General features: G+C 30.2%; 11 protein-coding genes across 15 annotated transcripts; 3 read left to right on the top strand and 8 right to left on the bottom strand.

Moving 5' to 3' along the window:
• Positions 1 to 5,383: 5,383 nt before the first annotated feature.
• LOC114190797 (serine/threonine-protein kinase D6PKL2-like) lies at positions 5,384 to 7,992 on the top strand. The gene is made up of 2 exons (XM_028079836.1): positions 5,384 to 6,051; positions 7,169 to 7,992. The coding sequence occupies exons 1-2, from the start codon at positions 5,591 to 5,593 to the stop codon at positions 7,965 to 7,967; spliced, it is 1,260 nt and encodes a 419-aa protein (XP_027935637.1). The 5' UTR covers positions 5,384 to 5,590; the 3' UTR covers positions 7,968 to 7,992.
• A 2,368-nt stretch (positions 7,993 to 10,360) lies between these two features.
• LOC114192100 (copper transport protein ATX1-like) lies at positions 10,361 to 13,215 on the bottom strand. The gene is made up of 3 exons (XM_028081683.1): positions 12,992 to 13,215; positions 12,056 to 12,131; positions 10,361 to 10,839 (listed from the first exon to the last, which is right to left on the bottom strand). Exons 1-3 carry the CDS (start codon positions 12,998 to 13,000, stop codon positions 10,676 to 10,678), a joined length of 249 nt encoding a protein of 82 aa, XP_027937484.1. The 5' UTR covers positions 13,001 to 13,215; the 3' UTR covers positions 10,361 to 10,675.
• A 2,002-nt stretch (positions 13,216 to 15,217) lies between these two features.
• LOC114192354 (GDSL esterase/lipase At5g03610-like) lies at positions 15,218 to 17,401 on the bottom strand. 2 transcript variants are annotated; one of them, XM_028082053.1, is made up of 5 exons: positions 17,130 to 17,401; positions 16,855 to 17,028; positions 16,483 to 16,751; positions 15,992 to 16,301; positions 15,218 to 15,564 (listed from the first exon to the last, which is right to left on the bottom strand). In XM_028082053.1, exons 1-5 carry the CDS (start codon positions 17,254 to 17,256, stop codon positions 15,344 to 15,346), a joined length of 1,101 nt encoding a protein of 366 aa, XP_027937854.1. In that variant the 5' UTR covers positions 17,257 to 17,401; the 3' UTR covers positions 15,218 to 15,343. The 2 variants fall into 2 exon arrangements, with proteins under 2 accessions (XP_027937854.1, XP_027937853.1); XM_028082052.1 differs by having other exon boundaries at positions 15,218 to 15,567.
• Positions 17,402 to 18,897: 1,496 nt separating this feature from the next.
• LOC114192581 (GDSL esterase/lipase At5g03610-like) lies at positions 18,898 to 20,952 on the bottom strand. The gene is made up of 5 exons (XM_028082343.1): positions 20,799 to 20,952; positions 20,508 to 20,702; positions 19,901 to 20,163; positions 19,480 to 19,789; positions 18,898 to 19,149 (listed from the first exon to the last, which is right to left on the bottom strand). The coding sequence occupies exons 1-5, from the start codon at positions 20,857 to 20,859 to the stop codon at positions 18,938 to 18,940; spliced, it is 1,041 nt and encodes a 346-aa protein (XP_027938144.1). The 5' UTR covers positions 20,860 to 20,952; the 3' UTR covers positions 18,898 to 18,937.
• Positions 20,953 to 25,729: 4,777 nt separating this feature from the next.
• Positions 25,730 to 35,311, bottom strand: LOC114191397. Its single transcript, XM_028080568.1, has 23 exons — positions 35,002 to 35,311; positions 34,351 to 34,462; positions 33,317 to 33,429; positions 33,116 to 33,238; positions 32,841 to 33,013; positions 32,662 to 32,737; positions 31,838 to 31,924; positions 31,572 to 31,652; positions 31,447 to 31,479; positions 31,157 to 31,210; positions 31,012 to 31,053; positions 30,457 to 30,535; positions 30,301 to 30,371; positions 30,112 to 30,216; positions 27,939 to 28,270; positions 27,762 to 27,859; positions 27,316 to 27,556; positions 27,136 to 27,233; positions 26,997 to 27,062; positions 26,618 to 26,707; positions 26,242 to 26,310; positions 26,049 to 26,155; positions 25,730 to 25,908 (listed from the first exon to the last, which is right to left on the bottom strand). The coding sequence occupies exons 1-23, from the start codon at positions 35,200 to 35,202 to the stop codon at positions 25,813 to 25,815; spliced, it is 2,547 nt and encodes an 848-aa protein (XP_027936369.1). The 5' UTR covers positions 35,203 to 35,311; the 3' UTR covers positions 25,730 to 25,812.
• Positions 35,312 to 43,803: 8,492 nt separating this feature from the next.
• LOC114191535 (R3H domain-containing protein 2-like) lies at positions 43,804 to 49,767 on the top strand. 4 transcript variants are annotated; one of them, XM_028080756.1, is made up of 5 exons: positions 43,804 to 44,317; positions 45,157 to 45,859; positions 47,241 to 47,610; positions 48,927 to 49,076; positions 49,483 to 49,767. In XM_028080756.1, exons 1-4 carry the CDS (start codon positions 44,050 to 44,052, stop codon positions 48,999 to 49,001), a joined length of 1,416 nt encoding a protein of 471 aa, XP_027936557.1. In that variant the 5' UTR covers positions 43,804 to 44,049; the 3' UTR covers positions 49,002 to 49,076; positions 49,483 to 49,767. The 4 variants fall into 4 exon arrangements, with proteins under 4 accessions (XP_027936557.1, XP_027936559.1, XP_027936558.1 ...); XM_028080758.1 differs by having other exon boundaries at positions 43,805 to 44,317; positions 48,685 to 49,076; XM_028080757.1 differs by having other exon boundaries at positions 43,806 to 44,317; positions 47,244 to 47,610.
• Positions 49,768 to 51,376: 1,609 nt separating this feature from the next.
• LOC114190714 (probable aspartyl aminopeptidase) lies at positions 51,377 to 58,446 on the bottom strand. Its single transcript, XM_028079696.1, has 9 exons — positions 58,106 to 58,446; positions 57,893 to 58,028; positions 57,539 to 57,811; positions 56,694 to 56,841; positions 55,325 to 55,564; positions 54,567 to 54,699; positions 53,456 to 53,637; positions 52,260 to 52,372; positions 51,377 to 51,872 (listed from the first exon to the last, which is right to left on the bottom strand). Exons 1-9 carry the CDS (start codon positions 58,341 to 58,343, stop codon positions 51,764 to 51,766), a joined length of 1,572 nt encoding a protein of 523 aa, XP_027935497.1. The 5' UTR covers positions 58,344 to 58,446; the 3' UTR covers positions 51,377 to 51,763.
• Positions 58,447 to 58,630: 184 nt separating this feature from the next.
• LOC114190715 (lysine histidine transporter-like 6) lies at positions 58,631 to 61,901 on the bottom strand. Its single transcript, XM_028079697.1, has 8 exons — positions 61,641 to 61,901; positions 61,415 to 61,554; positions 60,793 to 61,176; positions 59,640 to 60,033; positions 59,448 to 59,553; positions 59,210 to 59,301; positions 59,065 to 59,133; positions 58,631 to 58,956 (listed from the first exon to the last, which is right to left on the bottom strand). The coding sequence occupies exons 1-8, from the start codon at positions 61,641 to 61,643 to the stop codon at positions 58,858 to 58,860; spliced, it is 1,287 nt and encodes a 428-aa protein (XP_027935498.1). The 5' UTR covers positions 61,644 to 61,901; the 3' UTR covers positions 58,631 to 58,857.
• A 12,049-nt stretch (positions 61,902 to 73,950) lies between these two features.
• LOC114190007 (transcription factor HHO3-like) lies at positions 73,951 to 76,626 on the bottom strand. The gene is made up of 5 exons (XM_028078744.1): positions 76,203 to 76,626; positions 75,771 to 76,063; positions 75,365 to 75,641; positions 75,207 to 75,283; positions 73,951 to 74,945 (listed from the first exon to the last, which is right to left on the bottom strand). Exons 1-5 carry the CDS (start codon positions 76,336 to 76,338, stop codon positions 74,574 to 74,576), a joined length of 1,155 nt encoding a protein of 384 aa, XP_027934545.1. The 5' UTR covers positions 76,339 to 76,626; the 3' UTR covers positions 73,951 to 74,573.
• A 7,543-nt stretch (positions 76,627 to 84,169) lies between these two features.
• LOC114189638 (zinc finger protein WIP6-like) lies at positions 84,170 to 85,644 on the top strand. The gene is made up of 2 exons (XM_028078262.1): positions 84,170 to 84,601; positions 85,156 to 85,644. The coding sequence occupies exons 1-2, from the start codon at positions 84,230 to 84,232 to the stop codon at positions 85,573 to 85,575; spliced, it is 792 nt and encodes a 263-aa protein (XP_027934063.1). The 5' UTR covers positions 84,170 to 84,229; the 3' UTR covers positions 85,576 to 85,644.
• A 13,327-nt stretch (positions 85,645 to 98,971) lies between these two features.
• Positions 98,972 to 100,584, bottom strand: LOC114189933 (AP2/ERF and B3 domain-containing transcription repressor RAV2-like). Its single transcript, XM_028078661.1, has one exon. The coding sequence runs from the start codon at positions 100,299 to 100,301 to the stop codon at positions 99,219 to 99,221; it is 1,083 nt and encodes a 360-aa protein (XP_027934462.1). The 5' UTR covers positions 100,302 to 100,584; the 3' UTR covers positions 98,972 to 99,218.
• Positions 100,585 to 114,427: the final 13,843 nt, after the last annotated feature.

Raw genomic sequence — 114,427 nt, forward strand, 5'->3', positions numbered from 1 at the left:
GAAACAATATTTTGTAATAATAATTTTCTATGAACGGAACAGCCACACAAAACCTTCACCGTATCTCCTTCATAAAGACAAGTTTGTAATAAAACACTCAAGGACAAAAGCGGAATTAAATAAAATGATGGAGTGCAGGAATAAAATATGAGGTGCAAAAAGTATTTGCTATAATTCGTTGACAGGTTTTATTTGCACCTTTTATATTTTTTTCCCTCCACCTCTAAGTGAAATGAAATTTTCATAAAAAATTATTTAATTTTTAAATTTCATAATGCAGATAAAATTGAAAATTTATTGATATGAAAATATAGAGAGAAATTTGTGGAATTACAAGATGAAGCGGCCCAATTGTTTAAGTAGTAAAGGAGTGGGTTACATTTTAGACCAACAAGATCCTGCTATATTTTAAGGGAGTTTCTCCCTACATCTCCAAAGAATTATAGTGCACCTCCAAAAGAATTTAAATTTTCTATAATACTTCTATGAACCCTTTGGCCGTTAAACAGTAAAAGTTAAAAAAAGATTTTCTCTGCTCTACTGTGAAATCATGGGTTCTTTCATATTTTGAAATCCAGTAAAATCCTTAACCGGCTTTCGAAATCCGATAAAATCCTTAACCGGCTTACGAAACCTGGTGAATAGTGTCAAACGGATTTGAAATTGTGAACCAACATTTAAAGTCTGGTTAAGTGATTTAACGTAATTCGAAATCCGTTTTCTTTGTATACCGACATTCGAAGCCCCGTTATTGAATTGTCTACCGGCATTCGAAGTCCGATTAAACCTTTAACGAAATACTAAATCAGTTTTCTTTTAAATAGCATTTGTAGTACAGTTGGTGATTTTAATTTTTTTATTTTTTTATTTGATTTTTTATAATATTTAACTTCAATTATTTTATAATTTATGTATTAATTATTTAATTTTAAATTATTTATATTTTATATAAGTACATTAAATAAAATTTTATTAATTTAATTTTTGTAGTTATTTTTACTTTATTAATTTTTTATTAATACTGATAAATTTTTATTTAAAATATTTGCCTTTATAATATCTAGATTAATTTTATTTAATTATTTTAAAATTATTTTTATTTATTTATTATTTGTTAGCTTTTAATGTTTTTATTTATTTATTTTATTTGTTTATAAGATTTAATTTTAATTTGTTTATATTCATATATTAATTATTTAATTTTAGATTGTTTACATTATATATAACTACATTAAATAAAATTATATACCAGTAATGGAAGTACGGTTCATTAGTTTAATTTTTTTTAATATATAAATTTAAAAGATAAATAAAATGAATACAAAAAATTGAAGAAAACAAATAAGATTAAAAGTTTATTTTTTAATTTATTAAACAAATAAAAAACTCATTCATCAAATAAATAAAACATTAAAAAAGTGTAGAAAATAATTAATACAAAATATCGCAAATAAAAAAATTTATAAAACAATAAAGTAATAAAATGAATAAAAAAATAACAAATTAAAACAAAAATAATAAAAATAAATAAATAAAACTCAAGTTCAGAATTAAAAAAATAATAAATATTAATAAAATGTATTACAACAAAACAACAACTTAATAATATTAATGTAATTAAAAATAAATCTTATATGCAAAATAAATTAAAAAAATTAAACTACGGAATTCAATGTCGGTATATAAATATAAACTAAATAAAAAAAATAATTTACGGACTTCCATTGTCGGTAAAAATAATTACAAAAATTAAATTAATAAAATTTTATTTAATGTACTTATAAATAATCTAAAATTAAATAATTAATACATAAATTATAAAACAATTGAAATTAAATCTTATAAACAAATCAAATAAAAAAATTAGAAAATTAAAATCACCAACTATACTACGAATATCGGTTAAAAACAAAAATTGAATTTCGTTAAAGGCTCAACCGGGCTTTGAATGTTTGTATACAAAAAAAACAGATTTCGAATTCCGTTAAATCACTTAACCGGACTTCAAATGCCGGTTCATAATTTCAAATCCGTTTGGCACTATTCACCGGGTTTCGAAAGCCGATTAAAGATTTTACCAGATTTCGAAAGTCGGTTGAGGATTTTACCGGGTTTCAAAATATGAAAGAACCCATAATTTCACAGCAGAGCGGAGAGAATTTTTTTTTAACTTTTACCGCTTAACAGTCAAAGGGTTCAGATGGGTACTATAGAAAATTAAATTCTTTTGGAGGTGCAATAAAACCCTTTGGAGGTGTAGGGAGAAGCCCCATATTTTAATATGTTTTTCCACTGTAATGCGACTTATAGTATGTTTGAAACAAATACACTTTCATATCCTTACAAAAAAAGTTCCCTCTTTATAACTTATTTTAATAACATAATAATATATAATAGTACTTTAAACTTTAAAAAAATGGATATTAATTATCAAATTACTGTTTTTTATTGAGTATTGAAATGTTACTTTTCATAGTATAACTTGACCTAAACATATATAGGGTTTATGTTTTTCTAACAAAAGAAAACACAAATAATAAAAGTTAACCTAGATACAAAAAAAAAAAACAGTCATAACATTTAGACATAGATAGTTAGTTTGAAAAAAATAATGGGGTTACAAAATTTAGTGAACCAAACCTCAATGCTAAAATAATCAAGTCACGTACGTATAAATAAAACAAAATAAATACTTTTTAATAAATATATTAATGAAAAAATAGTTTCAAATTCTAGATAAATTTAAAAAATTTTAATTAAGTTTTTATGATTTACTTAGTACTTAGAAAATTATATATTTCAATTCGGTCTCTCCTGTTTAATTTTCATATGAAGTGAGAGAAATGAAATTTTATTAAACAATTTTTTCGTTATTTCCTCTTTTTCCCTTCCTTTTCCTTCTCATTTATCTCCAATCAATTTATAAACATATTTTGTCGAATTTGATAAGAAAATTGACACATATTTCACTAAAAAATCTTCAAAAAAATTGAGTTATCGATATATTTAGTGATAAATTTTTTAAAAATTAAATTACAAATAGATTTTAAAAAAATCATTATTGACAGATTTATTAAGAGATTTAATCATGGAATAGTCAAAAGCCAAGGCAAAATAAATTTGTTAGTAATAAAAATTATAATTTACCAATAAATCAATTCAATAGACAGTTTCACTAATCTTACACATATTAAGTCATTCAAGTCAAAAATATAATCATGCGTAAACAATTAATTGGCTTCCCTTATCTTGAGTTGAAACCCCTAACTCAAAAGGTTATTGTAAAGCTATAATTTTCACAAAATACTTTAACTACATACACATCAAATCACATAAGTGAGCATATTTCCATGATTAGAACAAGATAGATATTCACTTTAAGCTATTTTGAGACACACGCATGGATCCTAGAACTACATACACCTTATTAAAACACTAAAATTACTCTAAAATAAAGCAAAATATGAACCTGCCCTATTTTCAATTCTAATTGGGTAGATATGTAGAGTTAACTGGTGTGATTCCACTAATGGTTTTTAATTGTTGAATACATGAGCAATGGAGTCAAAAGGTTAGAAAGAAGACTAAGAAAACTTTTAGAGAAAGATTTGTTAGAGAGATAACAATTTTTATCAAATAAAATTGAGTTGGTAAAAATTTTATTTATATTTAAATTTTTTATTAATAAAATAATCAAATATCATCTTTTAAATCACTACCACTTTTAACTTATTTTCTAGGTCCTTACAAACGACATCATTATCAATTCAATATAATTTGAATAATGTGTTTTCAATAATTATATTTATATCTTGATTACATGAATACCGTCGTACTCTAATGAATCACACACATTTGACATAAATAAATTAAGAAAAAGATTTTAAAATATTTATAAATTAAAGAAAACAACAAATTGATATGCAAAGTAAAAAATCTTATAAAATAGTTGAAGATATCCCATAAAAAAGAAGTGAAAACAAATACAAAACAAAAAATAATGAAGATTCTATGGAATATAGAATATATCATAAGAAAAACCAGTTTAGAATGAGAAAAGAAATATTTAACGTTCTTCTTCACAAAATATATCATAATAGAAATTAATGAAAATGACTATATGTTTTCTGGTGATTATTTATGTCCACTACAAAATAAGGAAGCATGAAATAAAATAAAAATTAGAATTAAATACTTCCTTAACTAATAGAGAATTAGAAAAGTGAAGAAGTAAAAGAAGAAAAAAGGAGTAATGACTTACTTGAATAAAAAGAAAGGAAGATAAAATATTTAATGTGAGAACTAAAGAAGGAATACCCTTTTCATCTTCCCCTCCAAATTCAAACTCAAACTTAATCAACTTTTATTTTTTTTCAAATTTGAAACGAGTACGGTAGTAATTGTGTGATTCCATGTTCTCAAAAAAATCAACGGTAAAAAAAAAAAATCCATTGTAATTATACGAAGATATAGGCCTATTAAAAACAATCAACCATAAGAACCATTCAATAACAACACATGGAAAGTATAAAAGTTAAAAAGTAATTTAACGGGATAAAAACTTTGCATGCCATTAAGTTAAAGCACCAAAACATTGAAAGAGAAAGAGATCCAATTTAATCCACAATTTTCAGTATTTGATTTAATCTTCTTTACCTCTCCTTTTTCTTTTAGGAAAGAAGTTAAATCAACTACAATTTCAAAAAAACTATTTAAAAATAAAATTAGAAATGAAAGGTATGAAAGAAACCGACTCTTTTATTTGTCCCTTAATAATTTTTATCTCCAATTTGCATAGTATTATTGTTTTTTTTTCCTTCGACAGATTTGTTAAATATATATTTTTTTTCGTGGGTGTCATTGGCCCCTGTCTGTCGCAATAGAGATTCGCGTGTGTTTTGAATAAGATTTATTTGTTTTAATGGCTATTTTTAAAAATATAATTAGTTAAAGCGCTCACTTTATTTAATAATCTATAATCTTCCGAATAAAAGAAGATCGGGTATGCAATCGTTGTTGTTTAAAGTAAAGAACCACTATTATCTATTAATGATGTCGTAGGGTCGTAGTTCGATTTTCTTTAAATTGCTAGTGGACATTACAAAATATGAAAAATAACTCTTTAATTAGATGGGAGTTAAGAGTAATAATTACAGTTGAATAAAAGTAGTTACAGTTAAGATTCGTAAAATTTAACTCTTTCGATGCGTTTTCAGTGACACTTGACAAAATCAACATGTTCTCCCGTTCGCAATTGGGAGTGTCTCCCCCACGTTACTACTTTTGTTCATACGTGAATGAGGATTGATGATGAAAACTATAAAAAGACAAAAAACATAAAAAAAATGAAAAAAAATGAAGCAGATGGGCCCCTTGACCCAGTGGCCTATTTATGTAAAGGCACCAGATGGCCCAATAATAAACTGCCGGCCCATTATGCCCCCACCTCCTTCTCTCGTTCCCTTCACAAAACTCAACTCTCTATTTCCACCCACACGCACACACCTCTCTCTTTCTCTCTCTCTCTCTCACGCACAACACAGCAAACTCCAACTCCATTATTATTACTGTTAGAATCATTAGCGACACAATGCACTCCTCCGGCGAAGACGACTCCGACAACCCTGCCACCACCGCGGGCGCCGAGTGGACGTTCTCCGCGAGGAACCACGCACCCTCATCGGACCCCTGCTGGAAAGCCATAGAGCGCGGCGGCGGGACCCTGGGACTGGGCGACCTCCGGTTCGTGCAGCGAGTGGGGAGCGGCGACATCGGAAGCGTGTACTTGGTTGAGCTGAAGGGCTCGAACGGGTGCCTGTTCGCGGCAAAGGTGATGGACAAGAAGGAACTCGTTGCCAGGAACAAAGACACGAGGGCGAAGGTTGAGAGAGAGATTCTGCAAGCGGTGGATCACCCGTTTTTGCCAACTCTTTACGCGTCGCTCGATTCCCCTCGCTGGTCTTGCCTCCTCACCGAGTTCTGCCCCGGCGGCGACCTCCACGTCCTCCGCCAGCGGCAGCCCGATAAACGCTTCCACCACGCCGCCGTTAGGTCTGTCGTCTGTCTCTCCTTTAACTCTCCTATTTAATCTGCATGTGATCCTGTTACACTTTGAAGCGGCGTGGTCACAAAAATGATCACATGTTGGTCTGAACTATTAATGGTTACATTACTTGGGATGCAGAAATTAGTTGAAACCTTAAATATGTTTAGTTTTGTATTATGCGATACTTTTTTTTGTGTGTGTTTTTTATTGAACGCAAGTGATTACAGTTTTAGATGATGAACGAACAACATGCATGCAGAGAATAATTTGGTCGAGTAATTTGTTTCTTTTATTTATTTATACGTTATTATAATATAAATTGGTGTGTTATAAATAGAAAGAAACTTGACAGGTAACAGTTACTGTTTAAGATGCGAGTGGGATTTGTAACTCATTTAACAATGGGTAATTGGGTTTGTTCATGTTGCATACATCACCGCTATTAATGTAACGAAAATGAAAATTTATAAATATTGTAGTGGAGAGAGAGAGCGCGCATGTTTATTTGGCTTCTCTGGATGAGTTGGTGATGCAGTTTGTGATGGGAAAGTTGGGATAGGTCCTTGGGTTTGAGTTGAGTTGGTTTAATCTGCTCATAATTTCATTGGCTGTGGGCCATTAGATTCAATTCATGTCTCCTCTGATGCCTTTGATGGTGAGCCCACGAAGGCTTTTGGTGTGTCCGTCGTGCACCAAATAATAATTTAGTGCCTCCCCCACTTAACCAGTCACCATTATCGGATTACCAAACAATAAACAAATTTTAGAGCGTTTCTGAACTCGAACAGATTTAAATACTTCTGGGATGGAACCTCCATGTTAAACTATTGCATAAACAAGTAATGGAGCTTTTGGGTGTAGTCAAAAGGTTTTATTTTCATAAAATTACAAATAGTGCTCCTACGTCTTCATCAAAATATATTTCGAAATGTATGCAAAATAAGAGTTGATGACGTTTTGCTTGGTCAAATTTTAAAATAATGGGTATGATTATTCAAAAGTGGACCCTGCATGATTTAATTATTGGAGAAATTGATGGTAATAAAATTATGATGCCAAAATAATACATGCCGATAATAACAATTCCACCATGTTATGTTGACTTGAGGGTTGTGGTTACAGGTTCTACGCATCTGAGGTTGTGGTTGCGTTGGAGTATCTACACATGATGGGGATAATATACCGTGATTTGAAGCCTGAAAATGTGCTCATAAGATCGGACGGTCACGTAATGCTCACAGACTTTGACCTCTCACTGAAAGGCGACGACACAACATCAACGGCTCAGATCGTGTTCGATCAAGATCCACCAGGCAACGCCTGTTCCAACGACCATTCCAGGAACCAATGCGCGCCCGCCATGTCATCCTGCATGCTGCCCAATTGCATCGTGCCATCTGTCCCATGCTTCCACCCGAAACGCGGTCGTGGCAAGAGGTCCTCGCGGTGTGGGTCGGTGGAGATCGTGGCGGAGCCAATAGAGATTCGATCGACGTCGTTCGTTGGGACCCACGAGTACTTGGCGCCGGAAGTGATTTCCGGTGAGGGTCACGGTAACGCCGTTGATTGGTGGACACTGGGAGTGTTCATTTTTGAACTGTTCTACGGGATGACACCCTTCAAAGGGCTTGAGCACGAGCTAACCCTAGCGAACATAGTGGCACGTGCCCTTGAGTTCCCTAAGGAACCAATGATCCCAGGTGCAGCTAGGGATTTGATCTCACAACTGTTAGTGAAGGACTCAACAATGAGACTGGGTTCAACAATGGGTGCTCTAGCAATCAAGCACCACCCCTTCTTCAATGGAGTTAATTGGGCATTGTTAAGGTGTGCTACCCCTCCATACATCCCTGCATCAGACAAGTGCAAGGAATTGGTTCGACTCTATAATTGCACAACCAATACCATAGACTTCTATTAGAACTCTCTCTCATATATAAAATCCCAGTTATATATATATATATATATATATATATATATATATACACACATATCATCACCATGCATACAACTCACTGCTACAACTTCAACTCAGACAACTTTGGGATTTTACTAAAATTACAAGTGTTTGTGGATTTTCTGTAATTAAGTAATTAATATTAATTGCAGTTGCATCTGATGTGCAGAAAACTGGGGTTGGTGTAATTATAACAAATTTATTTAATTTATGGAACGGGGAGGACAAGATTTCCAGGTATTCATTATTGGATATATGCCAGTTTTCGTTGATGTTATGAAAAGTAAAAGAAGGACAAGGAATTAGATTCCCGTTACGATTCTTTTCTCATGTTATAAAAGTAAAAGACGTAGACATAATTATGGAATATAAAACCTGTCATCATTAATTTTTTACTTGGTTTGCTTTTTATAATGTTGTTTCTGATAATATGAAAGGGAACATAAGAAGATTCGAATATAAGAAAGGCAATTCTTTCTCACTTCCTCCTGTTCGCTTGTCCACATCAATTATTGTTTCCAACAGATGCTGTTGTTGGTTGGTGGGCCAACCATTTCAACTGCCAAATCTATTTTACTTGTTTTTTTTTTTTAATCTCAGTGTTCTTGTTTTGATTTATCTGGGGTGGTTGCAATCACCAAATAGGTTAATTCTGGTAAGAGAGAAAAAAAAACTATGCAATGAAATGTTGTTGGAAAAATAAAACTGCAATACTTTTCTGAGTTATTGGTTGAAATTGAATTAGCTACATATATTCGAATTAGTTGAATGTTTAATACTATATTTAGATATCAATGGTTTTCAATAGAAGAAAGTATTATTATTTTTCTAAATCACATTTCGAATAAAGTATTGTTTAGAAAGAAAAGGATTACTTTTCATAAAATTAGTTCTATTGTTTACACAATAATTTATATAACATACATTTTCTCTTTATATTTCATCAATATATTAATTTTATTTTTCTCTTCTTACGGCTCTCTTTACAGTACAAATGTTATACAAATAAATTGCATAAATTTAAGAAATGTAAAGTTCAACAAAAAAATTAGCCATGAAAAGTACCAATTTTTTCTCAGCCTGTGATTGTCCATCTAGAATCCTGCGGTTCTTCCATTGAAGGCTGTGAATCATTCTTTTGTGACGTGAAAACCACTCCTCTCCATCATCCATAAAAGCTTTGTTTTAGTACTCTTTAAACTAAAATGAATTATGATCGATTCTATTATTGCGGTGCATTTAGGAATTACAAAGTTAAAAGAAAAAGGACTAATTTAAGTGAAGGATTAAAGAAATAAAGAACAGTAGTCGTTCCAGTTATCTAAATATTACAATTTCTCAAGGAATTTTTTTAACAGTAGTTTATGATTTTATAGTTCTAAAACATTTTATATAAATTCTTGGATTGTATACTTTATGGACGTAAAGTTTTTCTATGTAAATTCGTCTTTCATTGCTAAAAACTCATCTTACATTACATTTTTGTTGCACCGGATAAACTTTTTTAGTGTCCAACCATTACTATCTCTAAATGCATTAGTCAAGAGTGGATGAGAGTGCTTAATATCATGAAAAAAATAAACTGGTTTTAGCTGACAATAAAATCAGCCAACAAAATCCTTAATCTACTACCAATTTATCGCTTCATGCATTTTTATATGTGACATATAGGTTAACTGTTGTTTTAAAGGAATATTAATTCCTCAGAAGAATTTTTTTGAAAGCCAGTAGAACTTTCGACAGAGATTTTCCCAATAATTACCTTTCTGAAATTTGATTAGCCATTACATGCATGAAAACTTTACATAATTTAGTCGAACGACGGAAGTTTGTTTCATTAGAGTTTTTCGTAGAAATTTATGTTTATTATTTGTCTTTGCGTCCGTTAAAAGAAATAACAGGATATAAGCTACCCTTTATTATTTTTTTTCCAGGAAAGTTACATTTGCGTATGTTGTTTGAGTCAACAATAGAACCCAATCAAAGGCAGCAAGAGTGGAATAATAAAAAGTATCGATTCTTTCTCTACTCATGTGTGACGTTAAAGCAAATATTAAATATCTTTATCTTTATGCGCTACCGCCCTTTGTTACCGAACCTCTCGATAATACTTAACATTTTTTTATCAGTGGAATACGTGTTTCGGAAAGTTTAAGACCGGTTCAGTCACTACGAGGACGTGAATGTATAAACTATATCTGGGTCTTCAGCTACAGGGTTATTTTTTCTGGTATTTCCCCATTCTATTGATAACCTTCCAGCTTTTCTGTTTTTTTTTTTTAACTGTTTACTTGAACGTCCTCCATAAATCATAGTCTGTGCGCGAGCTAGTGTAACATGCAACTTAGGTAAGAAAATGGACCCAAACCCAATAATGTTTTTAATTGCTTTTAAAGGAGAATATCAATGAGAAAAAAAAAAACATAGTTTCACTATAAAGGATGGCTTTGGAAATATTTGCGGTTTGAATTGACTGACAGAAGGAAGAAAATGAGTGGGAACGAAGACAAAGGAAGTTAAAACCACATTAATACAGTATCACAGATGAGAAAAACAGTAATAATCAGCAGTCTTTGCTGTGACACGACGAGGAGTTCATCGTTATTTCAAGTCCACCAAATAGTATTTGATTCACGCAGCTACTTCGTCCTCACAGAATAGAGCCAAGTGTTTTAGGTAGCAGTTACTGTGCTAGTTTCAGATGCTGCTGCTTCACCTTCCCAGAATGTTGTCTTCTTCCCTGTTTTGGACACGGTCTGCAGAACTGTGTCTGGCTGGACATTTCCCTTCACTACCACCTTCTTTTCGTTCAAATCAATGTCATATGATTCCACACCTGCAAATAAGATCACACTTATTATTCTACAACATTAGAAGAGGAACTATGGCTGGTATGCTGTCACTACAACGACTTTAATCCATAATAACAATTAGTCTTCGCATGTTTACTTCATATTCCTGTACCATGGGAAATCATAGAAACATAAAGGCTTTGAAACTAGTAGCATTATATAGGATCTGTTTGGATACAATTTAGCAATGCCTTTAAGACCTTTTCTATAGGAAATATAGAGCTTTTATTATGTTAGAGAAGGAGTTGATTTAAAAATTCAATTTTTGCTTGGTGACATATTCAAACATGTTTCAAAAGTGAATGAAAGGATTATTAGATAAGTTGCCACTTGGCATGAAGATGAGAAACAGCACATATCGGCATGAAGGGATTTCTAGAAAATCATTTCGAACTGCCGCAAAACTAAATCATAACACCCAAAACAAGTACATATGAAGTACATAAAATAGAGCCAGAATATGAAAACTTTAGTTTCAGGATCATAAATAGAATGAATTACGATGAGATATCGCCTAAACAAGGCTGCCAATGTTTCTATATGTAAACAACGTCAAATTCAGTGTTACATTCTAGTAACAGAATCATGAAAAACCTAAACAAGGTACCATTGATGATTTCCAAGAATAAATCACAAACATGAAGCCCACATGATCAAACAAGCACAGTCTAACAGGACAGAGAACTAAGATAGAAGAGTATCAACAATAACTGAGTTATTTAACCTTATCCCTGAGCTAAAATTATCACACTAGAGTAATCTAAAGGATAATAAAAAGCTGAATTGATATTAACAAGATTTATCATAATGTATTAATATGTTTTTGTATTTGATATGATCGTGTAACTTTGACCACTAACCCTGTTTATAATAGTAACAATCCAAGCAAATTAGGGGAACCAACAACAATTCATGATAATATAAGGATAGATCGTAACCATTATAAAGAGATAATGAATTAAGAGGAAAACTAATCCTAGAGGATAGCTTAAGATATATTGATACGATACTTTCATGTCATGCTGACATCAGAATTGATACAAAATGACAAAAAGGCACAGAATTACAAAGCAAAATGGTTGTGTAAGATAAACATTTTCAGGTCGATGTTGAGTATATTAGAGAAGTTTGCACAAACAGTTAATTAAAATGCTGCTAAGCAAAATATAAATGCATTTTCAATCCAACATATTTGATTACCATCCAATTTTCCAAGAACTCTCTTCACTGCACCAACACATCCTTGGCATGACATATCAACTTTGAGGACAACGGTCTGTACTCAAAATGAAAAAGCACAGATTAAGGGGGCAGATGAAAGAACAAATAACCATCTTAATTCTTAAACCCCCAACACCCCAACATAGAAGAAATATATTTATACTTTGAATTTAAGAAAGAATATAACCAATTAAAAAAAGAAAAACGGGAGTGGGGGCATGGAGGACGAGAGCAGAAAAGGAAATCAGATACAGATATAGCAAATTTACTAGTAACATGCCCACTAATACAACAAAAGAAAAATCATCCATTTCATCTTTGCTGCTACAAGGTAAAAGTAGCCGCATAAATCACGTTTATTCAGGTATAAAGCCTGCAAATACAAATTGAACGCTAAGTCTACAAGCTTTAACAGAAAAACAGAACGAAAAAGTTTGACCATGATTGCATCGGACAAATACTTTTAAATGCTTGAGAAGATCCTTCATACCAAGTAAAATCTCTCATGAACTATGATAACATAGCTGACAGGAAACAAGAAAAAACACGCTAAAATCCAAAATTCTAAGCAAATAAGAAAGGGCCGATCATATATAGTATTAGATTTGAACCTAGGGCAACAATAACAGATAGTATTTCAATTCAACTGTTCCCGAAATTAATTGACAGATAATATAATCAGGAACATGGAGTTCAAAGACAGATACAGAGATGAATGCAAAATTCTGCGATAGTTGACAGAGAAAAGCAATGGTTGATGAACATCAAATGCATGCATAAACAATAATTCGAGATATGTGATAAAATCCCAGGTATAAAGTCTAGGTCAGATAACGAGAAGGCGAATCAGAAAAGGGGGATTGAGGGAAAAGACAAGAGAAAGATAGAATTAAAATAGAGAAGGTGTGGATGTACCTGAGACATGGTTAGAGATGAAGAATAAAAGAGGAAATGAAATGAATAAGAAGAGGGAAAATGGGAAGAGAGGGGGGAGTGAGTTGTTTTTATAGGGAAATATGGAAGAGAGGTGAAAAGGAAGGAAGAAAGTTGGGTGGTGTGGGTTGGGTTGTTGGGTAAGGTTTAGTTGAATTCACCAAAGCTCCTTCTTCTGTAGAGCAACGTCAACTCTTACGCATTAACTCTGCCGCTACGTCAACTCCCAATGCTACACTTTTTTTTTTTTTTTATCAAAGTGTATTTTCTTTAATTTATTAAAATGGTCATTTAAAAAAAATGGATATTTGTAAATTGTGTTAAGTTGACTCGATTTTATTGTGAAAAATTTGAGCTAAAATGACACGTCTAAATTAAAGTATTTTTAAAGTGAAAAAGTTAATTTGAAAATATTTGTAAAAAATAACCAAATATTTCTTTACAATTAGAAATTAGTAATTCTATGATCTAGAATTATTTTATGGCATTTAGACATTGTCTTGTACATAGTAGATTGAATTAATAGTCACATATATTATCAAAAAATATTTCTCCAGTGTATTGGAATTGTTTTGATCAGTAATTACATGTTGGTGATGAATTACTAGGATTTCACTAGTTTATCAAAACTCATTACTTATTTCGATGAATTATGGACTCATAATATATGGATTTGGGACATATTATATCGGTTTTAAGCTACAAGAGATATAATATGTTTCTCATCATGATATATTATATCTCTTACATTTGAAGATCAATGTAATATATCTCTCAAAATGTGACATTACATGATTGAAGCTGATAACTTATGTAATATATGTGTCTTTTTCTTAAATTAAAGCACTTTTATATCAATCAAATATGTTAACCAGTGCAAAAATGATGTTATTTTTGTTAAAAATTTAAGTATGAGTCTAAGTCTCATATTGAATAAAGATGAGAAAGTTGAATATCATATAAGGATAAAGATCCATAAATCTATTGTTTTAATGAATTAAAGATGATGTCAATCCAATTCATTAATATTGTATCTCATCAATGATCTTCTTTTGAAAGATCAAACCATTTTTTCATGGATTGTGCAACCTATCTAACAAGTCAATGACTTTTTTACATGAATAAGTTTATATATGACTTGTGTAAAATGTATTGTTTGTAGTAATGTATAAATGACAAGATAAATTGGAACTTTATACAACAACTCTCTAAATTACAAAAATAAATAATTAAAATTATGTTTTTTAGATAAAAAAAATTGGAGTGAAATTAAACAAACATTGATTATTTTATCTTAAATAAATAAGTGAAATTTCTCTAACTGAAAAACTTTTATTTTTTGTGTCTGATTCAATAAGTGGAACTAAATATGTTAGATAAGTTAGGTAGAAAACAATATTACGAGAAAACTCAAAATTTTAAGCTTAATGTAATCAAAACATCAAAGACTTGCTTCTTAATTCATTTAAAATCAACAAGAATAAATAGAGATACTTAAATATCTAACCTATTTATACTTTTTTTTTCACAGCAAAATTCCTGGTCAATCTACCACAAATTTACATTTTAAAAATATGTGTAGTACATGGTCTATACATAAAACATCTAATCCTAATGTAACGCATATGTGCATTAAATGCGTCTCTATACATTATTTACTTCTTTAATAACTCCGTTTTTTGATTTTATTCTTTTGTCTACTTTTAGCAAACATAACCAATACTTCTCTTTCACCTCCACAAACTTTATTGTGTATTTTTTAATAGTTGGATTGAATTTATACGCTAAGAATTCGCATGTAGCATAATGTCGCTTATCAAGAGTCACAGTCATAAAATTATTAAAAACTTAATTTTCTTATATCGTATGCATGTGTTTTTTATTTTTGTTGAGAACGTCATTTAGTTTGTTTAAGTTTTTATTTTTTTAAAGAATGGCTGAAAACAATGAAGCGTCTAGTATTTTTAAATTATTGATTATTATTACAAAAATATTTGTTTATTATTGTTAAAACCTAAAAGACATTAATTGTTTTGAATTATATCACTATTTTCATTTAATTTGAACTTATATATTGATTGTGATATAAAAATGAAAATAAGAGAAATTAAAGGGATCGCAAGAGCAATTAAAGGAAGATTGATTTTATTATTTACTCATTTGTTATTAGAACAAAACTAAAAAATAATATCACCTATTTAAAACTGATTAATAATTTAAAAACTATGTAGTAAAAACATATTTAAACTTACATGTTTATTTTCCTTTGTCATTATCTGTGAATAACCCAGTTGTAATGTTTGTAAGGATAAGATAGCATAAATTCCTTAAAGATCAAAGTTTTGTCTGAATAAGGTTGCGGAGAGAAGAATACAACATGGTGTATACTCCATACCAACCATTATGAGAAAGGTGAACTCCCTCCCAAAAGAATGAAAACTCTGGTTTTTCACACAAACCATATTTCTTTTCTCCTTTCTCATCCACACTTCCACAGTAATATTCCGTGCTCAGTCCCTCGCAACATGGTTTCAGTGGATTCATCAATGTTGGGTCTTCTGACAAATGGAGAAAAAAAAAAAAGTCACCATCAAGATATTTTATTTTTCTTTTAAACTTTTTCGATTCTGACCAAATTCGTTCGGCAGCCGTTTTTTGGAACAACGATCAGTATTGTCTACTTTGAAGTGTTTGAATTCTGTCACGGTTTTATTCTTAAAAAACGTATCGAGAGTGAAGAGTTAAAGTATTTAAACTTCGCTCGACGTCGGCTCCTAAGCAGATATATGATTTATTGAGTGTACCAAAACAAACGCGATAGTTGTTCTAACCATGACTTCCGGACGAAAGTTGAGTCGGAATCGAAATATAAACAATAAAGTAATGAAAAATAGCAGTGTCTACAATTTAGGCAAAAAGGTTTTAACAATTTAGCATTGTTAATTGAAACTTGAAAAACCTTTTGAAAAAAGAAGAACTTACCAGAACGCCTTTTCTGCATAGTTGCAAGTACAGAGAGGAAAGAGTTGTATAAGTCCAATGTCACAAAGACTGGTTTTCCCAATTCCTTGTTAAGTTCTTGCACAATTTGGAGAAGCATTTGACTGTAATTTTGGGAGATGAAATTAAGAGGTTGAAGGCATTTGTCATAGGAAGATGCCGCAGTTAGCAAAGGCATGCACCCTATAGGCTCTAATAACCCCACTGCTATTTTATTTATTCCCAAGCCGTGGATGCGTCTCAGATTTATAGACATTTGCTGGATAAGTGATGCAGTAAAAACATGTATGTCCTGCCACACAGAGAAATGTGAAAAACATACATTTACAATTGGAAAAATAAATATATACATTTAGCAGAAGGGTTATGCAGAATTCGGAAAACTGACACAAATTTATAAAAACTAGGATTGGATCAGCAAACCGTGAAACAGAGGTTATGCATAAAAGAAAGTAATTAGCTGAACCACTCACTCGCATGCTTCCTTGTTTTCTTTGTAGAAATGTAGCATAGTCGTTTCCAGCAGCACTGACCAGAGCAACAGAAGATTCAAGGTCGGTTTTAGTGTAGATCTTTTGTTGGATTACCCTCTCAAACCAGTCAATTTGGACAGTCATGTTTGGTCCTTCATTCAAAGTGTTGAAAATACCAGTTCCTCCATGAGCAAAGTTTATACCATATTGTAGTTCTGAGGAATTTCTAAATACATAAGGTGTCGGGGATTTTATTTTCAAAAATGAAGCTGCATGTAGATATAACATATCAGTGAAACATAAGAAATGACCACATTAACATGAGTACAAATGATGCTGTAAAATGAGGAAGTAATCTATGACAGAAAGTACCAATGTAATCTGTGAGGACACGACCATCGGAGAACCTTCCAGCAGGTGTACCAGGAAAAGTAATTCCACTGGGAGGCTTATACGAAATTGAGTTCACCAAATTCCCCGTGTCAACATAAGAGTCTCCAAAAACAAATAGTTTTACCTCACCTAACCTTTCAGCCCCTTCCACTTCTACAACAATATTATGAAATAGCTTTATATGTCAGGAACCAGAAAAAATGAAACCATCAACTATTTTATTTGATTCTGATGTGTAGTGTAGTGTAGTGTACCTCTTAAAATGAAGAAGAAGAGAAGGAGCAGAGTGGTCACTGATGGAATTTGCTTCACCATTGATGATATCTTGGCTGATACGGACATGACAAAGTATAAGTTTTCACTCTGCAAAGATAACACCATATATATATATTGGCTGATACATTTATGAGATACAAAGTTGAATCAGATTAATTAGGTGCGAAAAGTGACTTGAGGCCTAGCTAGCTAGTCAATGTAATTTTACCCACAACTTACATTGTGGAAAAAGAAAGGAGTGGCAGATGAGGGAAACTTTATTGATCACTCTGAATACAAGTGATTTTATACCAAAATGTCACATATAAAAGAACCCTTGCACCCTGAATCTTACTAAAAAAAATTAGGTTTTACTATATTGTTCAAATGGTTGTTGAAACAAAGTGGTCGGCCACCAGTACTCAACAATCTCAATCCACCATGTTTAGTCGCACTGGACAAGACCAAAGCTTCAGGGACTAATCACTAAATGGTTTTGTCTGTTCATCAACAACTACTAATTTGTCAAGAACGGTTGCGGATTTTCAAGAAGTAATTGGGAAATGAAAAATAAATGTAAACAATTTTTTAGGGTGCCTTCTTTATATTTAATTTTTGCTAATGCTCTGTGTAATATGAAATATTTTCATAAAAACTATAAAAAGAGTTGTTAATCGGCACTATTTGGGATTTTTTTTATTTAATTGTTGTTGGGACTTGTAACACCTAAAACAATGGTTTGATACGAGATCAAATATTTTATTGTTTTTTATTCTATTTTACTGAACATTAAAAATATATTGTTTTAAATATTTTTTTAATATATTTTAAAACATTAAAATAAGTAATAATCAGTATAATAAAAAAATTAACAAAAGAATTCAAATTAAATTTAACATCACTTTTGTTTTTTACATACATCAAATTTTAATAATAAATATCATATTAATATAATAAAAAGAATATGTTATAATAAAATAATAATTTTTTAAATTGTAAGTTGAAAGTAAAAGAAAATTTGTATGTCAAATAACCACTCTCCACTTTATTACAATCCACCAACGTACATTATTGGTATAGCTTTTTATGCACTTAGAAGACAATTAGAAGAAAAAAAAGTTACATCATTTTCTTTTCATTTGATTGTTGCTAAGACCTTGCAACCCCTAAAAATATTTTTTAAATTAAAAATAAAGCTATAACTCTTTCATTGTTTATTCTTAAAACAATACTTTGTTACAATCCACCAATGTACATTATTGGTATAGCTTTTTATGTACTTAAAAGACAATTGTAAGAAATAAAATTACATCAATCATACGCTATGAGTTGTTTGATCTCATTTCTTTGCATGTCATCTTCATCCAAACAATATAAGATCATAAGTTTTCTCTTTTATTTTTTTCTATTTTTTTCTTCACTTCCAAATGAAACAGTAATCCTAAAAAATTGGTATATAAATGGATTCCACTTTTAAAGGGTACAAACTAATTTTGAAATCCTGATCCAAGCTTATAATTAGTAAAACTTACAGACTTTTCCAACTTTCTCTTTTATAAATTTAGGTGTTTTTTGAATAAATATTTCATATTAAAAACTACGACAGATTCATGGCTAAAAATTGATAATTATGAAAAAACATAAGTGTCTAAGAATTTCGGTCACAATCTTGTCGGTAGAAGCCTTAACAACCATTCATTTATTTATGTTCATGACCTAGAACTCCACAGTACAGACATGTAATTTAATGTTTTACTAAGCTCAGCATGCTAGAAATTAGAATACGTCATTATTAATTATGAGTTCTCTATGTAAGTTGCACAAGAGAAGGTTGCAACATTGTGTATACTGCAGACCAACCATTTTGAGAAGGGTGAACATTGTCCCAAAAGAAAGAAACTTTTGGGTTCTCACATAAACTATATTTCTTTTCTCCTTTGTCATTTACAGTTCCACATGAGTCTCCCAAATTCTTTACGTCACAGCATGGCTGCAATGGATTCATCAGCGTTGAGTTTGCTGCATAATGTAAAAAATAAAAAAGGAAGACATCATCAAGACAATTTATTCTTATGTTAACTAATTGCTTGCACGAAATCAATTAATGTTATCTGTCATTATTAGTGTAACAGGAAAATAAGGATCAGAGTAGCATCAAATTATTGTCTACATAGTAAAAATTATCTAGTGTTATTAATAACTAGGCGGGTCTAACTTTGTTTGTGTTTCCCACATAACCAAATAATAAAGAATGTGTTGTTAGCATTTCTTTACCTAAAGAGAACTTTTAAAACCAAATATTAAATTCTCTCCTAAAAGTGCTATGGTGAAAGCAGAATGAGAACTAACCAGCACGCTTTTTCTGCATTGTTTCAATTGCAGAGAGGAAGGAGTTGTAGAGGTCCAGTGTTATGAACACTGATTTTCCTGCTTGGTTGTTGAGTTTTTGTATGGCTTGGAGCAGCTTTTTGTTGTGATCTTTGGAGACTAAGTTCAAAAGGCCAATGCAATTGGTACGAAGAGATATCACATTCAACGCAGGCAAACACCCAATTGGTTGTAATAATCCAACTACTACCTTATTTATCCCTAAGTTGTGAATGCGATTTAGATTTACTGACATTTGCTCCACAAGTGATTCCATGAAGGCTGGCAAATCCTGTAACACATTGCAAAACAATTAACCATAATTATTTAATTGGAATCACATTGCAGAATGAGGAACAGAAACACCAAATCTGCCAAAATACAAACATAATTAACCACTTACTAAAATGCGCCCAGTTTTTAGTGCATTTGTATAATCATTACCACCAGCATTGACGAGAGCAATTGAGGACTGAAGATCAATTTTGGTATAGATATTTTGTTGGATTAGCTTCTCAAATGAGTCGATTTGGACAGTCATGTTTGGTCCATTAATGGAAGTGTTGAAAATACCAGTTCCTCCATGGGCAAAGTTTATGCCGTACTGCATATTAGACGAATTTCTCAACGCATATGGTGTAGGGGATTCGATTTTCAGAAAGGAAGCTGCAATGAACATGATATCAGTCAAGATAAATACATCACAAAATGAACACATTTCATACAACAACAATGCACACAGATTAAATCTATATAGCAAAGTTTGGTGTTATTGTAATGTTGTTTCCACATTTGGGTAGTCTAAGTGAAAGGATCCATCTGACGAACACGACAAACACGCAATGAATCAAAAGAAAGAACATCTGGTTTGCAAAATTTCAGAGTACGAGTCAGTCACGCAATTAACACTGAAATTTCTCTGATTCAAATCCAAACATGCCATGTTAACCCACTTTGAGTTCTGTTTTCAATTTTAAAGTTATGCAGAGAGAACGAAAAAAGAGTACTACCAATGTCATCAGTGATGATGCGACCGTCACAGAATCTGCCAGCAGGAGTACCAGGAAAAGTCATTCCATTGGGAGGCTTGTATGATTCTGAATGCACGAAATTCCCTGTGTCAACATAGGAGTCCCCGAAAACAAACAGTTTTCTTGCAGTGTTGCTGTCGTAAATCCCATATGACTTCTTAGCCCCTTTCACTTCTGCAACATTGACATGCATATATAGCTATGGTTACCAACCGATATTAAACATGAAAGGGAATAGATTCTGATTGTGATGTTATTTTACCCACATACCTGTGAAAATCATGAAGGGTAAAAGGAAAATAGAGATTATGCAGAGAATGTGCTTTGCCATTGATGATCCTTATTAGGTGAGGAATATTGACTCCTTCTATTTGGCTGGTAAAGCAAGGTAAAGTATAAATACTCAGAAGCAGAGACAGATTTAAGGTATGAATTGGGTTCTTGGAATTTCTAACATTTTTTATTTTATTAGTTTTAAATGTCTTAAAATGTATATATTACTTTGAACATAATAAGTAAGTGTCATTTATCTACTATATCAGGTTAGGGAACAAAATAGAAGTCATTGTATCTTAATAATTTACCTTTTCTTAAAAATTTATATAAAATAGCACTTAAAAGTGTTTTTTCATGGAATTTACATTTTTATTAATGGACAAACTTTCCTACTCACAAAAAAGTACGATTTTTTTTTTCGAAAATATATCAACTTTTTCATGGAGAATGGTACATTCATTATTATTTTTTTAAAATCATTAATTGATTTTGTGAGCATTAACTATTTGCAATTAATACAATAATTATTTAATAGTTAATAGGGAAGTTTAAGAACTTCTTTTGATTGTTATGGTTAGAAAAAGTTGGTTAAAGGTAAGATTCGTTAAATTATGTTTTATATCTTACGTTACGTGTTATGAGTTAAGTTCTAGCGTTACGTTTCATGTGATAGGTTCTATCTGTTTGCATCATAAATGACATTGTATATGAGAACCATATCTTATGTGATCGCTTCACATGAATATGGAAAATATGGCGAGTAGCAATCTAATATGAAAGTTTTCTTCTTCTTTTTTCTATTTTTGTGAGTATTATAATATTTATAATATGTTATTTTCAATGTATTTCTTAAATCTGATTACTTATTCCATTTTAATGTCTGGATTTTTTTTTCAAAATTTTAATTAGGTATACAAATTATTAATGAAAACGTTATCATCTTTCATATTATTATTTTTATTTGCCATATTTTCTATGTTGCTTTCGCACAATTTATAATTCATATTAACTTTGTATCATAATTTTTATATTAAATTTACCATTTAAAGTTTAACATACACACACAACATCAAGGTGTGTCGAGTCATTGCTTCAACACTCAATATTGAATTTGAGTTCATTTGCTTTATAGTTTATTGTTTTAATTTCTTTGACCGGATATAACTGTTACATTAATTTATAAAGAATACATACATTAACGGTTATTAACTAAATCCAAGTCCTAATTAATAACCTGATTATAGTTAAGTAGTGTATTGCATTAAATAAAACTAAAGCCACATAAATATACTTAAGTTATAATAGATTAACTGCAATTCGCTTATACATTAATTTAACCGGATAGTGAGAGGAAAGATGCTAAAAGACAAGATTTTTGGGTGAGACCAACTATTTTTAATTTATTGTTAATATTAGTCATAGTATTTATTGTTGAAAGCTTGTGAAACAAAGCCTAATAACTTTTGTTTTTTCAATTCTCTCCCTTCAATTGGATTTTCTATCTTCTTATTCTTTCTTATCTTCTAATTCTTTCTTAAGGAAAATAGGTAAGCGTAATTCTTGACAAAAATATTTATGTTTAACTTAACCTTCCATTTATATTTTAATTTTACATCAATTTAGAATCTTTAAAACATTTTCTTACCTTTCGAAATGAAGAAGTTGAATCTGAAAATAGATATTGATTTGAAAGAAGTCAAATAATACATTATAATGTCTTTAATTTATCATAAAAATTTATAATATCTTCTAATAGTATGAGTTTATTTTATGCTTAACTAAATTAAAAAAATAATAACATTTATTTCATATTTGTTATTACCTAGGAAACTTTAGCAATTCAATAAAAAATATTAAAATATTAGTGAATTGTGTCTCTTTTTCTTTTCTAACGAACAATACAGGGAAACAGGGAACTGAAGAGGACCCAAATCCTTGTTAGCATGCATAAATTCGTTGTTTATGCGGTAAGAGGGAACAAGTTAAAGGGATTGAGGTTTACGTAAAATGTAATTCTAATTATTTTTTTTCTTACATGTATATATATTGTGGGTTAATGTTATGTTCAAGCTTACAATAGAGGAGTTGATCAGGGGACCCAACATCAAGAGCAACATCCTAATAAGAAGCATCATTCCAAGGCATATTTCAAATTTTCGACTTTTGATGTTAATATTTCGGGGTCACTAATTAGGTCCATTCTTATTTAATTAAAGAGAAACAAAATACAGATGTTTTTCTGAGTTATTAATTATTATATAATGTAATATATATATATATATATATATATATATATATATATTTCTTTTTCTTTTTGTAATTAGCTTATCTTTTCTCTTTCTGTTTGTGTTCTCTGTTTGACTTTTTCCTTTTGCAATGATTACCAAATACTTGGTGCGAGCATAGATGAAGATTCATGGGAATCGTTCAAATGGTGGTGATGCTACTGTCTAATTTTGGGCGGGTAGCTATTGCTCTTTTGAGTACCTTTTTGTTAAACTGTTTTATTTTGTAAGTTTCTTGCTTTGTGAGCAAATTTTCAGTCTAATCTAATCTGTGTTTAGATTTTGGTTATGGCATAAGTTTTGTGCCTTAGTTTCTTGTTCAGTGTATTAAGGATAATTGTAAAGGTTGATTCTTATATACTTTCTATCGGTATTCTATTTTATGCTATAAACATGTGAAGTTCTATTTATTAGAATTATTTTATTAAATTGGGACGTTGCATTTGTATGAAAATATTCAAAAGGAGATAAAAAGAGAGAAATTGTGTGATTTTGTTGATAAAAGAAAAGAAGTTAACAAAGAGTAAAATAGAGTAAAAGAGAAACTGGCATATCTTGTACAAATTTATGAAAAAATACTAGCTTTACTTAATGGATTAAAGATGTTTTAGTATTTGAACTTTGATATAAAATTGGAATTTGTCTTTGTCCAAAATTTTGATATATTTTGGTCCTTAAACTTTAAAAATGAAAGGATATAGTCCTTTTAGTCCAATTACATTACATTTTTTTGACATGTTAAAAGCATTTTTTAGTAGATATGAAATTTGAATTAGTTTGTCTTAAACTTTGATACATCTTGGTCCCTAAACTTTAAAAATGAATAGATATAATCCTTTTAGTCCAATTACATTAAATTTTTTGACATGTCAAACGCATTTTTTAGCAGATATGAAATTGGAATTTGCCTCTATCCGAAACTTTGATACATTTTGGTCCCTAAACTTTAAAAATGAACGGATATAGTCTTTTTAGTTCAATTACATTAAATTTTTTGACATGTCAAATGCATTTTTTAGCAGATATGAAATTGAAATTTGCCTCTATTCGAAACTTTGATATATTTTGGTCCCTAAACTTTAAAAATGAATTGATATAATCATTTTAGTCCAATTACATTAAATTTTTTTTACGTGTCAAACGATTTTTCAACAGATATGCGAAAACGTGTCAAATTGTGTAAACAATTCAAATACGAGTATGAAACATCGTTTGACATGTCAAAAAAATGTAATGTAATTGGCTAAAAGGATGATTTTCATTCATTTTTAAAATTTAGGAAGCAAAATATATCAATGTTTTGAACAAAAACAAATTCCAATCTCATATTAAAATTGAGGAACTAAAAACATACTTAATCTTTAATTATTATATAACTTAAAAGAATGTAATCTTTGTATGTGAATATTCAAAAAGGAGATAAAAAAAAGAGAAAACTCTGTAATTTTGGTGATAAAAGAAAATAGGTTAACAAAGAGAGTAAATCAGAATAAAAGACCAACTAGCATATTTTGTGCAGATTTATGTAAAAATACTAGCTTAAAGAAAAGAAATTATACTAATTATCTTATATATTTGGTCCTCTCTTGTTTAGCAAGATACTCATATGAGTTTTTTTGTGTTATTATCTAGTTGAATTAATGAAAATAATGTATCGGGAAAAGTTTCATATCACTTAAGATAAACAATGACATGAGTGATAATAGTTATATAATGGACTTAAAATTCATGATGTTAAAATGCCTCAATCAAAAACACATTAGACTTGTATTTAATTTTTTTTATACTCTTCATAATAAAGTGTTATGAGGTTTAGTTAAATTGTGTTGTATAAAATTTATATAATGCTATTTTCTAATTGTCATTAGATAACAGTTTTCTTTCTTTTTTTTCATTAGAGTAAGTATAAGAGCTTATGGTTTAGTATGTTATGTGATTGTAACTTAGTTTGATCTTTCACACCACAAAAAATTAATTATTTGTTATTGGAGAAACATCCTTGATGGCTGAGATTGCAATGTCATTTGCGATTGCTGTCAAATGTGACAGGGAAATTTGATGGAATGATCAATTTTGTCTAGTAGTAAACTCAAGTCAAATATGTATTAATACAATATGATTACAAAAGGTGTTCAAAGAAGCACGAACATCGACTAATATTAATAAAAAGTGTATGATGATTATACACGAGCATTAGTTATCATGAAATAAAATTTGAGCATTAAAAGGAATTCAGAATAAAAAGAAAGTAATTACTGTAACATTTATATAATTAATATGGGTATGTCAACTTAGTACTGCCATTAGAGGCATTAAAATAATATTACAAAGCAAGCTAATACAAATAAAAGAGATCCTTTTACTTTCGTTTCTCAATTTTTTGACTAAAAGTTTGTTTGACCGAATTAACAGTATTTGATTAACAAACTCATTTTAATAACATGATATTTTGTAATATACTATTTCAAATAGTGTTTTAGTATTAAACATTTAGCTTATTGTATTTTGCCCTTTTATTATCTTTTAAATATTTATAAAATTTACTTTCTATCATTTCTACAGGAGTTATGATGTAACTATTCTATTTTACATTATTTATTTTATCTTGATAATAGAATAGTATGATAATACTAATAAAGATTGGTATCTAAAAATGCACAAACTTAATTGTGAAAATTTTTAAGATATAGCATAAAGATTGACAAACAGAAACTTAACTAAATTCATACAGCAGATCTTGATGATCCAGCGCTATTCCTGTTGTATCTTGGCGGGTTAGGCTTGGCAACATCTACCACTATCATCCAGCCATTAATAATCTGCACACAGATTAAAATTTCAAAAACCATCATTTCTGAATTATTAAATCATTTTTATTCTTTCTCCATGACAGTTATGGAGCAGAGCTGATTCAAAAGCAAAACAACTTTTTTCAAGAAAGTGAGAAAGATGGATCTACCTTGCCATTCATCTCTTTGAGCGCTGCACTGGCAGCTTCCTCTGTGGTGTATTCAACAAATGCATAACCCTTGGATCTTTTTGAAATCTTGTCCACAATAACTTTTACTGTCAAGCATTTAAAAGAAAAATCTGGGATGAATTTGATTCTGTTATGAGACACTAAATATTGATGAGCAATGAAGATGAGTTACCTTCAACTAGCTCACCAAAGCCTTCAAATGCTGCACGCAAGGTTTTCTCAGATGTATAAAACGATAGTCCTGTTGAAGAGACAAATAATTCCAATTAGTATCATCTCTTGCAAGAAACAAAAATGACAGTCCCATGAAATAAGTAAAGCTCCAACAAACTAAAGAATAGGTTGGCCAATTAAACTAAACATGGAACCATCTGAAACCTAATAAGTTTTAAATAAATGAAAATGCTTTTTAAAATTTGACTTTTCTTAGTATTTTTTTTCTTTTGTACCATACTTAGTATTTTGGTAAAGGTACATGACAAATTACTTGTTCTTGACAAAGTAATTCACATATAAAATTCTTAGCTGAATAAATGTTGTGCGCAAACCTGTCACAAACAGTTTCTTTGTTTTCAAGGGCGCTTCATGACTTGCTTCAGAAGAGTTGGAAATATTCCAACTATTTTCTAAGGTACTACCTGAATGTATAGTTTAGTAGAAAATCAGAGACTGGATATTGATCAACACCGAAGTACAGGAAAACATGAATGGCATAATTGAACATCAGTGGAAACCAAACCAGATTTTCATCTATTACCGCAGGAATCTTAGTCTAGCAACAAGTTTTAACTTAGTTTTACTGAGCATGCATAAAACCAGTTTGACACTAATCACACTCATAACTCTAAGAAGTTCTGTTAAAGCAACACTATAATACTAACATGTTCCCGAGTAAAAAAATGTGGGGGAATCTACAAAACTGCTAACCTGCATAATCTTTATTTTCAGACTCAAAACTGTTATCTGGCTGAACTGATAAGACACCTGGCACACCTGCACCACAAGGAGCAACTTTGATGAGGTATTCTAAACTTTGACACATGGGTTAAGGTTCTACAAGGCTAACCAGCTAACTCTTGAGCACAATCCTCGTCAAGTTCACAGCAAAAACCGAAGCTGGTTTTCCAGGAGACATGATATATACACATTTGTGCATCCGTCTCACTGCAGACATTATGGTCATTACTTTTAGGGAAAGGAGAAATCCAATAACAATTGCAAAAGAACTAGAATTCACAGCTCTTACTTTCCCATGACCTTGGTCAAAATTTGAGCATAGTAATCGACAATCTGAGCCTTGGTAACAACCTCAACCCCAGGTTTATCCATTTTAACAAGCCAATGCTTAGAATTTCGAGCAGGAAACAACATATTGGTAACAGTTTGTAATCCTGACGGGTGAACTACATGGTCCCTTGATAAACTATAGTCCTTCTTCAAAGAATTGAGATCCGGGTCAGGCCTAACCAACAACACCCCAGGCAAACCTAGCAAGATGCATGTATCAGAATCATATTCATTTTAAAAATAACGTAAATGCGACATCATTTCCTCAGGACTAAAACTCCAAACAAATACCTATTTTTGCATTAACAGTATAATACATTGGATGCAAAAAGCATATCTGAAATTGTGAACATATATCATCCTTACTCCTAAGACTATCCCATCAGAGAAGAAGAAAAAACTAACTGGCCAGCTGGGAGGATATTTCTTCATCAACGTCACAACAGAACCCGAAGTGGGTGTCCCATGAAGCATCATATATACACATCTGAGCATCTTCCTCCCTGTTGAAACCAAATTCAAAGCAGTTTTCAGGTAAACAAAAGAGAGTCCGAGAAAGGGGAGAAGCCATTAAACAAGTACCTGCCGAGAACTGTTTGTAGAATGTTGACATAATAATCAATGACCTGTGGCTTTGAATTGAGCCCTTGAGGAGGAGTGTCCATGACCACCATCCAATGGCGGTTCTGTGTGGTGGAAGAAATGAAGGAAGGGTATGTTGTTGCTGCTACCCTAGTAATAGACCAATTACATGAAGAAGAAGAAGAAGAAAGATTGGAATGGTTGATTGTGTTGGGTAATCTTAGGTTTATTGGAAGTTCAATAATTTGGGATGTCTTTGGTTTGTGAAAGGAAAATGTTTGGCCTTTGCAGAGTGTGCCAGACACAGAGAGAAGCTCCATGTTTGTGTTGGGTCATGTCACATGTGAAATTGAAACTACAAAGACTGGGAACAGTTGCTTATCTTCTCAAGGCGCTGTTGTTACTACTGAACACTTCAAATTGTTAATCCCATGGATTACGAGAAAAATATACATACTGTATCTTTAGTTTAAGGAATAATTATTCGTTTACATAATTTAAAGAAATAAAAAATTATTAAATTAGTTAATTACTAAACTAACATTACATTAAAAGTTATTTATTCTATAAATAATTATTTAAAAATTTAGAAAAACAGAATGGATTAACCTATTTCTAAAGTGATCAAAATTAACCAACCAGACTCGCCCATTTTGAATATCAAATAATACAAAGAGTGTTCATCGCTTCTACAGATAATAACGTTGTTTATGTAAAATAATTGTGCTATCTTTTAACAGTTATTTAGGGATGTTAAGTGGGATAAATAAATATAATACCTTTTAAACAGAAAAACTATGAAAATTTCCATTTAGTTTTTTTCACTTATACTTTACCTTAACTATATGTTAGCTTAATTTTTTTAATAATAAGTATGTAAATTGATTATAAGTTAGATACACGCAACGTTAACTTAATTTGGAGGCAATATTTAATAAAATAAAAGCTTTTAAAATTTGACACATAAAAAACTAAAGATGAAAAAAATAAGTAGTGTTCGTGTTAAATGTTTTCATTTAAAAATTAGAAAAATATAAGTTTTATTTTTTTATTCATTATCATAGTAGGAAACAATTATTAATAATGTCGGGACCCTACACACAATGTAAGTATTTTCTTCTCGGCATAAAAAACTATTTTCCAATTAATATACTACTAATATTATACGAATTATACAAGTATTTAAAATTTAAATTAGATTTATAAAAATATCTGAAATAATGATAATAAAGTATAATTAAGTTGGTACACACACACACACACATATATATATATATATATATATATATATATATATATATATTGAAATATTTTATAATGATTTAACAATGTATAAAATTAAAACTCAAACATAAAATTAATTTCAATTAATAATGTAAAAATGTTAAACAACTGTGCATTAGAATGTGAAAATTTTAAGTAAAAGGTAAATATGAAAATAAACTGTATGAATTAATACCCATCATCATATCAATGACATATTATGTCAATATTTAAAATTTACAAATGAAGCTCAAATCGCAATGGGATAAAATTACAATATTCTTAAAATATAATTTATCTGAGAAAAATATTTTTTTATTTGAAAAAATGTATCAAAATTCAGATTTCATAAAAAATTAAGTACCAAAATCCAATTGAATTTAAGTAACTTTAAATAATATATATTATTTTAGAAAAAATATAAAAAGAAAAAGTATCCTCTCATGAATGTGACTTTACAAAGAATAAAATGACTCATCGAAAGACTTTACCGGAAGTAAGAAAACCCAGATTTATATATAAGGATGAATTGGTTTTTGCTCATAATTATAAAGAAAACTTAAGATCCTACTTATTTTAATTTGTTTATTTACACAAGTAGAATATTATATTATTATAATTGGAAAAGCACAAAATACTCCAGAATTTTTTTTTATTTTTTTTTTTCATCATAAATAAACGTTGATAGAAAATTACATTTTGTTCAAATCTAACAAACTAGTTCCACTGTATATTATTATTTTATGCCAAAAAATAAACAGTGTTTGATGATTTTGCCTCGTTTAAGTTCAACATAGCTTATGACATCATCACTTTCTTTTTTCTCCAACCCTTTCCCTATACTTCTGCCATATCCATAAATAAAAGGAAAAAAATAAAGAAAAACGATGGCTATTTGGAGCAGAAATTATTGAGGCAAGGTGTGATTCAGAAGAGGGGTTTCTGTGCTCCCCTCTATGTCATTACTAGAATTACTATCTGGCTTCAGCATGCAAACAAAACAAAGAGAGATTATCTGAAAAAATTGAAAGATTTCGAAGTTAGTAAGAGAAAGACTGCGCAATACAAGAAGAGAAGAGAAGAAATTTAGAGAGCTTACCATGCATATGGACGCACATAAAATACTAAAACCTTTACATTCAAAGGGAGCATTGCTAGATAAAAACCATGCTGAAACAATATTTACATATGTTGTGAGCATTCAGAGTAGTCAAATGGCCTAATAAGCATCTACCAAAGACAGTATTCAACTCACAAGTCAATGGACTCATTGCAATAGGTGATAACAAATCAGATAAAGATTGTGCCCCAGCAATAAAAGTTTGTGCTTTTCCCTGCGATGAAGTTATAAAATCGGAAAAGGAAAATCATATAAAATGTGTTAAAAATTATTCTAACCAAGATATTTTTATTACATACTATAGTGGTTAGCTTTCTTATGAAAAAAAAAAAAACTCAGCATGCGGTTTTCCTAATAGATTGCAGAAATTTTATCCTCAAAGAGCATATAAACAGTTTATGTAAGGGATGGGAATACTATTGTCCTCCAGTGTTGTCTCTCTAGCTTGAAAAGTGTTCATCTATCACATTTTCCTAAGAAGGAATAATGTCTGTCTGTCTGTTTGAAAATGTCTGTCTGAAAATGACATTATTTTCATTCTTCACTAAATCGAGCTTATGACTGTTTCTAATTTTAGATCTAATTACTTACATATTATTGAGAAGATTTTGCTTTAGTTGACTGATTTATGACTGTATAGCTTTGATGAATATTTCAATACTAATTGGATGCATAAAAGGGAGAGAAAACCTGATTGGTTGAGCTTGTCGCATTTGAAATAATAGCATAAGTCTGCAAAAAAGAAATTAATAGCCATTCCAGGATCATAGAGTTGAATGAGAAATAAAAGTGGGATAATTTTGTCAAACTTGAGGAAACTAAATCTACTACTCACCGCAGGTTTCACAAGGACATAGATGATACCAAAAGAGGCGCTTAAGTATGATACCTGCATTGATGCATTAATTTATTTGTATTACAGTCATTAAGGAACTAACTGCAAATTGTAAGATTTTTAGCAAGACATATATATGAATTTTGTATGGTATTGCAACAAACACCTGACACAAGATACACTCCAGTAATAAATTTTTTTATCTTAAGAAGATAAGGTGGTAAAGTTGAAGTACAAGAGTCAAAAAAATAAACAGTATAGCTAAATAAAAAGATATCAAATTTACGTACCCAAGGTGCCCATGCTAATCCATAGAGCCAAGCCTACACAGAAATGAAATATGAATAGCACAACGGTATCTGCAAGTTTGCTTTCAGGAAGCAAGAGAAAAGGAAAGGAACACAAGATAAATTACATATGCTATTGATGCAAGCAAGCCAGAGCAGAGTATAACTTTCTCTCCAACCAATGGATTGAGTATTGGAAGCAGCAACATCTGGAAGCCAACTCAGGGTAAGCTCTTAAAAAAATAAAGACTCTTCATAATCAACTTATCAAACACTTATAGAATATAACTAAGTCAAACAATTTTAGCCATGCAGAATATTAATTGCACAATAAAAATACAATTTTGATACGGTGGAATTAAAAGAAGAAAAATGTTTGGGAAAAATATAATACCTGAGAGAAGATTGAACCGATTCCCACCATCATCAGAAGTTCTGAGAACTGATTTTTGTTAAAGCCAAAAACAGCTTTCAAATAGTACTGCACGGGAATTGTGAGACTGTCAAACTATTGAATCAGAAAAAAGAAATTTGTTAATCAATATACACTAAAATTAAGAATTGAAATGATAGAATGCATCCTTTTTAATCAATATATATTGTTCAATATGTGATCTGCTACCCTTATTGTTTCGTTTGAACAAGTACTCCATGCCATGGTGACATTCCAAAAAGAAAGGTACTTGATTGATCAATATAAATATACATACGAACAAAAACAATGCAGTTGTCAGTAGAAAATAATTGATACTGTCTCAATGACAAAGCTGAGGGTAAAATTATGTTAGATTAACACATGCAAGGTAAGCATAGTGTACTTTAGACACTATCTGTCAAGGAATTTTTTATCCCAAAATCTTATGTTAATAGGAAAACGCCAAATAATGGGTTTCAGCAAAATCTGGAACAAGCTCCCTTGCTTAAAGTCTCTTTAGTCTTGAAATGTGCACAAATCACAGACACATTCGACCTTGCTCTCAAACCATAGTTTAAATTGAAAGTACAGAATTATCATTAATCACTCTCTTAACAACTTAGTAAAAAGCCCCTATTTTGTCTTGAGTAAAAAAGCTACTATCCAAAAACAGTTAACCTAAAAGAAGGATCATCATGGCTAGAAAAACTCTAACACTGTCAAGATAACCAAAGACTCAGCATAAGGACTTCAAAAATAATAGATAAAATACCTTGGCAATAAGTTAGGGCATTGAAACATACCAGCAAAACACTAGTTATGCCTGACATTCCCAGCTCATAAAAGAAGGAGACAAGAGCCATGCCCCTTAAAGTGGGACTGAAAATTGAAATACAGCACAGTATTTACAGAAGAAAACTATACAGATAATTAAGTGTGACAATAAAGAAATAATGATTAACATCCAAAAAAGAAAGGGAACCTGAAAACTACTATTTCCGCAGCTGTCCTCATAGATTTGAATCTTTGTTGGGGAACATTAACAATTTTAGCCCAGCAACCTGACACTTGATCATTTTTCGGAGCTAGTGTCATCGTTTCAACAAGGAAGAATTTCATATAAACTGGACAAATGATCAATAGTACTATTGAAACCTGAAACCGTTGAACTGTAAATCAGATTCATTCCCAAAGGACAAGTATGGAAAATTTATGAATGATCTGAGCATTAATGTAGTATTGACAACACAAACATACAGCAAAAATGTACTTTTCAGGAAGAAACCGAGCCAGTAAATCCCCCAGAACATGTGAAGCAGAAAGAAGACCACTAATCCAACTAAACACTGCTGCCCTTTTGCTTTCGTTGACAACATCTGCCTGACAGAGAAAGTATACAAGGTGCAAATAAAATCCTTTACCGAATTATGTAGATAATTAGTTAAGAAAAAATCTTACCGCATATGCAACAGCAATGCAAAAAATACTGCCTTGACTTATTATGTTTGAAATTGTGCGAATCACATAGTAAGCATAGACAAATTCCGCGGATTGACGCCAGACAAGTAAAGCTGCAGTAAGCATATACAACGAAGAGAGTACATGAAAATCCATAAGCAAACACACTACCATGGAAGTAGAGAAATCATCACAAGTTTCAATACGTTTACTGAGGAGGTCCATTACAAAGTAATGAATAATATGCTACAAATCAAGAGATGAAGAGATATTTGTTGTTACATGTTTTTGTAAAGGCTATATAACAGTCAAGCCTCAACTTATATAACAGAGAAGAGGGTGAGATATAAACATGAGTGACCAAAAGATTTCAACTAAAAACTCTCACTTTGATGGTTTATATTATAAACATTGGAATGTGTTGATGGAAAGTATTCTATGTGCCAATGGTCTATAAAGCTTGGTTGAAACTAGTTTTGAGGTGCCTGTGAAGGGGCTATGTTGACTAATGAAGTATTTTATCTCTCCGGAGAACACAGAAAAAGGATCACAAAGTCAAACATTATCTTTTTCACCTTCTAGCATTTTTTGGATCTTTTGTTCTGTCACTGTTTAAAGTATAACAACTTGACATCACCAACATGTTAGATTGAGAAAAATGTTGAGTTCACATATTTTTATGTATGTCTTTTGAATATGAGAAGGTGAAACTATACTTAGATGAGATCATTTGTGACTAAATCAACATTAAGCTGACAATACAGACTACAAGAAGTCTAGAACAATACAACGATAAGAAATAATTTTCCGTACTTTGACGGACAAAACTTAAGCAAAGCATATAACATGACATGAAATAAATGCCTCGTCAGTTCAATTTGGCACCAATGTTGTGAACACACAACAAAAGGAGATTGAAAGCGGAGCATAACAAAGGGCTTCATCAACAACGAAATTTAAAGTTTTTGCCGATTAGTTTATATTGAGGCGGTAAATTGTCAAGGTCTTAATGCATTTGATACCAACGAGCATACCAAAGGGAAATATAGAGGTGGAGATGGTAAAAAGGAGCAAGGGTTTGCGACCATGCTCATCTGAAAGTTGACCCAACAGTGGAATTACCACCATCTTGAAAACTCCAACAATCTGCAGAAGAAATTACATCATTAAATCTAAAACTCATTAAAAATGAAATCAGACCTCTTCATTATATTCCCCTCACACACACACACCGAATGTGTTAAGTAGGGCACGATGTTAGGGAAAATAAAGAATCAGTGAAATGAAATGGACCGATTATTGGTGAAACTGCCATAGTCAAAATGTGAAGCAGATGTCACAGTTTGGTTCAACTAGAAAGATGGCAATACATATAGGGTTGAAATGAGAGCTCAGAAAACTATCTCCCTTCTCCCCTTTCTTCATATTTAATTGCAGACAATTTCAGCATACATTTCCCAAAAACTTGGGTAAAATTATGCAATGCTTCACCAGACAAATTGCCACTCACTAACATTTCAGCAAGAAAACCCTTGCAAACTTTAATGTAATACCAATTTTCTTCACTTGCATGATTCCAAGGCCTCGGAAGTCTCATCCGTTCAATTCCCCCACCAACCCAGAAGATCACGGAAGAAAAAACAGAAAGAGCAAGAGATGATGCATGAGGAGGAGGATATGAGTACCGTTTGTTGAAGGCCGTTGATATAAATAGCTTTGGAGCAAGTTGAGTCTCCAGGGCACAAAGCAGAGGTTGTAACATCAACAAGAACAGAAACTGTCATCTCCTCAGCAATCCAGTGGATGGTAAGTGGCAGCAGCAAGTGAAGCAAAGGCCTCATTTCTCTGAGACCTCTCAGCCATGGCATGTCTGTGCTCTGCAACATCAAACGTTGTACCCTGTTCTGGGACACCGCATGCAAGAAAGTGGATGGTTGTGTCTCAAACTCAACACCGGTACTTGTTATATATTCTCAAATAATTTGCTTCTACTATAATTTCCATGAGTTTGTTGGAGAAAATTTAAAGAATTAAATCATTTTTAATATTCTAAAATTATTTAAGCTGTCACATTAACTTTTTTGTGAAAATAATTTGAAGTTATAAAGTAGTATCGCGGCATCTTTGAAATTTCAAAAGTAGTGTTCGAAATTTTACAAAAATATTAATGAAATAAAACATATAAATTGTAAATCTTATCTTATGGATTGATTGATTTTATGAGATTGAAATAGATGATACAACACGAATTGCAGGAAGAAGAAAGTTGGTAGTTGGGTGGCACCTGACAAACAAGCATTTTGGTTTCAGAAGTTTTGTCGTGGTCACTCCAACGGAAAGACCCATATAACTAACATTAAAAGCTAAATAAATAAAAATTTAAAAACAATGTTTTATTAAAATTAATAAAATTTTGGAAATTTAAGAGAGTGATCCAAAATAAGTTTAACTAAACACGTCTATTTTTATTTATAAATTTATGATGTGACTTATATCCATAACTTTAATTTTCATAAATGTATTATGTGACTCATAAATTTTATATATTTACGAAAAATATAGTTAATTAAATATACTTTTCAGTAACTATTGTTCCAACTCACTCCTGATTCAAGTTTATTAAAATATGTAACTGCATAAAATATATTTTATGGACTCAAGATGTTTTTTTTATCAAGAATTGATAACTATTTTATTATTCGAATTTAAAATGAAATCATATTGAATTTCGAAACCTTCTCTCCTCAGTGGTGTGGTGGATCTTAGTTGTCACTCTCCCAATTTATTGTGTATATACAAAATTTTTATTTCCTACCAAAATTTATATAAATTTCGTTATTTTTTCCTCAAAATATATCGAAATAAATGGAAAAAATCAGTACACTTAATAATAAAGTATAAAATCATAAGAAGATGGTATTAAAACGGATAAAAGGAGAAAAACATAAATAGGAAAATTAAGTAACAAATACTAATATAATTAACCTGAAATAAAAAAAAAATGTTGATGGCGTTATTGAGTTTGCTCAATTTTTTTAAAACAATAAAAAAACCAAACTTATTTGGATTAATTTGGTTTAGTTTCAACATGAAGAAACAAATTGATGACCTTATCTTGAATTAATTTGATTTCTGCACAACAGTCGAATCAATATACTGAAATTTATTTATAAATATTAAATAATAGCTTTAACGAAGAATGCCTGAATAGAGTATTTACTATTAATTAGTTTTATTATTTACTGAATTATTATACTTCTTCTGATAAATATAAGACTTTGTTTTCTTTTCTTTTATTCGTATGAAGTTACTTGTTTAAAAAATATAATAATGGAGGATATAACTTAGTAAATTAAAAATCGTTTAGCAAGAAACATGCTCTCTTAAACGTACGTTGACAAAACTCAATGCCACTCCCATTTGCATGCAACACACAGCAAGAAACACCCTTTCATTTTGAAAACTATAACGTGATTCAAGTGATTTTTTACTAAAAACTTGTTGCAGAGTATAATTTCCAAACATGAAAAATTCATATTTTAATATGCACACTGAAAACTGCAGTTTTTTTTTTCTTCCTTATATTCAATTTACTTTTGTATGCTCTAACTAACCTTCTGTTCTCATTTTCATTGATTTTGCATACTTCAGTTTTTACACAATTTATATTTTTTTATTTTGTTTGTTGGGTATCAGATTACTAGCACAAGTACTCACAACTAAAATAAAAGAAGAAAATAAAAGGACAAAAACAGATAATAGGTAATGAATTTAATTTATTTAAGAAAAAGAAAAATTATATATTCTTATCTTTAATTTTGAGGAGAAAACAATGACAATCTCTCTTTTAGAAATAGGAAAAACTAAAGAAACTAACCTCCCCTCTTTTAGAGAAAAAACTAATATTCTCTCTTAATTTTTCTCTGAAACAAATAAAGTAAAAGAAATAGAAAGAGAAATTTTTGGATGATTTCTTATAACATTAAAAGTAAGCTTCAAAGAAAGTTCTATTGAAGACTTATTTTCTCACATTGTTAATCTATGTTTGTTTAAGTATATGCTTAGGAGGTAGAATTAATGTATTACGACAAAGTGAGAATAAATACAAGACAACAAATGCTTTAAGAATGTCTTTAGTACGTGGTATTATACTCAGATAAAATTAAAAAAGAAAGTCCATTTTAGTTTTTTTTTTTAAAAAAAAAAAAGATGCACCTTCTAAGACAGTTAATGTTTTGAGAGGGTAAAATGGTCAATTTCTTCAATTTCTTGTGAAAGATTAAGAATTAAACTTTTAATAGCGAAACTTACTTTTTTCAAAAGAAATGTCAAAATCAACACAATATTGTAGCGTTGTGTTTTAGAAAAAACTAAGAAATATCGATACAGATTTTTTAGAGTCCAATTCGTCTATTCTGCCTTTCATTTTCATTCTCACTTCTTTTCTTATTTTCAATTCTTTTATTTTCTTCTCTTTTTCTTATTTTCTTCCTCTCAAAAGTTTTCCTTCTCCCCATAAGTTTCTTTTCTTTTAAAATTTAATTCATTTTTCACTTCTTTAGTGTAGCAGTATATTTGTTCAAAATGATTCTTATGAGAACAATTTTTATTTTGGAGTAAGTAGAGTTTTAGTCTAAAATGTCTCTTAAATATTTTTTTCTACTAATATTGTAATTTTTTTCTTAAATGTGAAAATAAATGTTTATTTTTACTAATCAAAACCATGTTGATCTAATTAAGATTAAATCAGTCGTAGCCTAATCAAATTAGATCAAGTTATGTTTAGTCAATTATGTTTGGACCTAGTTGAGTCAAGTTCATATAAGTTCAGTTAAATCGAGTCGAGCGAACTAAGTCAAATTAAGTTGGCATAGGCTTAGGTCAAGTTGAGTCAATTCATGTTTAGGTCAAACAGAGTTAGGGTGGGGTAATGTTAATTCTAGTTGGACTAGGTTCAAGTGGATCATAGTCCAATTAAGACTAAGTTAAACCAAACTTAGGTCAAGTTGAGTCGAACCTCACCCATATTAATTTAAGTCTTTTCACGACCAAATCAAGTTAAGTCGATTAAGGTCTAAGTCAAGCTAAATTAACCCATATTCGATCTCATTGAGTTAGTCAGACCGGTCATGCTGAGTCCACCATGGTCCAAGTCAGGGTAAGATCCCATTTAACCGTGTTTGGCTAAGCCTATACAGAGTCAAATTCAATTGAGTCTAACTTGGGATGGATCCAAGTGGAACAAAAAAAAATAGCTACATTTGGTCAAATTGTCTTGGGACGAGATATCAAGTTAGAGTCATGTCAAACTAAGTTATGTTAATTCCATATCACGTTAATGTATTTGGACTTATGTCAAGTTAAATCCTCCTATATATAACTCGATCCATATTATGAATACCAAAATTTGAATTTGAGAATAAAAGTAATTTTAAAATTTTGCTTTTTAGTGGGATTTGAAATTATTTAATTTGAAGCAATCCAAACTATTGTAATGAAATTTTCTAATTTGAAATTCTTTCGAGAATCCTTACGCAATCAACATATTTTCTTAGAAAGCATATTAAATTCCTAAAAACAAAAATAGTTACCTTCTTAAATCAAACACAAGTAAATTATTAGTTGTAGTTTATAAATTCGTGTTATGTATTGAAGTGTAGGTTCGATGAAAGTGAATGTTATATTGAGATTTGAATGGTGATTTTCGGTTGAAATGATTAGAGTAAAGTTTTTTAACACCGAAGAATTGTATTTGTACATTTTAAATCTTGCTAAGAAAGCTAAACACTGATAGAATAAGTTGTTTTATTATATTTTTTAAATAATTTTATTTTATGCATAAAATTTTATTCGGATTCATTCTCACTAAGGAAGAAGTGAGATAGAGCTAAATCTTCTCTATTTTTTTGGCTTTAATTTGATTGTGTTCTCTTTCAAATGAGAAGGTTTCCCTCAAATAAAAATCATACAAAAACCGATCCTTATTTCTGATATAGCCCAAGTTGTATTTTTCAAGTGTTATATACTTGTATTGTTTTTCTTTATTGAATTGTGAAATTATATGATATTATGATTTTAGATGATTTAATATTGATGTAATTGTTATTAGGAGACCCATGGATGATGATTACATGAAATTTCATTATTTAATGTTAAAAAAATCAAATGATATGTGAATTTTAATCTGAATGCATGTATCAAGTGCATAAACTCGTATGTCTCTTTACTTCACTTATAATTTTTAATCACAAATTAAAACAGTTGAATAGGAGTTATTCCACACTTCGAAGATCCCTCAAATCCATTGCAATCTTTGATTTATACAGTCATGATCTGTAAATGTAAAATATTTAAATGGGTCAAAATTTAAATTTTAGTAATTACTTCTTGCATCCCCTCAAATTTCAACTTGCACTCCCATCAAATATGTGAATGTTCAAAGAAACCTTATAGGGATTTTAATCCAGAAAAGGTTTCCGGAAAATATTCGACAAATTCATTAGTAGACCAAACCCTGAATCAGAATCTGCATCTGCAAGGTTAATGAAGTTCTTCCACAATGAACATTTCCACATATATGCTTCCAGAGTTTACTTTTCGGGACCACAACGTATCCATTCCGGAACTAATATTCCTGAAGACATTCGATATTTTTACAATATGAAACTCATTTTCCGGATGTCATGCTCACCTCAACTACTTCCACATTAATCTTTCTGGAATCATAAATTTTACTCTTTCGGAAATAAGAATCCCAAAAAACTGCATCTTACCTCTAACACTTATGAATATTGATAATGATTTTTTGGAAAGTCTATTTATGGATTTCAATTCTCAAAATTCTGACCTTGACCTTCAATGTTTTACCCGCTATTCATCATAAAAAAAATCTTCTATAACTCACTCTAACAACTTGTTTATGTTCTAAAAAATATCTGCTGAGATCCTATTTTTTTGAGGAAATCTACTGTTCAAGAGGATTGTAGAGAAAGACATGAAAGCTGATTTACTTTGTTCTTTTTGGGGTGGTGCAAGAGAATGACAGGGATGGAATAGAGGGATGGCTAAAAAATTTCATCCCTCTACGTGTGAACAGAGATAAGAGGATAATGGATACAAAATTACTATTTTATCCTCGTTCTATTAATTTATTAATATTTACCAATTTTAATTTTTTAGTAAATAAATATATGTAATTTTAGTTTTAATTTATTAATATAAATAAATAAATTTTTATTATTAATAAACATCTAAAAATCTAAAAGTTAAAAATATATAAACAATATATAATTCTATAAATTTTGAAAAAAAATATATTAAAAAATGTTACCTATATTATTTACAAACACAATCAAATTAAAAAATAAGTTCGTATCAAATAAACAAAAAAAAATTATATTTCAAAGACTTAAAATATATATATATATATATATATATATATATAACATAAATAAATTATTTTTCATGTAAACATTAAATTGATAAATTTCAAATTTAATTTTAAACAAAATAAATTTGATTATTCATTTTTTTATAAATATACTTTTATTATTTCATACAATTAATAGAAATAAAATAAAATACTCTAAATGATTTATATAACATTTTATATTACTCTTAACATTAGGGATATTTTGACATTCTCATTTTTTTATCTATTAAATTTTTTTTAATATGTCACATCACTCAATTCAATTACAAACTTTCACGAATTTCACTATCTAATCTACTCTAAAATTACTTCCTAATCTCTTAAAAAGAATAACATCAACTTCACTTTCTAATCATTCTCATCTCTTCCTCTCCCTCTCCTTCTAATCCTTCATCTCAAAAGAACAGGGCCTAAAGCTTGTCATGGAATTATAATTTTTGTGAACTATTATAATTTATCACGGATTTAAGTTGGATTGAGTTAAAAATATTTTAGTTTTTTTAAAATGTAAGTTGAATTGAATTTTATTTATGGTTTAATTACTTAGATGGTACTCACTTTGGGAGAGGTATGTCAATTTGGTACCCACTTTTAAAAAAGTGTCAATTGCATCCCAACTTTTGAAAAAATGTTTTCATTAGTTCCCTTCCAGACATAAATTATTAACATCGTTAACGGCGTGTCACGTGTCAGCTTGTAATTTTTTTTTTAAGTTTTTGAAAAAAAAAAAAACACGTATCAGGTTCCTGGTGTGACACATCGCATTGTTAGTGCTACTATATGAATGTTATACTAATTTTTTTTATTAAAATGAATTTTACCACTAAATTTTAATATAAATATCTAATACTTAATTTTGTAAAAATTTGATACTTAATTAGTTTTAATTTTATAAAATAAATGAATTTTAATAATTAAAACCATAGATACATAAGTAGAGACTAAATTGAATTATTGAAACATATATGAGGACTAAAAGGAAATCAACACAATGACATCTGATGGTGATATTGACACGTGGCATTGCATTGTCACGTGTCACACTAGGGACCGAAACATTTTTATTTTTTTGGATACATCTCCGTCTGAAAGGGACCTAATTGAAAAATAAAAAAAAAGTCAAAAAAATCACTCATCTCCAAAAGAAAGAGACCTAATTGAAGTAGTTCTTCAAAAGTTTGGATGCATTAGACACTTTTTTAAAAGCAGGTATCCGATTGACACACTTCTACCAAAGTGAGTATCATCCGACTAATTAAACCTTTATTTATTTAACTATATTAAACAAATTGGAATCGGATTATCATGTAACATATGAACAAAAATACTTTATTATTATTTTTTACCATTTTTAATTCTTTTTAATTATAATTATTTAATATTAATAATTATATAAATTGATAATTTAATCTTTTTAAATACTAAAATTTCGTTCAATAATATTTAAATAATTTAAATGCTTAATTTATTTATATTGAAATTATACATTTTCATGCATAAATTTTCAATTATTATCTATATTTATATATAAAAAAACTTATATATAAAAAAACTTATTTTTTATATACACAATTTTTATCTCGTTATACCCTTTATAATATAATTATTAACTGATTTTTAAAAAAATATAATCGTTAACTTTTTAGAAATGACCACTATTTTAAAATATTTTGTATAAAATTATGACGAATTTATCTTTTATATTTCTTTATTATATTTGTAGTTTTTTACGGGAAACATTCACGCACTACTATATTCTCATTTTTCTCTCTTATATATTAATTTAATCAATTTATACACACATATATATATATATATATATATATATATAATATAATATAATATAATATAATATAAATATTTAAAAAATAAACTTAATTACAACTTATATATACATGTTACAAATTTTTTTAATATATATATCAAATCACTTGACCTAGATACTCAAATTATTTTATTTTTTACTTTTGTAATTTCTACACTTGAAATTTTACACTTGTAAAAAATAAAATAATTTGAATATTTAAGTGTAGTGATTTGATATATAATTTCAAAACAATTATTTTAATATTTATATATAAATTAAACTTTTTTACTAATTTGATATCAAATTGGAAATGACAAAATTTGATCGTTTTAATTAATATGAGTACTAAATTGAACAAAAAATTTAAATAGAGAACTAAATTGAAAACAACTATTATCACTAATACGTGTCATTATATCACTATTATTATTGAGTTTGTGATGATGTTACAAGATGGGATTGGTTATTGTCGCTAGATAGTGCAATTAAAAATAAAATAAAAAAATTAGTTTATGCGTTGATATTCTAAAAAATATGAGAAAAACAAAAGTATATATCACTATTATTATTATTATTATTATTATTATTATTATTATTTAAAATTTAGTTACCCGTATCTCGTATAATCGAAAAAAAATTATACACATACATGGAATGAGTTGACTCGAAGGAAGTGATTCTGTTACATCGTTATTTTCTTTTTCTTTCAATTCAAAAGTTTTAGATTCCCACCCACACTTATAAAATCAGTTTTATGAAAAAAAAGTCCAAAACATTCAATTGAAAAGATGTATGTTGATATTTAAAAAAATCGTTAATTTAATTTCTGTATATCATGTTTCATATTAGTCTTAAAGATTAAGGCTGTGTTTTTTTATAGGTATAGATATGGGAGAGTGTGAAGATGGATTTGTGTTGATTTGGATAAATGAATTTGTGTGTTTTTTGAATGGATTTAGAAGGCAAAGTGAATGGATTTCGAAATAATTTTTTTTTTATATTTTTAATTTTAAAGAGATAGAGTATAAAAACTTTCTCATGATGACCAAAATAAAATTTTGCTGACCAAAAATATATATTTTTTAAATTTTTTATTAATGAAAATCATCGTATATATTTTGTTAATTTTAGAAAACTCATATTTTATCGATGAACTAATAGTGTAGATAGAATTTGATATCTAATTTATTTATATTATATGGATGATGAATGATGATAAATAACGTAAAAAATAGCGTAGTATTAGAAGAGGGGGACACGTGGGAGGGAAGGAGGGTGCATCCATCTATCGTCGTCGTCAAACTCTAACCCAAACCCTATCTAGCTTCGCTTTTGCCCCTTCTCATTCACTCTGCCCCAATTCCAAAATTCCCAACCCTAACCCTAAAACCGAATCTTCTGATGAAACTCGACACGCCATACTCCACGGTTTCAGAATCAGGTTCGATTCCCTAACCCCTTAACAAACCCCTTTCATCTCTTCGCAGTTTCTCCATGGAGGGCTCTGCAGAGGATCTCGGAGCCCCCGAGTCATGGGAGGTTGCGGATTTGGACGAGTCCATGAACCGCTTGAACCTCATGCTCTCTTCCAGCAAGGATTCCAACCATCCTCATCAACGTCTCTCCGACGATGAAGTTCCGCCGCCGCCACCGCCTCCTCCGCTCCCTTCAGCCAGTGGCGACAAGGTTTCCGATGACGTCGTCAATCAAGTCGATCAGTTCCTTCGGGAAGCCATTCAGAACCCTCGCGAACGACTCTCAAGTAGGTTTACCTTTACAAACATCAATTAGTTGGGGGAATGCATTTATAAGCTCTTGTTTGTTTCAACGTTTTTAGAGAAACTTTTACTTTGTTAATATTTCGTGAATTAATAGACTCTGAAATCCTAGATTTTCTTTTGTTGGGTGTTATATTGGTATATCAGGGAGTTTATTAGGTTCTGATTACTGTTAAAATTTCTGGGCTGTAATTAGCTAAAATGCCAGTTTAATTTTACGCCTGTGCGGTGTAGTTAGAGAAACAATTCCGTCATAGTTTCTGCATTTTCAAGTGTAGCTATCTTATGAAAGGATTTGGGTTTTTGAAGTGAAAGATTCTTATTTGGAATGTGCTTCTCGTTCTCTGCCCCCTTCTCACCAGGAGATATAATTCCTTATTCCTCACGTCTGTAGTGAATGCCTCATTTGAGAGGAGTCAAATCATATGAAAACTCAACCAAGCTGCTTCTTGACCTTAATTTTGAGTTTCAACTATCTAATTTATTGATCGCAAGATAATGTGTTTTGTTTGACTGGATTTGCGCAGAGGCCTTTTCCTGTGCCTTTCAGATTTAGAGTTTTCGGGGACTTTCTAGATATATTTTCCTGGGAGAGTGATGATACCTCCCTAAAATAAAAATTGAGGATGCAAAAACGTAGTTATTTATATTTTAAATTTTTTCACGTAAATGTTCTATTTATATCACGTGATTCACTTGCTTGCTACTTTTCCAATGATTTTATTTTATCACGCATGTATCATTTGTTTGGATCTAATAAGTGTTGTTTTCATAGAATTTTATATTGCTCCTCACTGATTAAGGTTTATAATTTGATATTCAGTCTTGAGGATGGAGCAAGATGTTGAAAACTTTATACGTGATCCAACTCAACAACAGCTTGAATTTAAGCAGCTTCCAACATCCTATTTGAGGCTTGCTGCACATCGGGTGGCTCAGCACTACTCATTACAGTCGATGGTTTTGCTAGATAATAGTTTACCAGATGGTTCTGGCTCAAGAATTATTGTTCGCAAAACCTCTGAATGTAGGCTTCCAGTTATTCGCCTTGCTGACATCCCAGTGAAATTATCATCAGAAAACAGTGCTGTCATGAAGGTTGCAATCAAACAGAGGCCACAGAAGGGAACACAGATACTTAGTAATGCAAATTCAAACTCAATGAAGAATAGTAACTCTAAAAGTGTGGAAGAGAGAAAAGAAGAATATAACCGGGCCCGCGCTAGGATTTTTAGTTCAAGCAATAATGGTGGAACTCTAGCTGGGAAGCCAGAGTGTGAGTCAAGACAGCAGGATAACTCATTGCATGTTTCGTTGGGGGTTCCTCGGGTTGAAGACAAATCAGCTTCGGTATCTGATGTCACTTCTGGTAGGGGGCTGGTTGAGTCTTCAACTAATACCAATAGGGCTAGAAGTAGGACAGAGAAGGAGCCAGTTGGTAGGTATAGGCAAAATAATAGGGTGGCTATATTTCGGGACCGTGAGGTTGATCGCAAAGATCCTGATTATGACAGGAGCTATGATAGGTATTTGTGCCTTTTACCTTGTTTGTCACACACTTGTTTGCTATGTTTTGTGATCTCGTTTTTTGTTCTTTGTAAAAAATAAATGGAAATGGTTTGAGTTTGATGGCATAAATGATTTCACGCAAAATTATCATAAATTTCTGTATGTTTTTTCATATTTAGGCCACACTTTCATTTATCTTGTAGTTATGGAGTTTATACAGAATATCTGATGTCAATTTATCATTCCGCACAACAAATGAATAATTAATAATTGATAACCACGACATTTGGACTTTGCAGTTAGCTCACATTAAGATATACTGTCCTATGCATACAGCTAGCACCTCCTTCGTATTGAAGATTTAGTTTGATGTATAGTCAACAAAATACTCAGACTTCCCTGTTTGTTTGCAAGTTCTCTTCAAACCTAGAAAGATTTGAATGATTGTTATGTTATTATTTTGATACTAAAATATTATTATAGCAGGAATCTGAAATATTTCTGCAGTTAATTTGAAATAATGTGGTGACTATTGAATATGGACTGTATTCCGGGTGGGGGGTTTCAGAACAGGCCAACTCATTCCATCCCAACCGCCACAAATGGTTGGGTTGGGCCTATGCTGGGCTGAAAATCCAACCTTTGGGTGAGTTGAATTGTCTGACTATAATTTTTTAAGAATGGGTTACAGAAGGGTGACCCTTCTACAAAAATAGCAAGAAAGTCTTATCCCATCAGGCCAGGTCGGCTACATGGGTCACACAATGTCATCCGGCTTGATTATAGACCATAGTTTCAGAGATGTAAATTTAATAATTGAAAAAAATATAAACCATCCAAACATAGCCCTTAATTATTTCATCAAAAACATCCTAATTCTTGAAACATCACCAATGGCATTACAAGGTCAAAGATACATGAATACTATAGTTCATTGACACACTAAGTCCATTGTCAAAAGTAAGTCATAATTCTCCAATAAACCATAAAGCAAATACCAAAGGCCATACTTAACTAAAAATGAATTAATAATGGGTCAGCGATCAGCCCAATCCAACCCATCTCAAAGCTATTTGCATGTGGGTACACGGGGTGGGTTGTAATGGGTCAGTAGGTTGAGTGATTCTACTCAGCCTGCCTTGTTTAACCAATGAGTGATATTCCTTAAGTTATAACAGGCCAACTCAATGGGTTGAATTGAATCCATTTTTCCATTTCCAACTCCAGGACAACACGTTTGTGTCTATCACCTATCATAATAATCAACCTTTTGGCAGGCTGATGTCCCAAGGAACTTGTCAGTTTCTTTGTTATTTAGCATGTGATTGTATGCAAGATAAAAACTGAGTTATATTTAATGCATGAATTAGCCTAGTAATCTACTTATAACTTGTATAGCAGGTACATGCAAAGATTTGATCCTGGTTTTGGGTTCAATGGAGGATCATATGCTATACAGCCAATGTATACGGCAGTATTGAATTACAACACTGAGTTTCCACAACTTGGATCCTCTCACAGACCCCAGCTTTCTGCTGAACACCAACCACGACCTCTTCCACAGCATATACCCGGGCCATGGGCTGCACAATCAGCACCTGCTGGACTTGGATATGGACATCCTGAGACCATGATGCCCCCATTTAATCCTAATCAAGTTGGTGCACACTCATCATCAACCATGTATCTGCATTCATCTCAGTATCCCTGTCAGCGCCCTGGAATGCCGTTTATCCATCACGAACATGTTCACCAACCCTTTGCACAGGTATAATGACAACCATAACCTCCAATCTATGTACCGTGTTTTGATATGGTCAATAGTTTTCTTGTTAGTTGCTTAATGTTTTGCTTGTGATATGTTTTGTTCTAACATGAACAAAAAGAAAGCAATTTAAAATTATTGTATAAAGCTTTAGTTACATAAATGTCCATGTTGTTCAAAGCCATTAAAGGAATTTGATGGCAGTTATATAGAGATGTAGATCAGCATTCTAATAATAAATGAGTGTCTATAAAACCGTGATGCAAGTTATGTTCCATAGTCTGCCAATTTGATTGATATACATGTATGGACATAATTATGCAAATTTTAATGTTCTATAAAATTATAATAGAACCATTTGATCAGTTATAGAGAAATAAAGCTCTATTGAAAAGTGATACTGTATTTTCTAATTAAATAGTAACCTTAAGATGTTGAGGTTTCTTTTCAATTGAGAATTTATTTGATTTAACCATGTAAACAGATTGAACCTTTTAAATAAAAAGCAAATTTCATAGACATATGCAGCATTTCAAAGTAACTTTGGTAGTGCAACTTTTGTATATTACATTATGTACACAGATATCGATCACAACATGACACTAGAACAATGATATTAGCCATGTATCATGTTAGTAATTACAAAACTTTCAGTACTAGCATATATAATTTCAATCACACTTGGCATTTTTAAACTTTGGAGGTAAGTTCTGTCAAAGTACTTATTTAAAGGATCCCCAAAACTGCGAGGATTTTTACACTGCAATTTAAACTATGTATTATCTTGCATTACAAAGCAAGTTTTTGCTTTACCTTTTCTTGGATTACACTTGAAAATTGTCTGTTTAGTCTTCTTAATTGGTGTCCTTTTAAGAAGTGTATTGAGCAGCACCTCTCTCTTATGTGTTGTAAATTCAATTTAATTCCATCTACGCTGCCATAATGCCATGTGATTTTTTACTAATATGATGTATGTTTATGTTACACATCGTGTGTTAATAGCGTAGAAATCTGTCGTTTTTTTGGCTTTGTTTTGGATATTGAAAATTCCACTCTTTCATTTACTTGATACTGCAGTCTCATCAGCCCCCACCTGATGCAAGTTTTGGATTGGCCCGGCCCCGGTGAGGGGCATGGGCCATGCCTGCACCCAGTCAGCCAGGGTACAAGATGTAAGATCTTGGGCTGCTGAAGCTCCAATTTTCTTTTAGCTGATTGGAGTGCAGGCATATAGGCTGAGTTTGGTTGGAATGAATTTGCATATTTCCGAAAGATCATCCTACCAGCATTGATCTATCCTTCCAATCTCGGCTTTACAGGGATGCTTCCTGCATCTTCCACCAGTCCGTGAATGTGTCTCTTGTAGACAATTGAATTTCTTGAGGAGCTTTTAGAGCGTCTACTGTTGATCATGAGGACTTCTTCACAGGAAACGGAGCCAAAAAAGTTTGTTCTTGACTTGGATGAAGGTATGTGTTAGTATATATAAAAATATTTTATCATATCTTTTAAATTCTTATAGAGTATTCTAAGTTTCGTTATTTCCTCATAATCTGTCAGGACCAGATATCATATTTACTTATCGTGCCATGATTTGCTTTTCTAATTAATTAGCTAAAGATTATGTGTAATGCAAGTAAACATTTGATTTTATGAACGCATCAATACATTGTAATACATCTCAGTTAAACATAAAGTAGTGTTTCATTCTCTTTCATCTTCTTTAATCTCTTATAGTTAACAGTGCAAAGCAAATTTTACATTAGCTTAGCGCTTGTCAAGCACATGATGATTGCAAATGAAGCATTTGTTAAAACGACCTTTGAAGGAATTTATTTAATTTTATATTTTGTGATTTTGTTGTTTTGGCTACAGCTCCCTCAACAAGCTTTAGGGGTTTCAGTTAAAGAGTAGTACGTCATTTGCCTTGAGGTTGCAGCAACTTTTGATGCTGAGATTTAACTGAATTTTCCAAGCTTTAGTCATGAGTCGCTATAATTTACAATATCGTCTGGTGAATTATCCTTGACCTCATGTATAATACATGACTAACTATAGATTTGAGTTTGTATATTTCACTCAGTTCTAACATTTCTTTTTCTGGATTTCCTTATTATCTTACATATATTATCAATTTTTTAGAGTATCGCCTATTTCCTACATTCTTTAATGTGCATTCAATGAGATAACCGATGCCCCGTATTGGTGGGAGTGAGAGGGGTGGTGAATGTTGAACTTGGCGATGTCTCTTATAGATAATTTATTTACAATGTAGTTTATGAAAAAAAACCCATTCATTGTTTTCGAGATTAATAGTTAGTACAATTAATGCATCAAAAGAAACATCCAAATTAACTTGCTGATCATCCTCAAAAGTAAAATAAAATAAAAGATAAAAGCAGTGATGGAATGCGGAGTGTGTTTGGCTCAACGCGTTCGGTTGCTGCCACATCTGTCACAACTTGCAGAATTGGAGGTGTAACCAGGAGTTGTCCATACCCACAACCAGGTATCGTCATAAGATTCCTCCACGTGGCGGGATTGCTACTAGTTTTTCACAAGTGTCTTTTGGTGTTTCATTTTACAGTATTACATGTTGAAGCAGGAACGTATATAGGATTATCTGTGGTCTGAGTTTTTCGCTAAAAGAAAGAATTCATAGAAGTTTTTATTTTTTGGTTTCATTAAAATGAAAGTAAAAAAAGGAGAGCATGCCTAAAACAATTTATCTTTACATTTTCTTGTTTTCATAGTTCAAACAAAGGGATAAGTGTTGCCGGGTTGATTGCAAGTAGTAACTAGTTGTAAGGTAGCCAATATTTAATCATTTTACTATATAAAATGACAAAACACCAACTGTGTTTGGGCGTGGTTTAATTTGAAAATCTTGATGAGTAAAGTTGATTTTAAGTACATATTTTAGAGTCCCTTTGTTTGATACTTTTGATAAAAAATAATATTATATTTTAAATATTTTATCGTATTATGAAGTTCAAGATTTTGAGATTTTGAAAAGAATTGACAGCATACTTTTGATTATTTTAGGCTCTATTGAGTAATTTCTCAAAAAATTGAAATTCTAGACACCATTTAATTGTATTTCTATAATTATAAATAAAATGAAACAGTTTCAAGTTTTCATAAACAATTACAACATTTCTAACTTTTTTTTTTGGCAGTTTAAACAATCAAAGCCTCTAACTTCTAATAATTTAATCATTTTTACGTATTGAAAGTCTGTCAAATAACTTCTAATAAGATTTTTTTTTTACTATATTTTGATAAAAGTGCCCTCATAAAGTGTTCTTGGGTGTTCATAGACAAAAAATGTACGAGTATGTAAACAAAAAGAGAAAAAAGTGAAACTGAAAATACTAGTCTCAGTTGAGAAAATTTTCAAACTTAAATACCACATCAGTGAGTATACGGGACTCCTAAAATTGATCTCCGCAATAAAGTTAAACCACTATTGATAACGGACAAAGAACGATATTGTTAGGAGACTGTCCTGTGTTTTATGAACGACTGAGGTTAGAGCAATGGAGTCTGCACTTAATTGGACATAAAATAAGCCTATTTCAAAATAGTAGCTTCCAAGTCGGTGACTCAGGATATCATGATGTAATTACTTGTTAGAGGTCTGAGTTCTTAGGTTTAAAATTCGAATATCCATAATCGGGTAGCAATTTCATTAGCACATTATAATTCTACCAGAAAATAAAGTTATCCCTCACCATACATTTGTGTTGCTGGTGCATCGCTTGAAACATTTTCATTAGAAATAATATGCATTTCATAGGAAAACAATTACTGACTAGGCTCCAAGTGAAAAACAGGACTACTAGTGTTAAATATGAGAATAGACTTTGAGATTTCAAGGTGCCACTCTAACTATCTACTCTGACATTGTAAGAACCGCTGACAAGAAAAGCCATGCTTTAATTTAACGTATTTACAAGTACCCCTTTTTGGGCAATTAAAAAGAATTGCAAAAGAAAAACCTGGCATAATCCATCTAAAAGTCTGGTAAGAAAGTTCATCTGCTTGAGTTCAAGGAGGAAAACAAAGTTTTGTGCTAAAGATTGAAGCAGGGAAGCAAAGCCATCGTAAAATATAGTGCTTAGCACTTACTCGGGAAAACGTTATAAAACATAGCTCAGCAATCCACAGTCAGCATCTTGTCTACGCTTGAAAAGCTTTGATAGAAACCTTTAAAATGCTTGTAAGCAATGTCGATATCTTCCTTCCCACACATTTCTCTTATACTGCAATCCAAGTAAAAGCAGACTCGACTATAATTATAGGATTTCAATAAGGCGGCAAGAATGTGACTAGAATAACAGCTAATGTGCTCAGGATGATAACAAAACAATAATTATAGGCAACATACCAACAACTTGCACTTTATTCTAAAAGAGAAATTAATGCCTTAAATGTAAATACCGAATACCACAAATTGATTCCCCCCACTCTGTTTAAAAGTACTAACAAATCCTATGGTCTGACTTTCATCTTTGCTCATTTCATATGCAATATGTATTTGAACTGACTACCAGACTTGTTTTTGACATGGTGACAAAGGCTTTAATTGAATACATGCTTTATTTTATTGTCCCTCTAAAAGAAGTTTTCATGCAAAAATCATTTGATACCTGTGCATTGAAAGTTGAGCAATTCCACAGTCAACAGTTCGGATGCCAACTCCAGAAGCAAGTATTGGACCTATGGTCGATCCGCATCCCATGTCATTTCTAACAGCAAAGTCCTACAATTTGAGTAAACAAAATTTACGTAATGTAACGATCAACAAATCAGAAAAGAAGACACAACACTCTCCTCGTCGACACACTAATTTACATTTTCGATTATTCATGCGCTTTACTGTCTGTTTTCCTGTAGTGATTCAAAAGTTCCTTTCGCAAAGAGAAAGAGCTTCCTAAAGAGTACACTAACACAGTAGCATTAGTAAGTTATCTCAAATGGTCTGTGATTAACAATATTACTTATAGTATAAAATAATTGATGTAATGGAAACTGATATGCTAGTTCATAAATGGACGGTAATATATTGCTAAGCTGTCATGCACATCTAAACTATCCACCAAAATGCTAGTGAAAAGTGCAGGAGTTGATGCAGACATACAAACTTGTTCGTATTAGGAAGTTCTAGATCTAAAACAAATTAGAAGAGAGAAGTATATACTCCCCACCAAGCATAACTTGAGTCTTCTTATTTGTTGTTTTTATTTCTGTGCATCGTACACGTAGATGAATAAAATTACTTTAATTTGATTTAATTAAAAAGCAATTTTTTATTTTTATTAAGTTCTAGTTTAAAATATATGTCCGATTCATGAATTTGTAATGGATGAACCTTTAAGCTAATATATATCGAGAGATTAATTTTAATCAACACTGAGCAAAGTACAAAGATTGTTAATGTTAAGACTAGCACCGATGGTGGCGGATATAATAAGACAGGTAAAAGATACTCTCGGATAATTTCATTGGATACTTGGTCTATTATTCTTGGCGATGGAGTTAGGTTGTAAAGTGAAAAGGTTTAAATACAGTAATTCAAATAACTAAAGATAACTTAAACCAAACAAATTATCCAAAGTAGTAACTCAAATAACTAAGGTAGTTCAAGAGAATTTTAACTAACATTGAGAGAAGCAATTCAGGAAAAATTACTCAATCGAGGAGAAGTTAATAGATTAAACTTAGTTTGATGCTCCTATATTTCATATTGTTGACGTGTCAATAAAATAATTTGCATTTCAGAGTTCAGACTTTATAAATAGGTGTTTCATGGGTATAAATTAATGCAACCAAAAAGAAGAATAACCTGAGTAGGAAGGTTGTAGATTTTTCCAACTTCTTTAAAAAGAAAAGATGTGATTCCACTAGTAGCATAGCGCTGGTTTGCATTGTGCTTAATTACCAATCCTTTCTGCAGCTCTGGTCGGTGGAGTTCTTCGTGCTTATCCATAAAATTCGGATGAACTCCATGGGCCATATCCGCGGACACTATTCAGCATAGAATCCAAAAGATACTTTAGTGATCCCCAATATAAAGCCAATAGATACATAGTGAATAATATTATAAATCACATAAAATACAAATGGTACAGCAGTAGTTGCTGTCCTAGAGTAGCAGACTCTTACAGAGATGAGTTCCCAGTCCATACTTAAAAGAAACAATACACACAATTGACATAACCAACTCTCTACTACACACACACACACACACACACACACACACACACACACACACACACACACACACACACATATATATATATATATATATATATATAACTGATTAACAGGAACTTTCAGTATGACATGAAGATGCCACATGCCCTCTTTTGATATACACTTTGCAGATGGGTGATATTCCTTGGGACAGGATCTAATAATGGATTATTCCTGGTTTATTTGGACCTTTAAATTTACTATTGCTTATTACTATTTTCCATTGAGTATATGATCTTTTTACCTAAATAGGAATATTATATTATTACTAGATTTAACATCTAACTAGAAGGAAAATTTTTAATGTTGCAGGACAAAATCATAAGCACATATTAATTAAATCCAGAGAGAAATCCATGCTTAACCTCTTTCCCTGTTTTTGTTTTCCAAAGCTAAGTTTGTACCCAAAAAATCAAATTAGCATTCTAATAGATCTAGCAACCAAAGAAGGTTCCACACCACACCATTCTTATTTTACATTTCAAATTATCAACTGTCCAGCCAAAGCCCATAATGTGTGAGCCTTAAGCCTTTCCAGAATCAATCGTAATTAGGTATTCTGGTCAATCTATAACACATGAGGAATAACCGAAAGTTTGCAAACAATCCATAACCACGATATTATAATCAAGCTGGTGTTATCAACCCTTGTGTATAATGTCACAAATTTACTTTGGAAAGAAAACAAGTGGATAATATACCAAGAAATGATTGACGAATAGTGCGTTCAAAAGAGCCTTCACCAACATAGTTATTTGCCAAGTCACCAACTATACGCCTCATGGCCTGAAACATGGTGGGTGCTCCAGCTCCTTGAATAGAACCTGAACCCACCTAAATAGAGGCAGTTAGACATATCATCCAAAAATCATTGGTGAAATGTCATTTTATACTTCAATAAGGTTGATGATATATCAAGAAATGTCATATAAGGAAACAATTCCATCTAATCTTGCATTTTAATAATATTTATTATTAAAAAAAGGGATCTTCTTGCACGTAACTTATTCGATGCCTCGCCCCAAGTGGATGGAACGAATTAATAGAAGAATTAATTGCTTCTCAACATTGTCTCAGGGATTGAGACCCCAAAAGGGTTGAAATAACCTACTTTGTGTCTGGTGTGCAAGGTTAATTAATTTAGTCCTTGCTTTTGGATTGAAGAAAAGCAATTATGATCTTTCTGTTTGCTACTTTATTCTAATGTTCTACCAACATGGTAGTATATGGAGATGATATACTTGTAGTTGGGACTGAAACCCTAAACTACGCCCTACGGGTATTTTTTTTTTCTTCAATTATAAACAATTAATCTGTGCTTTTGGTGAATCCCATGTATTTTGATCCTAATTTGAACAATTTTCAACATAATAAGCACATAACCTATTGTTGGCAAGAAAAAAGGGACAAAATATGACATCTATAAGCATTAAGCATACAAATCAAGAAAAATAAATACCTCCTCATTGTCAAATAGAGCAACCATCCGAATTGCATGATCACTTGCTAAGTTATCAGGAGATTCACATGAATCAATAAGCGCCCTTAGTGCACAATAACTTGAAGCCAGATTATCTAATCTTCCAGAAAATATAAATTCATTGTTTCCACCTCCAAGGCAGCTAGGTTGAGTGTCACAAACATTCAGTTCAATGTTCACTATGTCATCAACATCACAGCTCAATTCATCTGATAGTACCTGAGAATTAATATAAGGGCTACTGTAAAGAATAGTAGTCAAAGGACAGGTAATTCAGTAATTTATAGTTAAAAAAAAATTAAGATCATAATGGATAAACTATATCAGAATTCCATTCGAAGAATAAAAGTATATCAGTTCTTAAAACACATAGAAATCAATCTAGTTTGAGTGAGGAACCGATTCCAAAATCCAAGCTAACTCAGGCATTGAAATAAAAAATCAGAGGCATCAAACCATTCCCATGTGAATTCATTTAGCATCATTAGAAGTTAGGCTGTTGTTATCATTTTCACACAGTGTTCCTTGTTCCCTCCTTTTTTCTTAATTACCAGCTACTCTAATTAGCCAATTCAATTCCTTCTCACATTCTTTTTATTTGAGAACTAATATATGAAAGCAATAAAACATCTTGTTTTACAGTACTTAGTCTCAACACAATCATTACTTTTTCTGACTTAAAATCTTCCTCCCCAATGTCTAATGAAACCAATTGATTGGTATATTGCTTTGTAATGCACTAAAGAATATGTGTACAATTTCCTGTCACTAATAAAGTTCTACTACAATAGAAGAATGGTAATTTTAAAGGTGAAATATGTTTCTTATAATACTTCCTCCGGTCCTTTGTAAGACACATTTTTAGAAGAAATTGTTGGTCCTTTTCAAAAGGCTTTTTATAGTTTCTATATAATTTTGGATTTATTTTCCTTGTTTAAGTATTATAAGTATTTTGTGTTTTATGTTAATGAATAGTAAGGAAATAATTTAAAAACTTATTAATAATGAAGGTCAATTTGGTACATTGGTAACATTTTAAAATAGAATATCATCTAAATTAATTACCATTATTGTCTGCATGATTTTATTAGAAGTGTCTCAAACCAGAAAGAATAGTGAACAACAATTGAATTGACTTCGCCACTAGTATTTCTTTTCAAGTCAAATTTTATTGACAAGGGTTTGAAATCAATATCTTTTTCATTGGATTTGCAGGGTTTCTGTCATGTGACCGTTGCAATACATAATATTTAAACGAAGTGCAGCTAGTTTGAATTGAACATGGCGTATGTTCAAACTTTTGACAATACTTCACATTCAACTTGAAATAACCAAAGACAATAGCTACCTGCATTAGCAGCGAATGATGATAAGATTTGGATGACAATGCACCATTCTTCTCCTTGGATTCCGAAGAAGTGTCCTCAGATTTTATTGAGAGTAAAGGAAGAAGATGAGTCTCTAGATTTGGTTTGAAACCATCTTGGTTCACTGTTCTAAACAATAAAACAAACAAGAGAGGGTGATAGGATCTGCTGCTAGCTGCATGTTTCTGTTTCAGAACAGTGGCAAATGACAAAAAGTACAGGAAAAAACAATACTGGGGCCAAATAGGAAAACCAGATAAATTCCCACCAAGTTACCAGTAACAGTGTTTTGATAGTTATTACACAATAGCCTACAATAATTGAACAACTTCAATTTTATAAAGCACAACAAAGTTGTTTCAGCTTGGACAAGAACACCAGCAACTGTATCAGTACAAAGATAACCATAATCTTCAGTTTTGCACAACCACACGAGACTTTATTACCCGATATATCAAGTATGACCTTAAATTTGATAAAATATAAATGCAAGTGACACAATCTAGAATCATGGTCATTTCACTAAAAGAAAAATCATTTTTTAACCCCCGATCTACTTCTGTTGTATTTTTAAATAAACCAAAATAGAAAAACCCATTCGTTATTACCCATTCCATTCTAAGATGTCCACCGAATTGGCAATCAATACTATGTGGTGAATGTATTGGATCCAAGACAGTTCCTAATGAAGACGATAAAAGACTACCGAACGGTTTTCCGACTACATAGTCACAGGAAAACAAACAACAGAAAAAACCAACTTAACAGAGAAAAATAATTAACCAACTAGCTTAATAGAAGGCATAAAAGTTACAGTAATATATACCGGTCCAGATGAATGGCGAGTGTAGGAATGCGCAAAATGGGTCTATCGACTTTGACAAGCTTATGCACAAAAGAATTTTGGCCATTTCTGAGAATGACCCTCCCAGCAACACTCAAATCCCTATCAAACCAAGTGTACCACAACCCAGCCCCATAAGTCTGCACATTCACCATGGAATAGTTACACTTGCAGGACGCCGTTTTGGGCTTCAGTTTCAGGCAGGGGCTGTCCGTGTGCGCCGCAATCACGTGAAAAGGATCGCCCACATTGTACCTTCACAAAACGACGCCGTCAAAGAGAACCGTAAAGAAGGACTACACAGCGCAGAGAAAGCGAAGAAAGAAGCGAACTCACTTTTCTCCGACGGCGAAAGCGACCAAACAGGACATGTTGCGCGTGAAGAAGTACCGTCCTCCGGGCTTGAGGTCCCAGTCTTGATTCTCGTTGAGCATGTGGAAACCGGCGGCGAGTAATTGTCGTTTAGCTTCCGCTGCACAGGAATTGAAGGTTAATCGAATCTTGGTTTAGGATAGGGATATTGATTGTTGAGTGTTGTAAGAAGAAGACCTGTGGCGTGGAATTGAGTCCAGGAATGGTTCAGGTAATGGAGGAGGTCCGGGACGATGGAAGTGGAAGCGTGAGGCTTGGAATTGGAATTGATGGAGCAGAAGGCGCGACGCCGTGTACATTTCCCGGAGAACGGTGGATTTGGGAAGAGGAGAAAGGCCGATGAGGGTTTCAGTTTGAGCTTGAGCGATGGAGAACGAGAGTGAAGCAGAATCTGCGGTCCTGTTATCGACGCCATTTTTCTCCTTGCAAATTCACCACATCAGATTTGATACCTTTGATTTTGAAGCTCTCTGTTGTATGAATATCTCACTCTTTCACCCACTTCTCAATACATTTTTTATATTGTGAATTACATTTTTTGTAAATAACAACACTTTTATATTTAAATTAAAAGTTAATAATTTTAATAAATATTACTAATTAATTGAACGTTTTAATCCGAGTCTTGTATTTCACATATAAAACTCTAAATAAAAATTTCGTTTGCGAGTTAGTGTAGTTATTAATAATTACACGAGTATATTAGAAATATTACAAGCTACAGCAGTAACCAAGTTATTTAATAACCTCAGACAAAATAAACTTTCAGAGATTGTTTTGCCAATACAAGAAAAGACAAGAGATGGTGGGAAAAGGCTACAACCTATAGCTGATCAAAGTAACAAAGACCTAATTAAATAGATAATCTAATCCAGCTTGATTTACTGGATTAATTATATTTGACATATTATTATTATTATTGCAATAATTTAGGTGTAGAAACTATAACTGGAGGCATCGGCAGCGATATTCCTCAAGCCACCAATAGTTGATGCCAACATAATGCACACTCCTATGTATATTGCAGCCTGAAAGACACATAAACTGAGGGTCAATGCATGAGGGAAGCATCTCTGACATCATCTGAATTTAGTATTCTATTTTAGAATGTTTCCTTCAAAATTGTTAATCATTACCCAATTGATGAACCAGTTGATGCTGAATCTTCTTGGTTTCTTGATTATCAGCCACATTATACTGGGAAGCTGAAACAGATAACGTGCCAGATTATTGTTTTTCTATTTTTAACATGAGGAAATTGAGAGAGCAAGAGAGCCTTACAAAATACGAAGTGGGAGCAAAACCAAATCCACCAAAGAACCCAAGAAGATCGCCAAAGAAAGGAAAAGTGACCCCAATGAATAACGTAAAAGCTGAAACATTTTTAAATTTCTTGTCACATTAAGACTTTTCATGGTAACAACTAGTCTTCTACCCCTTGCTCTGCACTACTCAACAAATAAACAATTTTCTTTTTTGCAGTTTCAGCATGGATAAGTTTTCAGTTTTGACATCTCACCAACATAAGCAGATCGAGAAACAAGTCTGAGTGCTAATCCTGAAGGGAAGTTGAATCTTCTGGTCATCAATCTCTCAATCAAGTCAAAAACAGGCATAGCATAAACCTACATTGATGATATTCTCCACAACAATTATTTAAGCAACATAACTAACTTGGGGTAGAAGAAGCTCTTGGTTTTTGCATTCTGACCTGGTAGCTACCGACAACATGGACAAAGACCATCAAGTTAGCAGAGGCAATAAGCCATGCAGGTCTTTCTAGTGCCATAAGCACATTATCCTCAACAACTTGCCCAAATGCCCAGTATCCTATTAGTGCAACTGGGAAATAGCATATTGCATTAATAAAATAGGCACCGAGAGCACCGTGCCACATTGGTATCTTTGATGGTTTCTCAGGGGTCGATGGAATTGTAGCCTGAATTTCAAGGGCCACTGCGTGGCCAGCAAATGCAAATGAGATTTGACCTAGCGCATTGAAGATCCGGAACATGAAGTCAGTGTTGCTGGTTCTCTTGTAAGCATAGCTAACATTCTCAATCCGACCTCTGGTCAAGCAAGCCAACCAGGCTATAGTTGAATAGCTTCAACCAGAAACCTCATCAAAGTAAGTTATAGTGTTATTGAAATAATAATAATAATAATAATGACAAAACGTAGATGCAGTTTCTTCTTGAGTGTTTTGGTGTTGCTTTTTTTCAATAAGAGTTTACTTTGGTGATCCATGTAATGAAAGTTTTCATTCAATTTCAACATAGATTATTGAGGTAAAACTCCACTTCTAATTGGAGAACCAGATAAAGAGAACCAGATAAAAACACCGAGGTAAACTAATAGCAATCACTACTTTACTTATAATCTGTTACATGCTTTACTTTTACTTTCATCGCATCACGTGTTAATATGTCTTGGAAACTGCAATATATCAAACGAAAAGAACATTTCAAAGTAGTATAGTTTGGTACTGTAAGAAGAGTATCACCTCCTTCTAAATTTTACTTGTAATATAAAAACAAGGATCAAGAGTTTGGAAAAGTATGATATTGTCTATCAAAAGCTCAACTACCTTGAGTTTAAAGGCGACATACCTCTGCTTCTGTTTTGTTTCACTATAGAAGCAAACACGTTGCATCTTTCATTTAATTATCTTTTCAATCAACTTGTTAGTTTCAGAGATAGATTATTAGTCTTATCTCATGTTTTTGTTTATTTTTGGAAGAATACAAATTATATCTCTTCCTTGGGGCCTTGTAAGGAAGCTAGCTAGCACTCAGGAATGATGAATTATCAAGTTCAAAGGATAGTATTTAATGAAATGATAGATATATGGGATGATGAAGCACCTTAATGACATGACTGCTGCAGCTAAAGAAACACCAGCAACAGAATTGAAATTGGGAAGCTGAGAGAGAAAGAAATGGATGGCACCAAAGATGAGAATCCAGTAAGACTGTTTGAGTTGTGTGCAATCGATGCATGCTATCTCCATGAACTTCTTTAGGCACTTCCCCCCAGTAACCATGTAGACAATATCACACCCAACCTGGACTATTAGCTGCTGGGGGAGCACAATCCACGGCCCAAGTTTTGGTCCAAAAGCATGTCTACCAAGATCAATGTAGCGATCAAAACGAGTTCCAGGAACACACTCATGCAACTGGATCATTTGCCACATTGTGTTTAAGGTCAGGCACCATGATAACAACAACATCAAGATCCCTGGGCCCCTGCACACAAGAGAAGAGATAATAAACATTCAGCAACAACTCATGTTTAACAACTTACGTTTTTAGGCCTTGTTTGAATAAACCTCTCTAAAAGTGTTTTGAACAGAAGTATGAAATGAACTATTTTCTAAACTTAGTTTATAAAGAAGTTCAATCTACTTTATCTTTTTTATTTTCTTCCCTTGATAAGTGTTCAAGAGAAACTGGTTCAAACATGTGATATTGTGTTTCAGTTTACCATCCAAGATATGCCATGGCATTGGGCAGGCTGAGAACACCAGCACCGATCATGGCTGTCACAGTGTGGAAAGTTGAGTACCACCATTTGGCCCGGCGAGAGGGTCCATTGTCCATCCATTTTTGCTCTGATTGAACTTCCTGCAATAGCAGAAGATACACAAAATAATAAGAGGACTAATGCAATATACACACTGTAACGTATTAGAAGGTAGAGAAGAAGCTACCATTTTAGCTAAATCACAAAGAATGGAGAAAGAGACACCCTTAGGATTTTGAAGTTAAAGTGATGTGTGGCTATATATATATATATATGGCAGTTGAATGGTAACAAATACAGGTTCAGATAATGATAAAAACGAGTTCGATTTCTCTACTAAATTCTTTTATGTTGTTCTCTCTTCAGTACTAAAAATACATTACTTTGATATTTTAAAACTTCAAAAGTAGTGGACATCAATATATTTTTAAGATTCATTAGAAAAACATCACATAAAAATAAATAAAGAATCCAAATTCGGTAAAATCATAACAAATACGTATTTTGGCTGGTTGCAGCACTTTGAGTTGAGATTAAAACAAGAGAAGGTGGAAGAATTCAAGGGACATGTATGATAGGCATAACAAGTCGTACTAGATAGTGGCTAGATGAGGTAAACCCACTACACACCAACACCAAAGGAAGACTGTGAGGAATTATTTTATAATGAAAATGTGATTCTGGTTAATTATATTTAATCTGACTCTTCCTGAAATTCTGGCCAGTTACAATGTAGGAACTTTAGGGTATATTATAGAGTAATGTTTTTGTTTGTGGTCTTGTCAGTGAAAAGATAACTCGGAATCAAATTTATGATGGAACATCACTTCATTTGATCATTTTATGGTGGTGTTAAGGGCACCATGGAAGGTTCCCACTTTTTAAAGCACGTTAGTTTCGAGCATTAACAAGAATCAGAATTCAGAACATCACATACTTTAATATAACGTGAAATGTTTAAAATCAATGCTGAAGCTAATCGCAATTTTGAAAGCTTTGTTTGATATATCGGGAATAATGAGAACGTTTTGACGGCGAGGGAAAGGCATGTAACCTTTAATCATTATGCTTGGTAACATGGCCTTTCTTTTTTATGTTTGTTTTGTCCTTCTATGTCACCCACTAAATTCTTTCTTATTCCTTCAATTTTATAGCACAAAGGTTAGGGTGATTGTTTGGACAGATGAAAAAAACAACTGAAAAAGCTGAAAAAAAGGAAATTAATCAAAATCAAAGTAAAAAAATAAGATGGTTTAAATTAGATGAAAAATGGTGAAAAGCTTATAAATATATATGATTAATTTGAAAAAAAAAATGGTATTTAGACTTTTTATAATGATCATAATGCTTACGTATGATATATTTGGTTAATTTAAATAAAAGATTTATTTTTTCTAAATTGATGCCTTAAGTTTGTTTTTCGTTCAGGATATATAATTGATCATATATTTCATATATGAGATTCACATATCACCAATATAATCTATAAAAAAATTGATTATTTGAAAGTATTATCAATTATGACTGAATACGAATATTTAGCCACAATTTCGATTGGATAAAGAAAAGTGAAATAAAGGAGTTGCTCCATGTAAGATATGATCACACTTTAAAGTTAGATTAAGTATAAAAGGTAGATATTTCAATAGGAGGGACAATAGTCTTTTAGTTTGGCATTTAAGACAATCTTCTGGACAATCCTGAATTTAATATGTTTATGTATTTTTGAAACCAATAATTGTTATTATATGAATAACTAGCAAAAATACATGCAATTATAAGTTGTTATTATATTAAAAAAAAAAAACAAGATGTATGCTACAACATCAACAAATGTTTTTATTTTGACTCCGTTGGATATGTTTAAATTATGAAGCTATATTGTGGAAATATAAAATTTTTCAAAATTATTGTGTAAATTATGATATAAAAATTATTTTTAAAATATTTATATTTTAAATAAACAACTATTCTCAAAATTTCCTTAAATTATATATATATATATATATATATATATATATATATATATATATATATATATATATATATATTACCTGACCTGTAAAAAATAATTCACCTCATTATGTATCTATGAAAAAATACCCGTAATTTCTTTATATCTCTTTTATATTTTATTTTATTTTCTTGTTTTAAATAAAATTACTAAAAATTAATTATTTTAAATATAAAATAAAATATTTTTTTAAAATACAATTCAAATTACTTACTAAAATGTTAATGTAATGTAAATTTGAATGAAGTGTACCAAAATATACATTTAAAAAAAATTAATTTTTTTAAAAATAACTTCAATTTTATAGTCCTAAATAAAAAATAAAAATATATGAAATTAAATTTTAAACTATTCTTTAATAATATTTTTTCATTAATAGCTTTATTTTTATAATTTCATTTAGAAAATACTAAAATAAAAAACACTAATAATTATTTTTTAAAAAGTAAAAATAAAATAATTATGAGAGAGTAGCGAGTATCATCCACATATCAATATCATAATATTCATACTAGTTCTGTTAACGACCAAATTAAATACTCGTATATATTGGTCAGGTATATCCACTAAATATATTTATTTAATTTTTATCACGGATTTTATCAATAACACATGTATAATAAGTACTCATTGGTGTCACAAAAAAATTTGCTTGGGAGGTTAGGTTGCTTTATATAATTGAAATAAACCACCTCAAATAAGAAAAATATGTAACTCAATTTTAATTTTTCGTTAGTTTAGGATGGACTATTTTCTTTGAAGATTCCAATTATCATTTTCAGTTGTAAATATGGTTAAAAATAGAATAAAAAATATATCTTTAGGTAATGCTTAACTATGTATATTTAGAAAATTGTTTAAGTTTGTTATATATTTTATTGTAGAAAAAAAATTACGATTCAAAATAACATCTAAAAATATAAGCAATACAATGTATTGAATTGTTATGATTTAGTTTTCTGGATTTGATCCTGATCTAATGCAACTCGAAGCCTACGGAAAGCAAAGATGCTATCTGAAATGAATTTAACTATTCTCACTAAAAGATAATGTAATTAACTATTTGAGCAGCCCACGATGAAGTTAAACCATGACATAATTATTTACTCCTCAACTACAAATACTCTAATTAATTAAGATGTTGTTAAAAGTGGATAACGTACCAATTTTATTTTTTAATTTTGATAATATTAATATATTGTGTATTTAAAATATACTGATTTTAATATTTTAAAATATATTAAAAAGATTTAATATATCAAAATCAATATAGTTTAAGAATAGACAATATTAAAATTTCAGTAGAAAATTTCAACTATATAAAAAATAATTTATAATTTATAAGACGTGTTTTTCCATAAAGTCGAGAAAACACTTTCTTTATAAAATTAAATTAATTTATACTTTAGAAAATTTCTCTTGTAGGTTTTATAATTTTTGTACAAACTAATCGTTTTAATATATGGAAAACGTTTTTTTCTTCGATTGTTTCTCTTTTAAAATCCGTTCTGATAAATTCTTGCATGATTTCACTAAGTCATTAAGTCATTCTAACATAATGGTGTGGTCATTATTATTTAATTTATTTGTTGGGGTTAATAATTATATTGAAGCTGTAATAAAGTATGGAATTATTGTCTCGGTTGAAATAGAATATGACATTGAAAATACCCACTAAATTGGCATCTCAATGGCTAGTACAAAGCATAATCATTAGTGTTGGCTTTGCTGGGGATGTTTACTTTAAGGACTTATCACCAAAAGAAGTGATTCTGCAGGAACTCAAATTAGTGAGAGGTAGGTTTGGTAATGATGCTTCAATTAATAATTGTTTGATTAACATTTGGGTTAATCTGCCACACTATTTCAATTTTTTAGAGACTAAAATGGCCTTTGCCTCACGTCATGGGCTTTTTGATGGAAGAATGATTTAAGAAATAGAGAGAAGAGATCAGAGAAGAGATATTAAGGATTAGTTAGATGATAAGGTTGATCTTGTTTCTTTTAAAGGATTTGGAGATATTTTGGAGGGAAATTTGTGAATTTTTTTTTACTGAATTGATTGATGTAACATATTAAAAAAATTTATAAAATAGTTAGATTATCAAATTGTTGTTATTATTAAAAGTAATATAAAATTATGTATGAATGATTTATATTTATTTTTATAAATTTTATTGAAGGATTGAAATTATAAAAAAATAAATAATACAATATATTTGGTATGAAAATAAATTTAATATGTAAGGTGAGAAATAATTTATTTGCATTGAGATTTTTTTTATTTTTAATAGTAATTTTAGAAGTAATACATTTTTATTATAACCATAATAAATTTTTATGTGTTATTAATGTTTATTATGTTGTTTTCATAATAAGGAGAAATGAACTAATCACGTGCAAGAAATTTGAAATATGAGGGGATAATTTCGTAAATTGGAGTATGTCATCCTCTAATCTCATCATGCACATGAGGGTTGTATTTGGAATGAATCTCTTTATCATCGCTAGACATCACTTTCTATCATTCCCAAAAAATAAGGTGCTAATCCTCTCTTCCTATTCCACATAAACAGGAAATCCTTCCAAAATAACACAGTGTAAATTCTCGTTTATATAATTTTTAAAAAATAATATTATTTAAAGTTATGAAATTATGAAATTATAAAAATATAAAATTACGAAATATGAAATTACAAAATTATGAAATTTTAGGTTTATAACATTATAAGATTATAAGATTTTAAAATCATAAATTATAAAATCATATATAATAAAATTTTGAAAATAATAAAATAATAAAATTACATGTGACGACAACTTAGTAAGGTGAATAAGGATGAGAAAAATATTTGTACATGTGGGTATCTGCTGATAAAATTTGCGACAAATAATTAATATCCGCGGGTATTTGTTACCTGCAAGTAGTGGATATTTTAATATCCAATTACAAACGGATTGGGTACATGTATCATACTATCCATATGTGTGGGTATATGTTACCCACACAAAATTAAAATTAAAATTAATTTATATTTTATTAAGTTAAATTTATTTAAAATTTAATTTATATTATACTAGATTAAATTTAATTAAAATTAAAATTATATTTTACTTTTTTTAATTAAATTTTATTTTAAAAATTTATAAAATATTATTTTCTTTAAATATTTGAGGGTATCAACGAAAAGCTACAGGTTTCAAAAATTGGTGAATATTTTTTAAATGGGTATTCGCACAGATAACAGGTAACAGGTTACAGGGTGGGTAATGGATAGATTTGTTTTGTTGTGGGTCGGGTTGCGGGTAAGCACTATCTGCACCCGTCCTGACCTGACTTATTGCCATTCCTAAGGGTGACAATACAAAATAATAACTATGTCAGAGCTATATGACTAAGTTAATAGAAAAAAGTTAACAACAATGATTCAATTGAAAAATTTAAATTTATTGAGTACATACTAGATCATAAAAGTTTATTAGGGACTCAATTGAAAATCTCAAATTTATAAGAGACTTAAAACATAATTAAACATATTTTTTAGATAGAGATAATGTTATTTCTTCCATGAAATCAACATTAATATCGTTAGGTGGTGATAACGTGTGAGTCCAAAGCATTTTTGCTCCAACCCCTTTGTCTTAGGGATACAATCCCAATGAGATTGTTTCCTTCATATTCATGATCGTCTCCTTCATAGAATTTTCATTTTTGTCTGCATTTCGTTGAAAATTGACACATGAACTCAATTATAGCTTTTGAGTTCACAACGTTGAGAAAAAAACAATCATATTGTCTCTATATGACAAAATTGGGACTCAATTTAGTCAGAAGAAAAATTTAGAAACCAATTTATTAATTAATTTCGTTATTATAATGACAATGTTATCACTTTACAAACAGTTTGAATGTCAATTCAATGGAAGAAACTACGTTTATCCTATTTAACAAATTTTGGACTCAATTGAGTAAAGAAAATATATAGACCAAAACGAATGAAAAACCTGAATATAAAAACCAAATTAATAATTAAGTCTATCATCTTATTATAAAAATAAATTATTCATAAATTATTCATTTTTTAAATCCTACCATGTAATTTAATTTGTTTTTGAAAAAATAGGCAAACTTTAAATAGTTTACCTAAAAACTAATCTTAATACTAAAGTTGTTAGGCTGAATGTTTGAGTCATAACTTCTAATTGATTTCATCAATATTTAAGAGAATGTGTAACTCTTCATCTAATATGTCTTAACTCTTGTCTCATTTCAGTTGAAATGTATTGGTAAGTAACATAAGTGACGTTGCAGGAATACTTAACTACCGGATAAATCACCAACGATTCAATTTAGGTACTAATTACACCCCTCCTTGGGCTTAAAAGCACACAAACAAAGAAAAATGGGCCGATAATGCTATTGGGTCATCTAAAAGCTAGACCAATTGCTTTTACCACTCTTATCTTTTTTTTTTTTCTTGAAATTTTTTAAATGTCCAAAAGTTCAATTTTTTCATAAATCCGAAAATATTGTAAAAATTTTAAAAATTTATTTTTAAATGTACAATTCAAAATTTAAAAATATATTTCAAGTCATATAATTTTAAAAAATATTTTGAATTATATAATTTAAAATATATTTTCAAATCTAAGAACATATTTTTAGGTGTAGTCTAGAACTATATTTCAATTATATAATTTTAAATTACCCATTCTAAAAATGTATTTTGAATTCTATAGTATTGTGTAATATAAACAATTATAATATATTTTTACATCTAAAAACACATTTTTAAATAATGTAATATTGAATATATTTAAGGATTGCACGATAAAAAAAATGTTTCCAAACTTCATAGTTAAAATTCTAAACCATGAACACTTTAGATTTTCGACTCCTCTACAGAGGTACATAAAGAAAATCACGGGGTGTAAAAATAAATACTTGAAAATTTCATATACTTACTGGACCAAGGAAGCTCTATCACCAATAATCAAACAGCTTTTACTTCTTCCTATACTGATACATTGGAAGAATCATCTGAGTCTTCCAATATCAATAGGTTGATTGTTTCGCTCCTGTATTTTTCAAAAGGAAAAAAGATCTCTGAGAGTTCTTTCCTAGATCCGAAAGAGAGTACTCGGGTTCTCCCAATAACTAAAAAGTATATCATACCTGAATTTAACTGAGATTCGCGGTGGTGGAGGAACTGGATAGGAAAAAAGAGCGATTCTAGTTCAATCCCAACAATTTCTTTGCGCACCTCTGCCAAATTCTATAAAATTAGTATTTTACCGTTCATAGAAGTGATTTTCAGATTATATGTTCTGAAAATTTTTTGGAACAAAATTTCAAAAATGCATGAAATATATTCTGGAAAAAAAAAATTCAAGGAACAAACTTTTTGAAACACAAAATGGTTTTTGGACTTTTTTTAGAACATCTCACATCAAATACATTCCGGAACATGCAAAATATGTTTCGGAAATAGTTTTTCAGAATAATTTTTTTGTCTCGATTTCTCTCTTGTTTTTTTTTTCACTTGTAAGGTTCTTTCTCTGTAGGAGCAATAGTCATGGAAGCGGCAACTAAACAGTGACAGTGACAGTGACGAAAACAATAATATGATGGGGTGGGTGAAAGGTAGCTTAATATTTTTCTATTAGTATTATCAGAGTGCATTTAATCATTTTGGAGGTGCAGGAAGCAATAGCCCTACCCTACAACCTCACTCGTCTCAGAAAAGAATCTCTGCACCCTCAATCGTCTAATTTAAGTATTTATTATTATCACTATTTATATAATTTTCATTCTTGCAAGATATAAATATTTATTACAATAATTTAGAAATTAATTTGTTTGAATCAACGTTTTTTCATCTAATGACAAATGCCAACCAGTGTTCTAAGACATTTACTATATATAGTCTTGATTACTTTAGATCATGTTTAATAATTAAAACAAAATAAATTTAATATATTGCAACAACTTTAATATAAAAAGAACAGTAATGATAAATTACCTTTTTATATTTTACAAGTTGAACTCTTTGAAGTCATGAGTGAATTTTCCTTTTTCTTTTTGATTTTAAATATTTGACACACGGTTGATGATTGTGTGTGTGAAAATCTATAGGATCTTGTATAAAGGTGGTAGCTCTGAACCACTTCATAATTTGGTTGGTGTGAGCATGCAGAGATCTGAACATTTAACATTTCCTGCATTTGGAGTTGGTGTTAAAAGGGACTGAACTCAATCTTGCCTTTGAAATTAATCAAACAAAATCTTTTACTTTATTTCCTTTGTCAACACTTTTACGTTGCTCTTAATACTCTGCAATTTACCCTATTTACCTCCCAAATCTGCGTCAACCATGACACTGAAATTTCAACTTATTTTACACCAATGAACAATATTAATCATGTGATCACAACACTATCAGATTTACGATATAGAAGATAATATCTGGTCAACTTAATCTCATGCACAGCACCATAATTTTATTTTATTTTATGGGACAAAACATTATTAACGAGGAGTACGTGGGGTTTAATCAACCTTTACCAACTAATTATTAGTTCTACAAAACAGAAATGACCCCATCCTCTTCTATTCACCTTTTTCTGTCTGAGTTTGACAAACTACACCTTTTCTTAAAATCACTTGCTTCTATACAACCATTCTGTTCCTCCTTTACTTTTCTACTTCTTTTTACACTACAAACTGTGTCTTCGTTTTATATAACAATTTGAAAAAAAACTCGACAAATTAATTTAAAGTAGAGACAGATTAAGCATGGTGGTCCATTAGCGGCTCAATAAAGAATAAATTTAATACTTAATTCAATCCCACAAAACCAACAAATATGATGAGGTTTGCATCTCACTTATGTAGTATAAAATTATTATCTCTAGTCAATGTGAAACTTCTAACACTCTATGAATTAATATTGAATGCAAATGGAATTTACCTCTCAATGAATCTCATGGTGAACCAAAAAGATGCTAAAATGTGAATAATTAAGAAACGCAAGTTTAATAAATTAAAGTTTGTGATTGTTGTGAAACTGACGCTAGGTATTTGAACTTAAGAAACCTAACAAAGCTTTTGTTTGCATTTGTTTATTTTACGATAAGGTTGGAGGAATATTCGTTGTGATAATTACGAAGGGAAAGCTTAATTAATATTTAGAAAGAATCCATGAAAGAGTATATGTTGTTTTTGGTATTTTGGAAATAGCATTAGGGTCACTTGACCTTAGATCCACTCAAGGGACAGATTTAGCTTGTCTCTTCTACAACTCTATACTCTTTCCTAAAACAGAAAATCTCCTATGCTCCAACTCATATACAATCAACAATATTCATAAAATTATAATAACATCTTCTTATCAAACACAAATTTATATTTTTTTAGTCAAACTACACGTGGTTCAACCATTCACGTCTTCACCCTATTTAAATCATTCAGATCTCCCATATAATCTCAACCTATGGCTGTCACTTTTCTCAATTTCTGAAAGATTTTTTCTGCGGTTTTTTTTTTTATGAAATGAGTTTTATGTAGATTTTATAAAGTCTCGGGGAATATTAACGAAAAAATATATAAAACAAAAATTGGTATATTAGGTTGGGAAGAAAAGAATATGGTTTGATTTGTGAGGCTGACCTAAAAGGAGATAATATAAATTATATGGAGAATATACTATGACATTGAATAATGAATGGATATTGATAATAATTTAAAATAATATTCCTCTCTTTGTCCTCGAATATTCGTGATGGGGACCATTAATAGGTGACTTTGACGACAATCCTCATGTATACATGTTTCTTTTCTCCCTTCAACTCCTAAATGAAATCATGTTTGCGTTTAAGCAATAAACTATGCAAAGAAGGCTCCAATTGCAGCTTTTGTTGCCGATTTATTTTTTGTTTGTTTATGAGACTAGCTGCGTAATTAATAAATAATTTAATTGACTCGTGTTGCTGTATCAATATTTAATTCTCACACTTTCCATTTTTATAAAAAAAAAAACGCAGATCACCGCCATGCAAATAATAACAACATTAAGTTACTTAATACAGAGAGTATAGATTAGTTTAAAGTCTTCTAATTCTAGAGTTCAGTTTTTCATTGTGCGTTTTCTTTATCATTTGCAAAATTTAGCCATTCTCTAGATTCTTGAAACAATAAATCCCGTATGTACATAAACTTGTATTTGCTATTGGTATCTACATGTAATACGTAGGTCTAATGTATTGTTATACGCAGAGTTTTGGAATTGAATAAATAATAGAATAGTATAAGAGATGAAGTTATTTGTTAATCCTATCGCACTATGTTAATTGAATAATATTATGTATGTGTAAATATAATTATGATCAGTTTGACATGTAATAAATATAAATCAAATGTAAGGTTGTGGATAATAATTTTAAACAAAACTATTTTTAAGTTTAATAAATAATTTTTTTTAAGACAGTCACGTTTGAACTACAATATCACACATTAAATATGCACATTTCTTACAATGGGATTTCATGACTAAGCATATAAGGAAATAACGTGACACTAAAATTAGTAGTACTTTAAATAATGCCCACATGGTCTTCCTACATTTAACATTTGGAGCTGCAAAAGTTAAATCCAGCAATTATGGGACCCATTGAAGTTAAAAAGGTCATGAAAAATCTTCTACATTGTCATTTGATTACATTGTAAAATTACCTCTTCCTACTTGCATTCATTTTTGTATAAATATAAGTTTTTAAAGTTCAAAACACCAATAACTGCAATATAAAATTTGACCTTCGTATTTGACATAACCCCAAGAGGAATTGGCTGATTGAAAAAAAAAAAAAAAGAAACGATAAGTTAATTGTTTTTATCTATATGCATAATTCAACCTTTTAAGCATAGTACAATAATTATTTTTTGTTGACTGAGTATAAGAAAATGTATCAAAAAGATGATACTGAAAGAGATTAGTATTCACTTGTTCAAAAGATATTATCCGTGACACATAAGAAAATACATGATAATATAAATTGGGTAACAAAGTTATCTAAGTTTGACTTATAAAAAATTCGTTAGATTATGGTTTTGGTTAATCTCTCTTTGTAATATATTTGAAATTAACTTTAATTAATCGATTTACAGAATAGAAAAAGAGACGGATAACTTTTATCCATGTGATGAAAAGGAATATTATCGAGAATCCACACCTAACTCGCAATATAATTAGAAAGATGGGGTGATTGAAAGCTTTGACTTTTTGTTTGTGTTTGTGCATGTACATTTCTTGTGCTTTTAAGGTCATTTTGAAAAAAGTAATGTGTGTCGGGTGATTACAGAGGCAATGCAAAGGGTGCTAGGATAGAAAAGTGGGAAAAAAGAGAGGAGGGTAAATGAATATTATTTACTATTCAGGGGCAAGTAATCTTGTGAAAGATTCTAGTGATCTTCAATGGAGTTCCACTTTCAAATACAAGTAGTTTACCAGCTACTTAATTAAAAAAAGTATTTTTTATTATACCTAATAATGTACTACAACTTTTTGTTTGTTCATATTATACTTGAGTTATTCTTAATCTAATAACAAAATTTAGTGGTTTATCATCAATTAACTAAAAAGTGGTAGACTCAATTAATTTTAGTGATAACGTGATGTTTAGTAGGTGTTGGGAATATTCCAAGTATGAGTTAAAAAGTCTCATATCTAATACAATAGACAAAGTTAAACATTATATAAAATCAAAAATCTATAATACCATTATTTTAATGTTTTGGAGATAAAAATGATGTCAAATGTCCGACGTGTAATTTCGGTATTAGAATTATGTAAAGCAAAATTATGAATTGCCTTAAAAGTATAATTTACTATATGAATGGTTTTGTATTACATATTATATGCAAAGTAACTATATCAGACTTCATGCATAGCTTCCATTCTAGGAAATGGCGCTCTGCTACCACGTTCAGTGGATTTTTTTTTTTTAATTTTATCTTTTGGTGCTAACCGTTTAGTGGGTGATTGTCTCATTTTCTTTGTTTCTGTTAGGCTTGTGGCCCCTGCAAATAACTCTTCCAAAGGTCAAGAGAATTAACTTTATTTGATAAATAATAAATTTAAAGAAAAAAAAAAGACAAGTCGGTGAAAAAAAAAAAGAGAAATCAAGTTAACCCGTCCTTAATTATGAAAGCTTGTCTTTAACCATATTTTGCCAAGTAAAGACAAAAATAGTAGTTCAATGAGAATCGAATTTAGAAGATTCGAGAGCAGAATCCTGCATTCCAAATGGCTTGAATATGTGTGCAAATTTTCAGTTCCTTTACTTATTTGGCAATCTCTTGCAAGGTTACTTTGGCTCACTCCAAAACAAGAAACAAGGGCCAAAATAATTAATGGGGACTATCCGGCAGAACTTAACCGTTGCTGTAATCTTTAATATTCCTCACTAGTATTTGGTCATAACCCAATTAATATCATAAAAGAGCGTTTTTTAATTAAGGAAGGTCTTTAGCAATATAGTAATTCACAGATGCTGAATTTGGCACTTTCACAACTGACACATGTCTGCATCTCTTTTTGTCCTGTGTAGGTAATGTTCATTGCATATTCCATTGGATATTCTTAGATCCACCTTAGGAATAATCATGCTACAACTATAATCCATTAATTCTAACCACAACCAAACAACTAAAGCAATGTAGATGCCCAGGTGGACCACTAAAATCACGCATCACCAACACAAGTACATAGGTGTGATTAAGAATTTGCTCAATGTGGAAGGAGTATGACTAAGTCAGACTAGTAACTTTTAACCAGTCACAATCTCAACAAGTACCAATTGAAACATTGATCATGCTTCCAAATTTCAAATTTGAAATTTCAGTTCACCTTCTGTGCAAGGAGATAACATGGTGGCCAGCTATGAGGGTGGGGTGGACTTATTTAACATCAAAACTGTCACTCTGTGTATTTTACCTCTGATTTTAAATACCATATAACAGGAGTAAATATCATTTTAGTACAAAAAAACGTCAGAAGGAAATATCAAAGGACTTTCTACAGTAACAAAACTTGTGCAACATTTTAAAACTTAATAACCAGGGGAAGCAGAGGTGTGTGTAGAGGAGGATGAGGTAGGGGAATTTGAATGAACAGCTCCTTCACTGTGATGAGCCCTTTCATCTGAATTTGAATGCTCAGAATGCTTAAATTTCTTAAACTGTGGCTTCTTAATTGAATCAGCTGATGGTTGTGAAACAGGCGTAGGGTGTGTGGCCACTGGTGCATAAACCCCAGCAGGTGCTGGAACTGTGTTCACTTCTCTTGATGCTGTTGAGGTAGCTACAGCTGCATATTCTGGTGACTGAACAAAAATGTTCCCAACAAGGACAAAAGGCGCTGCTTGTTGACTGGAACTGTTGTGAACCAAGGGACTTGGCCTTCTCGTGTGCAAACGGTATTTCTGTCGAAAACACAGAAAAATTTAGACTTTGATTCAGAATATGGAAGAACAAACAGTTTGGAATCCCTTGAAACTGGAGCTGAGGGATAAGGAAACAAGAACAAACAGTTAATGATTCCACACCAGGGAGACTAGACTAGACTAGACAATGGAAATTACAGTAACAAAGACCACGATTGTGATTCTACCAGAGTAAGTTAACTTTGATAACCAATCTTTGGGAATTGGGATATACAAACAGCATATATATACCTAACATACCTGTAAATGGCTTTTGACTTCATCATTTGTGAGGCCATCAACATTCATTAGCTCTCTGATTTGTTTTGGTGTGGCAGCTGCAGAAACCACGAAAATATGCAATTAGAGTAACATCCCAAACACAAGACATAACAATCAAAACTGATTAAGATACTCACAATCTGCACCCCCAAGCTGCTGAAGGGCATGCAAGAAGCGCTTGTGCAAGTCCTGAGACCAGCACCTGCGCTGCTTTCTCTGTCCCTCACTCTGATTTTTTTCTGGGGTGAGTTCTCCGGCGCTAGAACTCGCAGCAGCTACCAGGGTTAAAGAGGGTGCTTTACACGACGATTCAGTTGCCTTTGCAGCTTTTTCTTCCTTGTGGAATGGCTGGAAAGCACCTCCACCACATCCACTTCTCTTCAATTCTATCCCAGGAACTTTCCTAGTCGCATCCTGAACAATTTGCCAAGGAAATTGCATACACACAAACAGCAAAATAGTCAATAAATCAACATAGTCTACACAAAGCACAAAACTTACTCAAACAATGGCAAATTCACAATTAAGCTTTGGTCTTTTTACCTCCTCAGCTGGGGGATCTGGATTCCACAGCTGAACAGATCTGAGCCAGTCGGATTTCCTCTTATCACTGTTCTTATTATTCTCATTTAAAACCCTTTGCCTGAGAGAATGCTGTTCGTTGTCTTCGTCATCTTCATCGCAACAAGGGGATGATGATGCCCTTTTCTTGATTGGAATGAACTCCTCCAAGACTGGTCCCTCTGATGATGTTGTCCGCTCCGAACACTCCGATTGACCGTTCAAATTATACTCGCTAGTGGTGCCAGACAATTGTTGTCTGCAAGCTTCAATGGCTGGAAACATAATAAAAATAACAAAACCCAGAAACCAAAAACCTCTCAGTAAACAAACCCAGAAAATAAAGGAGGAAACTTTATAATGTTCTCGAAAGCAACAAAAGGATATGGTTTGTTTGTTTGTTTGTTGGGTTACCTTGAGTAACTAGCTCCAAGGAAAGAGGAAGCTCTTTGCAGAAGACCTGAATCTTACGGCGTTCTTCTTCCAATGCCTGGATGTAGTCAGGAAACCCCATCTTCAAACGCTGCATTTTCTCAGTGAAGAAATACATTTATGGAAGCCAAGGTGGTGGCGTAGAGAAGAAAAACAGAAAGAAGAGGGAGAAGAGATATACAAGGAAATGGCGTTTTATGGAAGCAGAGAGGAGCGATGAGAGAGCTTCTCATTGAAGAATATGGGATCTTAGAATCAAATTTTGGAATAATAAAATAGACTTGTAAACCAAGCAAGAAAAACAATTGGAAAAATTAAAAAGAAAAAGGAAAATTCCCAACAAAGAGGAAGAGAGAGAGATGGGTCGAGAAAACGAGACATTGAATTGAAACCAACAGCTCGGGAAAATATCGTGGTCGGGGCGTCGCATACAGAATCTTTGATGCTTTTTATATTGTTTTTTCATTTGTTTTGCTCTCCTCTGGGTAGGGATAAATTATTTCTAATTTTGAAAAAGAATGAGAAAATAAAACTGCTGAGTATAAAATCAAATAAAAATAAATATATAAATTTTCTAAAATAAACCCAAAATATTTTAGTTAATCTTATAACTCTTAAGTTTGACTTAATCGTATTATTTTCAATTCATAAATTAATATAAGACTTTCTAAATTCATTTTAAATAATTAAAATAAGATTATAAAATATATGTTCAATAAAAAATTCTTTTTAATTACTTCAAATTTAACTCTCAAACAATTAAGACCAATAAATACTATTAATAATTAGTAATTTCTCTTTATATATATATATATATATATATATATATATATATATATATATATAGAGAGAGAGAGAGAGAGAGAGGGGTATTTCGTGGGCGTTTAAAATGTGCACTACCCATTGCATTACCCTTTGGAGTATTTTGTCTGTCTCTTCACCAATCACTGTTGTGGTTTAAGGATAAGATCAACGACTCTCTCTTCTATCCTTTCTTTTTTCTGCTAACCTTTCTATTTTAATATTACATGGATTATCTTATGAAAAGTGAGTCTGTATCCAATGATATTAGGTTTTTAATATATACACATCCAATCCAATCATTTAAATTTTGTAACAATTATTTAAAATGTATAAACAACACTTTAAATTAATCAATAATATAAAATTATACTTTCCGTTCATAATTATTAAATTCATAAATTTAACATAAAAAAATATGGCATTTTAGAAGAAAAAAATAGTTGATGCCAATAATTTAAATTACATGTTTATTAACATTAAAATAATTTGAATTTTGTACGGGCTTTAAATGAAAAGAAGTGGAGAATGAAAGAAAAGTGGATGGGTTGGAAAGAGAGGAGTGGGTGGAGATGAGATTGAAATTGAAGAAATGGCCTTTGAGGGAGTTGAATGGACAACCTTGGTAGTTATGATTAGTCAATCCTTAATTTGTTGTGTTGAGTGTATTGTGTTGTATTATAGAGTTTCTTCTTCTACAACATCTCATTGGTTCTATCTCTATCTCTATCTCGCGCACCACTAGTACCAGCTGTTCCTGACTTTTCCTGCGTGTGACTTTCATAAAATATTTAGGAATCATCTCAATCATTTCACATGATTTTCTTTATCTTTTTCCTCTAACTCACTTCCTATTTATTATCTTAAACCTGCCACGTACCAGGTATAATCCAGATAATCTTTTAACACATGTTTCCTTCGGAGATCAAATCGATGCATTAATGCTCACATTACATCTTATCTTATCGTCCTTCTTTTTCTAACTAAACTCCTCATTGTCTTTTCATTTTTCGTCTATTCATATTATATTAATTTACTCATTCATTTCCCTTCTTTCTATCCATCACAACATATATATATATATATATATATATATATATATATATATATATATATATATATATATATATATAACAATTGGATATTCGATTACATGTTGAATCCATATCTACATACTCAATAATTGACTTTAAAAGTTAATAGTTAAAGTATTTTTAAGTAGATATATAAGATAGTTCGACACTATTACAAATCTTTCAATCACACACAATTATTTAAGTATCTCGTACGTTCAAACAATTTATCGAATTGTGATGTTAATTTTAAAAATCAATTTTTTATTTTTATAATACTTTTTTGTTGTTTTTTAGTTGTATTATTCGATGTAAACTTTGATAAATACTCACGTGATAATGAAAATATATATAACTAACTGGTGATCACCGATACAGAATCACCGTTTCAATTCTGACTGGCATGCATCGAGGAGGGAATGGGAATATGGATCTTCAAATTTTGAGTAATGGCAAATACACTTATTCCTTTGTCACCATCAATTTCTAAAAAATTTGCCTTCTTTGGGAAATGAATAAGAACAAGTTAACTATCACTGCTGTTTTCCGTATGCGACAAATTACATTTATTCTATTCCATTATTTCTTAAATAAATACAAAAAATAGCTACCTAGCTTAGAATATGTCTATTATTTTCTTCCCATTGTGCGGCATGTGGTGTTGGAGTACGATATAATTTTTTGGGAGGAATAGCATCACTCTGAACCTTTCACATATGTCAGTTTTGTATAGTTTCACAATAAACATTTTTTCGAGTTAAATATATTATTACGAAGAATTAGACAGATAAATATATTCACTTTTAAAATTTGAGAAATTGCAATAATATTTGTGATAAAAATAAATTTTATATTTATATTTAAATTCAGAAGCTAAAAGTATATTTAACTTGTTTTTTTTTTTTTATTAAATACATTGAGTTTTGTAGTAGAAAAAAAGTGTTTGATTATTGTAATCGTTTCTATGAAATTCATGGAAAGATGAAAGAAGGTTAAAGAACTAAAATTGTACTAAGAAAAAAAGTAGGATGAAACAGATAGGTTGCTTAAGTGATGATGCAAAATGTTGTTTGTAGCTGAGAACCAACATGTTTCTATTAAAGGTCTATGCATAGACCCATCACTTACAGGGTCTTTCTTCCTGCACCTCCAAAATTTCTTTTACACCTCCAAGACCATTTCAATGAAGCTAAGCACATCACAATCCCAAAATTATTTTTAGATGTCGACTTCTGGTAATATATTTTGACTTTTGGAAGTCGATTTTCGGTAATATATTTTAATTTCTGAAAGTCGACTTTCGGTAATATATTTTGACTTCCAAAAGTTGACTTTAGATAATATATTTTGACTTCCAGTAATATATTTTGACTTTCGGAAGTCGACTTCCAGTAATATATTTTGACTTCTGGAAGTCGACTTCCGGTTATATATTTTGAGGTATGATGTTAGTGACTTTACTTAAATGGTCAAAGGGTATTTTTGAAATTTAAAAAAAATATTTGAAGGTGTAGAAGAAATTTTGGAGGTGCAGGATAAAGACCCTTAGTTGCAACAGTGGGTGTATGATTTCTGTGAAACAATTTGGATCAGGCCCATTACAATATCAGAGCCCAATAATGATAACCTCTTCCTTTACTTCTCTTCTCCGCTTGGTTAGATGGGTGAGCTTTGGGAACATGTAACCCATTTGGACACGACCTTCAGATTTTTTTTTGGTGTAATTATAAGATATAGGAATTCATTTTGGGATACATTGATTAGTAATTGTCCTTTTTGGTTTGAATTTATTGTAAGAGAGAGCGTGTGTTTTTGTACACAAAATGAGGCATTTATTGTAAGAGAGATGAATGACGATGACAGTGTAGGGTTAGTGGATAAAGAAGAAAATGGCAAAGTTATGTTCGGCTTTCCCACATTGAAGTGTGTGATGAACTAAATTCACAAAGCAACGGTGCTTCTGTCTGTATGTACTCTTTGAATCCATGGATCCCTTTCTGCGATGCCTTTAAGCCATTCATCTTCCCTCCTCCATGGATTTAAAGCTATTAATTACCTACCTCAGTCTCAAACTCATCTTACTGGATTTTCCCGAGATGTTTTCAAAGTTTAATATAAAGCTCTAAAAACCTAAATGTTTAATTAGTCGGATGGTACATATCCTCGTTCAGATGTGTTAGTTTAGTACTCATTTTTTAAAATATGTCAATTTAGTATCAACTTTTTAAAAAATGTTTTAATAAAGTTCATTTCAAACAAAAATTACTAAAGTCATTTAACTTAATTCATACTAAATTTTAATATAAATATTAATACTTAATTTTGTAAGTCATTTTAAATATTAATACCGTTAACGGTGTTAATAATCTTTTGCTGAAAAGGACCTAATTGACATATATTTTCAAAAGTTAAAACTCATTTGACATATTTTTAAAAATAAATATCAAATTGATACATTTAAATAAAAGTGAGTATCATCCGATTAAATAAACCAAACCTAATTAGTTACTTGTTGATAAGAAAGTTCGAAGTTACAAGGAAAAACAAAGGAATATCTCTTGAAAAAAACTTTCTTACGCTTAAGTTTCCAAGAAAGTAAAGATTTGTATAATAATAAATGTAAAGATAAATCTTATATATTTTTTAAATGTCATGCATATAATATATTAAATAAAAGTTATACTTAAATAAAACATTAACTTAACTAATTTAGTAAATAATATATACTAATATTATATGTTTCTTGATTCAAAAGACAAATTGACATTCCCTTTCATTCATGAAAATAATTAGATGGAAATTTGAAAGATAACGAAACCTCAGTATTTGTTAAGCAACTGAATTAATTACTATTTGGGTTGGAAAAGGGTAAATAATAACATAGTATTGTTTATCTTACATCTAACTCAAAATTAAAATTAAGTATTTTTTTTTTCAGTACAATTTTATTTCGTTTATATATTTTTAGTCTACTTTATGATCATTAAATATGCCATAAATTTATATACCCTTTTCGAACATATTTTTATATAAAAGTGTCTAATTTATGTTTTAATTAATTTACCTTGACAATGTTTATATTTTATAATTTCTTAAAATATTATATGTTTCTTAAAATTATTGTTCATTATTTATTACAATTTATTATTAATCTTTTTCCCTTCCGCAAAGGCATAACTTCTACCTTCCTTCCCCTTATTAAAATTTTCAATATGGAAGCTTGTGAGAATCTAGTTTGCTTCTTCTTTATTCATCGAATTCCTCAATTACCGTTGTGTTTGTTAGTGAACAGAGAATTGTGTTTATTAGGTTTCAGGTTTAGGGAAAATTTGACTGAATCACAATTTATTTGAATCATCTTTCTTCCATTCTTTCGTTTTGCCCGTAGGTTTTATGTTTTTGACATCTCTGCTTACAAATAAACCTTAGTTTCAATAGTTGGCACGAACTCCCCCAATTAATGTTGTTCTTAGGAATGTTTGTGACAATCAGATTTTGAATTCTTTTACTCTTAATTACACCATTTATATATCACATTTTTTAGTGAAAGATATATATATATATATATATATATATATATATATATATATATATATATATATATATATATGTTTATTATCGATATTTTAAATATTAAATAATAATTAGAAAATTGAGCATAAAAAGTCATAAATTCATATAATTTTAAAGTTTTGGATTTTTAGGTTAAATTCAAAATGTGAGTTAGGTCCAAATTTTATTTGTGTTGTTTGTTATAGATGAATTCTCCATTCAATAAAGATTCATCGTTTATTAGATTCAAAATAAAAAATTGACTTAAATCATATATTCTATATCGATAATCTTTTTGTTCATTTTACGATATATACAGATCAGACTGTAATAATAAAAAGAATAACTCAAAATTTAAAAGATTATACATACAAAATAGGATAACGATATTTTTTGACTTATTTTTAACTCATTATTTCAATATTTTTTTAATTTTTAATTTTAATTTTTTTAATAATATAAAATAATATTTGAAAAGTGATTAAAATAATAAATTAAAAATAAATAAAAAAATTGATTCAAAAATACGATTAACTATATTCATAACAAAATCAAAAAATGATATTATCTATGAATGATTAATCTTGTATCGGGATGTGAATTGTGTGTGCATTAGTCTAGTTGACATTACATGAGGTCTACTTACATGGTGTGATGGGTTGACATGTAACTTGAGGGTGCTAGGTAGGTTCTCGGCCTAGCACTGGGCTTTTCGTTTTGTCTAACAGAAATTAACCTAACAAATAAATGAGTGGCCACATCCCTGTAAACGTAAGTATGGTAAAACTTACAAACACACTTATCTTTTTCTTTTCATAGGTTTATTGTTGAGGTGGAGAAATTTTGTTATGAATATGTGTTTGTTGTTGTGATGAAAGTAGAGTAAAGGAGAAGAAGAAGGCAGAAGCTAGAAGATATTATTGTGTAGGCATGCAGTGGGTATACTGAAAGAAGCCTAGATCAGCCAAATTGGAACTTCCACCTGACCCTTTCGCCACCTTTTTTAGTTGTGGTGGATCACCCCTGAATTAATCAACCCATTCATTACATGCTTCAACAGTTACACAAAGATTCCAAGTTTTAGGGCTATGTCCAATCAAACACATGGCCCTACCACCACCACCCCCTTTATTTTCAGCCCATTAATGCTCCACACTCTTTCAATTTTTATCACCATGCCTTCAAAATTATGTTTATCCACACAAATTATCATCACATCACCATGGATGCAGTAAAGATTGGAATAGTTAAAAGTTGAGAGATGAAAGAGTACATCGCCATCACAATCTCTTTGGTAATAACCAAGTGGGAGAGAGGAACACACGCCTCGCCTTCTACAGTTCTCCATGTCTACTTCCTCTGTTCATATTACCACTCTCACTTATAGTTTTGTGTGTTTACTGTCTCACTCTGATATGGAAACAGACTGTACCATCGCACACTCACTCTCACTTTTCGCTCTATGTGTGTGTCTGCAGATGAATTTCTTATAAAAAAGAGAGAGAAAGTTGATTAAACATGCCGAAAGAAGACCGATGAATCATACAGATGCTACGCTACTCAAGAAAAAATTGTCATCATGTCCAAACAAATCAAAAGCTTCTGCTACACATAGCTTTTAAGTCAATAATTGAATGAGGGCAGTGTTAAAATTCTTAATTTTTTTTTAAATTTTGTTCAAATTCAATAAACAATGCCTGAGAAATATTCTTTCTTTATAGTTTCTTAAACCTTTTTTAGCAACTAAGAAAGGGGAGACAAGAAAACTTGCTATGTATTGATTTGGTAATTGATGCAGAGTGAATGAGGAGGGAGAGATGAAAATCAATATTGAACTGTTGAGTTAAGAGGTTGTTCCATTATTATATGATATATCTCTAATGCGATTTTTCAACCGTGACAGAGGCAATCTAGAAGATCCTGTGCAGTTTTATGTCAAACCCTTTTGCGTGTGTAACATTATTACTGTCTTAAACTTTATTATTATTATTATTATCTTTGGTGATGAAAACACCAATTAATGAGTTGGTTTTAAATATGTGAGATCGATGGTAACTGTAAGTGATACCGTGAAAGAAAATTAACTTGCACATGCGTCTGCGACTCCTGAAATTAAATTTGTACCCAAACAGTATTTGAGCTCACTATTCTATGCTTTGCCTCCTCCTACTCTGTTCTCCCTTTCCTCCTTCTGTCTCTACTCCATTTCCAAACATGTCAAGATCCACATATCGTTATCATCCTTTTAGTTTCTTTCATTCCACGTGCGCCTACACACGTCACACGTGCCTCCGAATACTTCTACTCTACCCTCCTCCTTTCTCTGTTCTACCAACCACACTATAAGTTTCTTATAATATTTCAAATCTGAATATTACAGAAAAAATTACTTGAATTTCTCTGTGTTCAATTATTATTAATTAACAAATAAAAGCAAAACACAGACGCATACAAAGTTTGTTTATTTATGGCCTTTTCTTGTCCCTCCAGCCACTTACAATTTCTCAATCCAAAACTCAACACTCTCCCTCACTTCTCTCTCTCTCTTATAATATTATCTTCACTGTCCATAACCATATCTCCATGCAGAAAACATACTCTTTCTCCTGCATGTCCTCTTGTGGCAGTGATAGTGCCAGCTTTGAAGCTGACGAGAATGGCAATGAAGATTCCATTTCCCTCTCCCTTGGCCCTCCTTGCCACCACAAATCCAAACTCCTTAACCCAAAACACACTTCTGCTCTGCGTGCTCATCAGAAAAACCCTAACTCTGATGACCCCACCGCTGTAACAGTTGCCCTCCACATTGGCCTTCCCACCACCGCTACCAAACCTTCTTCCACTCCGCCTCATGGCCGATATTGGATCCCTACTACTCAACAAATCCTTATTGGACCAACTCAATTCTCTTGCACGGTCTGTAACAAAACGTTCACCCGTTTCAACAACATGCAGGTCAGTCCGTAACATCTGAAACTCAACTACTTAGCAAGTTTAGTATTTTTTTTAATTCATGATAACCATTTATTAGACTGAGATTAATAATCTCAAAATAGTACTTTCTCATCGTTAAAGTCTTACATACATTTACGAACACTGCAGAGGCCTTTAGACCCTCTTGCTAATAAAAAAGTAGTATATACACGCAGTAAAAAGGTAAGCCCTTGCCTTTTCTGTTGAAAGTGTGGTTTGAAAAATCCAAGAAGTCTTTCATTGCATATCAACCATCAAAAGTCAAGCTAGATAGAAGTTGTAATAGTGTTAGTTAATTAGCGCAAAAGTTAGAGTGATTAACATTCGAACTTACGATTAAGGAACATTAAAAAATCTTTAAATTGTCTGTACATGTACGTAAACTATTTTCTCATCCAACATCTCAAATCCATGTCTAGTGTTTTTATATGCTCTATTTTTAAGATTCACCGAATGCAAAGCAGAACTGGTGTGTTTTGGTGCGCGTTATTTTGGTCTCAAGAAAGACATATTCTTATATATTGTTACAAATATAGATGCATATGTGGGGACATGGATCAGAGTATAGGAAAGGGTCGGAGTCATTGAGAGGGTCAAAAGCAGGTTCTTCGATGCTGAGGCTACCCTGCTATTGCTGTGAAGAGGGTTGCAGAAACAACATAAACTATCCGAGGTCAAGGCCACTGAAGGATTTCAGGACCCTCCAAACACACTACAAGAGGAAGCACGGAGGGAAGCCATTCGAGTGCAGGAAGTGTAACAAGGCATTTGCAGTGAGAGGTGATTGGAGAACACACGAGAAGAATTGTGGGAGGCTTTGGTTCTGCATCTGTGGTTCTGATTTCAAACACAAGCGGTCCCTGAAAGACCATGTCCGTGCATTCGGCAATGGCCATGCTCCACACAGCTTGGGTGAAGAAAGAGATGATGAGAGTGAAATGGTGTTTTTAGTTTGAAATAATAGAAGGTAGGTGTATGGTAGGGTTTTATTTTTGGTTGTAACTAGGAGTTGGATTGATCCATTAAAAGATTGTACGTTGTCTGTGGTACGTGGAAGAAAAGGAGTGCGAGACAAACAGTGAAATGAAAGCTAAGGTTCTTGCATTAAAGGTTTCAAGTGGCAGTCTTATCAACTCAAAAGGACGTTTTCTTTCGATGCTACTTTTGCTGAGATATTATTCAGAGAAAGAGAGATTGAGAGAGAGAGTGTGTAACTTAACGAGGGTACTCGAGACTGGAGTGTAATCAGTGAGTCTGAGTGCAGACGAGATGAGAAAAGGGACATGCAGACTAGAGCAGACACAGACTCCATTGTTCTTTACTTTACATCTTCATATACCCTAACCATATTATTGCATAAATTATATTACTCAAAGATCCCTATGCTAAGTCAAAAATATGGGAGAAATATCTACTATATAAGAATGAGAAGTAAAAAAAAAAAAGGAAAGTGTTTTTTTCTTTTACACTAGACAACCTATTTTTAAGAGGATTTTGTTTATTAGAAGAAAATTAGTTTTTGCATTTATAAAGAAAGAAAAAGAAATTGAAGAATAAAATAAAAAAAAAGTGTAAAGTGTATGTAAAAATTTGTTGAGTATATTAATAGTGAGAAAGTGTATAAAAAGGAAAAAGGGATATTCTTAGTTACTTAAATCGATCACTGTATATGTTTATAGTTTCCATTAATATTGTAGTTTTAATCCACATATATGTAATATATATTTAAAGGATATAACTTACAAAAGTAATTAACAACAAGTACTTATTTATCATAATATTATTAGATAAAACTATGCTATTATAATATACCAAATCCTTTTTATAAATCTTAATGTCAAATATTATGAATATAGTCGAGTATAACAAAAGGGGAAAAAATTGTTTGATCCCTACGTCCATTTGAGTCTAGGTTTTAATAATAGAATATTATATTAACATAATTAAAAATAAATATAAATAAAATATTATAATAAAATAATGATTTTTAAAAGTATAAGTTTGAGACACGGTCAAATTATTACTGTCCTCACACACTTTTAAAGTATTTATATAAGAAAAAAAATTTAAGGTACTATATTATTTTAGCATCAACCAATATTTACAAACTTTATTCTTTAATATTTTTTATGAATATAAAAAATATTTTTTTAATGACTGAAATACCTCAGTGATATATTTAGTCTAAAAAAACATTTTCCTATTTTTACACTTTCGAAATAAACAGTAAATGTGGTAGGCCTAACACAGTAAAAATTGCAGGTCATATTGAAAATACTATACGAAAACGGATGAAAAATTAATTATCATGGGGTAAAAGATGAATTTTAAATAATGTGTTTTTCACTGACATTATATTGTTTTCTGACAGGAACAAATTATGATCAGTTCTCAAGTGAACTAATTCATTGACAAAACTAATTTCTTTATTTTCTTTATATTTTTCCTGTGTTTTTCGACTCAAACACTTTCCCGAAAGTTAGTGTCTCTAGCATATATTTTATTGTGTACATCTTCATTTATGATATTTGTGTAAATGATTAATCCCAAGTTTTGTGAAGTTGAAAAGAAAATTAAAAAAAAAAAAAAAAGTGCGGGGGTGAGGAATAAGAGGTTGGAGTGAGTGGGAGTTACGATGGAGGCACACTGATACGTGGTGCTGTTTCTGGGGTTTCACCCAAAGGCCTTTCTTTTGCCTTTTCAGACCAACTACAAACTCATACTACCAAACATTTTTCAGACCCTCTGTTTTTACCATCATTACCTCCCTCTTTTACCTTTTAACCCCCCCTACCCACTCTTTTTCACAACACATTATATTATTATACCCACAAAACTAAATATTAAATTACCAAACAAATACAAAACACAAGTAAATATCTCATAAATTATTATATTCTAATTTTAAAACACCAATTGATGCTTGTTTCATCTTTACAAATTTTTATACATCATTTTCTCATGTCAAAATTTTCATATCAGAGTACAACAATAATTACTTGTAATTTTCATTTGCTGATACCAACTTCTTCGTTTCTCTACTGGTTTCTTTATCCTCAGTTCTTGATTGAACAAAAATTTAATTGTATTATCTTTTAAAAACTATTTTTAGCATGGTTATTCTCAGCAGTGTTCTTTGGTCGAGGCTCTCATGCCTCTTGCGTTAAAGCCTTTTTACCTTTTCCTTTTTCTTCCCCTCTTTTTTTCTTTTTTGTTACATCAAAAGTTGATTGAAAACGAAGCATAAAGAAAGGTTGCAAAAACCTAGGTGAGATCATTAATGTTGTATATGCATATGGACCGTGCATGCTCGACGCTTGCATCTTGAAATTGAAAGTGCGCCTTTTTTTTCATGCGTTTAACTTCCATTCATCAATGTTTGAAAAAAAGGTTATTTCCTTGCATTTTATTTCACATTTTCAAACATCATTTTCATATAATGAAATAAAAAGGAATACAAGTTTTATTACACTGTTGTTGTTTTTTTTCAGTTAAAATCCAAAAGGCAAATGTAAACAATAGGATATGTAGGGATATTCTTGGAAAACGTAAATTATTTAAAGGTGTTATGGAAAATCTAAAGTGGTGCATATTATTTGAAAAAGAGATAAATAGATAAACAGAAATGTTTAGAGGGATGTGAGAGATAAGCTGCTTTTACACGCAACAATGTGTTAAGGATAAGACAAGTCAAGTTAAGGAACGTTAAGAGGATGTCATGCATGCAGTTAGCATAATGGACAGTTCTTGTCTGTGGTTTTTAAATTATCTGTCACACTGCTAATCATATCTGTTAGAGCTTTTGCACAACTTCTTATCCTGCCATCATTCAGCCATGTTTGGACTCACAAAGCGGATAATGTTTTTAAGATGTTAATGATGTTATTTCAAATATTAAAGTATTAATATCATTTATAAAAATGAAAAACTTTTTATACTTTAATGTTTTGCATTTGGATGAATTTGGAGGACACGATGAATTTTAGAAGAAAAATAAAAAAAAGGTGAACGTTGAGTTTGTTTTGATTCATATCGTGTTTGTTTATATGAGTTTCACGATGAAGATTGATGAAACCTATTTGTTTATAGGGATTAGAATTGATTTTGTGTAGATAAATTTGATCAATAATGAAATATTTCATTCTTACATAGATGAAGATGAAGAGAAAAATACAACTTAATACATAGACATTTATTTAAATATCCATCATTTCTTTTAAAATTTCATTTTAACAAATATGTTTTTACTTAAACCTTGTAGGTAATTAATTATAATATAATAATATTAATATTAATTACATTAATAATAATAATAATAATAATAATACTAAAACTAATAATAATAGTTATTTTTTATTTTATACTAATTTTATCTGTAGCGATAAGACTGTAATTAAAAAAATTATCTAATAAAACATATTGTTTTATATTTATCGTATCCATCAAATCATGTACAAACTTTCATCAACTTTACTCTCAAATCTTTTTATTCTCACCTCTCAATCCTTTGAAACAAACAATATCATTTTTTTCTCTACATCTTTCCAAATTCATCCACTTACTCTTTCTTTGTTCCTACAGCAACCAATAGTCTAACATTGCATAGAAGTTGAGGTCTAAAGCGATTTAAATACCCCTTTCTCCTTCCATCCATCGAGATGTTCTTTAAGGACAAAACTGTGACAGAGCTTTACTCAAAAGAGGACAATAACTCAAATAAGGGATGATTGACACTAACAATATTACTCAACGAACTTGGGATCGAAACAATGCATCCACCATGGGACCAATAACGAGGTTCTATATGCGAACCATCGGTCCCTTAAGCCCTTTATTGGGGATCACTTGCTTAATCCCCTTACACCTCGACTACTAGGTTTATGTTCCTACCGCATCCAATTACTTCACATAGTTTATAGTTGATGTCTAAGGTACCCTTTTCTCCTTTCACCCACCAAGACACTTTTTAAGGATAAAACCGTGACGGAATTCACTCCAAAACGGATAATATCTCGAATGAAGAATAATTGACTCTAACGATGTCATTCGATTGATTTACGATGGGAACACTCTTAGAAAATATGATAAATTAAAAAGTTATTTTAATGAATAAAAATAAATTATTATTATTATTATTGATCATAAAAATAATTTAAAATAAAATATAATTAGTACAAATTATGTTAAAATAAATGTAAATTATTATTTAAAATAATATATATATATATATATATATATATATATATATATATATATATATATATATATATATATATATATATATATAAAATTATTGTCCTCGTTTTCGTGTTTGTGAATAGTCAATCATTTGAAACAAATATAAGTATATTAAAAATAATCATCTAATTTGAACACATATTAAAAATAAAATCATGGATAAATTCCGAATTTTAAAGAGAACAAAACCTCAATACGACACTGTCTTATTTTATTAAAATGAGGTATTGCTAAAACGATAATGAATATTACTAATTATTGAATTGTTAATAAGATATGCGTGTTTATTGTTAATGATGTCTAACTTATAAATAATAATTTCCTTTTAGGGATTTTTATTTAGATATTATAAAATTATATAAAAAATAAAAATAAATTATTGATAAAAAAACAATAATGATTAAATAATGGTTTGAAGTTTGATTTTCTAAATTATTATTTTCATTTAATCTTATGAAACTAATATTGGTTTTAAAGATATTATTTATTTTTAATTTGCACTATTGCACTACAATTTATTTAAATTTTCTTAAAAAACTTGTATTATTTATATTTTAAAATAATAAGATTTGATTTTATATTTCCAAATAATATTATTTTATTAACAAAATGCGTATAGAGATCTATGGATATAGCATATATAAAAGAATTCTTCATACATCCTTTATGTGAATAGAGTACTACCACTACGGAATCCCTAACAAAATAGATATTTTTTAACAAGATTAGTAGCATGTAAATAATACGATACAAAGAAAAATGTTTACAGATTGTTTGTGTTATTTGTGTACTTTATATGATTTATCGTAATTTAACGAAAGATGATAGAAAAAGATGGAAAGACTCTGAGAGTGAAGACTTGAAAGAGCAAAAGCATTGTGAAGCTCAGACAGCATTTCCAATTTTGCCTTACATTGCCTCTTACACTTTTAATATTTTTTATACAATGTATTTTTTACAGGTTTAATATTTAAATTATAATTATATATTACATTGATAATTGTATAAAAAAATTCTAAACAAATTGATAATAAAATATTTTAGATTTGTTTATTGAGAGAATATTATATAAATTTTAGTGTATATATATGGATCCTTAAATAATTAGATTTTTATAACATTTGGTAAATAAGATTTAACTGAAAAAAAAATAAAACTTTGAATCTAATCGCTAATTTGAAAATAAACAAAGCAATTAAAATTTATTAAAGGGTGTAATAGTTTGTGAAATTCGAGCACCTATTATACATACATACATATATATATATATATATATATATATATATATATATATATATATATATTTTTTTTTTTTTCTATTTTCAAAACATTTAATTATGTAGAAAAAGTTAGGCTCATAAATCGGTTTTTATATATTAACGAACTGGTAGAAATTTTCTATAACTAAACGGTAGAAAATGTTTATGGAATTTTTAACTTTTATATTTTAAAACTTATACATACACCAATTTAGGTTTGCCGAAAATTTTATTTCATTTTTTCTAAAAATGTTTACGAAAAAACTTTTCAAAACAAGCTAAGAGGATATTAAGCAAATGACAATCGTTTTCATGGCCCATTTATCTCAACGCCCAAACAATATCAGGCTTATCATCGAGTTTTGGCACAGTGTCTATATAGTTGGGCTATCCACCAAAATTTAGTTTTCGGCTCCGTAAAAAAAAAGAAACACACCAGAGGCTAAAATCAATACTCAATAAGCGAGTATATTTTTACTCCGTACATTTTCTTTCTTTATTCGTTTGTTATATTTTTGGGTTAAATATGTTTTTGTCCCCAAATTTTAATAAATTTTGTAATTAGTTTTTTTTCAAAATTTTATAATAATTTAGTCCTTCTCACCAAATTTTGTTAAATTTATTTATCATTTTAAACACATTTTATGATAACATTTGAGTTAACATTGAAGCGAAAATGTGTCAAACAGTGTAAACAATTAAAATAGTATCATGAAATATACATGAAATCTCAGATAAACTTAACAAAATTTGGTTAAAAGAACTAAATTCACGTATTTTTAAAGATGAAAGACTAAATTGATCAAAATTTTTGAAAAGGAACTAATTTCAAATTTCATTAAAATTTAAGGGACAAAAACATATCTAACCCTATATTTTGTAATCTTAATATCAAAGTATACTTTTTCTATATGTTTAAATTGTTGTATATTAATATCATTTTTTATACCGTTATTGGATTAAAATAGATCATAACATTAACAAAAACAAAATGACAAGCATATCTATCTATTAGTGTTTCCATATGGTATAGATAAAAAATGGTATAGACATTAAAGACAAACCAAAATTTTCATCCTAGTTTTAAATTACTTTTTAATAGGTTATTCTTTTCTAACAGGTTTTCCCTAAATTTCCTTAAATTTCTCAACAACGTTTTCTTTCTTTCAGTTACATATGTGCGTTTTTTTGTATAAGTTACTGTGTAAAAACTTAATTCTTTGATTGTCTTAAAATTAATTTTCAGTAATTAATTTTCAGTAAACAAGTTAGCTATATCTTAAAATTAATTTTCAGTAAACTATTATGAGTATAGTGTGTATTATAGTAATTAACTATGTTTATCAAATGTATAAATCTAAAATAAAAAAATTGTACTTTTTTTAAAACACCTTTAAATAAATTAGCTTTTGTAGAGAAGTTTGTTTATAAAAGTCTCATAACATCAGTTATATAAGAATGAGTTAAGTCAAGTGTGACTTTAAATATATTTATCCGCATCTTTCATGTAAAAAATTATATTTACATTCGTCTTCACTTATGTTAGGTATGAAATTTATTTTTCATTATCGTTCCCAATATTAAACTTGCTTATACTTTGTTACACATGATCTCGAATATTAACTAAGTATGTTTCTTAAAAAAAAAATATTTTATGTAATGCAAAATTGAACTCTCAAATTTATAGTCAAATATTTTATGTAATACAAAATTAAACAAAAAAAATACAAGTATTTAATGAAATAAAAATAATAAAACGTATTTAAAAAAATTAATTCAATAAAATTGAGGTTTAAATTTCCTAAAATATGGCACTAAAGTTGTGATGAGAAAAATAATATCTTAAAGATTTAAGAGGATTTGATAGATACTAAACAACTCAAATAGTTAAAAGAGATGAAATAAAAAATTCGTAATAAAATAAGAATTTTTCAAATAAGACCAAATAAAAAAATATTAAAAGATCTTTTAACAATTTAAAACGGAATGAGTATGGAAATGATAATGAATTGAATATATAGTCCTTATTCCTATGTCTAATTTTAAAAAATAAATATTACTTATATCCATATCATGTCCTCTAAATTTTTGGATTTTAGATAAAAAAAAATGGAACGAATGAAAATAATACCTACCAATTTAGATGTATTTGTCTTCCTAGTTTAAAAATATCATGAAAGAAGAATGTAAAAAGAGAAGGAAAAATAGAAAACACACAAACTGAATAAAAAAGGAAGAGTAATATACACCAAAACCCCAAAATGCATGAATGATTGTAGTCATGTCATGACCCAAAAGAGAGAAAAAAAAGTGGCATTTTTTATTTTTTATTTTTTCGGGTGGGCTGGGTTTCCAGCTTGATCTTGTTTATATAATAAAATAAAAGCTTGAATATTTTTTCTATTTTTAAAATTTGGAATAAATTTACTTTTGGTCATATAAACTTAAAACCGTCTTTCAATCCTAAGAATTTAAAAATTATTTTTTTAATCTCTCTATCTCAAGTACTGCTGTTTAATTTATACTTACACTGTTAGTAATCTACTTATAATTTTGTTCATACCACTAAATACCTTCTCACGTGTTTATTTTGGTTTAAAAATATTCACTTTAATACATTTAAATGTAACTGGAAAAAGAAACTGTTATTTTTTTCAAATTACAAAGATTTTAAAATAATTTTAAATTTTTACTACCAAAAAAATTTTTACTCTAAATTTAACTTATTAAATATACGTTCAAATTAAAATAATTTCTTACTTTTCTGATTGAGAAAAAGGAATCGTCATAATCTTAACACTACTCTATCATTGTATGATAATATATATGATACCTCTGGTTTTTTGTACGAAAAAATAAACGTGAGAAATATTTTAGTCCTAATTATAAGAAAAAAGTAAATTTTTAATCATTATTTTTCATTTCGTAAATTACCGGGAAGTCATTTACCCCTTAAAACCCCTGATACTATTAAAATTATTTTATATTTTGTGACATTTCTTTAGAAAAAGAAAATCATAAGAAATGTATTTGATCTCATTTTCCTCAAAATTTTGTAAAGTTCCATAAAATATCAGTAGAAAAAGTCCTTATACAATGTAACCATATAAGTCGCATACAAGGATTGAAAAAATATATCGAGTCATCATCGTAAAAAAATGTTACTTATTTTTCTTTTTAATTTTATAGAAAAAAAAATAATAATAGTCAATTAAAAACCGATTGAGTCAACTAGTCTTAATTCATATGTAAAGGATTCTCACATACATTGTTATATGGAATGAGTAAAATTGTTAATTGATGACGTGATTAGCATCTGATAAATTAAGGTCAACAGATATTTAATGTTTGTAATTACTTGAAGTAATTGAAATGTTTAGCAGGCAAGTAGCGAGAACAAGTTAGCTAAGTCAAATGTTTTAGGAAACAAACATTTTGGGTGTCGGAAACATCTAAGGAAAACAAAGAAAGAGAAAGAAGAAACAATGTCGGAGACGAAAATGAAGAAATGACTATAAACCAAAAGACTCCTGTGAGTGTAGGAAACGTTCATCGCTGCACCTATCTATCACAGACCCTTCTTCTTCCTCTTTCGTCCATATATTTTGCAGAGACAAAGTCCCAACCAAACACCTCAATGCTACCTTGAAAATTCCAAATTTTGTCATCATTAATTACAGCAGGTAGAACAAACTACGACTATTTGTTCAAATCAAAATTATCATAAAAGTCTATTCCTAAAACAAACACCCATATGTTTATTTAAATCATATGATCCAACTCTTATGGCGACAGAAACAGAATTTGGAATAGTGAATAAGTAGAGTCTGATGTGAAGCTATTAATTTAGTGGATATGAGAATTAAATCCGAACCTAAATAAAATTGACACTTGTGTCTAATACGTCGTAATAAGTAGCATGCATGTGGTTGAAGATTGAAACATTTAACGAATAAAATGTCGAAGGTTTTGTGCACAATCACAGGAAGTCATAGATACACATTTGGCTCTTTACGCAGACTAGATGGAACATGAAGTGTTCAAAAATATATTTATATTTTCTATGGAAGAGGTCACGTGGGACCTCACCTCGTTTCCAAAGTGCCTCGATTATTAATTCTCTGATTTTAGAAGATTCAATTCCACTATTACAACACCAGACTATGACTTCTGCCAGAGAGTAATGTTCCTCAACATCATTGAAACATTTGGAAGAAGAATAACATTATGTTTCGGTTTGAATTTTCTCATGTCCAGGGAAAGACTAGTTAATAACTTCTGTATGCTTATTTATTCCGCAACTACCGATTAATTAAAATAATGTTATTTCATTTATCATAAAATGACTATAAATCTAGTCAGATTTGTAATTTATAGGTTTAATTATTCGGATGATCCAATTTGGTGAGAGTGTGTCAATTTCGTACCCGCATAAAAATAATGTCAATACTTACTTTTGAAAAAGTGCATCAATTAGGTTTCTTTGAGAAAAAAAAAATTAACGCCATTCACAGCATGTCACGTGTCACTTTCTAGTTTTTTTAATTTTTTTTTGCAACATTTTTTTGTTGTCACGTGTCATGTCCTTGTGACACGTGACAATGTCACTCTCACGTGGCAGGATAATACCACGTGTGACAAATGTCATTGTACTGATTTCAATTTAGTATCTATATATACCTCATTGTTTCAATTTAGTTCCCACTCTTGTGTCTTTTGTTCAATTTTGTTCCAAATTTTTTTAATAATTGAAATACATTTTTTAATTCACTTTTTCATAAAATTAAAAGTAATTAAGTATAAATATTTTTATGACATTAAGTACTGATATTTACATTAAAATTTAGTGGTAAGAAAATGTGATACTAATAGAACAATATAGTCATCAACTTTTTTTTCTTCAAAATAGAGCAATATTGTCTCTCTCCAATTGAAGACCAAATTTATTATTTGTATAAATGTTATACTAATATTTTTTTTATTAAAAATGACTTTTTAGCATATTACGTTATTGTATATTATTAACCCATATCTTGTCAATGTATTTTTTGACCACTAAATTTTAATTTAAAATATAAGTACTTAATTTTGTAAAAATATACTTAAGTAGTTTTAATCTTATAAAAAAATGAATTAAAAAATATACTTCAATTATTAAAAAAAAATTAGGATAAAATTGAACCAAAGACACAAAAGTTGAGACTAAATTGAAACAATGAGATATATACGGGTGTTAAATTGAAATCATTACAATGACATTTGCCACACATGGCATTATCCTGTCATGTGATACTGACATTAACACGTGTCACAACAGGGACTTAACATGTGACAACAAAATTTTTTTGCAAAAAATAAAATAAAATATACAGAGAGTGACACATGGCATGCGGTGTTAATTATTTTGTTCTGACAGAGACTTAATTGAGACATTTTTTCAAAAATAGGAATGTAATTGACGTTTTTTCCCCCGGATACCAAATTATATACTCCTATCAAAATAAGTATCGTCCAAATAATTAAACCTAATTTATACTATGTAAAAGTAATCAAAAAATTTGGAACCGATTTAACATATTATGGCAACCTTTTTTTTCCTTCCCTTTTACTCATTCTTTGTTTTCTTTATGTATTTTTTTCTATGAAAATATAGTTGCCATTTTGCATTGATTGTGCTTAGCATGGGTTCTGTTTTTATTTTTAATAACTTAAACAATAATAATCTTTAATATATAAATTTAGTAACTTCCCCAATAATATTTTTAAAAGTGTTTATTGTCAACATTTTTCTTAATAAAACAAATTGGTTATAATCACGAAAGACCCTAAATTGGTGATATTCCTTATTGGCCTGCGAATTATTCTTCCCTTTTTGTTAAGCTTCGCGGTTTATTAGTTGGATTGATTTTATTAGGCTTCAATGTTCAACCTTTCATATTAAAATTTATGGTGTGTACGGTAAGAGCGAAGAACATATAGAAAAGAAAAAACATAGACAATGATGTTTTCTTTTTATACGGTCGAAGGAGAAAATCAAAGAAAAGTGTTTGTTTCTTTTAGAACTATTTTTCAGTTTTAGGTTTTTTTTTTTTTTTTTAAGTTTCCTCTTACTTTTCTTTCCTTCAAACAGATGAGCGTGAATGTGACTCAAATGTTACAAACAATTGACTATTTTTCCTAAAATTATTTATGCACAATTGTATAACGATATTATCTGCAACTTGCAATTTGAAATTGTATTTCCAATTTATTTAAATACTTGATTTTAATCCAAGATATTTTCGGTCAAAAGAAAACCCAATTCCTCAAAATACTGAAATTATTTTAGTGCTAAAACATTGTCTATAATGTATCTTCATACACACAGTCCTATAAAATTGAATATTGAACTGTGTAGTTAAAGAATAATGCTATTTGTAATAATTTTGCAGTCTAATGGTGGCAGTTAGTGTTACATATATTTTTGTGATTTATTTTGATAAGCAATGAGGAATTAAACAAAAAAGAAAACAACGTAGATCGAATATAAATGAGTTGAATATTTGATAAAGAAAATTGAAATGCTGAAAATGGAGCCGATTCTATACCCGAAAGTCGTAAAACCCAGTAAATATTATGATTAGTAAAATATATAGAAAGTGTGGTTAGATTTACAGATAGAATTTTACTAAGGAGATACAATATTAATGAAACCTGAGTCTAATTATATAAAAAATTTATATCATTTTCAACTCAAAATCTTAAGACAATAAGTTTATAAATTTTTATTCTTTTTATAATGTTTTACTTTCTTATTTTTAACTAATCTAAAACTTATACTCATATTTAAATTTTTAACCGGGGGTGAAGAAGGAAAAAGAAAAGAAGGTGAAGATGTTTTAATGAAAAATGGGGGTTTGAGATTTGCGGGGTGTTTTTCTGGGAAGGAGTTGGGAATTGTTTAGTGGTACAGAAACGATGGAAAACAATGGTAGATTCATGGAAAGTTGACTATTCCAAAAACAAGGTACTGCTATGAGGTCCATAATTTTAAGAATGTTAGAAAAAGCTATGGTCATGCACAGTACGCCATGCCCACTTGCCAAGTAGCTCTTTCTCACTTTCTTTCTTTATTGGACAAATGTCTAATTATCAACTTGTTCACACTTTCCTAGGTCATGCCATGGACCCCTCCTCCCTCAATGTATAATCTACGTCTATTAACTTTTCCAAATTTTCTTCCCAGTAAAAAGTTTCATATCTCATTTCGCAATCATAAGAAAAGCTCGAAAGAGAGGAAAGAATATAAGCGTGAATTTAATTCTGTTAATTTTGAGAAAATATTCATTTAATTTTATTCAATTTTAACGGGATTTTTTTTTTATATTAAGACGTCTAGTTTAATTGTTTGAATAGAGTTTCTGCATTGTTGTGGATAAAGTAAAACAGTGATTCACCGACAAACATTAACCTAACATAAGTTGAAATAATTTTGTTTGCCTAATTGGGTAGAGAATACTAATCCGTATATGTACATAAGGTTTTCAGCCATAATCTCCTGCTATAAATAGTTCACGCAAATGATTAAAAAATTAATTGAAATAAGAATTGTGAAAATTGTTTTATTTATCTTTCTAAATTTTAGATTTAACATAAGTAAATATCTAAATCTTATACTCAATCCTACAAGTTAAACTAGAATTAGATTACGCGATGATGGTAAAGCAAGCTGAATCATGAAATGGAGAACACCGCACATGCAAAATACATGCACGAGTTACAATACGAAGTTGATTTTTGAGTTATAATTTTTGGAGTAGGAAATAGCTGTTCACAGTTAATGTTCCTGTGTCTTAAAAGATAAGAAGTACTCTTATAGAAAAATAAGCAGCTGTACTCCTGATTCCTTTATTAAAAAAAAAAAAAAAACTGTGTCATACATGTTGCCCTAATTTTCCTTTTTTCTTTTTTTTTTTCTCTGAGAATATACATCTTTTGTAACAAGATGGCAACTTGAAACATGGCCACCATCCATCAATCTACCTGCTCTCTACCTCCTCAATCTTTCTCTCAACAATTCAACAGTTACAAAATTCACAAAAACAAACGTAAAAACTATAATGTTACAAAGCTCCAATTACTTTTAACTTCTTGCTACATTCAAATGCAAACAGTTCCATCTCTTTCCGCTTCCCCTCATAGCCAACCCGTACACCATCCGAGCCGGGTAGTTTCAAAAGGTTCACCCCGAAAAGCCGAACCATCTGAACCGGCTCAACAACTGGTCCCACCGGGACAAACAAACCGCCACCATTATTGTTATTAAGCTCACAAATACCGCCACTGCTCCTGGCCTTGCAGTCTATATAAAGCTGCCGGTCCGGTCCGGTTGACTTGAAAAACCGAACCGCGTCACCGGCTCTCAGATTATTCTCCTTCACAAACCGGCTCCATCCTTTTGTAAGCACGTAGCTCTGGCTACTATTCCAATACGAGTAACGGAACCGCCACACTTTCCCTCCAACGTCCTCGAAGTTCAGCAGCACTCCCTTCGCCGCCGCCGCCGCAGCAGTGCACGGTGAGACTCCGCTACCGGATCCGCTGCTCAACGGGAAGTGCTTCTCCGCGTGCTGCTTCGGTATAACCAATCTATTCAGCTTGCCGACGTCGCTGGGAGTGACCGTTTTCTCGAACAGCTGCTCACGCGCCTTCGCATCGTACGCACCGCTGGAGGCGGCGCCGGCGTAGCGGCGGCGCCTGCCGCCGCGAGTGCTCTGCTGGAGCTCGTCGTCGTAGGTGTGCTTGCGGAGCATGTCGACGATCTCGGACTTGGAATGCGAGTTAAGGAACTCGGACTCTGCGTCGTCGCCTGCTCCGGCAAGAGGCTTGAAGTTTGTGACAGCGTCGCGGCCTCGGAACCTCTGCGCCGCGATGTCGTAGGCTCTGGCGGCTTCGTCTTCCTCGTTGAAGGTGCCAAGCCAGACTCGCTGGTGCTTCTCGTAAATCTGAGCGCCCCAACGACCGTTGGGTTGCGGCACCACGCCTTTGTATTTGGAGGACGGAAGTTTGCGGGATTCGGCCTCGCCGGAAACGGCGTCGGGGTCGACGCCGGCGCTTCCGACGCGGATTAGAGGAGGCGGAGATAGGTTGGGAGGAAGGGAAAGAGATTCGCTGGTTGTGGTGGTTTCATCCGTGGAAGTGTCCATTTTTCGTTTGTAACGGTTATGAATTTGGTTTTGTGTGGAGTGAGTGAAGAAAATGTTATAGTTATTTGAGTAGTTAATGTAGTGTAGGATGAAGCAGTGTGTGAAGGAAGGGAGGAAGAGGAAAATGAGAGAGTAGAAGAAACTGGAGAATAGGTAAGATTTGGTTTGAGGTGGATATTATATATAGAAAGAGGAGGAACTAGGAAGGTGAGGTTGTGTTATTTATTGGAACATGAAATGTAAGGAGGTTGGGATGATTTAGGCATCATGGGCAATTACTAATTTCATTTCAATGAATTTGATATGGAGGAATGCATGATATGTGGTGTGGGTGGGTCAACCATTGGAGAAGGAGAAAAATTCATTGATGGGGGAGAGAGAGAGAGAGAGATAAGATTACACTAGAAAATCACTACATTTGATATGGAGGTAATTATCTCACACTCATAAAATTATATAATGATGAATATAATTCATCCACTTTTTTCATCTTCTTTTTAAATGATATTTTATTATTTTATCTCTCTTTCAAATTCATATTATATATTATGCTGGTAATTTTTTTATATATGAACAATTTAACATTGTCTAATAATATTAATTTTTCTGATATTTAAAGAAAATTCTTTTGTAATTTTAGCCTTTTCAAAATTACATTTATATCGTACAAAATTAACTTGTTAGAGACATGGTTAATCTACTGATTAACACGTAACAAAATATGAACCTAGATCAAAGCTAACATCTGATTAAAAATTACAAAAATAGATATTCTTCTCCTCTCTGGTTTAGGGAAAAAAATGTGTCCACCTATTAAACAAATGAAAGATGTTACTTCATATTTTTTTATATATAAGAAATAATGTTTATTTAAAAACTAGAGAACATTTTCATCTTAAAACAGTTTTTTAAGAAGATTCATTTTTATATTCTGTTTTCTTTTATTTCTACAATTACTTCAATTTGAAGTGGACTTTTGCAATGTTTTTTGTGAGATCATAAAAGTAGGGTATAAAATATTTCAGAAAGAAAAAAAAAAAACGCTTGCAATGCATGTAGTTTCTAACAGACAGTGATGATTGGAAATCACAAAAGAAAAAAAATCAATATTACCATTTGTTTATTGACTTTTACTCGTAATTTTATATTTTTAATAATTATTAGTAAGAAAATATTGTAAGGAGGTGTTGACCCTTCTCTTTTTAAAATATTATAAATAATAAATATAAGGTATTATTACTTCCCTGTTCAAATCATCATATATTATCGTATAAAAAAAATCCTCATATTGTAAAAAAAAGAAAAAAAAATGTTTTTGATGTCTTAAATATAAAGCATACTCAATACTCTATATGTAAATAAGGAGGAAGGATTTAGAATCATTCATAATAGTAACTATTAAGATTTTATATACAGATGCCATTTTACAATTAATAATCGCTTATTTTAAACAGTAACAAAAACATTTTAGCATAAACCAGATACATTCCGGTGCATAATAACTACTTAAATAAAGTAATTAATTTAGAAGCAAATAAAGAAAATACTAGTCAACGAATCATTACAATCAGTAACTGGTACGGAATAATAAATAGTATGGGGCCAAATTACACTTACCCGATATTAATGAAGTAAAATTTATATAACAAGAAAAAATGACCTAAAATGGTATTTCCATTTGAAACGTGGTGGAGTCCCTTTTATGACAATAATTTTGTCTACATCCAATACCAAAAATCAACCTCACACACACCTAAAGATATACACTAACATTTTGTGAGCTTGTCTTGAAGGGATAAGAAAAATTATAGCATTGGGTGATTATAGAATTAAAAGTAGAATTTAGACAAGAGGTAATAAAAGGAAAATAATATACAAGTAGATGAATATATAGGATATTTAAAAAAATAAAAAAATAAAAGAATTATTTGGTAAGATTAAGAAATTTTGTGGTGAATATGGGATGGAGGTGTGGGTTGTGTATGTGATGCAGGACCCACAGTGAGAGGGTGTGGACCATGAGTTGGTGAAGTTCATATTAGAAACATGATGGGGTTCACGAGGAGGGTGGACCTTCATTTTGTGAAGTTCATCCCCCCTAAGCTTTTCTCCTGCTACCCCAGTCTCGACACACACCCACTCTTCTCTTTTTATCTCCTTTCCTTATCTTAACCAAGCTCTTTCTGTTTCAAGATAATGCAACTCTAACACCGCATCTTCTACCTTTCATTGCCACATCAAAATCTCCTACATTATCAGATTAACCATGTTTTTATAGACATCATCATCGTCATCATCAATAACACTGACAATAAATGATGCTGTGTTTTTTTTTTTACCTAAAAGATGCATGCTCTCAACCAAAAACAAATTCTTCCCCATCCATATCCATCCATCAGTCCCCACCTAACTTAACATCCCAGTTCCAGTTTGTCTTTTCGACCAGGTTCGCCTAAGTATTATTCCACAATTTTAACAAAAATGGAAAAGGAATAAAGAAAAGGCACATCCATTGCACTATCCTCCTTTTGCTCACCAGGACATATATATATATTCATTCATTTGTATTGTTTGTCCCATGATTTCTTTATCCACAATCCTAGTTCTTAGAATGACTAGGATTCGGCTAAGACTGCACTCATTCGGACAATTATTGTGAAGCTCAGCTACAATTATATACCACAATTTAGCCTTTTGGAGTTACTCTCCACATTGCATTACTGTCCTTACATCTTCCTAATACCTATTGCATTACCATCACATCACTCACAAACAACCTTCTTATTATTATTAATTATTTTTATAGCTGTGTGTGAGTTGTGGGAATAAATGAGAGGCAGACATGCTATGAACAGGGAAACAGTTTGAATGATAGGATGAGAGTGTAAAAATAGTTTTATGAATAAAAAGAAAAATCGAAAAGCGTGTTAGCATGTAGAACAAAATTCCGTATTATTGGGGAAATACATGATGTACGGAAAGAGTCCTTTGGCATGGGAAGGAATGGACCACATATCATCAACAAGTTGATGAAAACCCGAGGGCTCTAAGACGGTGGGCCACTTTATTAGTTTTTGTTTCATCACTCGGTTTCTCTTCAATGCTTTGCTTTACAACCTATTTCTTCACTGGTTTTGGCTTTTGTGGACCCTCCCTAAATTAGGGTAAGAGAATCCCACCCAAACTTTTCAATTATGGCCTCCAACAAAATTTTAAGGATAATCTTATTCCATGCATGGACATGGACATGGACATGGTGGATCATTAATTATTACCAATTATATATATGCACCCTATACATTAATCCAATAATGCAAACAATCTAATTCATTCAAGTGGTTTAGCTCTCATTTCTTCTATCATAACTCATCAATTCCCTATTCAAAAATATTTTTTGCAAATTTGTTAAAATTATTTTCTTTAAAATTTATTACGAAAATTATTTTATACAAAATATTTTACAAAAAAATTGACAGCAATTTCCTGCAAATTATTTTTCATAACAAAATTTATAAATATTTCCTAAAAAAAATTCAAAACAAAATTGGCAGGAAATATGAGTTTTTTTAATAGTGATTATATACAACTTAGTTATGCATTATGTTATATATTCTTCCAAAATTGTATTTTATGTTCATATTTTATAAAGATACAATAATATATTGTTTATATTTTCGTGGTTTTTCTTCAATTTAAAAACTGGCTTCAAGATTTTTAATTCTAAACTTTTAATAAAATTGTTTTTTTTAATTTCATTTTGAAAAAAGAATTTTGTACAAAATTATTTAAATTTTTTACTCAAACACTTCATTTGAAACAGGTGCTCCCCCAAAAATCTTGTTTTATGAAAACTGCTTTTTTAAGACCTGATAAACACTCATTAATTTGTCGAAAATTGAACCAACTTTATTTTAAACCCACTATATACTCACCCATAAAAAATACCCACTGCTGCACATTCTTTATTTTATTTTATTTCAAGTGTAGTTCGTATTTTAACCGTATATTGTTTTTATGATTAAAATTTATAGTAAGTAAGTCTACAATGTTAAATAATATAGATTGTTGTAATACACAATGTTGGTTTCATTATTAAATTTTCAAAATATTAAAACTCAAATTATTAAAAATAATAAATTAAAAGAGATTTAGAGAACCCAAAATCCTCATTTCCTACAACAATCCAAAGGAATCACTCGATAATATTGAAATAGAAACCAAACTTTTAGCTTATGATAAATGATTTAACATTTGAACGATTTTGATATTATGTGTTTACCTCATTTAACATTTGATAACATTAACTGATTACTTCATTTAACCTTTGTGCAAAATCAAATAAATAATATGTGCTTATGAACGAAAAAAAAAATGTTATAGTCAATAAGTCCACATTGCCCACAAAAAGGACTCCATAAATTGATGTTATGATCAATTTGATGAAAGAAATCGTTTTAATAAACGGAATAAACAAAAACTAATTGAGAACTTAGAAAGCAAGGTGAAAAAAAATGCAAAGCAACACAATAATAATGAAATGAATTATAATATTAAACCTAAAAATAATCATAAACTACGGATATTGGGGTACGTGAAATTAGTTTATTTGAAAAAGTCTTCGTAAATTTAAGCAAATGTTTTCAAACAAAAGTATAGACAATAAACAGGGTATGTTAGGTTTAGAGTTCAATTTGATCAAAGTAGATATAACATAAAACTACATGATTTGATTAAAATTAAATAACTAAAATTATACATATTTTAGAATAAAAATGCATTTTAGCCTTTACTTTTAAAACAATAAAAAAAATTTTGATTTTTCATATATGAGATAAAAAAGGTGGAAAATATGAGGTAATGAATAAATGGTCGTTGTTGAGTTGAAGTGTGGTGGGAAACAAATATCCATTTGGATTTTTGCGCGCATCTAATAGTCTCCAACTTGTGTTATTTAAATTCCGTGGACGCGACGCATCCCAAACCACAACCATTTTAAAAAAAAATAGAAATTAAATAAATAAAGTGTTAATAAGTATGAATTCTTTATTTGAATTAAAAATGATGTTATATAAATAAAAATTAAGAAGGTAGTAATGGTAAGTAATGAACGAAGCCAGATGGGATGGTTTGTAAAAGTCTTTGGGTTGATATTATTTGTACGCGGAAACAGTTTGGTGGTCAAACACGTGCACACTGACCTCTGCAATGCGAAGCTAATTAAGACTCTAATTAATAATTAATTACCCTAATTTCATGCTTATCTTAATCGTTTGCGTAAATCACAAAGTTCTACTCTATGAGATCTGGCTTTCATGATGAAAGTTATATACTAGGAGTAAAATCCCTTTTATTTAATTTCTCAAAGATGTTGACATGTGAATCTCTAAAATTGTTTTATCTTAAGCATGTTACTCTTTCTCTCATATTTCTTACTAATTGTATTGGTAATGTAAAAAATGGATTAATTGTTGTGAGAGAGTGTACACGTCACCTAATTCTGTGTTCTACATTGTTGTTGTGCTTTATATTCAATTCAGACAAACCAAATTATGTTTATTTCGTACATTTTAATTACGAGTTGATAAATAATTTTCATAATTCCCCTTGAACTCTTTTGTGACATTTTCGGTGTAGGAGTGGCACATTATGGGGATTTTATTCCCTGTTGTGGAATAAAGCAATGAAAACAAAACCTAGAGCTAGTGTTGATGATTTGATCTTGTAAAGGAAGGAATAATGAACGGTGAAAGGGTTACTTTTGTTTCGGGTACAGGAAATTTGGATTCTGTTAGTTTTTTCTATATTATTTTCTGTTGTATTTTTAAAATATCATGATTATTATTAATTTTGAAATTTGTTGGCTTTTTCGGTATTATTTTTTTGTTGTATTTTTAAAATATCATAATTATTATTAATTTTGAAAACTTAAAATATATTAAAAAAATATCGAGAGAAACAATTGATTAAACTTAGCATGATTATCAGGAAATTTCAATTAATTATTAAATTTTTTTAGTTGTTCTTTTATTGTGTTTTTAAAATATTTAGAAGTGATCTTAGTTGTGGCAAAACGGTCAGTTCGACCCGTTTTAGTCCGTTCATCTTTATTGCAAAAAAAACAATCAAGTTAGATTAGTCAGTCATTTTTAATTTATTTATTTATTTTTATTTTTTTAAATATTTTTAATTTTCTTTTAACTTTTTTAATTTTTATTTATAAATTATATATACATATATTTACATTTGTTTATATAATATTAACTTTTTAATTTTTAAACATAAAAAAATTGAAAAGAAAAAAACAGGTTGATGACTCAAGGTGGACTCACGCCAATTAGACGGATTAGACAGATTAGACCACAATGGATTGATGGGTTGAAAATTTTAATCAAATTCGTCATTTTTCTGACGGGCTGGTGTACATATTCGGCGGGCCTGACCTGTTTTGACATCCCTAACAATACTATGATAGGTGACCATTAATTTGAAAGTTTTAAAATATTTTTAAAAAATTTAAAATACTATGAGATTGAACTATGTTATATATAGTTTGGTCCCACAGTCTAGCCTTTCCAAGTGTGTCACAAGTATTAAGTAATGCCTTCTGAGATAAAAAGCCTTTATGATACAGGTCACAGGTGGGAGGGAGGCTAATAATTTTTAAGAAACTGGTTGATTGTCATTGTCATTCTCTTCTCTTTCACCTTTCAAAATTAAACATTAAATTGCACAATACTCTCCCACAGTTTCTGGAAATTCTGCTTAGGCAAAAATTTAAATTCACCAATTAAGTGTTCGTTGCGTTGTTGTTTGATTCCAATTGGAACTACTAATTTAATTAGAGAATTAAAGAAAAATAAATACTTAAGTTTTCTCCTTGCACTCAGACCTTCATATTTAGTCTTTTCGGAATTTTTAATTTTCCAAAGGTTTTCATAAAAAACACGGTTGTCAGAATAAGTGATTCACTAAATTTAATTTGAACCACTTATGGTTCATTTATTTTAATTGGTCAAATATTCTTTAAAGAAACTTATCTCACCGTATCTTGTAGCTATTAATTTGTATTTGGCCTTTGATATTGTAGGAATAGACTAAAGCATAAACCGGTGTCATTTAATTACAGATTATGAAACTTGTTATTTTTTATTTTTTTACGTAAATGGACAAATCGAATTCCAAATCACGATTTCTTCAAGAAAAAAAAAACATTTTCTCAAGTATGATTTTAATTTTTATTTGTATTATACAAATTAAGTTTATAAAAGTTCGTTTAGGGCTTATATAATTTTTGTATTCAGAATACATGATTTGATTATTTTTGACAGACTCCGGTATAAATTGAATTGAATTTTTTCAATTAAGCTTAAATATTATTGAACCAAATTTTTAATATGTTAAGTAAAACTGTAATATGAATTTAAAGTATTTGTTAAAAGTTTAAGATGAATTGAAAGTTTCACGTAAGATAAAATTGGAAAAGAAAATGACTAATATATAAATATAATATCCATATATTCAGAATTTTAAATAGTTTTAAATATTTGGGTGGAAGTAATGTACTGATTTTTTATATGTGCTTACCGAATCTTTTGATTCGATGAAAAATCTCACATATTTTCTTTTTAACTTAAAGCACAAAAGATTATTTAATAAATATAATAAAATATTAAAGAAAGTAAAAAGAAAAAATACTTATAAGGGTCTGATTTTTATTATTTTTATATTGTTTATCTTTCGTCTCATTTAAAAGTTGACACAACTTTTTACGCATACAATTGTCAAAATAAGTTCAGTTTCCTTGAAAATTTCACAAAGCATATTAATGAGAAAAACTGTAACTTAAATTGAATCAGATTATTATTTTTTATTTGACTCGTTTAACCTGCTAACTAAATAAACTTAGGTCCATGGACTGACTCATTTAAACAATAGTAATTATATTTAAAAATTGAAGTGATGTTTTCTTAAACATACATATATTATAGTTTATATTTCTATATATAAAATCATTATACCCGAAAATTTAAATTTAAATTCAATTATACGACTTGAAATTTTAAATTATATATATTTGTTTTTTTCTTTAAGTAGATTCATTTGATATTAATTTTTTATTTTTTTAAAGTAGACCAAGATGGTCTGTTAGCTTACGTGGAGTTAGAATGAAAATTTTGCAAACCAATTAAAAAACGAAACCGGTCCAATACAGATTTTGTTGTGTTATGTTAGTCCAGATCAGACTGGCCCCATATTACCGAGTATTTGCAAAATTTATGAAATTCAATTTCGGTCAATTCAAAATCAAAATTACATAATCAACCATTATTCTCGTCCACATTCAAATAAAATCATGTTTGTAAACACAGGAATATTTCAAACGTGAGTTAAAAAGAGTTAAAAGTTTTACATTAGATAGAATAGACAAAGTTAAACATTATATAAAAATAAAGATCCATAACAACATTGTCTTAAAGTTTTAGAGTTAAAATTATGTCTAAGATCTTATATGTGTAAGACTAATATCATATAACCATATGGAACTACAATCTCTCAAATATAACTAATTTAATTTACACTAAAAACATATTTCTAATCAAGTATTTTTCTAAACACAAAATATATAAACCCCAAATCATATATAAAAAACACGACCTTTAGATAAAAATTAAACGAAAAAAAATCGATTTTGTTTATAAAGGTGTATTTATATATACTTTCAGAAGCAAATTTCAGTATTTTCGTGGTTTGCCTTGAAGGATAATTTATACATTCCCGTTGATATGGTTTTGCTGCGTTGAAATTCAAAGGAAATTGCCCTCGTATCAGGTCACTGTCTCTCACAGGTCACACCAAAACCTCCACTCTTATTTTGACAGAAATAATGACATTGCATCTTTCATATTATTATCTTCATTAAAAGTTTTGAATTTTATTAAACAAATTATGATTTTTTGAGTATTCAATAATATTAAAAAAAATTAAAACTGAAATAGGTTTTTACTTAATATATTAATTATTATAAATTTCGTAAATAAATGTTGTGGTAGTGAAAGAGAGATTAGAAGTTGTGGATATGACATGTGATAGTGGACAAGTGGAAACGTAGATGTTTGACACCTTTTTTATCAGTTCGTTACTTCCACATCCTTCACCCAATATATTTTCATTCTGGGCAATTATGTTAAACTCACATTTAACTGAAATAAATGAAAGGTCAACTTAAATGCATAAAGAAAATAATTGTAATACAGGACCACCTTACATTAATACCGTCTAATCCGGTGCTGCTTTGCATCCTCTAAAACAAATAATTAAGCAAATAACACAGGTTGCACCAGAATTACAACATTGACTTCTGAATGTCTTGTTCAAACAACTAAATCTTTCAACTAATCTTTTGGTTCTAGAATGTTTTAGAACACTAGTTCTATTGCATGTAAATGCAATAATTAAGCCAGGTGAAAAATAAGAATGGCACCAAGAGAAAGCAGTCTACAAGAGCTGCTACCGATAAACGAGAGTCAAAAGCATGTAATTCTTTCACACTAGATTTATCGTGACATGGAATATCAAAATGTTTTTTTTTTTATGTCTCGCGTTGATAAAAGATAAAATAATTTTATTATATATTACCAGGTGCAAACATTTTTTATAAGTGATTTTATAAAATTGAATTAGATTTTAAATTACCTAATTAATATTTATTTTTGTATGGAATGATATGAAAAATTATTACGCAGTCTAGAAATATCAAGTTGTAAAAGTATTTTCATTGTATCACATCATATGAGAGGATTGACGGATCATTTTTTTTTTTAATATGTTGTGGAATATTTAATTTTCATTGTACATATAAAAAAATAGTTATTAGCAGATATTAATCCTTCAAACAGATACTTTAAATGATAAAAGCACCCTAATTTAAAAGAAAAAGAATGATTGTCATAAAACTCATATGACCAAATATGATTAATTTTTTTATAAATTAAAAAACTTATTTATATATAATCGTCCAAATTATGAAATGCTTTTGAATGCAGTATGTCTGATTATAGAAGTTAGAGGTAGAATTATTGAGTCTGAATCCGTGTTTTGAGTCAAAGCATCGGTGGAAGAGAAAACGATTAAAAATGAAATAAATTGAGAGTGTTTAGTTGGAAATAATTGTTGAGTGACAGGGTTTGTTAAAGTCAATTTGAGCACATGCTGGTTAAAGTCAATTTCAACACTTATGTGAGTGACTGTGCATGGGTTTGGCTTGGTCAAAACTGGATGAATACATAATCCAAATTCTTCTTTCAAAATCAAAATGTCGTTGTAGATACGCTTTTAGATGGAACTTATTGTGCAAACAGGGCCATTTCAAAACGCGCGTTTAGTTTACCGCGTGTTTGGAAACTCCAAGAAGTCGTATTTGAGATTTTAAGTACGCTGTATCAAACATTGCTATGTTGATGACTATAAGGAAAACTGAATTTGACCTTAGTAATTTATGTAAGAAAAAGTTGGAATAAAATTTGTACGGGTTACGGATATGCAAACCCAATTCTTATCTAACCTTTTTGTGGTATACAAAGCAATTGCCGAATTGGATCAATGGATATTTGGGCTTAAAGATTTCGGGGTGGCTAGAAGTAGTACTATCATGATGGACCGAAAGCGGAATATAAAAATGGCCTAACCTAATAGAAAATAGCGCGCTTCAGACTTTAATTGACCTAGGCCCGATCTGAAAACGAGTATTGGATCGGACCCGACCCATATCATGGCCAGTACAAGATACAATTCAAAAGGAAAAATAAAAAATATATTTTAAATTGTACGATTCACAATAAAATATTTTTATTTCAAAATATTTTCAAATTTTATATTATAAAACTTGAGATTAAAAAATAAGGATAAAATTATAACTTTTAAATATATAGAGGTGCGTAAAGAAGCACCCAGAAAATATAAAATAGTATTGCAAGGTTCAAGTGGGCTCAATAAATGGGCTATGTGAGTTTCTTTATTGACCCTTTATTTTGAAATGGACTTTTCAGCAAGTAAAAGTATACTTTTTGGAAAACTTGTTTCAAAATGAACGAAAGATGTTCAAGTTTACAGGAATGTAAGAAAGAAATCGTGAGGAAATAAGTCAATGAAGATTTTTTTTTTATCCCTATTATTTTCTCTTCATTTCCCTTCTTTATTGTTTAAATATTGATTTGTAGAATATACATTTGAAATTTTGTAAAATTTTGAAACTTAGGTTCGAAATTTAGTTATTTAACATTTTTTATTTATGATAAGGTTTTTTGTTTGTTTCAAAATTGTTAACATTAAAGTAAACATTAAATTTTTTATTTTGGAAATATGGTACAATAAAAATAAAGGTTTGAAAATTAGTGTATATCATAAAAAGTAGCCTCTGGAAAACGTCTAATCAAGAAATCTCTACCGTGTTAGATTCCTCGTATTTGTAATGTGAACGAGTTGAACAGACAAATATTCCATTTTCAACTCACAAAATATATTTTGAGACCTCATTTATTAATTAAATAAATAAACTTAAATTTGGTATTTGTAATTTAAGTCATGTGACGTGGTAATTGAGTGAAGCTGGAGGGAGGGTGTCTTTGAAGTTGTACACTGAGATTGAGTGATGGAGTACATTCTTAAAAGAAATTACCATTGACACGAAAAAAAGTTTAGAGTGAAGCAATCCGCAGAAAAAAAAGAAGTGATTTTGGTGGTTGTATAAGCATTTTTAATTTTATACGTATAAATTGTATACATTATTAAAATTATATAATAATATTTTTTAATAATTTGATAAGTAAATTAAAATTAAAAATATACATATTTATTTTTTAAAATAAATAAGTTTTAATAATAAATTTTCTAAACAATTCAAAATGAAAATTATTTTATATAAGAAATAAAAATATTATTTTTGTTCATTAATTAAATTCTTAATAAACATCTGAGAATTAAGAATATATAAATAATATATAATTGTATAAAAATGTAAGAAAAGATAAGAATTTTTTTAAAAGCCATTAGCTATATTATTATCAAATAGTATAAAATTAAAAAAAAAATGGTTATATAAAATTTTAAAAGTATAAAAACTACAAACTTCTAAACATATATAAGTAATAAATAATAAAATAAAGAAATTGTTTTCTAGAACCACTATATGAGTTACAATATATATATATATATATATATATATATATATATATATATATAAATGGTAGACCTAAATGTAAAATTTTTATAGTTATCAACGATTTGTCTATAAAGTTTGTACACTTGTCTAGAATGTAATTCCTAATTTTCTAAATTTATTAGGGATCTAATTAAAAAAATTTAAATTTATCGCCAACCTAACTCAAAATATCTAAATTTATTAAAGAGCTCATTGAAAATTAATAAATTTATTAGGGACTTATATGTAAAGTTTTTAAATTTAACAAGGACCTAATTGTAAAATTTTTAAATTTATTAGAAACTAATTAAAATTTTTTAAATCTATCAGGGACCTACATGCAATATTTTTAAATTTATCAGGGACATACTTGTAAAGTTTTTAAATTTATTAGAGAACTACTTGCAAAGTTTTTAAATTGATCAGAGACCTACTTGCAACTTTTTTAAATTTATTAGGAACTTACTTATAAAGTTTTTAAATTTATCATGGACCTACCTACAATGTTTTTAAATTTATCAGGGACCTACATGCAAAGTGTTTATAGTTATCTGGGACCTATCTGCAAAGTTTTTACATTTATCAAGGACCTAACAACAAATTTTCTAAATTTATCAAGGCCTTAATTGAAAATTTTGTATATTTATCATAGACCTAATTGAAAATTTTTAAATTTATCAGGGACCTAACTCAAAAGTTTCTAATTTTATCAGGGACCTCATTGAAAAATTTAAAATTTATTAAAGACCTATATGCAAAGTTTTTAAATTTGCGAAGGACCTAACTACAAAGTTTTTAAATTTACTAGGGAACTAATTAAAATTTCTTAAATTTAGCAAGGACCTATATGTAATTTTTTAAAATTTATCAGGCACCTACTTGCAAAGTTTTTAAATTTATTACGGGCCTATCTCCAAAATTTCTAAATTTATCAAGGACCTACCTGCAAAATTTTTAAATTTATCAGGGACCTATATTCAAAGTTTTTATAGTTATTTGGACCTATCTGCAAAGTTTTTACACTTATCATGAACATAACACCAAATTTTCTAAATTTAGCAGGGCCTTAATTGAAAATTTTTCATATTTATCATAGACCTAATTGAAAATTTCTAAATTTTTTGGGGACCTAACACAAGTTTCCAAATTTATGAGGGACCACATAGAAAATTATTAAATTTATTAGGAACCTAAATGCAAAATTTTAAAATTTAACATAAGCCTACCTACCTGTAAACTTTTTAAATTTATTAGGATCCTACATGCAAAGTTTCTAAATTTATCAAGGACCAAATTGAAGATTGTTAACGTTATCATGGACGTAGTTGAAAATAGTTAAATATATGACGGACCTGCAAAGTTTTTAATTTTGTTTGAAATTTATATACAAAGTTTTTAAATTTATTAGAGACTAACCTGCAAAGTTTTTAAATTTATCTGGGACCTACCTTCAAGTTTTTAAATTTATCATGGACTACCTACAAAATTTTTAAATTCATTAGGGACCTACCTGCAAAGTTTTTAAATTTATTAGGGACCTACCTGCAAAGTTTTTAAATTTATCAATGACTACCTGCAAAAGTTTAAAATTTATCAGGGACCCGATAAATTTTTAAATTTATTAGGGATGTACATACAAAATTTTGATAGTTATTTGAAACCTATTTTGCAAAATTTTTAAATCAAGGACATAACCCCAAATTTTCTACATTTATCAAGACCTAATTGAAAATTTTTCAAATTTATCATAGACCTATTGAAATTTTCTAAATTTATTAAGGACCTAACTCAAAAGTTTTTAAATTTTTCAAGAATCTCATTGAAAATTTTAAAATTTATTAGAGATCTAATTGAATTTTTTTTTTTAATTATTAGGGACCTAATTGAAAATTTTTAAATTTCTTTTGGACCTACCTACAAAATCTTTTAA

The sequence above is a fragment of the Vigna unguiculata genome, chromosome 7, assembly GCF_004118075.2.
Source record: "Vigna unguiculata cultivar IT97K-499-35 chromosome 7, ASM411807v1, whole genome shotgun sequence".
In the NCBI taxonomy this organism is placed as follows: Eukaryota; Viridiplantae; Streptophyta; class Magnoliopsida; order Fabales; family Fabaceae; genus Vigna; species Vigna unguiculata.

What these genes read in the sequence shown, in the direction of transcription:
- LOC114190797 (XM_028079836.1), top strand. Translation starts at nt 5,591, where the DNA reads ATGCACTCCTCCGGCGAAGACGACTCCGACAACCCTGCCACCACCGCG. An exon ending in TTCCACCACGCCGCCGTTAG is followed by an intron (nt 6,052 to 7,168) that starts GTCTGTCGTCTG and finishes TTGTGGTTACAG; the next exon opens with GTTCTACGCATCTGAGGTTG.
- LOC114192100 (XM_028081683.1), bottom strand. An exon ending in AGTTCTTGGAAAATTGGATG is followed by an intron (nt 10,840 to 12,055) that starts GTAATCAAATAT and finishes TCTTATTTGCAG; the next exon opens with GTGTGGAATCATATGACATT.
- LOC114192354 (XM_028082052.1), bottom strand. Translation starts at nt 17,256, where the DNA reads ATGGTGTTATCTTTGCAGAGTGAAAACTTATACTTTGTCATGTCCGTA. An exon ending in GAAAACAAGGAAGCATGCGA is followed by an intron (nt 16,302 to 16,482) that starts GTGAGTGGTTCA and finishes TCTGTGTGGCAG; the next exon opens with GACATACATGTTTTTACTGC. An exon ending in TATGCAGAAAAGGCGTTCTG is followed by an intron (nt 15,568 to 15,991) that starts GTAAGTTCTTCT and finishes TCCATTTGTCAG; the next exon opens with AAGACCCAACATTGATGAAT.
- LOC114192581 (XM_028082343.1), bottom strand. Translation starts at nt 20,859, where the DNA reads ATGGCAAAGCACATTCTCTGCATAATCTCTATTTTCCTTTTACCCTTC. An exon ending in TAAAAACTGGGCGCATTTTA is followed by an intron (nt 19,790 to 19,900) that starts GTAAGTGGTTAA and finishes AATGTGTTACAG; the next exon opens with GATTTGCCAGCCTTCATGGA. An exon ending in AATGCAGAAAAAGCGTGCTG is followed by an intron (nt 19,150 to 19,479) that starts GTTAGTTCTCAT and finishes TACATTATGCAG; the next exon opens with CAAACTCAACGCTGATGAAT.
- LOC114191397 (XM_028080568.1), bottom strand. Translation starts at nt 35,202, where the DNA reads ATGTTGCAGAGCACAGACATGCCATGGCTGAGAGGTCTCAGAGAAATG. An exon ending in CACCTCTATATTTCCCTTTG is followed by an intron (nt 33,430 to 34,350) that starts GTATGCTCGTTG and finishes TGCTTACTGCAG; the next exon opens with CTTTACTTGTCTGGCGTCAA. An exon ending in AAAGAAACTGTTTGTGACAG is followed by an intron (nt 26,311 to 26,617) that starts GTTTGCGCACAA and finishes TCTCTTCAACAG; the next exon opens with GACTATCGTTTTATACATCT.
- LOC114191535 (XM_028080756.1), top strand. Translation starts at nt 44,050, where the DNA reads ATGGAGGGCTCTGCAGAGGATCTCGGAGCCCCCGAGTCATGGGAGGTT. An exon ending in CCCTCGCGAACGACTCTCAA is followed by an intron (nt 44,318 to 45,156) that starts GTAGGTTTACCT and finishes TTTGATATTCAG; the next exon opens with TCTTGAGGATGGAGCAAGAT. An exon ending in TTCACCAACCCTTTGCACAG is followed by an intron (nt 47,611 to 48,926) that starts GTATAATGACAA and finishes TCGGCTTTACAG; the next exon opens with GGATGCTTCCTGCATCTTCC.
- LOC114190714 (XM_028079696.1), bottom strand. Translation starts at nt 58,343, where the DNA reads ATGGCGTCGATAACAGGACCGCAGATTCTGCTTCACTCTCGTTCTCCA. An exon ending in GCTTTCGCCGTCGGAGAAAA is followed by an intron (nt 57,812 to 57,892) that starts GTGAGTTCGCTT and finishes CGTTTTGTGAAG; the next exon opens with GTACAATGTGGGCGATCCTT. An exon ending in GCTCAACTTTCAATGCACAG is followed by an intron (nt 51,873 to 52,259) that starts GTATCAAATGAT and finishes CTTGGATTGCAG; the next exon opens with TATAAGAGAAATGTGTGGGA.
- LOC114190715 (XM_028079697.1), bottom strand. An exon ending in GCAGCAGTCATGTCATTAAG is followed by an intron (nt 60,034 to 60,792) that starts GTGCTTCATCAT and finishes TTCTGGTTGAAG; the next exon opens with CTATTCAACTATAGCCTGGT. An exon ending in TCAACTGGTTCATCAATTGG is followed by an intron (nt 58,957 to 59,064) that starts GTAATGATTAAC and finishes TGTGTCTTTCAG; the next exon opens with GCTGCAATATACATAGGAGT.
- LOC114190007 (XM_028078744.1), bottom strand. Translation starts at nt 76,338, where the DNA reads ATGTATTTCTTCACTGAGAAAATGCAGCGTTTGAAGATGGGGTTTCCT. An exon ending in CTTGGAGCTAGTTACTCAAG is followed by an intron (nt 76,064 to 76,202) that starts GTAACCCAACAA and finishes TTATGTTTCCAG; the next exon opens with CCATTGAAGCTTGCAGACAA. An exon ending in CAGATCCCCCAGCTGAGGAG is followed by an intron (nt 75,642 to 75,770) that starts GTAAAAAGACCA and finishes CAAATTGTTCAG; the next exon opens with GATGCGACTAGGAAAGTTCC.
- LOC114189638 (XM_028078262.1), top strand. Translation starts at nt 84,230, where the DNA reads ATGCAGAAAACATACTCTTTCTCCTGCATGTCCTCTTGTGGCAGTGAT. An exon ending in CCCGTTTCAACAACATGCAG is followed by an intron (nt 84,602 to 85,155) that starts GTCAGTCCGTAA and finishes TTACAAATATAG; the next exon opens with ATGCATATGTGGGGACATGG.
- LOC114189933 (XM_028078661.1), bottom strand. Translation starts at nt 100,301, where the DNA reads ATGGACACTTCCACGGATGAAACCACCACAACCAGCGAATCTCTTTCC.